This window comes from Fistularia commersonii, chromosome 3, assembly GCF_037954325.1.
Source record: "Fistularia commersonii isolate RoL2024-O1a breed Wild chromosome 3, RoL_Fcom_v1.0, whole genome shotgun sequence".
In the NCBI taxonomy this organism is placed as follows: Eukaryota; Metazoa; Chordata; class Actinopteri; order Syngnathiformes; family Fistulariidae; genus Fistularia; species Fistularia commersonii.
The window spans coordinates 17,276,319-17,398,214 of NC_141286.1; the positions used below are offsets into that span (position 1 = coordinate 17,276,319).

General features: G+C 37.9%; 4 protein-coding genes and 1 long non-coding RNA gene across 15 annotated transcripts; 2 read left to right on the top strand and 3 right to left on the bottom strand.

Annotated features, from left to right (window-relative positions):
* Positions 1-19,752: 19,752 nt before the first annotated feature.
* On the bottom strand, positions 19,753-28,215 carry LOC147235713 (alpha-2Db adrenergic receptor-like). The gene is made up of 3 exons (XM_086143897.1): positions 27,070-28,215; positions 26,417-26,796; positions 19,753-21,031 (listed from the first exon to the last, which is right to left on the bottom strand). The coding sequence occupies exons 2-3, from the start codon at positions 26,720-26,722 to the stop codon at positions 19,895-19,897; spliced, it is 1,443 nt and encodes a 480-aa protein (XP_086000023.1). The 5' UTR covers positions 26,723-26,796; positions 27,070-28,215; the 3' UTR covers positions 19,753-19,894.
* Positions 28,216-39,110: 10,895 nt separating this feature from the next.
* znf408 (zinc finger protein 408) lies at positions 39,111-56,790 on the bottom strand. Its single transcript, XM_086143899.1, has 9 exons — positions 56,701-56,790; positions 55,077-55,359; positions 53,939-53,997; positions 52,723-52,937; positions 49,363-50,099; positions 47,759-47,968; positions 47,420-47,543; positions 46,400-46,633; positions 39,111-40,088 (listed from the first exon to the last, which is right to left on the bottom strand). Exons 2-9 carry the CDS (start codon positions 55,353-55,355, stop codon positions 39,436-39,438), a joined length of 2,511 nt encoding a protein of 836 aa, XP_086000025.1. The 5' UTR covers positions 55,356-55,359; positions 56,701-56,790; the 3' UTR covers positions 39,111-39,435.
* A 4,132-nt stretch (positions 56,791-60,922) lies between these two features.
* On the bottom strand, positions 60,923-81,466 carry LOC147235715 (brevican core protein-like). Of its 3 annotated transcripts, none has more exons than XM_086143903.1 (19): positions 81,346-81,466; positions 79,067-79,161; positions 78,876-78,967; positions 77,994-78,285; positions 76,932-77,106; positions 76,575-76,702; positions 76,158-76,472; positions 73,797-73,976; positions 72,852-73,026; positions 72,646-72,773; positions 71,802-71,912; positions 71,207-71,713; positions 70,749-70,826; positions 70,072-70,185; positions 65,196-65,354; positions 65,040-65,122; positions 64,394-64,535; positions 62,180-62,362; positions 60,923-62,075 (listed from the first exon to the last, which is right to left on the bottom strand). In XM_086143903.1, exons 2-19 carry the CDS (start codon positions 79,152-79,154, stop codon positions 62,047-62,049), a joined length of 2,979 nt encoding a protein of 992 aa, XP_086000029.1. In that variant the 5' UTR covers positions 79,155-79,161; positions 81,346-81,466; the 3' UTR covers positions 60,923-62,046. The 3 variants fall into 3 exon arrangements, with proteins under 3 accessions (XP_086000029.1, XP_086000028.1, XP_086000030.1); XM_086143902.1 differs by having other exon boundaries at positions 79,067-79,227; positions 81,346-81,424; XM_086143904.1 differs by having other exon boundaries at positions 60,923-62,100; positions 79,067-79,227; positions 81,346-81,424.
* Positions 81,467-88,530: 7,064 nt separating this feature from the next.
* Positions 88,531-120,942, top strand: ppip5k1a (diphosphoinositol pentakisphosphate kinase 1a). 9 transcript variants are annotated; one of them, XM_086143905.1, is made up of 32 exons: positions 88,531-88,604; positions 93,029-93,569; positions 95,102-95,297; positions 96,320-96,410; positions 96,504-96,589; positions 97,115-97,269; positions 98,038-98,139; positions 98,380-98,541; positions 98,639-98,760; positions 98,862-98,963; positions 99,155-99,241; positions 99,337-99,412; positions 99,515-99,624; positions 100,265-100,350; positions 100,425-100,550; positions 101,731-101,852; positions 102,595-102,777; positions 103,232-103,373; positions 103,588-103,811; positions 104,709-104,836; positions 104,943-105,057; positions 105,177-105,284; positions 105,969-106,097; positions 106,189-106,329; positions 106,530-106,623; positions 107,307-107,432; positions 111,621-111,683; positions 115,705-115,761; positions 116,345-116,524; positions 118,196-118,333; positions 118,596-118,709; positions 118,807-120,942. In XM_086143905.1, the coding sequence occupies exons 2-32, from the start codon at positions 93,426-93,428 to the stop codon at positions 119,442-119,444; spliced, it is 4,347 nt and encodes a 1,448-aa protein (XP_086000031.1). In that variant the 5' UTR covers positions 88,531-88,604; positions 93,029-93,425; the 3' UTR covers positions 119,445-120,942. The 9 variants fall into 9 exon arrangements, with proteins under 9 accessions (XP_086000031.1, XP_086000034.1, XP_086000032.1 ...); XM_086143908.1 differs by lacking the exon at positions 116,345-116,524; XM_086143906.1 differs by lacking the exon at positions 115,705-115,761.
* LOC147235717 (uncharacterized) lies at positions 106,630-107,272 on the top strand. The gene is made up of 2 exons (XR_015105928.1): positions 106,630-106,994; positions 107,091-107,272. It is a non-coding gene; the product is annotated as an uncharacterized LOC147235717 (long non-coding RNA).
* Positions 120,943-121,896: the final 954 nt, after the last annotated feature.

Here is a 121,896-nt window from a genome sequence, read left to right on the forward strand (position 1 = left end):
CAGAAGCTCCCTCCCTTGTTCATGCTCATTGATTGAAAGTCAACTATCTGGTTCTTTTCATTCTGCTCAGAGGAAAAATACATTGCATCCATTGCATATTATTTTATCAACATCCTCTAGTCCCCCTGACAATGCAGTAAAAAAGATGATGATCTATGAATTGCTTGATATCTTTCAGTCCATGCCTCGTTTGGAATGAGAGTAGAAAATACAATTCAGGGGGGTATTGGCTTATTGTGCATCTCACATGATGCTTGGTCTGTGGCAATATTCCAATTACAGACAATACTTCTCCTGTGTGTTAATATTGTAAAAGAAACACCCACAGCTTGGTTTTCAACTTCTGCAGTTGCTCCACAAAGACCTATGTCTAAATTGAAGACGATGGTAAGGGCATTAGTATTACGGCAATTGGACAGAACTATTGTAATCATTAGAATGTAAAAGAGAATAGAGTACTATCAAAGTAGCATTACAATGAGCTATAGTAATATTGTCTGTTCATGTGTTAAATTCTTTTTTGAGGATTGGAAACTCGGAGGGGGCGGCACAGCGGCGCAGTGGTTTGCACTTTGGCCACACAGCACAAAGGACCCTGCTTCGATCCGACAAGGGCACCTTTCTGTGTGGAGTTTGCATGCTGTGTCTTCGTGGGCTATCAAACTAATCTTACTTCACACCTGATGCTCAATTGCCTCAGCATCCATCTTCATCATCGCAATGTGGGGTTAAAAGGAAAAAAAAAAAAGATAATCTGGACTTGAGCATCAAAGTTTAACTATATTGAATTAGTAGGAGTCAGTGATAATTCTGATCATTCCTCTATGTAGATAAATCCATATCAATGCAGGTGATTTGTTGCAAAGGTCAGAGTAATTTGTAGCTGGTGATTATCTTTGCATTTGAATTATTTTACTTTAGATGTGATTAAATTGTGAATCCTGTTGACACAGAGGACTGCAGTGAGGGAGGAACGATCTCAGTTTAATTTGATGTGGTCTATAAACATTGAAGTTTTTTTCTCACTTTTCCTGTATATTTGTGTGTCACAGCCTACATATGTCTGATGAGTTAAACTTTAACCTGCTTCTGAAATTCCCAGATGTTTTAGGCAATATGTCAGACCCTTATACTCCTCAAATCTCTGGAAATTAGCTGCAATATCATGGATGGAATAATGTATCACAATATCATGGCATCAACATTTACAGCACCCCATATTGCTATTCCTCCAAACCTTCAGGATGTGCAAATATTTCCATCGAGAAATTCATCAGAGAAAAAAGGCAATTTTTTTTTCCTCACACGTCTCAAAGCCAAGGCTATTTCCATTCACCGACATCACAAGTCATGTTACACCAGTCAGAGCAAATGTGTAATCATATGTAAAGAGACATATACCTATCATTTGGTTTGTTTTTCAGTAAATTATACTGAATATGATAGCAAAGTATGCCTATACATCAAATGTGATAAACTCACATTAACACATCATTAGGCATTGTTCTGCGGGTCAAAAGCATAAACATGAACCGATTATGATATATAAAATTAAACTTTGATAATGAAAAGACAAAGGCTTTGGTCCTAATAGACCACATCCTGATATCACACTTCATGGTGGTTAGATAATCAAGTGGTCTTCATCCTGTCACAGATTTATAAAACAACTTATGTAAGATCCACATTCAGTACTTTTCATTATATAAGCATGAAAAGCTCAAAAAAGCAAAAAATTATACTGAGTATGTTAAAGATCAGTGTCGCTTTACTTCATAAATAATTGCGGTTTATTCCATTTATGGGGTGCAGTTATAACATTCAGGATGGACGGATACCAGAGCTTTTAGTTTGCCAGGACTTTCTGATTGAACTACAGCCACTATTCATCGTCCCCCAAGCAACCTGGTTCCCGGATTAATGCTCTGCAGGGTCCATGGGTGACAATGAGAATAGGACATCTAAATGGCCTGCATTTATGCAGAATGACGCATTATGAAGGTGGAGGTTGATGGCAGCCTTGACTCAATATCCCTTAACTGGGCTCAGAGGCTTACAACATGAGTTGAGCCAATCTGGGATGACTTTGCAGCTATTCCTTTTCAGTGGTTCCTGCCTAATGTTCTACTCCTTGTAGCAGTCTCGGCTGATGTAGGACCAGTCTTGCTTCCAAATACTACTTCCTTTGATATTACCTGTGACTTATATTCCCTCTACTCAATACTGTCCACACACATCCACATACTCACAAATATACAAATTTTGTACAATTCAGGAATGCTACTAAATAGTACATGCTATAGGATACAGGAGTGCATATAATATGAAAATTATAATTCTGACTGTTGAACATCCCAAGAATATCAGTAAAATTGATTGCATATATTTTTGAGGTTAACCTGAAAAGGTCTTTATTTCATCAGAGAAATTCTGAACATAGAACTTGATGATACTGACTGACAGATGTGCCAATTTAAGGATTAGGAGACTTACAGTAGCCTCTGTTACAAGCAATGACCCCGGCAACAATGGTTTGGTTACACTACTAAAAGTGCCTCATCCAACACAGCATTTGAAAGCTCCACATTTAAAATGGTACTGCCTTGTTTAAAGACAAATTGTGACAGATTTTGGCGTGCCCTGGAAACAGTTAAGCATGACCTTGTAAATATTATAGCTGGCTTTTGAGAAATAGAGGGAAATTACTGTCACCTACACTTTAACTTCTTGCTTTTTAATCCCATTGTTTTACCTTTCTGTCATCTTGTTTGGGGTATTTTATTTATCTTACTCCCAGCCTTCCTACCCAATTCTTCAGAGGGCGGTCATATTTTAAGAATTCCTCATGTGATGAGGGGGTGGAGGTTTAGATAGGCAAGAGTTGTTCCCAGATCCATTAGCAGAATTTACACGGACAAGATGTCATGAGGAATCAAAGGTACAATAAATAGCTCTGGAAAGACAAATAGAATATTTCAAAATGTTGCTTATCAGACCATTCAATGTCTATTGCATTGTTTTTAAAGGGCAAATCATTTATTTGACCAAATAACAGTCAGACTAAAATACAGTAAATTAGATCTTTGTGAATGTGCTCTCAGGATTTTCTTATTCTGGTCTGCCTGTGATAAGAAGACAAATTTGAATCCTGTACGCTTACCTGAGGGTGGTTTTCCATCAGTTTTTAGAATTCCTTTCATAAAATGAGCTTAAGTTAAAACAAAGAGAGGTCCTTCAATTGAGAGGCATTTTCGGCTCAAGTGCCAGGGTGCTAAAGTTTAGGAAATGGAAAGTGTTTGGGCTGAATTAAAATAAGCACTAGTGTTTTCAAATCATTGCCAGCCAGAGGCTATTATCACAGAACACAATCCGGTAACATATGCTGTGTAGTGAGACAGGAACTGGAATTTTACAAAAAGCATTGCTACATTTTCGTGTGGAAATTCCCTACCACATATGACATAAAAGAAAATAGTATATTATTTAGAGAAAAAGACAAAAACAATGACTGTACTGTTTTTATCAACATTACAGCTGGCTATTGTGAAGATGATGAAACAATCAGCATCCAAGGCATCCATATGCTAATCTCTTATTTTGTCATTCATGTAACGCATTTTTATTCAGTCAGACCTACCTGGAATTCATAGGATAATACTGTATTGATCCCCATAGGGGAACTTCTTTTGTCACTGCAGAACAACGACAATATCAATAAGCGTCTTTGTGTACCGTGAAAAGCGCTATACAAATCGTATGTATTATTATTATTATTATTATTATTATTAAATATATATAAATATATATAAAAGAGACAAAGGACAAAGGAAATAGACGACAGAGTTAGGGCATGACACGTGTGAATGAGTGAGGTAGTGAGGTCGTGGTAGCACAGATGCACCTCCGGATGGTCAAAGTTGTATGCTGTCCAGACTGCCCTTGCACAGTCTGATGGCCGAGGGCCTAAAGGAGCATCTGAAGCGTTCAGTTCTGCACCAGGCCAGGGTAGGATAAATCGTTGGCTGAACGAGCTGCCCATCAGCCACAGCTCATCCTACAGGGAGTGGGAAGGATTGTCCAGGATAGCTCCCAGTTTGTCCTTCACCCTCCCCACTGCCACCAATTCAAGATGGTCCAGGTTCAGTCCCACCACTAAGCCGGCTTTCCTCACTAGCTTGTTAAGCCTGTTGACATCACAAGTCCTTGCACCGCCCCACCAGCGCACTATACCCAACATCCTGCTCTGGCCCTTCCTGTAAAGGGTATCTGTGTTTTGTGTCCAGTCCAGTTTATTGTTAATGTGGACCCCAAGGTACTTTTTGGAGTCCACTATCGCCACCTCTTCACCGTGGATGGTGATTGGTACATGTCTCCTCAGATTCTTTCTCAAGTCCACTACCACCTCCTTGGTCTTGGGGGGGCAGATGTTGCGTCTGTGTTTGAAGAGATGTGGTGGTAGGGTAAGGTAGATGACAAGTAGATTAAGGTAGATTGTCATCTTCTTAGCCTGACAGTTAATCAGTTAGTCATGGGACATGCAAAGAAATGCTAATTATGTATCCCATCATAATCATACCATAATATTTAAAACTACCATGGAAAGCAAACTGTGAAAATCCTCTTTATCTATCAGTGTTCAACTTGTGCATTTGATGTTTGAACCAGGGAAAATCCCAAACTGAAGACCAGGGGGCCTGTTCATTTGCATCATGTTAGTAGAAGCGTTAAAGGCTGACTTTTCATTTCTTACCTTGAGTTTTTCCCTTCAATTAATCTAAGTTGCACATCCAGCATGGATTCTGGAGGCCTCTTCACTGCATTTTAACAGGCCTAACAGGCTAAGATCTGGCAAGCATTATAATGTAGTTACCTGTACTTTTCATTTGGTGTTAAAGCCATTAAAATTCAAATCACTGCTGATTAAATTATGAATTAAGTAGCGCTAAAGTACGTAGGGTCCACAGCACAGAGTAACAGAGAGTTTGGAAAAGACGTAAACTAACATGTGCAAGCAGTTTGGGATGTGATGTGAACAATGAAAGGAAAGGTCTGTGATGTCAGCGCTCTCATCAATTACAACGGAAAACGCAAAAAATGACTCGACTCTCTGTTTCAATTGGCTGTCTAAATCTGCCGATAGTTCCGAAATCCTCTCTGCTAAGCAAAAGCTTGTCGCTTCTGGGGACATACAAGTTCAGCCGCCTTCATCATGCATCTTTTAACAAAGTCACCGTTGGGATACGGCTTTGATGCTAATGCTATTACGCTAGCAATTAGGTAGCTGGCTTTTAGCACTGCTTCACTGACTTCTCACTGAAAGTGCTCTTTGTTTTGATAATGACATTTTGGCTAATGAGGGTGTAGCGGGGTGGTAGAGAACAGGGTAGAAACAATGTCTTAACAAACAAGCTGTTGTTTGGTCTGTCTCAGTGATGTGGCTTGTCTTCTACTCTGACTGATACGGTGCACACCCCAAGGGGATAATTCTTGAATTGCATTTAATTAAAAAATTAAATCCATGTCTTTTATGCATTTTTTCCACTTTCAAATTATCCTGGGGGCCTGATCGTACCTCCTTGCGGGCCAGCTCCAGCCCACGGGCCGTATGTTTGACACCACTGGTTTAGAGACTGTTATTGAAGCAAAGGCTGGAAGCTGAGCTGGACAAAGAAAATATGTAGTGGTTCTCTTTAGGAGTTTACGAGGATGGATAGGATCAGGAATGAGTCCAGAGGGACAGCTCATGCTAGGTGTTCTGCAGATATTCTGTTGAGGCTGGATCTGCCAGGCAGGAGGCTTAGAGAAAGACCAAAGAGGACATTTCTGGGGCAAACATTGTGAAGTTAGTCGGTGTGATAGAAGAGGATGCAGAGTGGAGGTTTCAGTGAAGATAATTTAGTGTGGCAACCCCTGAAGGGAACAACTCAAAAGGAAAATACAAGAAAAACACAGTCGAAAGAAAGTGAAACGAAATGGAAGTGTTTTAACACATGGCAAAAAGCAACTCATACTTATGATTGATCTAATTGTTTATTGCACACATAATGAAATGAGATCTGTAGGAGTGGCTTTGAGTTGTAGCAGGAGTATATATTTTCCACATTCTGTCTTAATAAGGGACAAAGTTTCCCAGTCAGCCCTCGTCCTGGAGAAAACTGTAGGAGAAATAATTGACACTTAATCATCTGTTCTTATAAGATGAAGGACAATCCTAATACTACTGTGAATGTAGTATACTTCATGTAGCTTGAATTAGTAGGGCACATTTGCCTAATATGAGCAAGCTCAGTAAAATGAAAGCAAAAACATAAATTAAGAGAATTATTATGTACGTACACATACATAATTTTGTCAATATATATATATATATATTTTTTTATTATTTTTTTTCATCATTGATGCATATCAAATGTGAGAGACAGAATCCCCCCCCGGACACTGAATCACAAAAAAGTCACATTGTATGATTGAAAAAAAAAAAAGTTCTAACAATTTATTTGTAAATTACAGGGTCAAATAAATATTTGATCCCTGCTTATCAGCCAGGTTTATGACCCTCAAATATCTGTTCCTCTGGTTTTAAAGAGTCCAACTTCACTCCACTCATCGTTCTAATTGAGTAGCATCTATTTGAGGTTGTTTGCGTTCATAAACACACCTATGCACCCCACAATCTGTCAAAAGTATAGCAGCCAACATGAGTAAAACCAAAGAGCTCTCAAAAGACGCAAGAGAGAAAATTGTTGACCTTCACAAAGCTGGAAAGGGCTATAGAGCAATTGCCGAGCATCCACCACTGTCGTCTTCCGTGGACATCCAGGCCTTTTTGAGTTCCCAAGCTCACCAGTGCACTTTTTTTCTCAGAACGTACCAAACTGTTGATTCGGCCACTTCATTTCTGCTATCTCTCTGATGGAGTTCTTCTTTTTTTCAGCCTCAGGATGGTCTGTTTCACCTCCATTGAGAGCACCTTGGACCTCATGTTGTGTATTCCAAATGAAAACGTCACACCTGGAATCAACTCAAGACCCTTTGAACTACTTAATTGATGACAGGTTACCGAGGGTAGAGCCCATGCAGCCTTGTATTTTTTTTAACAGCCTTCTGCATCAATTGTCCGATAACTTTTGGTCCTTTCAAAAAGCGGCGACTGCATATAAAAGAGCTGTACTTCCCAAAGCCTTACTCCATTTTGGATGTGAATACACTCAAATCACAACCGAGAGCCTGCACTTTAAGCCCGTATTGAATATATAATTGGATCCTGAGTATGTTTTTTTCCACAGCTAAAATTACAAAACTTGTGTCACTGTCCAAATATTTCTGGGCCTAACTGAAGTTATTGAGGTCTGCTGTTCTTTGGAGATATGACACTGACTGGAAGCTTTGAGATTTCAGGAACAACAGTAGTGTGGAAAGGACAATCTGACTGTCTTTCATATTCTGATTAACTGTTCTTTTCCTTGGTGAAACATTATCAATGCTGGTTTATTTAAACAGCAAGTACCTCTCAATGACACTAACATGACACTGTGGGGGTTTGATTTTAATTTGAGATACATTTTGAGTGACCCAGTAGTTTTTATTATCAGAGTACCAGTGCGCTTGACATGACTTTAATAAAGATGAATCTCTTTAAATTCCTTCCTGCGTTGGGGAGGCATATGGTTTTAAATTGCCACAACAAATTCAAATTATATTATGTTTTTGTCCTTGGGAGTGCTCTTTCCACCAGCTTGTAAATCATACATAGATTTATCTGGATTGCTACAGTTTAGTACGAAAACAGGAACAAAATGGTGCCAAGGTTAATTATGCTTATTACAGCAAATTATAATATCAGCATGGTTTTCTTCCATCACTCTATAAAGTGAGATCTGTAGAATCTTTGAAAAAAACAATCGGAAATTGAAGTCAATCAAAACAACAACCGCTACCACACAAAACTGAAAGGATATTGTTCTTTTTGTTGATTGAGCAGATAATCTTTTCTGAAGTTAGAAGATTTTGCATCTGAGACCTGTGGCTTCAGTTGGCAGAAATATGTCAAGATGCATTCGATCAAGGTTTTCTGAAAAAGGAAATTTCATGAAATCTGAACAATTCCACCCAAATTACCGTCGCTGTCTTTTTCTTTCCATTCCAATGGGAAATCAAGCCAATGACTGTTTCAACTTAATTGAAATCATCATGTCAGTGTCATTCTATAACCATGCAGCAGCAGGTTAAGTTTTCCACCAGAGCTCACACTGGTTAAAAGCTCATATCCTTCACTTGTGTGAAAATTATCAAAAAAACTTTTTTGTCTTACCAATTGTTTTACAATTTCACTCCTTGCTGCCATTTAAGCAACATAAACATGTTGAGATCTCTTCATTACCTCAGTGTTATATTGGGATGGACTGCTTCGAGTTTTTCGAGTCTCTTATTTCCTCCCAAAACCAAACCCATCAATTGTTCCTCTTTTAGCTGTCAGTCTCGGTGACACTTCACTGCCTGGAAATTGGGGCATTAGATTCTTTGATAAACTAGCAGATATGAATTTCAAAGTCTTTGTTATCTTTTCTTTTCAATCTTGGCATTAACCTCATGTCACCGTTGAACAATGAAGTAAAATGCTCTGTCCTTGGGAAAAAGTCAACTGATCAAATAAGAAATGTGGGGGAAAAATTTACCTTCAGCTGGTTTTAAGTATATAATAAGTGATCACACTGCAGGAAGGAAAGTATCAAATCCTCCTTGGGTTGACTCTCCTTTCAGATGTCAGTTTTCTTGTCCTAAATATGACACATCTGTTTTAAAGAAATGGTGAGAAGTATGAAAAAAGGAAATGACTGAAGGAAACAATAGGAGACTGGAATGAAGATGATATAGTATAAGTGGCTTAAAGGATGAAAGAGGACAGGACAGAGAGTGGAAGAAAAATAGAATCCACCAACAAAAGCTGACAGAAATGCATGACTCCATCAGAATCCCACTAATTTGGTTTGGCATCAGACATTCTCCCTTTGTGTTTGTGCATGTCATCTTTCTTTCTCAAGTGTTTGCATAATTTGCCAGGTGGACTCTAGTATTCCACATCTCGGTGCCAAACAAAGATGGACAGGCTTTTCAGGCTGGAATTGTGACAAGAGTAACAGACCCTGTGCATGCAACTTATCAATGTCTGCAAGTAATTGGTTTGGCGTGTAAATATATAAATACATATTTATTTATATTATATGTATCAAATATTTGACTTTTGTATTTAATATTGATATTATAAATGCATATCTGAATTCAACATCACATTTGAGTAAACAGTCCAACTAGGAAATAAACAAAAAAGGATCTCTCAAGGTCCTGAGGAGTGTAATGCTCTCCCTACTCAACTTCTTGTATTATAAGCTAACTTTTGACTCTATCATTTTTCACTTGCTTTAAGCCGAATACTTTAAATGTCTAGGTGCTGTTGGCACTACGTGTCCTGGACAGTTGCCTGAAGCCATATAAATCTACATAGTTATGGAATCATTTCAAGCACAAGCAACCTGCAAAAAAGACAATGAAAAGTGGTTGTGTAGAAGCCAAATCAAACTTTAAAGCTTAAATACATACACTAAAGATAAACATATACCTATACACTAAACATATACCTTGGAGCTGTAGAATCGATATGCAGCCTCAACAGACACAAGGTTTCATACACACATGTGTGTAAAATTGTAAAACCGCATTTTCCATTTTTCCAAGGACAATATTACCAGTGCAACTGAAAAATCTGACAAAAGTGAAAATAAGGAAAATATGAGACCCCCCTGAAAATAGTCTGTCACCATGAGCCTGCCTCAGATTTGAGCATTTGATGCGACATGATCAGTTTCCAACTTTACCTGAAAGAGCAGTATTTGTAGGTGGAATCTCTAATGAGAATTAATGCTGCTTCACACTGAGCTAAAAAGTCAAGCTTTTCTAGATAATTAACTTGTTTACTGATTGGATCCATGCAATGCAGGTGTGAATAAAGAGCAACTAAATGTATTTATTTTTCGAAACAATAACAAGTAAAATAAATAGATAAGATTGTGGATGCTACCAATAGTATTTAATATATAAATAGTATATTCATATATGTTGGCAGCATCCTTGATGTTGGAGTTTAGAGCATAATAATTTGCTGATAAATAACAAACTTGAACCATGGAGAACATTAATCCATACAAACAAATTGTGAGAACACAGATCCTGCAGAGACAGAAGAACATTAAAAAAGAAAGTCAGCATCAGAAGAATCAATATTTTCTATTCAACCAATCAGGTTTATTAGAACGGTCAAGACAGCTATTGGGTCAGAGCTTTACCTGCTCCAGGGATTGTGTTAACGTCATAATTTATCACAGCGATGCTTCCGGATGAAAAGTGAGAGGACTATGATACAGCTTTACTCACCCACTAATTTTAATTTCTGGCTTCTGGCAGTTGACAAGCTGTGAGGTTTTATTTTCATTATTGGATTTCTTTTTTTCTTTGTTCTGCCAACAGAGCTAATGTATTATTCTTCTAGCTGGTCCAATAAGATCCATACTTTTTTCTTGTATCAGTCTGCCTCAAAATATTGCCGGCTATTTTAATTTACACTTACATTTTTCCATTTGATTTTTGTAATTGAGGTTTGCACCTTCACTCAGTTAAGCCTCCATTTCCTGTAAATGTCAACCAAGTTAAATTACTGGCCTTTATTGCAGGGCTCTTGACTTTTTTTTTTTATTTGTCAGGTAGCTTTTGTGTCATGTCATCTGTTCAGGACATTAGATTCAACAGAATATGCCTTACTTGTGATTTTTTTTCTTTTAGAAGTATCCTATAGAAAATTAAGTCTTACAAGAAAAGTGGAAAAAGAGGCTTACTGATGTGACAACCAAATGCAGTTTCTTTGAATGTGCACGCGCCTTGTGCTACAACGGTCATGTCTGATTTATACAAAGGGTAAACTAATTAAGCAGTTTCCACTCATCTTGACATTCTGTGCTTTCAGACACCAATTACATAGATTGGTTGTGTGGAGGTGTTTTATGTTTTTCTCAGTAGGTTTATTACATTCTAAATGTGTTCAACTTTCAATTAACTTTTTTAGAGGCCTAATGCTCTCAATCTTGCATTCTTCTACCCAGATATTCATTATCTCTCCTCTGTACGTGAACAAACTATCTGGCCTTTCGGATTCTATCCAAAACATCTAATATGTGTTGTCCCTCTGTTGGATGCAGAATGCAGAACTATGACTGAAGGTACCTTTGCTCAATACTTTGTTGCTCAGGTCTTAACTTTGTCTGTTTAACCAAGCACACTTATTTTATTTTAAGTAGCACTGCAAAGAAGTCATTACTGGCTGCTGGAAATTGCTTATTTATGAAAACCTATGAGATTGGAAAGGAAAGGTTAACCACAAGAAATTGAAATATCTGCTGACAATGAAGATTTGAGTGCTGGACTGGATGAGGAGTTGAATGCATTCAGAGTGTGTGTGTGTGTGTGTGTGTGTGTGTGAGTGTGTGTGTAACTTTTATTACCAGAGTTGATCATAAAGGAATTTCAAACAAAATGTTGTACCATGGCTACTTTCAACACATTTATATAAATTGTCGAGGTTCATGCGAAGCTGCATGCAGACTAGCCTAAGTCTGCTCTCTGTCTCTCACATGCACGCACACACATCCACTCACTCTTTTTGTCTCCCTCTCTACATATGTATAAAGGTAGCGAGAGGGAGAGAGAGATGTTCATACACTGTCTGCTCAAATAGATTTAAAGACCTCCAATATCTGCATGCTCTGCTTGTGTATAGATGATCCATAGCAGTCCTTTCAGAAGAGAATGAGATGCATTGATTTTTTTAAATGTTCTCTATGTAACTGGATGCTTGATAACATCGGCTCATGGTGTTGAAAACCCCAGTTCATAAAAAGAAATGAAGAATTGAAATAGCTATACAGTTTTGGAATCAAAAGAGTAAGATCCAGTAAGGTGAAGGTAAACGTTGGCAAATCAATGTATTCATAATATGCTTTGATACAGGTGGAAAAAATGAGGAGGGAAAGCAGCCGTGTGTCTGCCTTTAAGGGGAAGAGGGCATTTCTGGTCCCAACAGACCGACTCCTTATATTTGCATAACAACAGTGGATGGAAATGTGCAAGAATTCTCATTTTCCAGTACCAACAGCCTCTAGCAAAACGGTAAACTCACAATTCAGTCGAAAATTTGTTGCTCTACTCCAGACAGAATATAATCTCCCAGTTTTTGTTTCTAAAACTGTCTAGAGACAAATACTGACCTCTCAAAATGTGCATCACAGTACCAGCACAGGGGTCTTGTGCTTATTTACCCCAGGGGCATAGTTTTGCAATATTTGGGGGCCATCACAATAGTTCATTATGGGATGTCTAAGATATAGTCATTGAGAAAAAATGCTTTAAGGGTGTGGACTTTAGTCATTTTTGAATAAAACAATTTTTTTTTCCAAAACATTAATGTCATGAGAATGAACACAATCAGTTGTGAGGACATAATTCATCCTTTTAGCAAAATTAGATACTTGGGGAGAAAGAAACCCCAAAGCAGTGTGAGGCAGTGATCAGAGACCTTTTGAAATGGTTTATAGAGAAAAGTTGATAGGGATATTGTTAATGTTTGACAAAAATTAGCATTCAGTAGGGCCTTTGACACAAAGTAAGGGAAGTAGCTTTGATAATTCTGGAACTTGACGCTGCTAATTTATATACATTGTGTTTTGAAGTCCGCAAACTGCAAGATCTTGAACCTTGTATTATCAAGTGTGTCACTCATTAGCAAGAGAACAGTGGTCATGCTAAAATTATATCTTGTGTTCCAAATAGTCCAGATAAATAAAAAGGGTAATAAAATATAATATGGACTGAAACAGATATAGAAGAAATACTTAATAGAAAAAGATGATTTACTATGCAATTATGAGATTTGTCTCAAGGTTAAATCCAGCTCTAACTCAATATCACAGCAACCACCTTTCACCAGATCGGATATAAATTGTTTCTTAACTCATAAGTAAGAATTAACTCAATTAAATATTACTAGCATTGTCATGGATATATAAGTTATTGTTAAAACGTACGCTTAATTACTATAAAAGTACAGAAGGAATGTGTCCTGCATGTTTGACCCAGATGTCACAGAGGGTCTAACAGTGTGCATTCTAAAATAATAGTGTTTCTGTATTTCCAGAGAGAAAAGAGGAAAAAAAAATAACCTCCAAGGGGTTATTATAGTTGAGGGGCTGATGCCTACTTTCCTCACTTCATTTGTTTCATGCTTGATAATCTAAGTTTGGCATCAATTCATCTATCTAATCTCTTAGATCATAGGCATCAAAATCTGGCCCGCAGGCCAAATTTGGCCCGCACAGTAATTATTATTGGCCCGCAAAGCCATACCAAATGACTATTAGAGCTGGCCCGCAGGTATAGTCTACAGATTATTTACTGCTAATTCTACAAATCCCAGAATTTTCTGCTGGTGTTTTGGCACGAAAATCACAACAGGACCCATAAATGCCTTCTCCTCTGTGTACAGTTGTTATAGCGACCTTATGCTAATACTGGCACCCTGCTATTTAGGCAGAAAACCGGATTTTGCATGTGTTCAATATTAAGTTATATATTGTATAGTATTAAGCTATGCTTGTTCCATATTTCGTTCTTAAGCAAAACTGGTTTGGGTTTATTGTTATATCTGGAGGAAGATTTTTTTCAATAAATATCAATGTTGCCTGTGACTTTGTCCCAGTTTTGAATTTTGGCCCACTCTGCATGTGAGTTTGTCACCCCTGTCCTAGATAAATATGTAGACATGTATCTCTAATCACACACACACACACACACACACACACACACACACACACACACACACACACACACACACACACACACACACACACTCACACACACACACTCGTGTTTTCATATGACATGCAAGAGTGCGGGATATGTCATAAAGATCATACAGATGCTAGTCAGTTCAGCCCCTCACTTATCATGTCATTTATTTTTAGCAATGTCCTACTCCAAGTATCATTATATCTGCTCCACAGTCCAGTGGAACAAAAAAATAAAATGACAACCCTATCCAAGGGAAATATTGCACTGTTACACTTTACTGTACACATATAACTGGTAGAGCTGCAACAAGTACCCAGCTGCTCAAAGCAGTAACCCTCAACTTTCTTACGATTGCTTCTGGCTCTGTTCAAGCTAAAACTCTTGTATTATTTTAATATAACTGAAACAAAAAATCCACCAAATCATTGTCTCTGGAAAGTGCCTGATAAACTGTGGACCAAAGTTGAATAGCATAATTTTCATCACGTAAAATGAAAAAACATTTTGACATCAAAGAATCTCTTTTTCTCTTTCTTGATCTCCACACACACACACACACACACACACACACACACACACACACACACACATACACACACACACACACACACACACACACACACACACACACACAAATACACACACAGTATATACAAGTATATGTCTATGCTTCTATAGTATTTCTTTGAAAAATCATACTGACATGACTCCATATAAACTTGTTACAACTTCTTGCTTACATCCAAAGAGCGATCTCTCCTTACCACACAAAAACATATCATAACTTAGCTCATTATCACGATTTTTCCCATGTGATTGCAAAGAAAGTATGCTAGTATTGGGTGATTAATGACGATCAGTATTAACCAGCCAAGGCGGTGAAATGAACTTGAACAGCCCCCAGATGCTAAATATCACAGACCTGTCAGTCAGACTCGAAGAAACCCTTTGGATGGAACGTTTTTTGGGTATCTACAACCAAACTCAATTGCCCTTCATTTACACTCTGCCTAACTTTGAGCTAAGTGATTGTGACAAATGTTGAGCATTTTCAGCACTTCTAGCTCATTTGCCATACATGTTAATTCACTATCGCTTTTCTCAGGATCTTTTTGAAGTTACCAATTCTTGAGGTTAGAATGTGTATCTCTATTCAAATGCTTGTCAGTGTCGGCCTGTTTTGCATCGGAACTGCAAATTATTTTTATCTAATAAAAAAGGGCATTAATATTCACTGCAGCCCTTCCTCTCCCTTGGCCGTGTTTATCTGTTACCAATTCAACTTACTTTGTTGAAAAAATTGGTCTTTCCACAACTGATTCACAGGGGAGTTGATATGTGTGAAGCAGAGGAGGACAACTGGGAACTGATCTTCTCATTGCTTTTTCTCTGTAGGGGACTGAAGGCTTTTGTTGTTTTTTTAACCTGATTTTGCATGCATTATCTAGTAATTTCCTTAGCCTGTTTTGAAATTCTATTGAAAATTCTGATAGCACATTCAGAGATTCCAAGTTTAGGATATAGTGGTTTAGATTTCCTAAAAAAATATACCGTTATAAAAACACCAGTCAATTTTTGTTTTAGATTGTAGGAAAATCAAATTTATTACGCTGGTCAACATACCTTTGATTGATTATTAATTCTTGTGTACATTATCTTTACCACACCCCAAACTAAATGATCTTTATCTATGATTAATAATCAACAAAGTATCATCTTATCTTGATTAGATAGCAGGTAGGAAGTGCTGAACTTTTGCCAGAGGTGATTTGCAAATATTAGAACATTATATAACCAAAGACGAGAACAGAAAAATATCTGTAAAACACATTTGATGCATCTGTTGGATCTAGAACAATGAAGCAATATGGTATTTGAGAAAAACGTAACTATATGTCCACACAATGTTTTACTAATGCAATGAATTAGCAAATTTCAGTTTGCAGCCTGATTAATTGGTAACATTTACATTTTTATACTGTTTTTATCAGATCAAGTCCTGCTGTGATGTTTCAAATGGCAATAGCCATGTATCTGAGCATTGCAGCAAAATGTGTTGTTTCTAAGTACAGTTCCAATAACGAAAAGACAGGAGGCAGAGCCAGAGGTTGCAGAGATGATGATGCTCTTTGGGATTAACCAGGATGGATAGGATGAGGAATGAGTCTATCAGAGGAACAGCACATTGAAAGTTTTGGAGAGAAAGTCAGAGGCCAGACTGAGATGGTTTGTTCATGTACAGAGGAGGGATAGGGAATATATTGGTAGACGGATGCTGGAATTGGAGCTGCCAGGCAGGAGGTCTTGAGGAAGACCAAAGAGATGATTTATGGACGTAGTGAGAGAGGATATGAAAGTAGTTGGTGTGAGAGAGGAGGATACAGAGAATAGGGTTAGATGGAGAAGGTTGATTCGCTATGGCGACCCCTGAAGGGAAAAGCCAAAAGGAGAAGTGCTGTTTCTAAGTATTTTGAATTTGAGTTGTGTTTTTTTCTCTAAATTTGTTCATCAGCATATTTGTTAAAAATAACTTGATTCAGAACCATATATATATGTGTGTGTGTGTACGTGAATGTTTGTGAAACTGAATATATATATATATATATATATATATATATATATATATAGATAGATAGATAGATAGATAGATAGATAGATAGATAGATAGATAGATAGATAGATAGATAGATGGATAGATAGATAGATAGATAGATGGATAGATGGATAGATGGATAGATGGATAGATAGATAGATAGATAGATAGATAGATAGATAGATAGATGGATAGATGGATAGATGGATAGATAGATAGATAGATAGATAGATAGATAGATAGATAGATAGATAGATAGATAGATAGATGCATATATATATATATGTGTGTGTACTGAATCCCACCGCAGGAATGGAAAATTTGAAGATGCTGCCTATATTTTTTTTCTTCTCATCACCCCATAAAATGGCTTCCAGACAGCAGGTGTGTTTTCTAAAGAAGCAGAGAGAGATTATAAGTGGGGGGAACTAGCGGGAAGAAGGGGAAACTGATGAGCCTTGATCATCAACACGCAACCACATAACTGCAGACCTTGACATTTGGAGAGGCAACATGCTGGGCTTGTGTTTGTGGAGCCCATGGTGAAGCATCTCGCTGACCTCAGGATCCATAGTGCTCTTCTGTTTCGTATAATTCCCAGTAGTAAAGAAACGCCTGTGATTGGGAGATATTCAGACTAGAATTGTGAAACAGTCTACATGCAGGTGGCTATACAACTGCCTGTTTCTGCATCAGGTCAGTCCACTGTGGGAAACTCCCCGGCTCTGTGAATGCATTTTAATTAGTCTTTTCTGTTAGGTGGGAAACATTTCTGGGTACATGATACTTAAAATCAACAGACAGTATTTTTGTGAATAAGGAGATATTGGAAATAGAATTGCAGAGATTTCCTATGAACAGTTAAGAATGGAAATCAAAATTGAGTAGGTTGGCATGACAATCCCAAAAACTAGATCCATGGGGTTTCATCAAGACAGCAAAAAATAAGAAGAGATCTTGCTACCACACTCTTAAATTAGAAAGTACCGTCTTCTTTTTGGCATCTTTATTCTCTCTGACACTGATAGAATATTCTTTTTGTTGTATTTTCAAGAAGAAGCCTGATCTCATACAACATTCACATCCACTTACAGATGAACTACAGAATATGTGCACAGACTTATGATGCGCTGTGTTTCTTGGATGTGTCATACACTCCTGCCTGACTCCTGTCTCCCAAATAATGTGATATTTATGTTTTCCAAAACACCTGAATACATGTTGGTTGTACCTTAACTGATCTTTGCTCCAGAACTTTCAAAAAAGATAAATCCATTTCTGTCGAGAAAAATCATAACTATGACAAGATACATTGGTGACACACACATTTAACCATAATGCTGATTAGTAAATAACGAATCAAAAGAAATACATGTAAATTGCTATTGATATTTTTAAGGACTTTCTGTCATCTAGATCACAACTATTCTCATTTGTTTTTTGACTCCCACACAGTAAATGACAGTGTTGTTGTCGGTCCCCAGTAGGACACATAGCTGTGAATCTCTGGACAGACATCATGCCCACATCTCCAGCAGTCTCCCTGCTAGCGTGAATGAGCTCTCCAAGTGCAAGAATGAAAAAAAAATCCCAACACCAACACCTCTTGCATGTGTTCAAAGAGAGCTTATTGATTAATATCAAAGTAAGGACACATCATAAGCCTGCATTTTGAAGTTCATGTGCATATTTGAGCTCAAGTTGTGTATAATAAATCCATCCTGCTGCTCTTCAGTCCTTTGAATCACATAGCTTTAAGGGGAATAATGGCCTGTCGCCTCATATAGAACTTGTGTTTTGTTGAATCCTAACATATTTAAATTAACAGTTTTGCATCTCATGGAAATAATGTTTTCTATTCTGTAAATGTTTTGAGAATCTATACATGGCTTTAAACCTGACTATTCTTATTATCTCCTAAAAAGTCAGCTTAATGTGACTTGTATAACTTGAACATGTCAACTATTCTCTGACATATAAGTTTCAGCAAGCACTTCTAATACTACTAAATATATCACCCTCTGCCAACCACAGGTGTGTTCTGTATCCTTTAGTACCGTGCATATGCTGTGCAACTACATATAGGTTTCGCAAGCTTTATCCTCTTTAATTATGCAACGACTGTTACTTTTTCTGACTTGCCACCGCATCAAGAGGAGAGTGATGTAACACATCTTGTGGCCTTGCAGCTCCCACTGCCTCCATCGACACTCTCCTTTGTGTTTGGAAAGGTAAAGCTCCGAGTCTGATTATTTTTACTGGCCCGATTTAAGTAAAGTCAAGTTTTTCAGAAAATATAAAAAACTGAGTCACATGTTGATTAAAGGGTTGATTTAGGCAAAAACAGATTTTTTTTTTTGTCAAAAAATGACTTTGGAAATTATTTTAAGAAGGTGGCAATATGATCATTTGTTGGTGCAGCATCTCTGCAGAGATTCAGTAAATTGGATCTCAGGTGTGCTTCTGAGCTCAGGTCATGGCATGTGATTTGAGGTATTGGTCAATTCACATTTGGCAATTGTTAGTTGAGGTTTGGATTTTACAATATCTGATAAGTTACTTCACTTTTGGCCTCTGAAAATAATTGTCCATCTTTATATAAATATGAAGATGACTATTCATTCATAGGTCCAGACGATTCACTAACTTAGGTTTTGTCTTCCTTCTCCTTTGCCCTAACCCTGTCTGTGCACAGCAGCTTAACCATCCACTGGCTCCACATGCATTGATCATTTCTTTGCTCTGAGTTTCCCGTTTGTGAGAAACTTTGATTTCTAATTTTCCCAAATTTTTCTGTGTCTTTATATTGAGTTAAAGTTCAAACATTTGGCTCTGCTAGTGTCCAGAGGCAGAGAAATCAGTTTTTTCAAGAAGCTGCTGGGATCTCTCCCTTCTCTTCTCTTCCCTTCTCTCCCCTACTATTATTTATTATTGTTACGTTTTACTTGAAACTCTGGCACAACGATGTCCTTCGGGATAAATAAAGTTGTCCTTATTCTTATTCTTATTCTTATTCCTTATGAATCACTGTTTCTGCCGTTGTAAGCCTAGCAGTGCATAGATATGTTGATGCTCTGCAGGGACATAGTTCATGGCCCTGCAGCTATTTTCTTCCAATTAGCATTCAAGATGCAAAATGAAGGTGTTCAATTGAAGCATTACTGCATCAGGGAAGCAGAGTTTGAGATACCGGTTTTCACAGCAGCACTATCTCAGAATCATCCTCCGCCTTGAGTCAATGGTAACAATTCAATAAATGATTCAGGCGCTACGTGACAAGCCCTTTAATGTTTGTATTACAGCACAGTGAATTAAAACTGTGTGAATACATTTATGACTCTCTGTATATGTGTATTCAGACACACATACACACAAACATACACGCACACATCCATACATTCAGTCTTATCTTCACTTATGAGTCTGAAATAAAATCTTCTTAAAAGCCCTCCTGAAGTCCCGGTTAAAAACAGTGTATATGATGGGGTTCAGGCAGCTATTGCAGTATCCAATCCAGAAAAAGAGGTTGAAAAGCGTATCAGGGATTGTGCATTTCTCTCTGCAGACAGCATGGAGACTGTATGTAAAGAAAAACGGGAACCAGCAAAGAACAAAAACCCCCATCACCACTGCTAGAACAAATGTGAAGCGCTTCTCTCTCATCTGTGCCACTTTATTCTTGGACAAAGACATCTGGCGATTTCGGAGAGGAATGGGGGAGGAGAGGAGGAGGTGATGGGAGTAATGATCAGATGATGCCCATGATATGGAGGCACAGGAGGGAGGAGGCTTCAGCATGTTTCCTGCACCCTCAATGTCTTTTCCCTCCCCTGTTTTCAACTTTCCACCAACTCTTCTTGGGAAGTGAAGTGAAGAAGGAAATGAGGAAGATGTTTTTATGTTAGCTTCACAGCTCTTCTCTTCTAAGTCAATATCATCCAACTCTCCTCTTCTATGGCTGCTGCTGCTCTCCACATTGGAGGAGCTATGCTTGTTTGCAGACCGTAGGCGATTCAACTCATACTGGGATTTCCTGCAGCCGGCTTCTTGTCTTTGGCAAGTCTTTGCAGCACCAGCAAAACAGGTCTCAGACTGCGATGGCTGGCGCTCCATTGTGTTTTTAGCAACAAACACTGTAGAGGCTCGCTGCTTGGCAACACGGTAGATCTTACAGTACACTAGAATCATGATGATTCCTGGGGCAAAGAAAGACACAAGGCAAGAAGAGAGGATGTACCAAGTCTGATTATTGAGAAGACACTCCTGCCTTGGTGTATCGTTGTCCTCCAACAAGTCCCAACTCTTCTCATTCTGTGTCATTAACAGTGGTGGTGATGAGATGACGATAGAGATCAACCACACAACACTAATCATCCCTTTAATCCGTTTTGGTGTCCGTTTGCGATTGTAACTGACAGCTTTGGTGACAGACCAGTAGCGGTCAAGGCTAATGGCACAGAGGTGGACAATGGAGGAAGTGCAAAAGAGGACATCCAAGGCCAAGTAAAAGGAACACCAGGCAGATCCAAAATACCAGTAGCCCATTACCTGGAAAGAGGATAGAAATGTTAATTTACACTCAAGCCCTCAATTGCAAGCCAAAGTAATTTATTTATAGTTCATTTGTCATCTCCCACTCAGCTTCCATCAGCCACCCTTAAATGAGGCTTTAAAAGCATTAATTTCACTCAATTACTTCTTTCCTTCTGGTTTGCTGCTTTTGGAAGCACTGGCTTCTTTAGCTACTTTATTCGCATCAATTCCCAACAAGACACAAGTAAATATTACACCAACATTTTATTCAAACTTATCGACTAACATTTTGAATTGAGTCATGAATATGGCGGAGAAGTGGGATTGTATTGAAAATTTGTGCCAAGTAATGGGGAAGGAAAACAAAATAACCCACAACTTTTTAATGATTTTCTACTATGGCCAGGATTGATTTGTCCTAGTGTGACCCGACAGGCAAGTCTGTTATGGAAAATGGAACTTTAAACATCAACATTCTACATAAATATACATATATACACACACATAAATAATAAATACATTTGCATGGCTCTTGAGAAATCTATAAATCTGATGGCGCAGAACAATCTTGGTGTCTGTCTGGGATTATAAATGATTGCTGATTCTTTAGATCTTTCTGCATTTCTCTGGTACTTCACCATAGCAATGTGACTTATCTAAATTATGGATAACTTAAGGAATGTCAGGCTACTTTTAGGGATGAAGGATAGAAGAATTTTTAAATGATTGGTATTGAACACTAACCTTGTACCAGTGTATAGTAATCTCCCTCAGATGCTCTGTCTTGTTTTATGATCGCTTTCTTTCTTGCCAGTCGATCCACTATTAGTTTACTCAATCACTTTCTGCCCGGCTGCTATTCTTATGCTTCTGAGTGAAACATCCCACTAGAAATTCCTGTTCATGCCAGAATTTCTAGCGAGATGCATAGGATTTGACGGATTGTTTGCTCAATCAAAATACAATAAAATTCACAACAGTGCTTCGGTGAGAAAGGGCACGGACATTAATGCATTTTCATGAAAGATACCATTAGGTGGTATGCATCAGAAACCATGTCCTTTTTCCATAGGTTTTGTAATATAGTTCAGTATATATAACAGTTTCAATATACCAAATGCGTATTATGTCCTATGTTTCCAGATTTGATCTTTTAGACTTTTGCCAGCGTGCAGTGAAGCAAGCTGTACATTTTAGTTAGAGTTATAGTTTGTTTTTGTTTTTTTCCTTTGTCTCAAGCTTAAACTGAAGAACCTCAAGGGTTCATTTCCTTACTTATTCAAAAGGAACACCATGAGATTGCATAATCTTCCTGATCCTTCAAAATCTAGCAATTTCAGAGATAAGCAGACACTTTTTTACTGGTCAAAGAAGGAAAACTACATAGTAAAGCCATGATATGATTAATGGTTGTGTTCATTTAAGTCGAACAAAACTCAGGTCTCTGGTGCTTTGTCACCTCACTAACTGTCATTGTTAATGTTATTTTCACGTATTGCGGATCATTCCAGTGGAGAGGCTAAGATCCAGTTGAAATTATACAAATGGGAATACAAGTATCTAATTTGGTACACAAATTCCAAATTATATAATCTATAAATAATGCATGGTCACTTGAAAATCTATCATAGTAGCTGTCCTGCAAGGTTTTGGGATTTTTAAGAGAAAAATAGATTCTCTAATAGAAAAGCATGTACTAGTTCAATTGAGATATTTTTTTCGAGTTCAAATCTATTTTCTAATTTACCTTTTTTTGGTAAATGCTAACTTAATGTTTGTCCTATGAATGCTTCACATACACTTATTTCCATGTTATGCAAATCAAGCCGGTTCTGTCTGCCAATAATGTATCGTTCAACAAATCTACCAGATACACAAAATATTTTTAGAACACAAGGTTTTAGCCGATGGATTTGGCTAATTTGCTAAAAACATAAACCGCAACTGACTTTAAAACAGAAGAGAAGAGATCCATCTTTCTATTGGACTTATATGATAATAATAGCAATAACTTATCCTTTATCAATCCCTCATGGGGAAATATGTTCTCTAAGATTAACCCATCATGGATGACCCATAAGCAGTAGGCTGCCATAAATCAGCGCCAGGGGAGGCATTAGGGGTTCAGTGTCAAGCTCGGCAACACATCGACACACTAGGAGGAGCCGGGATCGAAACAGGTATGTTTATTCCCAAAGATGATTACTCTACCAGATGACCCAAAGGGATAAGCATGCTGTATGAGAAGATATTATAACCCAATTACTTTGACAGGCATCTTGGGAAACAACAGCCAAGCTGGATTTTAAGATATGGATCTTGCAGATCTATTTGGTATCCCCCATAGGAACATTGTGCAACTACAAGTTATGATTTATAGAAATTTTCTTGAACTTACAATATTACCAAAATGTGTCTGTTCTTTAATTTCACATTTCAGTCCCTGATCACCACACTTAATGTCAAACATTGCAGGTTGTAATTGGTGCACAATTGGTAACGATTAAAATTAAGTTTTCCACTGTGATAGTAGCTGGACTTTAACATTAATGCTCCTGCAGCCCCATCACACAGCATTATATATTGTAACATGAATGGTGAGGGGGAGTCAGGTGAGATTGATCGCACAGGTGGTGGGTGAAGAACACCACAGGATGCTCTGTACTGGATCTCTTTGTGGGATTTCCAGAGTAAAATCAATTTATCGATACAAATTAATATTATGTGAGCATAGTCACCACCTTGGTCAGCTGAACATTAATGAGAGACTTTGGGACTAAATTAGACAGCAACCATCACTGCAATCAATAAAACATTTAATGAGCAAATATCTTTCGGTATAATTGTTTTCATCTAATGTCTATAGAGGCACAAGTAACACAGTTGCCCATCCCACCGATGTGAGTTATTGGCTAATATGCATAATAGCGGCAACTTCATGCGGATAAAAGTATTATCGCTCCTCAGGGGAAATTGTTTGCACACCTGAGCTCAAACTAACAACGTAATAGGCAATTATATTTTGCATTCTGACAGTAATTAATTGGCTTTCACTGACAGAACAATTAGAAACCTGGAAATTTGGTGTCTGTCTCCATGGACCAAACCCTGGTATTTACAGGGCAGCAGCAGATGAACTCAGTCTTCTTGTTATCCCATTTGTTTTGTGCTTGTATTGTTTCATGGTCGGTTGTTTTGATTGAGGGAGCACCTATTGATGGAAATCCCCAAGAGGCATATCAATATGCACAACTGACATTATAAGAAGGTAAACATTTGTTGCTTATTGTTTGATTGACCAAATACTTAAAGGTTAGCTCAGCATTTGTCCCCTTTTCAAGATGCACAACAGTTGACAGCAACAAGATTTTATGCGAAGTGACTGGATTCATGATTAAGAATGTGATTAGAATCCCTACTGTGATTCAAAATACATTTTATACTTTTTAGTTTTTATCTTATGTAAACAAAACTATCTGCATGTTTGTGTAAATTTGGTACGGGTAAAGTTTTTTTTTTTAGATTTGTAACCATAATCGTATTGTAATTGAGTTTATGTACATGAAAGTAACTTTTTATGAATTTCCATTTTAATCCTCAATGCCAGTTTTAGAGCAGCTTCAGCAGTCTGCTCTGAGCGTGACAAAAGTACATGAAAGAAACATTGTTCATTTTTCCAAACCAATTCCAAACACAATAAATTTGTGTGATTCTGTATAAATGAACGAGTCATCGCATGACCTAGAGGCTTGTCTTTTTTTAACCCATTTAAAGACTTTTTGATGGTTGAGTGAATTCAAAGAGTTTGATGAATCTTGAGGTGTTTTTTTAACCAAAAACAAGAAAATAATTATCATTTCCTCATAGTGATTCATGAATTGTACAATGCAATCTATAATACCTGTTATCTGAAACATTTAAATATTTAGGTACTTTCCATGTTTATAACTATACACAGCCTAAATGTTTGCCTCGTAAATCAATTAAGGTTCGTAGGTGGATATTGTATCCACCAAGTACAAAAGCAATTTTCGGAAGAGATATGAAACACATGTGTCTTTAATATCAGATTAATAACATAACCAAAAGCAGACGAAAGAAAGACTAAGCTAAACCTGCTCTACATAACACTGAACACTTCTACCACACATAAATTTATAATGCCAAAGAAAACAGAAGAAATATTCATCAGTGCAAACGATTTGTGTGAAAAACCCTTAACTGTAAATTACCATGTGTAGGACATCCCATTTAATCAAACAAGGCAAAGAAAAGAGTAAAGGACAGGGTGTCAGGACATGTTTTGTCAGTTTAAAAGTCACTGTGCCTGCATAAGACCCCTCCAAAATATCAACGCGACCATCTGTGGAAGGTGGCAGCAGCCACAGCTTCAGTTCACAGTATTAGGTTACGGTTCTCAGCTGAAGTAAGAACCACTGCCTACATAATTTGTGCACCAGCTCCCACACATAAATCACTGCTTGACATGTCTACGAATGCTAATACTGCATCTTTGTTTGGTGTATATTGCCTCCCTCTCCAATCTCCCTGGTTTCCTATGTGTTCTAACTGAGCTGTCACAGGGTTAGTTTTGAGTTTTTTGAATGCTTAGCTCTCTGAAATAGAATCATATGAACAAAGAGTCTGAAAGGGGATTCATTTAAATTATACTTTACGCTTTGTATTGGACACTCGTAAATTTAAAAATATAACATCTAGATTCCGATTTAGATCGTCAGTCTGATTAGCCTTGCTAGAAGGACATAGGAGAAGATAATATGAATAACATTTTCATGCTAGTAGTATATTAGAATATAAAGTATATATTTGTATATTAGTTTTCTGAGTCTTGGTGAATGAAGAAGGTATTGTTCTTTATAATAACCCCAACGATGACCTAAAATTCTTCGGAAACTACCCAATTGGAGCATATGTGGCCATAAAAGCAGCCCTCGGAGCAGACTTTTAAGATAGAAGGACTAGCAAATAATACAGGGAGATAAATAGTTTAATATACTTACATCTCTATGGATAAAAAAAATATTTCTGACAACATGTAATTTGAATTTGTTGAAGAAATAAGCATCAAAATGGGTTTGTTCCACCTTACAAAGATTAGATTGTCCAGGGTTTGATAAGTGTGTAAAATTTATGAGAATTTATTGATCTGCGGTTTGAATTTTGAACCAAAGAATATGTCTATCTCACACTACTCCCATCAGGTACTTGCCTCAAATATTTTGAAAACTATTTTGTCTCTTTTTCAGTCAACCCCACCCGCACACGTACCTTTTTTACATAAAGTGACATGTGTTATGGCAACCAACCATATGAACTCAAAAGCTGAGCAAATGAATTACATTTTCAAAAACATCCTTTTACAGATATGTCTTTCCTCACCTCATTGGCCAGGGAGAATGGGATGACCAGCGTCGCCACAAGTATATCAGCTGAAGCCAGAGACACCAGGAAGAGATTCTGAGGTGCCCGCAGGGCACGGCTGGTAAACACAGCTACTATGACCAACACATTACCCACCACTGTGCCAAGGATGATAACTGAGACAACCAGCGCGATAAATACTGATGCCACCTGCGAGTGAGGAGGTAGAGGTGGAGATCTGGACAAGGAAGAGGACGTCTGGCTGATATTCTCCACAGAAGAGTTTGGCGATAAAGTGGCCATTAGAACTTCTGATAAGTCCATCCTGGTTATATCACCGAGATCCTCATTTTTCTACTATCCTGGGCACTCGGCAGCCGGTGGGGGACATGAGAGAGCTCAAAGAATGAGAAGAGAGGGGTAAACAGGTTGTAAGTGAAAGAATTTGACAAACACACAAAAAAAAAGAAATGATAAATGGATAGCACTTTGGTTACTGGAGAGAAGTATAGCATATCGACTGAACTGAAAAACACAATCTATTTAGTATGCATAAAAAATATTACACATGCTTGTCACAAATCCTCACAATCAGATTTCATATTGCACCAAATGTACTGAAGGGAGGATTTGCATGGAATAGGTTAGGATTTTATAAAAAAAAATCCTACCTGCAAAAATATACATCCTAAGCACATCTGAGTCCAGAGGTCGACTGACTGCAGACTGTCTTATTTACTTCTAATGTGCCACAAAAACAAAAAGAAAACAAGCATATAGTTACATGCTCTAGTTCGAGCAGAAACCCTGTTAAAAATGCATGGTGCCCTCATATTGCTGCACTCCCAAAAGCATCAACATGGCAGGAGAACACGCCGGAAAAGTACAAAATAAATAAAGTAAAGAAAAGACTCAATGGGAAGAAGAGATAAAAACACATTTAAAGAGGAAAAGGCAATGCAAAGGAAAAAAAAAAAAAAAACGTCCTCACTTTCGTGTGAGCAGTTGCAGCGCAGAGTGACACTGGTGCTGTTGCCGCTGCTGCTGCTCAGTGATTCCACTGCTGGAGTAACGGAGGGGGAGAGAGGGAGAGATGAAAGAAAGAATGAGAGGTGTGTGAGGAGGAGAGGGAGAGATGTTAGAGGAGCACATAGGAACCTCCAGGAAATGAGCATTGAGAGAACAAAAAGAGGGAGAAAAGGTGGACACAGTGAGGTATGAGAGGAAGCTGTCCAACAGGAGAGGATGGCACTACATGAGGGAGTGGGAGGAAATGAAACCGAAAGAGAGGAGATACAGGGATTTGGGAAAGCAAAGTCAAGAGATGAGAGACGGATCAAATCAGGCAGAAGAGGGGTTAAAGAAGGTAAAGAGGGGATAAAGTAAAGGATAAAATGAAATGCACAAATGGGCTGAGGAAGAGCAAAAAAAAAGACAAGGTAAGGAAAAAAGGAAAAAGATAAAAAAGGTAATGATATGGGGGGGGACATTTGAAGGGGAACAAGCAAAAGGAAGCAAAAAGAGAGATACATGACATAAATGGGAGGAATTAGACAGGAGGGGTGGGCAAGAGAGGGAGTGGGAGGGACAGAATGGAAGAGAAGTTACATGGATGTATAGGAGAGAGGAAAGGACGGAGCAGAAACGATGTTAAGAGACAAGAGAAGAGGAAGAGAAGAGTGGAATCAAGAGCAGAAGGAAATGCATGAAATGAAGAAAATGTTAAAAAAAAAGATGGGGGAGAGGAAATGGATGAAAAGAAAAACTATTAAAAGGACAACAATAGGAATAAAGGGGCGAAGAGAGAGGAGAGAGGGTAAATGAGTTTTGAATGGCCAATTGAAGACAAGATGAGGGAATGAAAGAGTCATGAAAAAGAAGAGAAAAGAAGAAAAGAAGAGTCATTTGGCATGACAGCAGTGAAGAGTCCCAAAAAATAGTCTTGATTGAAGAGGAGCACAAAAGGAGAGTTCGGATTTGAGGAGGAGAAAAAGGCAACAAAAACCTTAGGAGATGAAATGCAGTAGAGGAGGTGAAGGAGAGGAGGAAAAGTATGCATGGCTGCTTGAATAACATAAGCTTATGAATGGTCATCAATCAGTTCCCATTTATGCTGAGACGAATGGAAGAGTGAAAAGCCATCATTTAACTAGTGGTTTCGGCTCTCAATTTGGTTGTCTGGTAGTGAACGATGACACGTAAGCGACTAGTGAGAGCCCCCGCAACAACATGCTTCTGCCTCTGCCACAAAACATATCCCCACTATGCAGTGGGAGCTTCACACTCCTTATAAACTGGCTGTGCAGACCAGTCATTCTTCAACCTGAGGTGACTCACAACCAAGCAGCATCCTCAAAAATTAAATCCATTACAGAAAATGATGAGGAATAGTAGGATTATTAATGCAATTTTTTTTCCATATAAAATGGAATACTGAACGTTATTTTCCCTCTTCTTTTACTTTAGGCTTTTTCCTTCAAGGGTCATGAATCAACCCTATTCGCTGTAACTACACCCATGAATCTTCTCTTTAGACTTCCTCTAGTCCTCCTACCTGGCAGTTCCAACCCCAGCTTCCCTCTACCAATATATTCACTATCCCTCCTCTGTACATGACCGAACCATCACAGTCTGGCTTCTCCGATCTTATCTCCAAAACATCTAACATGTGCTGCATCTCTGATAGATTTCTGATCCTATCCATCCTCGTCGCTCCCAAAGAGAACCTCAACATCTTCATCTCCGCTACCTCCAGCTCTGCTTCCTCTCTTCTCATTACATTACATTACATTGCAGTCATTTGGCAGACTCTTTTATCCAAAGCGACTTACAGAGAGTGCAATTCAGTCACCGAAGATCCAAAGTACCAGTGGTCGTAAGTCAGAAGTGACCACTCTACCAAATAGCCATCTCAAAAACCATATACATATATACATTCATTCCTCCTTTTTTGGGGGGGGGCTAAGTGCGATTAGTGGGGTAGTGCTAGTGAAGAGGTATGCTTTCAGCTCACGGCGGAAGATGGGCAGCAACCTTTCTGTTCTGACCCATTTTCGGGAGTTCGTTCCACCACTGAGCCAAGACCGGTCCAATCGGCAGCCAGAGGCTCTGAGTTGATGGGGTAGACAGTCGCAGGGAGGTGGCAGATCAGAGGGGACGGGTAGAGACATGTGGCTTGACGCCTCAATGCCATTGTCTCTAAACCATACTGCAAAAAAATCACTTCTTTCAATCCACTGTAGATCATAAATAGCAGCAGGCGATTATAGTCAATGTAGAGGCTACAACTTTCCTTGACTAAACATTTTGAATTGGAAACAACAGAGAAATCCTACCATGTATTGTACAGGACTGTCTCAGAAAATTAGAATATTGTGATAGAGTTCTTTATCTTCTGTAATGCAATTAAAAAAAGAATAATCAAAAATCCCATCTCAAAATCTTAGAATATCATGAAAAAGTATTTTTTGTTTTTTTTAATTGTATTACAGAAGATAAAGAACTTTATCACAATATTCTGATTTTCTGAGACAGTCCTGTAATTATGTAATCTGTGTGCACACTCTTCCTCTGCATTAGTAATGACTGCATCTGACTGGAGAATCAGTGTCTCATAGTTCTTATCGTAATGAACCAACTCTGCAAAACTTCATTGGCTGAAATCGCATCAGTTTGTCATGGCTTTTGCTAATGTTCTGAAAGTATGGTTGAACGTGTGGCCCACTTGGAAGAGAGAAACATGATTTAAGACTTATCATCTAGTACTGGAATGTGTTGTCGGAATGTCTGTTTAGAGGAATCATTTTGAGGTTTGACCAGCATGTTGGTACCAACAACGACAGGTTCATGGGAGAACATATTGTATAAGTGTCATCACATCAACCTACATCACAATATAACCCTAAATTTTATTTACCACGTGCAATTCTATACAATTGATTTTTAAAGTGACACCACAATTTTGTAATCAATTTGCCTATTTTTTCACCACCATCTTGTGGTTGGTTTACTAAACACATATTTTGTTTGGTCTTTTCATCCAAAGTCCACACCTCCAATTACAAGTACGCATCAGCTTTGAAAATGGAAAAGTCCCCTAATATCACAGAATATTGATGCGAATGTACAAGTCAGAGCATGACTATAACAGTGTGCGGGCCCTTTGGAATGTGAGATTGATGATGTTATGGAGGTACAGTTCGACTCAGAAATATTTGGACAGTGACACAACTTTCGTTTTTTTAGCTGTTTACAAAAACATATTCAGGATATAATTATATAATCAATAGGGACTTAAAGTGCAGACTCTCAGCTGTAATTTGAGTGTATTCACATCCAAAATGGAGCAAGGGTTTAGGAATTACAGCTCCTCAATACATAGCCACCTCTTTTTCAAGGGACCAAAAGTAACTGGACAATTGACTCAGAAGGCTGCAAAAAAAAACACAAGGCTGCATGGGCTCTTCTCTCGGTAACCTTAGGTAGTTAAAAGGTCTGGGGTTGACTCTAGGTGTGGTGTTAGCATATGGAAGCTGTTGCTGTGAATACTCAACATGCGGTCAAAGGAACTCTCAATGGGGGTGAAACAGACCCTCTTTCCGCCTATAAAAAAGAATAAATCTATCAGAGAGATAGCAGAAATGATAGCTGAAATGGAGTGGCCAAATCAACAGTTTGGCGCACTCTGAGAAAAAAAAAGAGTGCACTGGTGAGCTTGGGAACTCAAAAAGTCCTGGACATCCACGAAATTCTTTCCATGGTGAAGAAAAACCCCTTCAAAATATCCACTCAAGTGAAGAACACTCTCCAGGAAGTAGGTGTATCAGTATCTAAGTCTACCATAAAGATAAGACTTCATGAGAGTAAATACAAATACAAAAATTCACCACAAGGTGCAAACCATCAATAATAATAGTTAATCCTTTATTAATCCCTCTTGGGATACTTCGTTCTCTGCTATTAGCCCATCATAGATGAGCCATAAGCAGTAGACCGCCATCCACCCGCGCCAGGGGAGCAGTTAGGGGTTCAGTGTCTTGCAAAACAACATGTCGACACACTAGGGGGAACAGGGAATGAAACCAAGAATGTTCGGCTCAAAAGACAATTGCTCTACCTCCTGCGCCTGCCGCGCTGCGCCATGCCACCCACAATCAGCCTCAAAAACAGGAAGGCCAGAGTCGACTTTGCCAAGAAGCACCTGAAGAAGCCAGCCCATTTCTGCAACAGCATTCTTTAAACCGACGAGACTAAGATCTGCCTGTATCAGAATGATTGGTAGAAGAAAGTTTGGAGTAGAATTGGAACAGCTCATGATCCCAACCACACCACATCTGCTGTAAAACATGGTGGAGGCAGTGTGATGCCATGGGCATGCATGGTTTCCAATGGCACTGGATCACTTGTGTTCATTGACGATGTGACAAAAGACAGAAACAGCCAGATAAATTCTAAAGTGTATAGAGATATACTTTCTGCTCAGATTCAGCCAAATGCTGCAAAGTTGATATGGACGGCACTTCACAGCACAGATGGACAGTGATCCAAAACATACTGCAAAAGCAACCCAGGAGTTTTTTAAAGCTAAGATGTGGAATATTCTGCAATGGCCAAGTCAATCACCAGATCACCGCCCAATCGATCATGCATTTCACGTGTGCATTTCATGAATTTCAAAATCTATGGCAGAAAGACCTACAAACAAGCAACAACTGAAGACAGCTGCAGTAAAGGCCTGGCAAAGCATCACAAAGGAAAAATACAGCGTTTGGTGATGTCCATAGGTTCCAGACTTCAGTCATTCATTGCATGCAAAGATTCTCAACGAAATATTGAAAAGTAACATTTGATTTCGGGTTATGTTTATTCGTCCACTTTTGAGCCCCTGAAATGAGGAGCGTTTGTATAACAATAGCTACAATTCAATATGTTTTTGTTCAACCCCTTGAATTAAACCTTAAAGTCTGCACTTCAATTCCATTCTAGATGTTTCATTTCAAATACAATGTGGTGGCACGCAGAGTCCAAATCATGAAGATTGTATCACTGTCCAAATATTTCTGGGCCTAACTGAATGCTTCATTTTAGCACTGATTACCAATGTACGAAGCTAACTGGCGGAATGGGGTACCACAGCTGTATGATACACACAGAGAAGAGAATGCACCTTCTTTTCTTAGCAGTATCACGATAAACTGAGAAATTTTACGCATCATTAAAGATACTGATTGCCTGGCTTCTGCCACTCTGTGGAGCTGACATGTAATTTTAAAGATGCAGACCTTGAGAATCTGAGTAGGATTTGATGAGGTTGCAGTTGTTTCATGTATTTCAAGGAGGTAGATCAGAAAATATAGGAGAAAGAGGAGCCTCAAACCGAAAAAGCCACAAAGTTCATCACGGCAAAAGGTTAAAAACATAATTCAAACCAAAGCACAGTGGGAGGCATACCGACCTGTTAAGGTTTGCTTAGTAAAAAGGTAATTTCCTTGAAATATAGATTAAGGAAGACAAAAAGAGTAAGAAAAGAGAGAAAAGAGGGAGAAAAGAGGAAATATAAGAAGTAGAAAAATCTTTGACCAAGCTTTTGAAATAGAAATGAAATAAAAAAGCAAAAAACACCTGGATAAAACATCACCTATGCAGGGAAGCAACCGGATTTGTCAAGATTTTCGGGTGTGTTTTTACCGTTGCATGTTGGGGCATTGTTAAATACCCTGACAAAAGCAGGTCACTCGAACAACAAAAGAGCCAAGATCATGCTACATGATGAAACTAGTGGCAAACTGTGTCCCATAGAGTGAGGTACTGCAGGTGGGTACAAATGGTTGTTCTGTGCAGGGGAGGAAACAGAAAGGTGAGAGAGAGGCCTTGTTCACAAAGATAAAGTAGGCCAAGTGATCTTTCTTTTTCTAAAATAAGAAAAAAAAAAAAAACGCAGACCAAGTTCACATGTTCTAAGTGACATGAAGGACTTTAAGCAAACACTGGAAAATCACAGTGATCTTATTGGGTAAGGTTACATTGAAGCAGCCACAAGGCTGACACATGGAGACAGATTGTTCATTCTTGCACATTCACATCTTTTTCATCTCTCCAATTTTTGCCCCTGTGGGGAAGAAGCAAGAGGACTTAAACACACCACTATATTTTATATGCATATTGCCAGCCATGAATTTCAACCCAGGCAAAAACAAATTATACTCAATCTTGGTTTTATTTCGACAATTCAATTAGACATTTCACTGCCATCCCAGGACCCTGAGTGCAAGATAAGTGGCAGATGATGGATGGCTTACATTATGGAAGACATTAGACTGTCATCTGAAGACAGTCTGATGTCCCATGTAACTCCATGTCAATATTCCATGACTTTACAGAAGTTTTTTTGTTCAATTTTTGCATCAATATGCCTATAAACAATTGTTTACTGACCAATCACACTGCCTACTATGTAATTATTTACACCTTGGCACTGTTTTGTCTGTCCTCAGGTTCATATACTACATGTGGACTTTTATAAGATAAAATCTTAAGATAAAATCTTTGACCATTTCATTATGACTTGTAAATGACTGTCTTTGCTTTGTATTAAATATGGACATAGGGAAGTTAAAAATAATGGAATGAAAAGATTTTAGTCCTAATCGCCGCACTATTTCAAAGCAGAAAAAAAGGCAGTGTTAGTGTTATATCACGCACTCCCTTCTGCAATAAGGTATTGAAAATGCTTTAAATGTGGTTTTGTCTTGCGCAGAGCCCACAGCCCCGGCACTATTAGAGAACTTAAGTTATACTGAGCTGCTGCAGCAGCAGTTCAGGAAAACAGCCTGAATCCCATTTGACAGCTCTGCACCAAACTATCTAAAAATGGACCTCAGGAAAAAAACCCTCACCAGTCTTCAGTTTTTTTCTAAACATAATAGCCTGGAGAGCACAGCAGAGGTTGGCGTGTGTGGACCCCCATGGGTGAGTCATATCTCTCATGAGGAGAAAAAGAGAGTGAGGAAGGGAGACAGGTTAAGTGTGAGACAGATGCAGAAAGCTTTCCATTGACAGGAGGTAAACAAGCATGAAACTCACAGGATGGCAGAATTAAGATAGAAGAAAGGCATGAAATGGAAACCACTGAGTCCAAGCCAATGCACTTTCTCTAAGGCTATCAACCTGGAAAATGTTTGAGATTTCCCAAAATATGTAAAATCAAAAGTCCAAAAGCCTGGATAGAAAGAAGCGAAAAGACAGAAAACTGCTTATTAAAACATTTCAGGCAACCTATCTTTGAGTGCCAACAGAGACAGGCGATGCGTAAGACTAAACTACAAAAAGAAGCCCATAGATGTGTTTACATTTTTGAAACTTAACAGATATTAATAGAAGTTTAGTTCACTTTGTTTGTTGAATATGATCATAGCTCACAAGTGGGATAAAATAAAACTTGAGACATGAAATTTTTGGGATGTTTAATTGGACTTCTCTCATGTTAAACTACCCAGTAAATAGACTACGTGCCAAAATGTGTTTGATTAAAGCCATGTTGCACAAGAAGTCCAACGTTAGAGATTTCGTATAAACAATATTTTCCTTTGAAATTTAGTCCATACTATTGCTTGAAGAGAAGTCTTACAATCCTTTATATTTACATATAAATCTAAAACACAATAACAGGCAATTAACTTATGTACTGGGGTCACAATTTTAAAATGTGTCAATAATTATCACTCAGCAGTTTTGAGCATTACCACCCGGGGATCAAGTGAGTCCTGATTGAAGCAAACTGCGCCTTTATGAATGGATCCGCCTATTTTCCATCAAATATTAAGCCTTTATTGATTCATTGTACATCTTGTTCCAAATCCAAGTAGACATTTAACCACTTTTTCGCCCAAGTCTGTAATTTGAACATCATGAACCTGAAACCCACACAATGATGAGACTCACTACTGAACCTGTTGGATGATCATATCTGACTCATGGTCTCTAGTCCATTAACTCTCTCAGATGGGTTTCTCCGCAATCATCCTCCATATAATACAATGGAAAACGAAACAGATCTCTATACATGATATCAGCTTCATGCATGCTGAGTGAGTTTGCTTGATGATAAAGACTGATAAACTCAAACTGTAACCACTTCACCCTCACTCCCGTTCTCCCCACCTTCACTCAATACGTAGACTGTGCAATGAGAGAATAAAACCCTGGACCTCCTTTTTGCAAATTTGAGGGATGCATACAATTCTTCACCTCTTCGCCCCTCTGGGCAACTTGGACCATAACCTGGTACTTCTGGACACTGTCTACACACTGGTGGTGTGTAGACACCATCACCACCACACCATCCCACACTCGGGATGGCAGGCTCCTCAAGACCTTCTACCAGTAGCCAGCACACTCTTATTCAGTACAGTGTGCTGGTGGGGCGGTGCCAGGACTGGTAAGGTCAATAGGCTCAACAAGCTAGTTAGGAAAGCCTGCTCAGTGGTGGGACTGAACCTGGACCATCTTCAATTGGTGGCAGTGGGGAGGGTGAAGGACAAACTGGGAGCTATCCTGGACAATTTTTCCCACGCCCTGCATGATGAGCTCTGGCTGATGGGCAGCTCCTTCAGCCAACGGTTCATCCAACCCTGGTGCAGAACTGAACACTTCAGACACTCCTTTTTGCCCACGGTCATCAGACTGTACAACAGCAGTCTGGACAGCACACAACTCTGAACGGCCTAAAGTGCATCTGTGCTGCTTCCACAATCTCACTACCTTACCCAATTCACTACCTCACCCATTCACATGTCATGTCCTAACTGCTGTTTTTCTTATCCTTGTTGGTCACAGCCCGCACGCAAATCTGGCTTCTTTTGTTTATTTTATTCTTGTCATTGCTATTGTCACTCTATTCATATTGTTGTTTAGTTCTGGCTGTGTATTTTTCATCCTTACTGTTCCTTTGTGTTGTCCATCATCATCCCTGATGTTGCTGTTGTTGTTACTGTTGCTGCTGACTATTTATCCATGAATGTCTTGCTATCTTCTGTCTCCCTACTTACACTTTTGTGACAAAGGAATTTCCCCTATGGGAATCAATGAAGTTTATCTTATCTCATTTGATGGAGGTTAAAGCCAAACTATAAGTTTTCATTTTCTTTCTCATGTGCAGGATCTGTCAATAACTGAAACAATTTCCATATCTCTTATTTTTTCTGCCAATGATATGCTAATTGAAAGTAAAACGAAAATATGATCCTTCAGTTTGTTTTTCTTTTTTCATCAGTACCCCAAGAGACCAACAAATGTCACACTTGGGCAACATATTGTAGCTTGGTGCGGGGTGACACAATATTTTTATGCAGGACAGGTTCACCTAACACAAGATCTAAGTGCTATATTTTCAGGAGATCTTTGTAAATTTAGATGCAAAAAAGTGTTTCAGATTAAGTTTTTAAATTACTACACTGTGGCGGATACTAAGGGGCGTGGCCTCTCACCCCACAGGACTACGGGTTCGGGGTGCGGTTTAGGTCAGGGGCATTATGCTCCAAGTAAGTGCAGTCAGTTGTTGTGGGTGTTTGCTGAATAAAGTTAGAACTCGCCTTCGTCCCCACAATCCTTTATTGACACACAACAACACAACACTTCTATCCAATTATTCCTGCACCTGTTTTGAATGGGCAATAATTAGCCACAAATGTTGATTTGGATCAAGAATATTTTTAATGTGAGGTGTAGTTTCTGTGACTCTTGGCACATATCTTTTCCTTTGTTGGATTGTTTGTAGTTTTGTGGCAATGCATTACTTCTCCTTTTGTGTGCCTTTGAATTCTACTTTTGAGAGATTTTATAGATGCTTTCCTGTTGTTGAGGGGAGGTAGATGTGACTTTTCAAAACAAGCATTACAGCGCAACATATTGTTGCTTGTCATGAAATTCAAACACCAATTGAGTTTTGATTTTAAGTCATTCTGTTCCCCCAGCTCCAAACATGCCATGTTTTCAATTCCTCAGTGTGCTAGATGAGAAAAGGTTTTGATGGATTATCAATAGCTATCAGTGTGTAAATGATCGATTTTGGTGGGCAACTGCCCATTACTTTTAATTATATTCATTTCTCTTCAAACCGGTCCAGCTGCAGTTACAGCCCTCCTTTCCCAGAAATAAAATATCATTTAACTCCAGTACCACATGACTTCTTGCACAAATTGTATGAATGCTCAAAAAACTTTTTCGTGAACTCACCGCAACCTTCTTCTCACAGGTCCTTGAAAAGCAAATCAGTTCATCCTCTATTCCAAGCTGATCTTTGATTTCGATTAGCTGACACATTCACACAGAGAGGAGTATTCAACAACAATATTAGACGGCAAACAATATAAAACACTTAAACAATGTAAAAGAAAATCCCACTTGGATACAGATTCTAAAAAAAAAAAATGTTGCGTATGTGTTTTTTTTTTCATGTTCAAGAAACAGCTATATTACAACCAATCTGGTTTTTACAATCTAAAAATTCTGTGCCACTGGGTGAGAAGAAATTGCTTTTAAACAGAGCACAAGGGTCAAGAACAGGATTAACGCAGAAGATTTACAGGGATATTCTTCTTAGCAGTTACCCATGCTGAAGTAGGGAGACACTGGTACTTTATAATCATTTTGCTCATGATAGAATATATTAAATGAAAGTCTTACAAGGCAACAATATGTGCAGCTCCTGTTCTGTTTTGTTCCTGCTCCTGCTTGTTTATGATTATTCAGTACTTTTTTTTTTTTTTTTAATTTCCCCAATGGGGAAAAATAAAGTATTGTCTTTTAAGTAATTATACATATTTGTGTATCTTTCAATTCAGACACTCTCTCTCTCGTGTCTTTGATGCAACAGATTAAAAAACAATGTTTATTTAGTTTTATAGCACATTTTGTTGACTGTTTTCACTCCGTGCAGCATGGTGATGCTGGGGTTATGTTTCAGCCTCATAGCACGAAGGACCCTGATTTGATTGCAACAGCTGACTTTTCTGTTGAATTTGGATGTTCTTCCCATGTTTGCATGAGTTTCCTCCCACAGTCCAAAAATATGCATGAAGGTTAATTGGGAAATTGTCTAGATGTGCTCTTTATGTGGCCGTGAGATTAACTGGTGTACCCTGCCGCTCCAGCATCCCACCGTGACCCTGAGAAGGATAAGCAGTTGATGATGGATGGATATTTTCACTCCCTCACATCTAATATTCTCTTTAAAGCTGATCAATATTTAATAGACAATGCAAAATGAGGCTCCTTCAGGTCGAGGAAAAATTTGAAAAAATTGAAAAGCTTAAAAAAAATCTTTAAAACTATATTCAATAGAATAATATCCTGAGGAGGCAAGAGGTGTCTTTATTTAACACTGACATAATTGAGTAATTCGGGCCGCACAATTTCTTTTTAATTTATGATATTAAAAAAAAAAAAAATTGTACAGTAATTAATTACCTGCTTTGATGTTTACACCCCTTGTAACATTTGAAGCTTGTTACCTGAGCCAGTCTCTTTTCCCACGAGCGATCTTACGGCTTGTTTCTGCAACATTATTTTATACATCAGATAAAAATATTTTTTGATATCTTCAATGGACTGTGCAGCTATTTCATTCTGCTCGGTTTCTTTATAATGCGCAAACTGAATGTAGATGGTAGCACAACAGTAGAAATAGCTTGAAACAAAAGAAATGAATCAGTGTAGTGGCTCAGAGAGCGGTTTATACACACAAATGAGAATTCAATGCATGTACAAACATCTAAGGGAACTCACACTTGTTTCTTGTTCTCCCCTCCCATGTGTCTCGCCTTATTACATCTAATAGTTTCTCATGGCTCTCTGGTGAAAAGGAACAAATGACTCCAGAGAATGCAGGTGCTGAAGGATGAGTCTCAACAACAACTAAAACGACACTTCATTCTGAAATTAACTGGTGTGCAGTGAACATCAATGGGTGATCCTGATACTAGAGTAAGCAATGTTTCATCGGAGGGAGCAGACCAGAGTAAAGAAATAGAAATTTTCAACTACACTGTATCGATCTCAACTGTCTGAGCAACAGAGCAGAGTCCCTCTTCCTGCATGATCAATAGATCTCCTACCGCCTGCTGTCCGTGGACCACGATACACTGCTCTGCTCCATCTGATATCACTACCTCCACCAGCTCTTGCCTTGACTCAGTCGGGAGTGAGGTCTCTGAGGTGAGGAGTAGGGGCCCGTACCCTGTTGTGGACAGTTCATCTGTGCTGACGTAAACAACAGCTTCTTGGATGTTGTCTGATGCGTCCACATCACGTCCTCCATCTGTTCTTTCAGTCTCGCAAAATCTTCTTGCTGTCTGCCTTCCCTCCCTTTCCCCTTCTTTTCGTCGCAATGTCCTCTGCATCACTTGATCGGGCATTTTCTCCCCGGGAAGGAGCAACTTCTTCCGAGGTCTGCCTTTGACGGGCTTCGAATGACTGGAGCGTGAAGCAACTAACTCTTGTGATACCTGGTTTACCATGTCACCATGTCCTGCCAACACCTCTTTCTGAGTTTCTCCCTCTGCCTTGTGTTGCACCTGATGCCTCAGCAAACTTTGTTTCAAAGTGTAAGAAGCCCCACAGTGACAGCGGTGTGGTTTCTCCATCAGATGAGAGGACTTCATGTGTCTCCTCAGCTTGGTGGCCACGGTGTAGCCTGAGGAAAAACACAAAGTAAGAGGATATTCTGGACAGAAAAAAAATCAACTATCCATAACTTATGTGTTTTCAAAGCTTTTTCCAAAAACTAAAAATGTTCTAATACTATCCTCTATTAAAAAAACACAAGTTGATAAAATTTGTAAATCAAACATTTACTTCTTTGACAGTTATACACTAATTTTAAAATACCAAACAAAAGCAAATACAAACTAAAAACCGCTTGTTCTACATTTATTTCTTAACATCTATTGAAAAATCATAATGAAAAAAGAGTTGTTGTTCATCCTGATGGAATGGAAAAAGCACTAAAATCTCAATCTTGGCTAACTCATTGACAAAATAAATATTACTAAATTGATGTGGTGGCGGAGTGCAATTCTTCCTTCAGGGGGTGTGTGTGTCTTCACATAAAGTAGTTTTTATAGACAACAGAGGGTTTTGAGAGTAAGACAGATTTGAGAAAGGGTTGGTTGAAGCTTTTTTTTGTCCAGGTAAAAGAGGTGCTTAAATTCTGGTAAATAACTAGGACCTCATCTATTCTTTAAAAGCGCATTAAAGATGTAGAAGAGCAAAATATATTGAGTAGCAGTACCCATGAGGCGCTATTAATTACAGTAGAAGAACCTTCCTACTTTTTGTTGAAGTTTCTTCCATACTGATTTAACTTACAAACTGTGGTTTCAGTTGTGTGTTAGATCTAGAGTCATTACAATTCACCATTAGGAGACCCCTTCAGCAAATTCCTGACCACCAAAGAGATGTATACAGGCCTTGACTTCTTCGATTCAGCATCCCTGGCTTTGTTACATCTATGAATGAGCACTCTGACAAGTACTTGTCCCCTAAGGATACAGAAGATGGAGTCAATCTACCTGTTCAGAAGCTATAAAGATCTCTCCTGGAGGAAGGCCATATAAAGTTAGAGGACAGCCTTTCAAAGTACAGAAATTGGACAGTGAGCTGGTGCATTAGATATGCAATTTACCAAAAAAACAGTAGAGCCCTTGCAAGAAAATAGAGGCTGGTAAATCAGCTTTAGGTGAATTACTAACAAAAAAGACAGAGCCTGCTTTATTTTATGTTCATCACTGGCACTGCGACATGGGACATAAACCATATCGATTACTTGCACATTTGCTGGAGGGAGCTGTGAGTCTAATATAATTTTATCCCTGATTGACATCTCTAGAGATAACGTAAAGCAAAAAAGTGAGGCAAAAATTTCAGGAAATTTCAAAAATGTAACAAGACAGAGCTAGATCTCTCTGTAAGACGCAGAAGTCATGCTCTTGAGTAGGTGTACCCCATTTAAAAGGTGGAGAGTTCCATCTTTGAAAGACAGATGTACTTAAAACATAGTGTCCATCCAGAGTTGCAAAGCATGAGGGCCGGATGGCTTTTGCCAAGAGATTTATAAAACATTTGCTGAATTCTAATTGGATCCACTGTTACAAATGTAGACAGAGTCATTCTGAAAAGGCATCCTTTCATCTATTTTATGAGCAGCATATAGTTCCTTGATCTATGAGAAAGACAGATTGCATGACATCTGTAAATCCTACAGGGCTACTAGTTTGATTGTACAGAAAGTATATTACTCTCCAAAGACAGTAAGGGATTATTACCTGAAATAGTTGATAAAAGTCATTGTTGGCTCGCCAAAAATACACAAGTGTTTACTAACATGAGCAAACTGTTGGAGGCTCATATGGTCAAATGCCATCATGAAAATAATTGTTTTGATAGAGCTTGTCTCTTTAGAGCTTTTGAGAATTTTGAAATAAGTGAGGCTTTAACGGAATAGGTGAAAAAACATCAGTGTCAGACATTTTGTCAGTGGTTATTTTCTTGAGTCCTGTGTCAAGAGGAAAGACTAACAGAATCAGGACCAGAGCTGCTCACCAACCCACCATATTAAAACTCACATTGTAATAGTTGACAACAAGTTTTAATTACTTTGGAATATTGCTCTCAACAAGCCACACTTTTGACTGAGTATTGAGAAAAGTTAAATGAGACTTCAACAAATGGTTACATTTCATGCAACTGAAATCACTGTCTGCATTGTAGATATCAAGATAAAATATCAAGTTATTTTACATGAAATCCTTGGTTTATTGAGCATCAAAAATACCTAGACTGAAGTTGAGGACATTGTACCATTCTCAGGCAGGAGGGGTTTGTGCTGTATAATTGTATTGTAAGTATATTCAAAGCCCTGCAAAGGACCCTGGTTTGATTCTGACAAGGGATCTTTCTTTGTAGACTTTGCATGTTCTCCCCATGTCTGCGTGGGTGTGGGTTTCTTCCAGGTTATCTAGTTTCCTACCACAGTCAAAAACATGCAGCACCTGAATTGGAAAATTGGCCAAATATGCGACTGTGAGAGTGAATAGTTGTCTGTCTCTCAATGTGGCCCTGTGACTGACTGATGACCAGTCCAGGGGTTTACCCCCGCCTCTTGACCGATGGCACCTGGGATAGGCTCCAGCATGCCCTACAACACTGCGTAGGATAAGCACTAGACAATGGGTGGGGTTGGTTAAAAATATTATCTTAATTATCTTTTAACACCCCTTGAATTGTTAATTGGTGACAGACAGCAGAAACCCTCAGTTAATAATTTGGGAACAACAGCAACTCAGCCACAAAGCCATATTAAGTGACGCAATGGGGTCAGTGGATGCTGAGGAGCATTGTGCGAAGAGTTCACCAACTTTATGCAGAGTGGGTGATTCAAAGAATTGAACTTTTTTCCAAATGTAGAGTTGAAAGGAGAGTTTATTAAAAAAAAAAAAATTACTCAATACTACTTTTGGAACAATGACAACTATTTTCAGGTGGTTGATGCTTCTTTCCATTTCTCAGTGGGCATCACTAACATCTACCAAAGGTTTATTAATGAATGTTCAGAGGGGTTTTACATTCCTGCAGCCTGGCTTGAAAATTTGCATGGTGGAGCAGCCAGTATCTCCTGAGAAAAAGACAGGCAGGTCATGCAGCCTCTAATTTTGGGGTCAATAATTTCACAGTATTCATTAGATGGAACACTTCAGACCTTTGCTGATAAGGATGAGAACACATCATTAATGCATCAGATAAACAAATTGTCAACTATACTTCGATCATAGTAACTATAATAATGGTAAAATCTGGAGAGTAATATCACGCTGACAAGATAAGATGTTGATATGGTGGTTTGTGCTTGTTCCTTTCTAGGAACTTTGTTCACACGAACTACAGGAAACATCTGATCTCTGTATCTGTCAACAACAGTTTTTATACCAAATATTAAGTTCTGATGAATCAAATACTTATGTCATGCAATAAAAAAGGAAATGAATTACTTAAAAATCATACAATGTGTTTTTCTGATTTTTTGTTTTAGATTCTGTCACTCACAGCTAAAGAGTACCCGTGACAAAATTTACAGACCTCTACATGCTTTGCAAGTAGGAAAAACTGAAAAATCAGCAGTACATCTAATACAGTACTTGTTTTCCCCACTGTACATATCTCAAAATAATGAAAAAATAGGACAACATATTGTCTATGCCGGTCAGCTAGTCAAGGGGGATAAAAAAGTAACTTTTAACTGTCCTAAATAAGCTGAGTTTCATTAATAATGTATCCTCCTCTACTCCATATATAAGCACAAAGAATTATTAGGCCCGCACTTTGCAAAACAGTATATATGTGGGCAACCTTGTAATCAGAAGTTACGTGCTTCTAACTGTAAATGAAGGATGGGACATCTGCAGCCTACCGAGTAAGATAAATAAGGCTGGTTGGAGGGGAATTGGCTCATGTGTGCTTCACTCCCCCGAATGCCTTTTCCGTTGGCTCCACTTCCAGTGTTTTCTTTTAGCTACAGCATGTTTTTAACCCTGCAACCTGCCTCTACACAAAGGGTTGGGAATAACAAATCTTAAAATATATTTCTGTGAAAGCCATATTATATTTTAAACACTGAATACAACTAATTGTGTGAATTTTCAAGTACCGGTTATACTAATATTATTAAAGAAAAATAAGTCTCTTAATTTATTCTTTTTAATTACGTTGTTATACTGGAGTAGACTAATAATAAATAAAATAAACCTTCTTATCATTAATGCGATTTCTGGTGTTGCATGGTTTTGCTAATGGCGTTGTAGTCTGGTTGGTACATGGGGAGGTTAAGCTTCATTCATTCACCTATGAGAACCAGCAAAGCTAGCTAAAATCCAGTCACCTTGTCAGGTCAATACACGGAGTTGCTGCTGACTGGTTTGCACTCGGCATAGTGGCTCTTGCCATGCTTTCTGCCTGCTGTCCCCCACCGGATATTTCAAAGCAAATGTGGCATGGCTTGTTTTGAGGTGTCACTTTATATTTGACCATTTCATCAATGAAATTTTATCAGCGCATATTAGAAACACCACAGAACCTGCTCTCTTTACAAAGGCAAATTCCTCTGTCCATTCCTGTTGAAATATACAGTACTTGTCATCTTTTCTTCTTTTTGCCAACCTCATAGTCAGAAGGGTTTGCCCTGCATAAATTAGCAAGCTGACTATTTCATTAGAAGGAGGGACTTACTTCTTGACCGCACACAAACTTGTGTAGGCAGCCGCATTATCCAATAAAATTAAGAGTTTTGAAGTCGGACCCTCCCGTACCACTAATTACAGCTGGGATTCGCTCAAGACATCCGAAACCCTGAACAGGTGGATTAAAAAAATACATTTATGGATAAGTGGAATTATTTATTCCTTATCATGTTAAGAGATGTCAGCTAAGACTTATCTGGGGAACTACATGTAGTCATCAAAAGAGCCACATCTGGGTCACATGTCATTGGTTCCCGACCCCATCTTTACACCTTCAGTAAAACAACCCAGTAAAACATTTCACATGTGAATAAAAAGTAATGTCACAATAAAAAAGCTTTTACATACTAATTTCTAAATTGACCTGTCTGTATAAAATAAAACTAGAAAATGTAGTCTGGCTAGATAAGACAGGTGGCTTGAGGGAAGAGTCAAAGAGGCCATTTTTATCAAAACAGAAAAAGCATCTCTGAACAGAGGAGGGGGCATTAGACACAACCTTTCACAAACATACAATGCTGTACTGGGGTCAATACCAAGACGGGTTTTCACAGACATACCAGGCCCATCTGCACCCTCCAAACAACTAGGAAGGACCCACCACCAGAACCAGACCCCAGCAACATCCACATAGACCTCAGTTTCCAATCCAGGTAATCCCACTAAATTGCTCTTTTGTTAAAACGAACGACACCTCCAATAGCAAAACAACCCCCTTACACCTAGTTTCTGCACATCAACTCTTCCACTTACAGAACAAGGCAGCATAATCTAGACCCGCCCAAAACCCTGGCAGTTATATTCGGAAGCTTCCCAAAAGTCATGCGAACTGAAAAAGCCTATCGGATGAGGGGTGAAACATCTTCAAGTGAAGAAATTCAAGTCCAGCTGCCTAGATAAAAAGATTTTGATAGGAATCCACCATGACCTGGATGACTAAGAACCTCCACAGACTGATTGCTCATCCTCAACTATTTTGACTAGAGTCAAAATAACATCAAATACTTGAAGTCCCATTGGTGAAAGAGAGGAAAAAAAAACATTGATACAACTGATAAATCAGCTCTTTCTGGAGAGCATTCACACACAAACTAATTTTACAAGCCAATGAAATTATTTAATTTTGCCTACTGCGGGAATCTGAAGTTTGCCTCAGAAACATGTAAATATAATTCAGAAAAAAGTTGGATTGAAAATTTGTTTTAGTTGGAAATGATAAAATACTTCCGGATAACCTCATTGCCTTTCATTAGAAACATGAAAAAGCACAAGAACAAAGTTAACTTTAATAGATAAGTTGATAACTAGATAAGTTGATCTAGGGCTCAATATTTGCAAAAATTGACTTGCTGGATTAGCTGACTTGCAACCTTTTAAAGATGTATCAATTCTACTGACCTTAATTTTGCTAAAGAGCTTAAAGATGAATTGCTTTTCTCAATCCACATGTAAGGAATTCAGGATTCTATCCTGTATATCATTAAAAACTAAATATCTCATTGACTAGAAAAACTGTCTGAAGGAGAACTATTAGATACTTCATGAGCTTCTAAACAGTCAGTAAAATATTATATAATCAGTAGCTCAGAAAATTCTGAAAATTTGTACAAACTGTATTTAGGACTGGAGCTTCAACAGATTAACACTGCAGAACTTATTCCCAGTATCTTTCATACTTTGATCTTGACTCTAAATTTGAATATCATGCGCTAACCTTTTCCACAGATAGAGCAGCGATGGGGCCTTTCACCAGTGTGCAGTCTCTCATGGGATCTGAGGGTGTGAGGATCCCTTAGGGATTTTCCGCAGTAGCTACAGAGGAAGCCACCCCCAGTATGGGAAAGCATGTGCCGTCGAAGTTCAGGCTTCTGAGAGAAACTCTGGTCACACTCGGAACAGGGATAGGGCTTCTCTCCATTGTGAATCCTCAGATGGCTATCGAGATTCCCTGTTCAGGCAGAGATAGAGACACTTGGACACTTGACCTGTGGACAGGGAAGGCAGTGGTCTCTCTGGGCGCATGGCAGGGGGTGTTATGAGCTTCATTCTTAACTCTACTGCTGTAGCTTTGAATAAAAAACGTACCAAGGGAAGCAGATAAAGTTATTAAAAATATTGGTCCCTCAAAATTTGAGGAAGACTTTGATTTTGGTTAATTTACCTCTACAGATTTCTTTATATATTAAAGCCATATTTTTCAAGGGTTTCAGCTGGCTCAAAATGACCCAAAATCAGGAAAAAAATGTTATTCAGCCACATGCAATATATGAATTTATAATTGCATGTTCATGGTGGTATCTGCTTCATCTAAAAGAAATATGATGGCAAAATATTGGGCCTTCACACTGTTATTATCAATACTTACTCATCTTAAAATATGCAAGCACTGATGTGATATTCTATGTAATATAAAAAGAGGTAAAAATCAGGGTTTAAGACCTCAAAAGTGTGTTAGTTTTTTTTGTTTTTTGCACTTGCAATCTAATTGACATCTGACACAGTTTGAGTGAAATTAACTTAAAAAATTAAAAGTATAGGGTTTAGGGGTAGAGCACAGGAAAAATACAAGCTTTCCCCTATGTTGAGTACAGTACTGCTTTGTTATCAGATCAATGTGTTTATTTTTCATGTAAGCCAGAAGGGGAATACCTGATTGCTCTTCAAGTTCTACAATCAGAGCAGCCTGAATGGTTGTCAGCATGTCATGGCTCTGCAATCGGAGTTGCAATTTTACCTTTTTGACTGAAGCACTTCCCACAGTGCTGACAGGTGTGAGGTTTCTCTCCTGTGTGGATCTTCATGTGGTTCCTCAGGGAACCCGAGTTCGCTAGTAATTTGTGGCAGAGTGTACACTGCAACTTGAGGGAACAAAACATCGAATGATTTATTTCCCTTCATTGAATTCTTTAAAATGAGACTTCTGTTCAAGATTGGAGACTTTTCTTTTGTTAAAATGTATGTAATAGCTGAGGGGAAAGTAAGACAGCAGGGCAGGAAAAATAAATTCCATAAATAAACAATGCTCTCCATACAAGTAACCTTGTCCCTGACTGACTGAGTAAACACCTCCTACCTTTGGATGCTGTGTGTAAATCAATCTGCTGCAGTGAAGAAGGCGGTGGATACGGAGGGAAGGCCGACGCGCAAATGCCTTTCCACAGTGTTCACAAACGTAAGGCTTTTCTCCTGTGTGAAGGACCAGATGCTCTTTTAGATCCCGCTTCAGTCCGTAGGACTTTTCACAATGAGGGCAGGAAAAGGGCCTCTCCCCACGGTGATTCAGCTAGAAAAAGCAAATGTACAGTGTAAATATATTTTCACTGTCATAATAATTTGAAATGATAGGAGGGTTGCTTTCAATTCCCACAGGGGCTTTTCTGTGTGGATTTTGCATGTTCTTCCCGTGTCTGTGTGAGTTTCCCCTCAGTTATTCTGTTTCCTCCCACAATCCAAAAACAAGCAGAGGGTTAATTGGAAAAAAAATGGGTTTCCTCTGAGTTCTCCCGTTTCCTCCCACAATTCAAAAACATACAGAAGGTTAATTTGAAAAAAAATGGAAAAAATGCCCAGACCAGTATGAATGAAAGAGTGAGTAGTTATTTATCTCTATATATGGTCCTGTGATTGACTTGTTACTGGTCCAGGGTGTACCCACCTCTTGCCCAATAACAGATGGGTTAGGCTCCATCATCCAGGTGACCCTGAGTGCAGTATAATTGGTATGGATGGATGGATGGATGGATGGATGGATGGATGGATGGATGGATGGATGGATGGATGGATGGATGGATGGATGGATGGATGGATGGAAGCAACTCTGTAAAATTAAGCCTAATTGCAAAACAATTTTGTCATATTTTTTTTGTATTCCAGGAAATAAATCAGCCAAGAGAATAACAGGCTGTGATAGCAGAGAAGCTGCTATCACAGCCTGATGGTAGACATCTACCATCAGGTAGTCAATAGAAGATGCAAACTCAAAGTTGAAAGTGTGGGGAGAAATTCAACAAGACCCATACGGCACATTAACATGAGTTGGGGGATTAAAGAGCAGGCCAAAGGAAATATTTTTTTATGTATTGCATAAAAAAATAACTCTGGTAATCGTTCATGCAGAAATAATCCCTGTTTAGAATGTGCCTCCACTGAAAACCTTTAAGCTTTCCAACTTTTTAGCCTTCGTAAGGTTGATTGCTTTTATAATATGATGTCGGTTTCGGTAACCTATCAGTATTAACATAATAACATACAGTAACATGTTTTTTTATATGAGAATGACAATGAAAACCAAATCATTCCATCCAGTAGTTTGGATTTAGTCAAAGTTCAATTAAAAAAAAAAATGGGTGAAAATGTTTGCCATGACAAAAGTACCAGTAATGGGGGCTTATAACAAGATATTTTTTTCCTTTTTTGTTAAAAATAAATATATAAATAAAAGTAGAGGATCTCATATGTGCGTATCACCATGACATTATGCTTAATGAATGGTCAAAAATTCAAGTATGGTGCTGCATTTAATCTGAATATGAATTAGTTACCGCCAGATTGATGTTACATTCATAACTGTTTCTTCTCAGTGAGTGGGTGAGTGAGTGGGTGAGTGTCTGTGTGTGTGTGTGTGTGTGTGGGTGTGTGTGTGTGTGTGTGTGTGTGTGTGTGTGTATGTGTGTTTACCTGGTGAGCCTTGAAGCTTTCTGCAGAGGTATAGTTTTTGCCACAGTCTTGGCAGGTGAAGGGTTTCTCCTCTGTGTGACTGAACTGATGTTTCTTTAAATGACCAATCTGGAAGAACTTCTTACCACAGCTTGGACACTTGTATCGCCGCTCTCTTATCTCTGGGAGACAAGAGAGAGCTGCCCCAGCAGCAGTTGGTGCTGGAGCAGCAGCGCCATGATCTAATGATGTAATAGATGCCAGCCGCTCTGTGGAGGCCCTGTCTGCCTCGGTGGGGCTCCCTTTCTGTCTGTCTGTGTGTCCTGGGGTGACAGGGAGCTGCTTCACACGGTTGGAAACACAGTGAAACCGTCGTGGTTTAGCAGCAAGGCGGGAGCTATGGCGAACAGCGGGAGGTGCAGAGAAGTCTGTCTTTTGATCTGCTGAGCTACAGTAGGACGGTCCGTCAACTTTAGGCAAGGCTATGTGCCCACCTGATAATAAGACATCATCTGTGGTTGTGGTGGTGTCACTGTGAGTGTCAGATCCCTTATTATTCGGACAGTCCCCTTCCTGCCTCGGCTTTGGCAACAGTTTCTCAGATCGCCTCTTACTCCTGGGTGCGTTTGAGGTAACTGTGGTGGCTCCACGGGGCTGTCTGTGCTGTTCCTCTTCGTCCTGCTGTGTGCAGCCCTCTTGCCCCTCTGGCGGTTTGGGAACAACATCCCCTGGATCTTTAATGGATTCCCCCTTCTTGTCTGTCCATTAAAAAGAGTGCAGCAATGAGTAAAAATTGTTTTAAACATATCTTTACATGTTTTAAACAAAGTCTTTGGTTACATCCACTAACGCACAGGGGGAACAAAATATTGCTCCTGGAATACATTGTACCTCCTAATGCTATGTCATTCTTAATAGACTCTTAAACAGGCAATATATCAAGACCATAAACTTTGAGGTCACATGGACTATAGTTTTCCATCACTAAACAGGAAAGAATGAAGAATTAATTAAAGTATGCAGTAATGAAATAAATTACCGTACTTGGATAATGGATAATATGTATAATAATGTGTAATAATTGCAATATGAAAGTACACTGTAGAATGGATACACTTAATACACTATGATAAGTTTGTTTATAGACGACAAGATGACGGCTGCATTTAAAAAGGAGTCACATCCTTTCAATTAAGTTTGGGAAAAAATCACGAGGCTGCAGTGTATAAGATCAGGCAATGTCTATACTCTAATGAGAGTTCAGAAACACATACATTTCATAATTTATGAATTTAATTTTCTTGAAACTGATTATTGAGCGAGTACCATCCATGTCTTTCAAATGTTTTCTCTTAGAACTACTGCTGACCCCTATTTGTTCTGTCACCTGGACTAAAGAGTAGACATGATGTCTACAGAAACTAGCTACTCCACGTAGCGTCAATTTGCTGAATCAGCATTTTACCTCCTTTGATATCAAGCTCCAAAACACAAGTTAGCTGGACAAGATGGATTACAAGCTTAAATCTGATTAAATGACATGCGCAAGATTTAGTCTGCTAAAGGTTCAAAATGTTGGTTTTAATTAATTTTCAGTTCAGCAGGATTTCAAGTATAGGTCAATGGAGATACTGCCAGAAAGACACTGACTGAATGACTTAAGAAGAAGATAAATTGTTGATTTTATGCGATGGGGAAGAAAAGCAGCTGATGCTATAAAATATTTATGTGTAAAACAACTGAATCAAAGTCCAAAAAAATATATACTTTCAAAAAAAAAAATCAGCCAATTTTGATACATTTTAGGGATTAAATTTCAGTATGAAGTTTTATATATATATATATATATAGATATATATAGATATATATCATTGCAACTAAAGTGCTGTGTAGCTTTCTCGCTTATTCTTATCTATCATATTTTTTGCCGAGATTACAAATTGCTCTGCACTGAATGAACAATTCATCAATTCAAATCATCAACAAAGGAACCCACCCACAGGGATCAGTGGCTTCCTATCCTAATATCTGTCTGTTTTTGTTTGGAGATTTACTTGTGATTTATATGTTCAATCTCTTCAAAATCAGTTCTCTGCAAGCAAAGCAAGTTAATAAGTTATTCCAAGCAGAAACAGTCTGATAATGCCAGATATTTTCTGCAAGAAGATGCAGCCTAATATCTCATCCATGCCAGCGCATGAATGCTTCACCACCCAGGCAAAATAAAGGATTAGCAGAGATGAAGAACTTAGTTTTCCCTCATAATAACTGTGCTCCATTTTCTTGTCTTTACTTGGCATTTTCATTTAATTGTGGTATTCGGTGTGTGCCTGTACAAATTCATCCTATAATTATTCATTTCCAGCTGTCAGTATCATTTGAAGAATTTCAGCTGACTAGGGAAAAATCCTTGTCAAAACCCTCCCAGCTGCAACAGACTGGAAAAACATAATTTCCAGACAGAAGCTCTGCTTCAACATGGGGTTGATCCAAAAATTGGTTTCAGGGTTCCAAAAGATTGTAAGAATTATAGAGTCTAATGCATAGACTTTGAATTGTTTAATGGGGAAAAAACAAGCAAGAATTTTAAATTAAAGAACCTTTGCAAAAACTTAAAGAGCATAGTAGGTTTCTATTATTCTTGTGAGTAAACAACAAGTAAATGCCATTAGTTGAATGTATCTAGCAAAACAGAACAGATAATAGAATTAAGTTGATAGGTGAAAGGTAAACAGTTAGTTCACCTTTTTGTGGGTTTGCCCTGAAGCTGTTTATTGGCGCCTGAAAATCCATTACACATTTGTGTCTGAAATACTGTATAAAAAAGTTCAATGATGCAATGAGGAAGAGTTGGACATTTTCAACACTGTTAATTGTTATACAATTTATCTACATGTATCAAGCCAATGATAATTTAAAGTCAAAGTTTATCTTATTGTTTGAAAATTATAAAAACTTTTGCCACTTTTTCTGGATAATCAGAAAATGCTATGGGTAAATTAGCAAGAAGTCATCTTTATCATCTGAACATTGTCCAAAAAATGACCAAAAAATTCACTACAACCCTTGAAAAATGACTTGCAAGTATGGTAGATGTTTGCCGCAAAATGATTTCTTTGCTATAACGGTTTCTTTGAAAAAGTCACATTTTTAACATTTGACTTTTTCAAACCTTGATTTTAATTTGATTCAGTTAATGTATATATCTGCTCATTAATTTCCCTTTTTTAATCAAATTTCTCTGATACATTTCAAGACTTACCCCACTTATTCGCATTTTAATACTATCAGTGTGGCAATGTCACATTTAATTTGTCTGATGCATGTACATCTCCCATCTCAGTATATGCATAAATGCAAATAGCTCAGTGGAAGAGTTACCTGTGTGTCGTCCCATCGGCAGGTCCTCAGCATCATGTTTAACTGCTGCCTCCCGTCTCTTAGCAATATCTCCACATAACAGAAGCTCTGTTCCTGGTTTGATGTGTTGACACACACGAAGACAGACATCCACACACTGGCCCTTACACACCTGTGCACACGTACACTGCACAGCCACATTCCGCTGGGCTTTGTTTGGTGCTTGACAGGCGACCCTTGGAAAAATAGACAAAATAGATATAAAACTCCATTTACAATGTGTTGAAATTGCTTGTTTTGAGTAAAAATACAAATCGCTGTGAACGTTTTCTACTTTGCCCACATGATATTACAGAAGACTAAGACCAAAAAGATACTTATGACAATTAACACTTAATTTTTCCCAGAGGCTCACCATAGCTTATGACTCAACTCAATTCTTTCCACTTAATACTCTGTAGGAGATAAAATAGCCCAGCTTTTAATGAGGACAGCACACAGCCGGGGGCAGGACAAAATGATGCCAGCAGATCAAGAATCACACACACAAAACTGATGACAAGACTGAATGTACTCAACTCAGTCCAGCTTCAAATATGGGTTGTGAGAAAGAAGGATTTTAGACATTTATATATGGTTGATATCAGTGTCAGTCATTTGGTTCAGACAATGATTACTGTGAGGCTGATGTCCTGTGGCTTTTAAGCTTTATTGTAAAATCAAATTCTATTTCAAATGTTAAAATGTTAACATCCACACCATAAAACAAATTATAATATCTTTTGACAATATTTTGTTGGTATTAGGACCCATTCTGCATTTGAAATTTTAACTAATATCAGATATCTTTACCTTGACATTCAAACATTACTGACAAATGTCTGGCAATAAAGTGAAGTCTAGTGCGGCAGTAAAACAATGTCCAAAACCTTCAAAACATTATTACAACAGTGAGTTAAAGCATACACTAAAACAACAGAGAGGGATATATGGCATAGTCCTCTCACTACTATTTTCAGTATTATTTTAAATGGTTTCTATCTTTATAAATGTTGATAGACTGTGAAAATACCAGGAGGAAAAATGGAAATATTAAAACGTAATGTAAAGTTTTATAGGTTGAACTTAAGTGTTAATAAATCAAACCTGCCTGATTGTTTATTTGCTGTAAATGGTCAAAAATGATTCACAGAATCAGATTAAGAGACAAAGCAACCACGTTTCTTGGTTGACCCACCTAATCCAAAGCCCAGTTTGGAGTAGAGTCTCGTCTGTTCCTGTCATCTCTCGGAGAGTCTATAAAACAAAAATGCAAATAATTCACTTTAAAGTTATACAAGAAAATTTCACAACTAAATTAAGTGTTGTCTCTGTCCCTGTTTGTTTCATAATTTCTGAAACAACAACAGCACATTAAAAATCATCAGAGTATCAGTGGAAAAAGTGAGACATGCTATCAGATGGGAGACAAGGTTCATTAATTTGGTCACTACCAATGCAGAGCTAGTCAGTTCAATTTTCAAGTAGCTCATATTGTTGCCTGGAAACCTTGTGCAGCTATTGTTGATAATTCCCTCCATCAAACCACTGGAGTGCCTGGCATCATGAAAGGGGGCAGGTTGATGGCAAGCAGGGCACAACTTAAGCTGTTTGAACAAGTCATATTGTAGAAGGTGATAAATGGTGCAAATCCCTGGTTTGAATTCATGGTGTCAGCTCCTAAATAATATTTTTTGAATCCGGTATGGTGTTCAAAAAGTGATAAACAAACCTATTGTTAGTACATTTTGAATCACATAGCTGCAAAGAGCACACACAGCTTGGCCACCTCTCTCCAAATACCACAGTCATCTATCAAAGCATGTTGTCTCAACATGGATTAGTATCAGTAATATTTCAAGCTCTGCAATGAAAACGGAGTTCAGGAAAGCCAAGGTTGGGCCAAACCCCTGCTGGAATAATGAACCTTATGAAGGTATATACTAGTTTATAATAGCGATAATTACACAGCTGATTCAGTATGACTTAGTATCTATATTGTGCTCCTCCTGGCAAAGATGTGAAATGAGCAGACAGGGGGGGAGGTTGCATATCCTTTGCAACAACTCGTTGAATTCACTGTTTCTGACTTGGCAAACAAATTGCCAAGTGCACCATAGTTTACAATATTTATTATTCAACTGATTTTCAGGCTGCATTAAAAGGACATCACATCATTTTAACCTACAACACTGTTGATTATTTATAACAAAAGCCAGTAGGTGAACATGCACATATAAATGTTGTATATGCATGTATAAAAATGTTCACCCTCACAGGGTTTCAGAAACTGTTAGCATGCTGTGAATCTATGTTTATTTTCTCATTCCATGTACCTTTTCTTGCTCTGTGCTCCTGGTGTAACCTGTTCTGAAATCAGTTATTGTTGTTTCATCCATGGGGCTTTGTCCCAGTGGGTTCCTGTTATGTTTCCAGACCCAATCAGAGTTGCTGTCTCTCCCCAGCAGGCATCCAGACTCCAGTGATGGGCCGACCCACCACAGTCCGAGTCTGCCCTCATAGAACATTGACGGCCCCACAGCGAAGCCACGGGGAAGCAATGAAGAGAGAAAGGAAGCAAGGGCAGGTGGGAGGGGAGATGCAAGATTGGCCATCACACTAAAAACAGAATATGAAATCCTGATTAATTAAAGACTTTTTTCAGATAATATGATCCACACAAAATTTCCTGAATTCATGAAAAAATTCACTGTATGGACCAGGTGCAATTTTCAGCACACCCTATAAAAAGGAAGCTGAATCAACAAGAGAAATTAATTTCATAGATACAGTATGTGCAGGTATGGTGGACTCTTCAATGATAAAGACTAAGCACATCAGAGTGAAATAGCAGGTTTCTCTCTACTATCAGGCTAAGAAATAATCAATTTCAACATTACAGTGGATATCAAGACAGGAGTTATAAATTTGAATGAAGCAGAACTTCTGATTTTGTTTCAAAACTAAATCCAAACATTTTCACCAAACCTCAACTGAATACCAAAAAGACAATCTATTGACAGAATGGATTCTGAAAACTTTTCATTTAACCTGGAAACAAAAATTATGCTGATTTGACCCAAAGTTGAAATTGTATCAAGGCTGATATGAAGATCGTCTTGTGTTAAAAAAAGCAAGGAGTGATAATAAAATGAGATAGGTAAATGACAGTCAATAGGAATCTGTACCAACATTTTTTTATCGAGTCAGCAGGAAGTGGCATAACATCTCAGCTGCATTACAATTTTTTTTTTTTTAATCTTTTATATATATATATATATATATATATATATATATATATATATATATATATATATATATATATATATATTAATGTCAATTAACTGTCCAGCCAAAAGAGAGTCAGTAGAATTTTATCGATTTCAAATGAAGAAAAACCGTTGTTATAAATGTGAACTGCAACAAGGTTGGCTGCCCCCATCGTATTGTACATTTAAGGACCACAAACATAAAACTCAGTAGGTCTGGCATCAGTCTTATTATTATAACTATTATTAGATTTTACGTTTTTAAAGTAACACAACAATCCAGTAGCGACGATAATATTAAAACACATTCTGTGGTGTTGAAAGGTTTGCTACAAATATTTTTCTCAAAAGTCAGACTTCGAACCAACGCAGGGCAACTACATTTCTGGCCAACCACAATCAATTTAGCCTCATTAGCATGTGAGAGGAAGGTGAGAAATAGAAGCGTATTTCTGTATTAACCTTGGAGGCTATATTTAATTGAACAGCTACGAACTTTTAATCCTTAACTCTTTGTTTAAATAATCATCTGAGTAAAGGGTAACGGGAATGAAGATGTTTTGCAGTAACCAACTTTTACGTTGGCTTCCCGTTACCATTTGCCATTGGCTAGCGAATGGGTTATCCGTGATATCTGTATTACACAAACAGTTTATCCTAAATATAATAGTAAAACTGTCTATGAACGTACTTTGAACGTGATCGCTGTCGATTACGGACAAGTTTTTAAGACACTCGCCAATCTTATTCCGTGATAAACTCTGGGAAAGCCATCTTTATCCAGCGAAAAAAAGCTTAAACGGAAGTCCTTGTATAGGATGGTCCGCCTGGAAACAAGCGAGATTATGGTTCCGATGTAACTCTGAATAGCTATGTATGAATCTGCGAAGTTGCAGGATAGTCAAACTTCATTTCATAGGTGCAACATTGACCCAAGGTTCCTTTCCGAAAATTCACTCAAATGAAAATAAATAAATAAAATTGTCATAATGAGTACCTTCAAATGGATTAGATGTAAAAATAAAAGAAAGGGGAAGTATTCATATGCTGAAAAGTAAGCAACCAAGAGATTTGCAAAACAGATTAAACAGGTGGGCTATCATGCAAATTATCAATATCATATTCATTGATACATTGCAGCTCTTTGGTTTTCAGACTGGCTGGTCCAAAGATGGCCCAGACAAGACCAGGTAAGTGTTATTTGTTTCTTTTTTATTTATCTTGTTTCTATTTTCATTTTTATAAAGCAGGCTGCCGATGGGAAGAACTGCTTTGTGGCACTTTTGGTCCTGATGGACCGCGACCTCCTGCTAGAGGGGAGTAGTTGTAAAAGTTAATGTCCTGGGTGAGAGGGGTCGCCCAGGATCTTGCCTGCGGGTCCTTGAGGTGTACAGGTCTTGTTGAGAGGGTAGATTACAATCACCTTCTCTGCAGAGCGGACGATACACTGCAGTCTGCCCTTGTCTCTGGCAGTGGCGGTGGCATACTAGATGGTGATGGAGGAGGTGAGGATGGACTTGATGATGGAGGTGTAGAAGTGCATCATCATCGTCTTTGGCATGTTAAACTTCTTTACCTGCCTCAGGAAGAACATCCTCTGCTCTGCTTTGTTTATGAGGGACGTCCACCACCATCTCCACAGTTTTTAGAGCATTTAGCCCCAATTTGTTCTGACTGCACCAGGTCACTTGGTGGTCGATCTCCCATCTGTAGGCGGACTCATCCCCATCAGTGATTAATCCAATTAGGGTGGTGTCGTCCAAAAACTTTTTGTAGCTATTCTAAAAATGTGGATTACTGTATAGCAATATATTAAGTTAATGTATCTTTTGTTAAAAAGAAAATAATGTCTGTCATTGAAAGTCCGATGCAAGCATTTATTTCTCAGTGAAATGAGAAACTACTTAATATGGATAATGCAAAATATTTATTTTGTAAAAGTACTAGAGGCATTAATGTTCAAGTGAGCCTCCACCCTAATTTGCTTTCAAAAATTAGAAATGCATGAATAGATCTAGATGTAGAAAAGGAAATGTAGTGTGTAAAAAGTCGTTCGCAAATAGAAGAGTCAGTTAAATCATATGCATTTGAATTTTTCAGAAAAATAAGAAAAATGGCAAATCAATACACAGAAAAATGAACTGTCAGAAACATAATATCTTTTGACTGGTATTTTCAACAATAAACATCATCACTATGTTAATATTATTTATACTTTTAACTGTATGTTAATTTTATGACCAAAAAAAAAAAAATAAGGTCATAACTTGAATTCAAGATAATGTATAATCTTGTATGATGTCAAAGCAGAGTGTCTAACAGCAGGTTCTATACCAGCGCTATACTGTGCAGCTTAAAGACACTTGTTGTGACAATGTTGAAATACATGAAATAGTTGTCTTAGGCAAGGAAGATCTGTGTACATTTCTGTACATCCTTCCTGAAGCTGTCCCTCAAGGAAGTTTCTGGAAAGCTTCATGATCCATTTGCTGGATGCTGTTGATTTACTGCATCCAGCTCACAGAACTTAATTAGTGTCATAGCTCATGTAAAAGTGAATAAGACCTTACAGTAACAACTTCTAGAATGTGGCTAAGGATTTGGATTTACATAATACATAGGAAAGTTGTGATGTACATATGAAATCATGGTCAGAGACCTTTTCTGAAAGATCTGAATACAGCCCCTTCATTAATGGGAGTCAAGATAAGGGACAAATTTTCCACTTTAGAATTTTTGATAAGTTGTGATGTTTTAGTCATTGTTCATTAAAAGAGTAGTGTAGAAATTAAAGTGAAGTACTAAAATTAACTATTAAAAAAGGCAGAAATAACCAGAAAAGAGTGATTGATCAGCACAAAAATCTTTAATTTAGACCAAAGGTAGAACATCATTTGAAGGCTCCCACAAAGCTGTGGACCTGTGTGTAGCACAGTCACTGGAGGTCCAAACATACTCAAAGTAAAATTGATGTGAAAATCAATGGCTTTTTAAAATTTAATAAACTACCTTTAGTTGTTTTTTTATAATAAGTTAATACAGGGGACAATGCAGAACCTCAGCTGCTAAAATATTTTGAGCCTATAGGGATCAGCCTTCTTCTCTCCAATGGTAATCTTTGCAATTACTAAAATGCTTAGGGCCGTTCTGGAGGACTTGCCAGATGAGGCCCATTGTTAGATATTATGAATCTTTAATTTTCTTGATCAAATAATTTCTCTCCGCTGTTAGTGATGATTTTATGGGTGATTTTTTTAATTTAATTTAGATGATTATCTACAGAATTTGGATTTATTTCTTGTTGATTCTTTTGGAAAAAAATCTGGTTAGCAGTTTATTTCTCAGTTTATGTACCATTTGTTATAGTTTTTTGTCCATTTATGGCTGAAATGTTGGGACAGTTCATATGAAGTAATTAATTGGAAAAAAAATAAAGCTACATTTTAAAAGGTTAAACAACATTGGATTATGTCGCTCCTACCTATTTTTCGGTATCCCAGACCTTTGCCGTTTCAGGAGTGATCAACAAATATACCCACGTTGCTCACTAATCATAGCAGGATCTTTAAGACATCTCTAAGAAACCTGCTAGTTTAAAGTACTTTTCCAATTAGATCAGGGAGAATTAATGTAGAAAACAATTCTTTTGAATCTGTTTTGATTTTGAGAGTATAAATGAGTGTGGTTATATACGCTGTTGTTGTCATCCTGCTGATGTTGTTGACAGCTAGATTTGCACATGTCAATATAAACTTGTAAAAAGATGCTTGATTGCCCAAAGACAAACCCATTCCATCTAAGTGCATTGTTTTATCCACAAAGTTTATGTTTCGTATCAAACCAAATATATAAATTTTGACACAAAGTTTTCGTATATTAATATGGATGAGATGTAATAAACATGATATTATTCCTTTGACTTAATATCTTGTTTTGCTTGTCATCAAAATGCTCACCTAACTGACACGATAGATGAAGATCCATGTGGAGGGATGACAGCATGATGCAGGTGATGTTGATCTTTAATGATCCAACTCGAAAAACAGCATACGTTGAGAGAAGCTTGAAATCTAATAAATTGAGTAATGGCCTCTTTATTTGGAAATTACGGTTTGGGTGCGGCTTCATTCTAAATATTTCAAGCCAAATATCCCCTTAAATCACCAGAGAGCCTCCAGAGACTCGTTGATGTAGTGATTACAGACAGTGTGAGGAAAGGATTATCAATAAGCTACAAGACAAATTGTATGGCTATTTCAAAGAAGAAAGAAGCTCTGAAACCTAACCTCAAAGGGAAAAATTGGATTATCAAACACGTTTCTCCTTCCATTTACCTTGGCAGCACTATCGCAGATATGGGAATGATATCAAGAGAAGGATTGCATGAGCCAAATTGTTTTTCATTCTCAGGAATGGTATGCAAACTATGAAGAGAAGGATTACTGAATTGCTATGCTCACCCTTTGTTGATGTTGTGTAAGTGAATCTTGGTTAATAACATTTGACGTGAAAATGCATTTTCAGAGTTGTGAAGGATGGTTGACAGGGAAAGTTTGACGGGAAAATGAGCAGATGAAGGAAATGGATAATGTGGAGGAATTGGAATAGATGGAGATGGCTAAGAACAGGGTGAGTTGTGGCAGACCACCTCTTAAGATATCGAACATACAGAGAGATTGCGATCCCCTTTAATCTTATATGATTAGTCTACCCACCCCATGGCCCAGTTCTTCATTTAAGAGTTTTCCAAACAATTACTCCATGAATTTCCTTTTAGTGATAATTTCTATGTCTAGCCTTCCAGATCTATTTTTTTCTGATTGTTAACCATTTTCACAGACAAACGAGGACCAAAAAAAAAAACATTTATTTTTGTAGAGGAGACCACAGCTAGACAAAAAAGTGCATTTGGACTTTTTCTGGCAGCAGATAAATCCACCTGTATTTCTGCCAAACAAAGCTATTTGTATGTTTGCTGTAATGATGACACAGTGCCTCATTGTCAGTTTTTTGGTGTTTATGAGAAAACAATAAACACAGACTGCAAATCAGGACTGGGGTTCTCATCAAAAAAATTGTACAATTTATTGAATCATGTCAGAATGACTTTGCTTTTTTCCAAGGGAAAATAAACATATAGTACTGCATGTATATTTTGTATGTATTTCAGGTAAATATAAATAATTTCAGTAAAATAAATATTTATCTATTCCACAGTACTTCTCATGATGACACAAAGATGATGAAATTTGTCACTCTTCTACAGTTTAATTATTACCAAATATCTTATTCATTAAAGTTATATCAGCACCAATGAAACCGCCTCAAAGATGTCAAGAATACCCAATAAGCTGTTGAAGTCAATATGAAATGGGATTTTGGCCGACAGGTTCTGAGGATGTTGCTTTGTGACTACCTTTATAGTCAGAAATTTAGCAACCACCAATTTTAATTCTTGAAAGGGGTTAATGCTGTTGTAACCTGAAGGAAAATGTAAGGAAAACTTGATCAACTGAATTTCATCCACTTTTTGCAGAAAAATACCTCCAGAGAACCCCCATGAACCGGACGCCAGTCAATCGCAGCGCAACATATAGAGAGAAACAAACATTCATCCTCTCATTCACACATAAAGACAATTTTCTGATTTTTTTCATTTAACCTTCCGCATGTTTTTGGACATAGGGAGGAATCTGGAGAACCTAAAGGAAAGTCACACAAACATGGGGAGAACATACAAACTCCAAACAGAAAGGCTTCCTTTGGGCCCTCTGTATTATTTGAAATATAACTAACAGAAATCAAAAACAGTATTTTCAAAATAAAGAAGATAACAAAATATATAAATTAAAAATCCACAGTCAATAAAATCATTGTAAAATTGGAATATAAATTAAGGGACAGGGAAAATTGCACCGTTGCTTTGAAATAAAAAAAAATAAAAAAAATGAATTACTTTGTTTGCGTCAAATTTTCATTTTAAATTATAGATTGTTGCTTTTGTTCCTTCCTAATAGGGCTTGTTGCTCCTCCCAGGTTAGCTGATGCTCCTTCTCCTGACATTCACTTCAACAGGAAGAAACAAAGGTCACTTGTATTATTTAAATGCAAACACATGCGATTATTCCACTTATTTGTTGCATTTCTCTACAAAGCAAGAGATCACTCACTGTTTACACATTCCACCAGGGGCAACTCCCACTGCCCATTTGCCTGGCAGCGAATCACTGGCCTGTAGCGTTGTCTCAACCCTGGCAGGCACTGATATCGGATGATGGAGTTGACTGGATATTCCTCTTTTCTGTGACCAAATGTGTAAGCGTTCTCCACCTTTGGTGGGGATCCGCAAACAACTATAAATGTGGTAAGAGATGAGCTCATCAGAACACGTTCTGTAGTCCTGATTATACACTGACAGTAATAACAACAGTGACATACCTAAAGTTACATTTTTGCCTCTGTAATCAGAAATTTTCAAAGATCAAACATGATATGGTGGTGAATGACTTTAGTTTTTCATTGTTACAATTTAATAACGTAACCTCCCTAAATGTTTCCCTGTAAAATAAAGCAGCAGTGATGATGACACGCGTTACCTTGATTGTAATTATGATTTGAATTATAACTATGATTAAAACTTAGGTGTATTGCACATACCAAATTATATCATGAGCCGCAATGACTGAATACCCTTATATTAATTCACTATCTTGGCATAAAACGTTATTTTTCTAATATACCTTTAGTTCATTTTGAGAGAAAAGCACCAAGTAGTGAAATCAAGACGGATATGTAGACTAACCAGCATAGACAAAGTAAGCTGGTTGTAAGAGATTACAAGTACAATTCTTCTTTGACTAGTTCATGAGAACATAATTGGTGACTTTTTATATGAATGAGTAGCAATGGAAAAAATGTATCTGCCTGTATAAATACTGCATTTCCATGCTGTCATAGTAGAGGTATGCCACTGTTGTACATTTGTTTGATCCAGCTGCATAGGACATTAGTTTAACATGTGAATGACATCATATATAAATTACGTGCCAATGCGAAATTATAATATGGTTGATAGTGAAATCAGGTGGTCTTAAAACCAACAGTATCCATGGCAAAACTTGCTATATTTCTGATTGTGTGGGTGTAAGCATTTAGTTATTTGGAAAACATCTCATTTTAGTTGGTCAATATCACAATTCAACGTATTGCATGATGGCAAAAAATAACAGGGAGAAACGCATATAACATTTTTTCAGTTTCTATGTTAAATAGTTGCATCAGATGTCGTAACATTATCTTCAACTTGCATTAAACTAAATATCACCAAAGATAAATATTGTAAGTGTCCTGCTCGTAATGTAAATCGAACAAATTCATACTTTACATGAAAATTACTAACCTTTAGATCTTTCCTTTTGTTTTGCCAACAAAAGGTAACACCGATGCTGCTATATTTTGCAAAGGCTGATGAAATCAGCTGACTGATGTATCATTATATGCAGTGTCATGTTTACACAAAGCTTTCTTGATCAGTTGAGCTCCATTTAAACCCACCTACTGTTCCTAATACCTTCAGTGATTTCATTTTCTGAGACTAATTGCCTGTCTATAAAATTTTCCCTCCCTCTTTGCTCTCCTAAAGTATCGGGTCAGAGTCCAGTTGTGTTTATTACCTGTCTGTCACCCTCTACGCTGTCATTGCCCCTTTTAAGGACAATGTAATGTGTTGTAATAACTACATGATATCATGATAGTGTTACTTGTTGGTCAAATTAATATCAATAATTTATTTTTTGTGATAATGTTCTCCTGGAAAAAGCAAACTTAAAGATGATATCTGGCCTGGACCATTTCAGTCATTCTTGAAACATTCAGCTAAAAAAAAAAAAAAACAGAAATCTTTGTGTTTCATTCTGATTATACCTGAGATGCATTTTTGATGCTGTATAACCTCATTTATATGTAAGTAAGGTTTCTTTTTACCCCAAAAGATTCAGATAAAAGACTGAATGAAAGATTATAGAACGGAACTGGGTGAAATTCGAAAACAGAGCAGTCTCAATATCAATACATGGAATGCTGATGTTTGCTTAGGTTTATAGAGTATCAGGTCAGACGCACATGAATAAACAGAGAGTTTCTCTGTCTCTGTCTATATCATATACACCACACTGGTGTATCACAAGTACTATTTAAAAACAAGAAAGGAGAGAAAAAGACAGGGGGCTAAAAAGACAAATGACTAGAGAATATATTGTCACTCTGTTGAGTAACAAAATAGAACTACATGGCAGTTTAACCAGATCCCTGGTAGCCAAGTTCTGTTATTCAGTTTTTATGCTTTTCTGATAAGCAGAGAAGGAATAAAGGTATAGCTTGTGTACCTGGACCTTTCTTGCAGGTAAAAGGAAGATGATAGCTGCAGGGAACATCATTCCACTGGCCATCATGCAGTGTCATGGCCACACAGTCTTCTCCAGTTTGAGAGTAACTATCAGGCTGGACAGGCCTCCAGTTCTCGTATTGCTGAAGGATAGGAGATATATTTATCCCAAGCACAAACTACAGATTATAGGCCTTTAACGCTTAATCTTTACTCATAATAGTTATTTATTACATATATAACAATAATAGGTTAATTAATTATAAGTGAAAAGAATCTGCTATGATATGTTTTGTTGAAATGAAATTGCTGAATGAGATCAATCACACCTTCTGACTACCCATTTCATATCTTGGGATAAGAGGGATAATTACAATAATTACAGTGTTGCCATTTCTATTATAATTGTAATAAGGTATTATATAAATGCTGTGACTTTTACAAATAAATGTTAAAGACAGCTCTTTTTTGCATACCTCATTACTTCTGTATTGAATTATACAAAAAAAAATCATAATTAAAATTGTATCTAAAATACTAATTATTATTTAGTTAGATGAAAATTTAAACTTAAATAACAGGCTCAGTGACTCAGAAGGGACCGGAATTACTCAATGTTATTTAATTAAAAAACAAAACACCCTCACCATCGGCGAATCATCCGTCCAGCGGAAATCATTCTGCAAAGTCTTGTCATTCAGTCCAATCCACTGGTAAACCTGGGCGTTCACTGGGGAAGAAAAGCATGTTCACTCTCTGACCTCACCGTGTACATTTGTAAATACAAAATGCCAAGCACTCACAGCTAAGAAATTGTTGCTCCTCTGGTGTGTTTATGCTGACCAGGTGTGCTTTGAGGTTACGGCAGTGCTGCTCCGCATCCACCCACACCTTCTTAGCAGAGATGTGTCGGTAACAATTCCCCTGAAATTTGGTCCAACCTATTTCACAGAGCTGCTGATCTGCAAAACCCCGTGGAGAAAGATTGTCAAATTTATCCCTTTATTGCATACAGATAACATTCTGAGTGAACCTCTAATTGGACTTTTTCCACTTTGAGGATCTGAGCTTGTTCAATATTAACAGGTTGGAAAAAATAAAGCACAGAGTGTGATGATGGGGTGCTTTGAATATATGATGTTTGAAATCATTGTCTATATTCTACATCAGAGGTACTCAAACTTTTTGATATTCTGGACACCCAAGGTAACTCTCAAAAGGCTGCGACCTCTGTTTGAAGTGCTCCTGCTCAATAGATTAAAACAACATTAATACATAATTAGCCAATCGCCCTCTTCCATTATAGAGCTGCTATCAAACAGGAAGTGTTGTGTACTCTAATGCTGATGATGTGACATGTGAGATGACAAATTAAATGAAATAATATAAGCATATCCTACAATATCATAAGACACACAGACACAAATTTTACAGCAAATTTCAGTTGCCTTTTTCTTAAATGAGGAACAAAGATAAGATAAGAGCATCGTTCACAGAACAAGTTGTAAACCTGACTTAAAAGCATTTTCTGATTTACATTGACTTCTGACACAATTAACTTCGCAATTTAGTGAGCTCATACATAGAAAATGCTTGCAGGCCTGTGCTGGGAAAAGTAAATAGACAGATCATAACCTACATGTCATTTTTTTTAGCAGTTATCATTTATATATCTATTACGTATTCTGTTTATAGATTTTATTCCACGGCCCCCACACCTCCAGTAGATAGCCCCACCATCACCTCTGCTCCCTGCCAACAACCGTCACCTACTCCACCCATCTTCCACCGAGGTCGACTCACACCGCCCCCTCCCAAGCCCGTGGATTAACAGTACTCCCTAACTTCCCAGTGGCTCAAAACCTCCCCCTCCCCTGCTTGTCACCTCCACCCCCACCTCCACAATAAACATAATTTATTGATGAAACAGCTGATGATGTTAGAAGGCAGCTGGGGAAACTCCACTCTATCAAGGTGGCGGGCCCTGATGCGGTCAGCCCCAATATGTCTTCAACATGAACCTGAGTCTAGAGAGGGTCCATGTGATGTGAAAGGCATCCTGCCTCCTCCCTGTGCCAAAGACTCCACGTTCCAGCACCTCTATGTATTACAGACTGGTGGCACTGACCTCCCACATTATGAAGACCTTGGAGAGACTCGTCTCGGAGCAGCTTGCACCTTGGTTGAACCCCACTTGGACCCTCTTCAGTTTGCCTACCAGCCCTGACTTGGAGTTGAGGACGCCATCACCTACACTACCTGGACCACGTCTACACCCATTTAGACAATATGGTGATCACTGTGAGAGTCCCTTCCTCTTCACCCTCTCCACCACAGACTTCAGCTACTACAGGGTCCTGTCATCTCCAGAAGTTTTCTGATGACTCGGCAGCAGTCGAATGTATGTATGATGATGAGGTTGAGTATAGGGCTGCTATGGACAACTTTGTCACATGGTGTGGGCTGAAACATCTGCAGTTCAATCTGGCAAAGACTAAAGAACTTGTTGTGGACCTTAGCAGGACCAGGGATCCAGTGACCCCTGTCTCCACAAGGGGATCAGTGGGGATATTGTGGTTGACTACAAGTATCTGAGGGTAGTCATTGAATACAAACTGGACAAGGGACTGACTTCCTGTATAAGAAGGGCTAGAGCCACCTCTATCTGCTGAGGCGACTGAGGTCCTCTACTATCTGCAGGATCATGCTTAATTTTTTTTACGAGCGAGTGAAGTTCTGGGAGGGAAGCTGGACCTTGTGACAGAGATTTCAGATCGGATAATGCTTCACAAGGTGAAGGTCTTCCTGGACACTGTGACCAACCCACTCCATGACGTGCTGGTCATGTACAGACTTACCAGCACCAGACTGATCCCACCACGATGCACAACCGAGCGCCATAGGAAATAATTCCTGTTGGCAGCCATCAGACTGTATAATTCCTCACTCTGAGCGTTAGACACTCGGTGTCAGTTGGCTGTTGGTGGAGTCATCATGTACAACAATTCTCCATATGTCCTGTAGTTCCATTGTTTTCTGTGCAATGACTGTTTTCATGTACAACAACCCTGATTTATACACATAATTACTACATGTATAGGTAATCATATACAGTACATGTACTTGTAAATACACATGTATATACGTTGCATATATCTTTAAATACCTTTAACTCCATTATTATTTTTTTCTTTTGATCTTTACCATTTTTAATTTTATTTTTATTATTCACTTTTTTATTGTTTATATAGAGTTCTATTTTGATTCTTCCACACTTTACTCTTGTAGCGGGAGCTGATTTCAACAAAAAGCAATTTCTCCCTGGGGGATCAATAAAGTATTCTGATTCTGATTTTTGTATATATATTCTATTTGGTTCTTTCTTTCTGCCATTCTTTATTGTGCATAGGGCTGAATTATGATTTTAATTTTTGATTTCTTTTTTGATATGTACAGTGTTTCTTGAAGCAACTCACAATTCTATCTTAAAATGTATAATGTGTTCCTTTACTCACCCTTTTTTATTGGATGTTGTGTGCCGGCTGCTCTTATATTATCCAAGTTTTGCAACCAATAAAAGTACATTCTATCTATCAATCTAAGTTATTACTTAGAAAAAGAAAACTCTTTGCCATAGCACATTATCCCATCCTATAGATGAAGCCACAAGTCTTGCCATCTAATAGTGCTGAGGAAATACTAGACTGAAATAAATAATTTGTCCCAGGAAGCATAGACAGTCTACCCTCATTCAGTTGTTCACAAGCTATACAATTTTTCATTTGTTCATATTAGATCTTATTAATCGCTGAAAACATTATTTTTTCCCCCCTATGACATTTTCAGTAACTGTTACTCCCTGCTAAAATCTACATCTTTACATACTAAACAACCATCTAAATGTAATGACAGGAAACTTTCACATCATGCTCTGCTTCAGCAGGAAGGGCACAGCCTCATAGTAAAATGAATATGAATTTCCACTGTTTTCTTTCCATTCAAAGGATTCATTCTCTCTCATGCTCCACTTTTAAGACTATATTTAAGGAGTTAGTTCACAAAAGAAACACACTTTTCCATTTAACCATGAAGAAATAGAAACTTAACTGTGCATACCGGTTTACATTTATTCACCCCCTCTGAGATTTGCAGCTTTCTTTAGCAGAAAACAGTCCCTGTTCATGCCTGATAACATTTTAATTACAGGTACAAGTACATTTTGTGGCAAATTCAATTTAATGTTGGCATTCCCTCTCTCTACCTTTAATATGGTTTTACATTTGTGATCAAGTATCTTTCAAGTAAATCTAGAAATGACTCTCTCTCTCTGTCTCTCTCTCTCTCACACACACACACACATACAAACACTCACACACCAGAATGCCCTGGCATGAAAGTGATAAGTCCAAGTAAACAGAACAAAATTAAACTACTTGAAAAAAGCCACTGACTTACTTTTAATCACTGATATTAAACGGTATTACCGTCATAACCATGAGAATATGAACTATCTGGCAGAATGAAAAAGGTTGCCTACATTAAATGGCTACTGTTAAGTGATTCTAGTCTGCAATTAAACTTGATACCTGAAACCCACCAAAAAAAAAAAAAAATCACAAACAGCAACAATAACAACATCACTTAATTCAGTTTAACCATAAAACATTACTACTTCAACATGATGGGCTATAGTACTTTTTAATACTATCATGTACATTTGATCCTGAATTTTTCCTATGGGAATCAATAAACTAGTATCTTATCAGATTGTGACTTTACTCTTAAAGTTTATAATTCAATAATATAAATAAAAGCTTAAAAAGAAAACTTCATTCGGATTAATTCTTAGCCCTATTCTGAAACGTTTGTAGAAACTTTAAAAAATATTAAAAATATAAAAAATTTTTAATTTCCTTTTGTTAAGTTACCATATATGTTGACATTTCTATTCTCTTTACTGATTTTACTAAGTTTACCTTTTTACCTATCCTTTTGCTTTAATGTATTTTGTATTGTATATTTTTGGAACATTTTTCATTTGGAGTCTTCTGTTTTTAGAAATTCCTCTTGCTTTTCCTTGGTGTTTTTTCCCCTGTATATCCCCTACACCTTCATTTTGCTTTACTTTTAAGAGGACTTTGCTTTGTGCATGATGAATTTCTAGAATTTATTCATTTATTATCTATACCACTCATCTCCTCATAGAGCTGTGGGGCAGTTGAAACCAATCCCCTATATGAAATATGAGAAAAAAATAAATCTACATACTGTCTCTGCTGTGAAATGGGAATTTTTTATCTCCCCAACATTGTCCTGAGGTACATTAACAAATTAAAAACATAAGGACAACCCACATTCATCCTTAAATTAACCCCTGAACAAATATTTCTGACTAGTTAAGAGAGGAAGGCACCTGCCTACTACAAATGCCAAAGTTTAATCCTTGCAGCAGTGTTTGTTTTTTTTATCCGCCTAGCCTCTCCCTATAAGCCTTCTGCTGCTGTAGCATCTTCACCCATATTCTTTGTGATTTGGGTAAACTGAGCATTGAGCTGACACTTATATGACAGTTACACAATAAGCATTTGGAACTGCTACACCGCCATGCTCCAACAAATTTTTCTTATTAATTGATTTTCCAAGGCTGTTGAATCTTACTGGTTGAGGCTTTTGTCTTACCGATCTCACAGCGTTTCCCTGTGTAGGTGGGAAGGCATAAGCATGTGAAAGACTCAGCACACTCCACACAGGTAGCTCCATTGGCACAGGGATTGGGATGGCAAACCTCTAATGCTGGAAAGAAAAAAGGGGGGGGGGATTGAGGTAGATTTGATGCTGTTTTGGGGCATTGCTGGAGGGGATAAAGGTTCCAACTTCATCAATTCACCTTTGCCGAGGGAAACATTTTCATTTCACTGTCATTGTATACAAAGCAATTCAATGTCTGAGTATCTCTTGCACCACAATTCTTTGACTAGTTTATTTTAGTAGAATTAACTTTGTAGCTTGATGATTACCCATCATTTCATTTTATCTTATTTGGTATTCATTTGTTGCCATTCATTAACAATTCAAGCTTAAGCTGAATAAAAGTCTTGACTATAGATTTAAGTCATTTTGAAAAAATCCAGTTACTTTGTTTTGCAAAGATAAAAACGTTGTAGCTTAATGCATTTATTAATCCAATCTTATCCATCCCAGAAATATTATCACAATCGCTTTAACTGAAAATTTCACTCCATCAACTGAGCTGATCGTTCAACAATACACCAACCAGCAACATGCAAACTATGAACTAACAAACTAAAGAAACAACTTTTCACATGTGAATTTTCAGCATGAAAAATATGACTTACGACGGCAAACAGCAAACCCCCGCTGCACGATGCATGACGCAGTGCCACACGGATTTGGCTCACATGGGTTGTCACCTCCTGAGGACATAGGTGAAATTAAATACATTATATGCCTAAGCTGCGCTTTAACATCGCACTTTCCCAACTTGCGATTTCAAACAACTTCATACGACACTTCCAATTCCAAATTTTTATGTGCATGAAATGTCCTAGTAAACTGTATGCCTTGGGTTACATATACATTACATACTTGTGTTTGCCTGTGTTAGCTGCTGTGAGCCCCATTACCAGTCAATGTGTGGTGGGGACTACACATTTATGCATATGTATCAGCTGTAAAAGTGAAAAGCATTCACAAATATTTACCTCTGAATCTGGACTAAACCAGCTTCCTAGGTCCCACATTATGTTGCAACCATATATAGAAAATGCAGCTGCCACGGAATAGGCAGACATACCTTCTCTGGAATATGGTGGTTGCAGGCTTTTATCACCTGATAAAGCTGCGAAGATGGAGCAGAGGGCAGAGAAAATGCTGCGAATTGCATCTCCATTTTTTTTCAGTTGCCCATGTCCCGTCTCCACTGGCACTGAATTGTCCTCACTCGAGACATATGCAGAGCCACTTTCAAAAGATCCAGAACTCAAAACAGATTCACTCCCAGAACCAGATAATTCTCCGGAGAATGGATAACTAAGAACATCTGTGCTCCCAGTTTCTGCTTCTTGAAGTACTCCTGAACCTGTGTTTAGTCCAGGTAGAATGATTTCACTTCCAGAAAACATGACTTGTGAGGTTGGGCCATCTTCACTGACCCTAGATCCTGAGGAATCCTCACTGCTTTGCTGAGTATCTGCATTGGTGGCCATGTCCTCCAAACCTGAACCAGAACCAAGCAACTGAACTCCTGAAAATCCATCAAAATCTCCTGAACCTGAATATATCACAGTAGTGGGATGTAAATCTGAAATGACATGCAAAAGGGGATTCAGTTTAATAGTCGGGATGGACATACTGAAATGTAGTGTGTTTATGATTTAAAAAAAGCTTACCAGAACTCAGTAAATCCATGAATATTTCAGGAAATGAGGTCAGGTTTTGGAATGCCGCCCGGATTTCTGTAATATCTAATCCAGTTTTAGTTGAAATAAGTAAAATGTCCTCTGCAAAAATAAAAAATAAAAATCTGAACGGTTACTGTTATAACCAGGAATTGCATTTAAAATTATGCAGTCAATTGCAAACCTAATAAAGCTAATTATGTTCCTAAAATTTGAGTATGAGTGAAGAAATGCAGGACCTTATGTCACGTAGTAACTTTTATTAGGTAAATAAATCCCATCTATGTGTAAGACCATCATGTTATGATTTCGAGAAAGAAAAAAAAAATACGCCCTCTTCCTATAACGTTTTTTTGTTTTTGCATCTCATGTAGACTTCAAAGGTTGTGAAGTAACAATTGCTTATTGCTTTCCATTTAACGTCCTTTATTCCATCTTTTTAACCTGTGTCTTTGTCAAATATAATACAAGTGTTAAAATAAAGGAGGAAGAGCTTAACCTTAGTTAACAAAGTTCATTGCTTACTGCAAACACACCACCATTGCAGGCAATTAGTTACACCTATTAAGACCTGGAATGAGCCCTAATCATTTGAACAACAACTAAAACAACAGTCTAGACATATTAACAGTATGCTCTGTCAAAATACAGTAATTGCAGGCGCAGTAACATTATAGATTAGAAGCAACCACTTTGTCATTTTTTTTCTTTTACGGGATAAGTGGATGGCATGTGTAGTGCTTGTTGAGTGTGTAATGTTCCGTCAAAAACATTTTTGTTACAAATTACCAGAAAGCATCATAATTACTGAGGCATATCGGTTTTTCTTTCTAACCTTCAAGCCCATCGGTGAAGCAGTATACATCATATCTTTCATCTGCAGGCCTCAGACCATGGGAACGAACTCCTGGTAGAAGTCCAAGATTTCCCAAACACTCCTCCCGGGGTGAAACAATGGGATACCTACATTGAAGCACTTTTGATTATGCAGTAAATGTTGGTCAGAAAACTAATCACTGTGTCTGTTCTGATTTTCTTTACCTGACAGTCTGATCCTGAATCCAGCCTGCAGCACAGTGGTCGTATCCATCTTCATATGCTGTTTGCAGTTGCTCTGGTGTGGCTATGGAGGTTCCAATGCTACTGCAGGCCAGTTGGGCTTCAGTGAAGTTTAAAGTATTTCGCCCCAGTGCTGAGCGATAATGAAAAACTGCAGCTGTGTAGAAATAATGGCAAACTTTATGAATTTTACAGTTTTGACTCAACAGTAAGCATGAACTCATACTCAACAGTCTCATATTAGACTGCTTAGACTGATATAACTAACTTAACACACTATTACTTGTGTAAAAATTAGGTCAAGTAAGTTGTATTACATCTACATAGTATAGGACTCTGAATAAGAATAAGAATAAGAATAAGAATAAGAATAAGAATAAGAATAAGAATAAGAATAAGAATAAGAATAAGAATAAGAATAAGAATAAGAATAAGAATAAGAATAAGAATAAGAATAAGAATAAAAACAACTTTATTTATCCCGAAGGAAATTTTTGTGACAGAGTTTCAAGTAAAACATAACAATAATAGATAATAGTAGGAAGGAAGGAGACTAAGAAATACAAATAAAATATGGAGTGAATGACTGAATGACTTTTAGCTTAGTTAATGTTAACAAAATGTCCACATAGGTATTATCTGACAAGAAAACAACAATGAAGAAATAAAAAAGTAATGCAGTTTTAATGTAACATAATGTAACATTTTAATGTAACATACTTGATAGCGTCAACTGAGAAAACAATATGACAGATACTGTAGAAAATTATACCCAGATTATATATCAAAGTTACTTTTGTCAAGTAGCCTGTTAAATCACTCGTCTATGAACAGATTTTTTATGCAACTTGCAATTCTATGTACTATCTCTCACTTTTCAACCATACCATAATGACCTTAACATCAATCGACTGCTCTGTGACTGACCTTTATGAGGGAGGTCTCCTCTGTACTTCAAGTTGGTGCTTTGCCTTATGTTGGTCAAGTTCACCTGCCAAGTCTCCACCTCTCCAGCCACCACGCTTTCTGTTGCATTCATTCCAATCGCCACTTCATGACTTATAATTTCGGGGCCATCTTCCTCTAAGCTTTCAGAAACTTCTTCACCTGTGCCAAATTAGGGTGATCAGTAACAGAGATGTAGAACGGTATTTCAAACACTTTGTTTCTACTTTTGTCTCTATTCGCTCTTATTGACCTATCAGACATCACAAGGAGTCTCCTGCATATTGATAGTTGCTCCCTGATGCCCATGAATTGGATAAAATATCCTGGAATCTAGACCAAGCAAGCAAGAGCGTGCACAGGACACATTAACGTGCATCGTGCATCTCATATGCGTCTTAGAATATGTGCCCACACTTGAGTGAACGAGAAAGAGTGAGAGTATGCGTACATGTCGAACTGTGTGTCTGTGCAATTTCACGCTAGACAGAGAGCATCCTCATTGTTTACTCAGCAAAAAAAAGCCAAAAAGCTTTCAGTGTGGATAGGCTTTTATGTATTTTCTTGGGACCAAAGTTATCAGTTCAGTCAGTCAGTGCAGCCCGCCAGATGGCAGAGGGATGGCTCCAAAAACGAAAATATAAAACCCACTTCATCTCAGATCACACGAAAGCATATCCCTGTTTCATGAGGGTAAAAAACAATGATGTGGTGAACTGTTTGCAACCTAATGTCCTGTAAAATCAACAAATTCATTACGACTGAGTGCTATGAGCTTGAAGTGTCAGGGAAACTGCTCAAGTCTGCAAAGCAAGCAGCACCTAAATACAATGAGACCCTGTAAGTCACAGGAAAATAAAAAGGCCCACATTTAGGCAGGTGGCAGATGTTCTATGCAGATTTGAAGATTAGAAGATAGAAACAACATGTTTAAAATGTTTAAAACTACTAAGTTCTATTTGTATTTGTTCTATTTATAAGAAATTAGCTAATCTAACATTGGTGAAGTTAGGTGACCCTCTGTTGTGTGTATGTACAGTATGTGTCTGTGTGTGTGTGTGTGTGTGTGTGTGTGTGTGTGTGGAGAGCGAGGAAGAGAGAGGAAGAGAGAGATTCTTTGATGTCAAAATGTTATTTCATTGTACCTGATGAAAACATCCTTATGCTATTCAACTTTGGACCACAGTTTATCAGGCACTTTACAATGACAATGATTTGATGGATTTTTTTGTTTCAGTTATATTAAAATAATGCCTGAGTTTTAGCTTGATGTCTATAGTGTAACTGTACAATATTTCATCTGGTACTGTCAAATTACAATGAAACACATCATCTTCTCTCCTAAATGTGAAACTTTATGTTGAAGCTCTCTGTTGTGTGTGTGTGTGTGTGTGTGTGTGTGTGTGTGTGTGTGTGTGTGTGTGTGTGTGTGTGTGTATATATATATGGTTCGGTCATGTACAAAAGAGAGATAGTGAATATATTGGTAGACGAATGCTGGAATTGGAGCTGCCAGGCAGGAGGTCAAGAGAAAGACCAGGGAGAAGATTTATGGACGTAGTGAGAGAGGATATGAAGGTAGTTGGTATAAGAGAGGAGGATGCAGAGAATAGGGTGAGATGGGAAAGATTGATTTGCTGTGGCGACCCCTGAAGGGAAAAGCTAAAAGGAGAAAGAGAGGATGTGATAATAAGCACCATAGTGTTCCCTATTGAGGGTAGAATTAAATTAAGATAAGACTGCTTACAAAATATATTTTGTCGTTCCTTGTAGGAAAGAATGAATTCAAAAGAAGTTCCTTCAATCACTGACCTTGAGTTTTTACATGGAAACTTTTCTGTGATTTTCGAGACCAGAATCTCTGGAAAACCACCTCTTGTCTCACCTTTACACATATTTATGTCTGGTTGCTAGGTAATAAAGCTGAAGTTTATGCCTGCAGTTCATTTCAATGTCACCTCAGTTTGTTCAAGCACTCTTAGCATAAGGGCATAAAAATCTGCTACTAACACCAGGCTGTTCCCGATGTGATATTTTGAATCATCTGGTAAAAGATTTAAGCCAGCCACACCAGACATGTGGAAGAAAACGAGGGGCAAAGATTGACTAACTAGGCAACGTTTTTACAGGTTATCTCTACTCAGCAGGGGCATATATAGAATAAATGTTATCAGTGGTGGCAAATCCCATCTTAATCATTTGTCATACCTTTGACAAATGACTTCAACAGCATCAGTAGGATAGATGAAGTGAGTCACTGACATTAAGTGTTGATTTTCTAAGTAAACTAAGTATTGAATTTTCTTTGCACCATCAAGTCCTGTCAGATCCTTAACTACTCACTCGAAAATATTTGCTTTCCACCTTTGTAGCAGAAGGCATCATAGGAGGATTCAGGGGATGGAAATGCTGTTTGGTTGCCGTGGCCGTTGATAGTTTGCACACCCAGGAGATTTCCTCCACATTGTGGCCGACGAATGTTGATAGGGTAGCGAACACTTCCATCTCCGAGCCAGCCTGCGCTGCAGACATCCATCCCAGCCTGCCAGGCCAAATACAAGTGACCTGTAGTGGCCAAGCTGGCTCCGATCTCAGAGCATGCCGTTGCAGCTTGAGAAAAGTTGTATTTGTCATCTGAACCACGGTAGATGACCTCACCTATGAAACAAAAGGGAAGTTTAAATATAATAAATAAAATACACACAAACTGTAATTTTTATTTGCACAATAAATCACAGTGCAGTTTCCATGGTAGTCCACCTGTCATGTTCTGAATGAAGCAGTAGACATCAAAAGTCTCATCCACCTCCCTCACCCCGTACGACCTGACTCCAGGTACATCCTTCTTGTCACCTGAGCAGTCCTTCCGAGGTAACCTGATTGAGTACCTTCCCGTAAAATAAGACAAGAACATTACTTATGTCATTCCTAAGCAGTGTTTTTTGTTATTCTTGAAATCTTTGATTTTAAACTTGTAGTTAGAATTAGTTATGATCTCATTATGAATCAATTTTATAACGTAACATTTACACAAAAACTCTCAACTTAGAGCTTCATCATCCATCATTCTTCTTTACACACACACACACACACACACACACACACATACACACACACCTAACTGTCTGATCAGAGAGCCAGCCAGCATCACATTGGCAGAGTCCATCCTCATAGGCTGCACTCAGGTGTTTTGGTGAAGCAATGACAGCACTGTTCTGAATGCAGGCCTCCTTTGCCTTCTCAAAGGTCAAAGTGTAGCGGCCCATGAATGGCCGGTAGTGGAACACAATACCTGCAGAGATAAAGAATGTTGAGAGTGGATGATTGAAATCCATTGTACCAGTTTGAATATATTAAAATGGCCTATGGTAATATTAAACATACCTAAATAAACACCGGAATTTTCATACATCATACGTTCTCAGCATCGCATTTTGTAAAATGGAGTGCTCTCTGGTGGACAGACTGTGTAAAAGTGGCACCATTGCTAAATATCTTTGAGTTGAGTTCCTGTTCTGTATTTTCTTTCCGAGGAAGGATCCACAAAAAGTGGTGCATAAGCTGTTAATGGCTGATTCATGAATTTAGATTGCTTTGTTGTGAAAAATATATAGCGTTTTGATTATAAAGTTTGCAAAAAATGGACCTCTGGGATTTCATGAATTCCTTCAAATTTCTTTCTCCTGCAACTAGATATAAAATCTATGAAAGTTACAAATAATTTTTGTATATTTTTATTGTGCTTTTTGGAAGCAAATTCAATTTAAAGAACAAAGACTGATCAAACGAAACCAAAGGTTATTGGCTAATATGGTTTTTAAGAGGTCTCTCAAAAATCATGTTAAGCAGATTGCATTATTTTGTACAATTTTAAAGATAATGATTACATACAGTGAAATCTGTAAAGAAATCTAAAACATCTCTATTTTTAGCATATATATTCAATAGAATTCAATTTTGCAAGATCCTGTGCCGTTGATGAAGATCATGCATGATGTTCCGTCACCAATAGGTAAATTATTGCACAGAGTTATATTTGTTAATTTATTTGGAGTGTACCAGCATTAGAGTAGCCATCAATTTAACAGCCTCTTGAAGAACAGTGGGACACACCTTGTAGGTTAAGCTTAGCTGACTGTAGTCTTATTGAAGTTATTGGAACAGATATAAAATTCCCACCTTCAACCTTCACAAACACGTCGTCATGGTTGTCTTCGATGCTGTGCTGAACCTCACAGCGGTAAACCCCTGTGTCACTGGAGCGCAGGCTGGAAATGTGAATGCTCATATCCTTTGGTTTCTTGGGGTAGTGCAGCACCTGAACCCTGTCCACGTAGTGGTTGGACACTCGCACCTTTCCATCCATGGCTGTTAAGATGGTTCTGGTCTTTTCTATTGTGATGTGAGTCCATTTTATGCGATAGGCTAATGGAGAGATGGGGACTGCTCCAGGCTCAAGAACAGTGAGATCCTGCATGGAAAGCATTATTAACATCATTTTCATTAACACAAGTCATATCTACTGGCTATAGTGTGTCATATGGCATGTTATAAATAACAACCGTAAATAGAGCCACAACTATGCACCTGAACTTCAGTGTTTTTGATTATTTTATGTAACCAGTGAAGTGTTCATTTTAATAAACATTTTACACTGAATAATGAGGAGCTATTAGGGGAATTATTCAGAATTGCACTCCATTAGCATGGCTATAACACTGTAATGCAAACAAATGAAAAGCTCTTAAAAAGAGCTGTGAAACTAGTTACAATAATTACATTAGCTTTAGAAATGCTTTCACTCGTTCCAGTACAATGAGGGCATGTACATAAACTTACATATAAGGTTACATGATATGTTCATTAATTTGGTCTTTGTTTACATCTTAGGTCCCCAACCTTAAGTCTGTGTCAGCTAAAAAGGTCAGCTAAAATATGAGTGACTATATTCACTCATTAGTTAATTGTAGATCAGAACTCTTACTGTAGCATTATAATATTGATACAAATATATGTGCAAAAATCTAACACCTTTGGAAGTGTTTTCTTGTTATCATGTACCTCAAAGAAACATGGCAGCATCAAAGATCCTGCAAGGGGAGGATACTGTGTGCCGTTCAGAGGGATGGTCACGTTCAGCATATCATCAGGGTCTGAAACAATTAAAATGCACAAAATAGGAATGCGGACAATAATCTAGTGAGGCATTTTGAGGTGAAGGGGATTTGTGTGCTTTGGATGCACTTTCTTACCCTGGATGATGGTCTCATCATAGGCATGTTCAATTGTTTCTGAGAGGACATGTCGACACATCCAGAGAAACACAGCCAACCTGATCATAGTTTTTCTGAAAAATGTCAGGAAACCAAGTGAATTGCAAACACCTAGGAAGATAGGTAGAATTGATGTGTGCCTGAAAACATACAAAGAAAGCATCTGAGATGCCAACCTCATAAAGAATATCAACATCACCATCTCTTTAAACAATAAAATAATAACACACATTATTCATAAATGGAAAGCTGAAAGACTGATTTGTACCTGATGAATTGTCTATTTGTGTTTACGTTTATCTTTATGTATCTTGCAGATATGGGTAGTAATGAGTTAGTAAGTACTCATAATGTTCTAAGTTATACATTCCCTATTATGGTAGATCAAATTATTATTTGCAGAGTTAAGTCAAATGTTAAAACCCATTTGGTTTTTTGAATAGGAAACAAATTGATAATTAGAAAAAAAAAATCTACGCTGGAGAAACCAAATAATGCTAAGTATAAACAAAAAAATTGCTGAAAGTTATTACTTGAACTCCAGAGTAAAAACTGCACTAAAGGATAATGTTGTGAATATATTGCTGCATATACATTGCAGATGATAAAATGTTAAACTCTTACCCTATATTTATGAAACCAATGACTGAACATTTTTAATGTAAACAAAAAGAAACATGGTACTTTATTCAGTATATTAATTCAAACGCCTCTCATTAGAATGATTATTTTGGATTCTTATATTAAGAGATATAACAAAAAGTAAGACAAAGTAGTTTGTTTAGTCATTGAATTTGAAACTGAAACTTTATTTCAGGCTATATAATGTGATAATAGTCGCATTTTGCACTGAGCACTGAAGAGTATCACTCTGTGACAAATCGGAATAGGTAGCTGACCTTTCCGTATATATGAAATTTAAAAAAAGTCCTAATATTTCTTTACAAAATGAATGCTGGTATGAGAATTTGTTACTAGTAGTTCAGTCGATTGCATTTCAAAGAAAATGATAGCAAGTTTGAATACTATTTTTTACTGTGTCAATTTTACATTAATTAGAAAAAATACATCCATGGGAATTTCACAATATTTTGATGACAGTCAAACAAACATGTTTTAATATGGTTAAGACAACAGATTTTGGGGGGAGATTTTAGTCATACATCTCGTGTAGGAAAATATTACATTTACATTATATATTTCTTATATTCAAGCATGACTGAGCAATGACAACATGGGTTTAGAATCCAGCGGGAGTGTCTCTTCAGGAACATGGGGTTTCAACAGACATTTGATCAGCAGCCAATGATGTGTGCATTGTGTGTGTATGTGTGCACGTATGCGCTTGCGTGCAGGTGTCACTCTGGTGGCCATTCGCACACTAGGCTCATTCAGCTCCGGCAGTGTTACACAGGCAGGGCCCTTAAGACCAAGTCTTTTCCCTTTCAGGCCGCAATTATGGAAGCTGTGACAACATCAGGCCTATTTAAGCACAACATTGTATATTCCAGAGTCTGCCCTTTCCATCCCATTACAACAGTGCTCATATTCAGGCATGACATTGTGCCAAATGTGACATGATGGGTGGAGTCATGCTACTTTCTCAGGCATTTCATCCTATTTCTTAACATTGCCATGCTGTTGTACTTTGGTCATATGAACAATTAAGTCTGAACCCCAAATGTGCCATATAGGTTAATTTTGAACTCCAGTGATTATATAAGCAAAAGTCACTGAATTAAACAAATGATTTCAGTTATATTCATGACGTTTCATTTCAAGGTAGACATTCATTTTCTTTCTAAATAAAATAAAGTTGATAATAAGCAAGCTAGGTATTTAAACAGAATTCTTCATAATATAATATATAGAAATGTTATGTCCGAAATTCTCATTTTAAGGCTGTTTTATTTATACATTCTATCAAAATTGGAATTAGTTTTCTATTTTCATTCAGAAATGCAAATAAGACAAATAAATTAGTTTTTTTTGTAAAACTAAAGATTGAATAATGAATGGATTCTTCAATGATGATGAATAAACACAAAATCAGCATACTAATTTATGTCAGTCAATCAGGAAGTACAATTCAAGGTGTTCAGGCTTGGCATAATTTTTTTAAAAAGTTACATAAAAGGTTTAAATTACATTTATTTCAAATTCAGTTTTGTGCCTACCTCAATCTGGGTGCAAATTAAATCATTGTATGCTGTTAATTTCAACATACATTAAAAAAAGATTAAAAAACAAAAGCTTACCCGTCTCCAAAACACTGTCACGCCTGATGAATTTGAACTAGTCTTCAAGGGCTTATTCTGGTTCCTATTTCCAAGCTTGTAAGACACAAAGTTCCAGTGAACAACAGCAGTTGGATGCCTGTATATGTGTGGGGGGAAAGACTTTTGGACCAAAACAGAACACACCTTTAAGCTGCTCCCACTAATGTGTGAAGGTTCCAGGTTAGCACTTTCAAAATAAAAGCATTCTACTGACCAACAGTCAGGAAAGAGTGTCCAGCATGGAGGTTTTTGTCCCTATTTAAAGCCTGCACATATTTAAATGAAGTCATGAATATTTCGGATTGGTAAAATATTAATTTGGGCATTTTGCAAAACGTTTACTGCCAAATTAAATTATTTTGTTGACTGGACTACAGTTTGGATGATGAAAACAATGAAATATTGTCCTTCAAAGTGCCTAAATCATTGCTATAGACGTCTCATTCAACCACATTTTCATTTCTCCAACCTTATAGGCTAATTAGTATTGTCCGAAAAAAAATAAAATGTTGAAACACCCTTTTTAATGTATCATGTTTGAGTTGGAGTTCTTCATCCTGCCTCATGGACCTGCAGGGATTTGTGACAGTGAGTGCTGTAGCTTCCCTGCAGTCCAGAAGTTTGCTCTCTACTGCTGAAAGGATTTTGTTTCAAAATACTTTGGAAAAACATTTGCTGAATACAAAGTGTGTTTTTATTTTCTTGTCTTGTATATGTGAATGGGTGCTGTGCAAAACTGCAGTGCACAATGATAGTGAGGCCAGAGGTGAGGAACAAACTCCTGATACATGCTGCACTATCCATGAAAGGTAGCTGCAATGTATCTTCACCCCCAAGAGATAACAGTATGGTTTCTATTTTGTGAAGGAGCTTTTTCTACAAGTCGAGTTGCCATGGATTTCACAGGGAGAGAAGATGACAGAAAAAAAATAGATATAGATATAGAGTTGCTTCAATAAAAGTTGTGGTTACACATATGCACATCACGATTCAATATTCAATTTAGAGGACATATCTACACTTCTGAAGAACCTCCACATTCTCTTTCTCCCATTATTTCAGCTAATAAAATAAAATAATCTCTCAACTGACCCCAGTCAACAGTACTGTAGATGTCAGAAACTTGATTTGTGTTCAATATGTCACTTTAATATTTTGATTTTGAACGTGTTTGTTAGAAGTTTATTCTGACGGTGTATCTCCCTGCCCATGGTGCCAAATGTCTTTCAACAATGACAGCAAATCTCACCATGGGTAACACATGCACACTCTTTAATCCTGTACATGCTTTTTAAATATTCAAAATTACACAAGACTATCAGTCAATCATCCACTGGCACAATCAATCAAAATAATAATCTAATTACTCCTAAAAGAATATAATGGCTGTAATTCTAGAGCGGCTGCTCTTACTCATTAGAAGGCACAAAGAGGCAAAATTTTAAAATAAGAGAGCAGACATCGCTGAGGTGGAATGCACCAACGTCCACCAACAACATATGGCAGGTTCTTTGTCGACAAGTGACCCAAATGTTCGATTTAAATGTATTTAATGTAACAGAAACAGAAGAGAAAACCACACAACTGTATATTAGAGACATGCTTTACCAAGATGCCATACCAAATTCCTGTTCAAATTCATTTCTAGTAAGGAATTGGAGGAACAATGTTGCTTAATTCTTGTTATTAGATATTTGTCTTTTCATGTCAAATGCTTCATTATCTGTCTCACTCTTTACTTTCAGTTTGTGTCAGTTCATTTTGTCTAGTTTTACAGTTTGAAACTTTAACACATTACCTTTTTTATTTTACTGCTGCATAATTAAACTTCTAATTATACTTATTCAGATAATACTTTAAATAATTATTTTTAAGCTTTGACTAATTAATTTCTTAACAATATCATGTTTGCTGCTGGGCCTTTCTTTCTTGGTATTCCTGGATCTCTGCTCCTCCTTTCTGACCAATTAGTTGGTATTTCTGGAACTTCCTTAAAGTGGTTGACAAACAGAAGTTTCTCACTGTTCTTTCTTTGGATCAGTGGATATCTGATGAATGTGATGTTCATCAGAGTTCTGTTCTGGGTCTAATCTTCCTCATTTTATATACACTGTATATGCACTTCCTTTTTGATAGCTCAGTAACCATTATAGCACAGTCTTCTATAAGCGTTATTTGGTTAAATTTTTCCTTCAATGCCATTCACTTAAAAAACTGTTCAGTACAAAGATGTGATTACGGTGTTTTGATAAATTAGAAATTGGATATACTTTCTCCAACAGAATTTTAGAAAATACAAAATGCAGTTTTGAATTGCTCCATATTTATTTCTAAACATCCAGTTGTCCATGCGTTTGTTTTTTTTTTTTATTTTATTTCATCCTTTATCATTAATATTTTTTTGCTTCATTCCACTGCTGGGAGGTTTATATAATATGATCATATATAATAAGTTGTTTGTACCCGTTTTTACCTGGCAGTCTATTAGCTCACAAATAAGGTACATTTTGGTCGACATGAACATACACATTACTGTGCCCTATGTGCCCTGTGCTCTATTTAAATTTTGAAATGCTTCTATACATTTCAAAATTTTAGATTATCAAGATTTGTGTTCTTTTTATTAAATGTGTATTTATCTTACATATCTTTCATAACTTTTCAAATAGAGAACTTTCTAATGTATAATTACATGATATGAAATAGAAGCAAGAACTTTATTGTCACATTCAGTCATACATAGAGCACAACATAAGCTAAATTTAGGTTTCAGCCCCTGTGCAGCACCAGGGGAGCAATAAGTGGTTCAGTGTCTTGCTCAACAACACTCGGAAAGGCTTATAGGAGCCAGGAATCAAATGAGGAATGTTCAGTTCCAAGGACAACCACACTAACCCCCTGAGCCATGCCGCCCAAAGTTCTTTCTGATATAGATACCGCACTTCCAAATTCTCTCATGATTTCTAACTATTTCTGAACAAGCAGTTTTCTTTCCCAACAGAAATGCCAGGTAATGCCGACTTGGTCCTTGGTCTTTCATATCTTCTCGTGTTATCAAATTGAAGTTCTCATTAAGCTATTCTTGACTACTGACTCTAATAAATGCCAAAGGAAGTCTGTTGTTTCTGAACAACAAGACTTTTATGTTCTAAGGTTTTTGACCTTCATCCACAAGGTTTCCAAGACATTAAAGGGGTGAAAACATGAAAGTTCCTGAAAGAACTTTGCTGATTATGCCAATCAGAAGTACACGCCAGTGTGTTTCTGTGCTTGTCTTCTTTCCTCTACGGCAGTGAGGAACTGTACACTTGTTCAAAGTGTTTGTGATGGAACACTGAATCCCTAAGGACAAGTACAGAATGGACTTTGTTCTCACTCAACAGAGCTGGATAGCTGGATTCACAACTAATAACAAGCAACATACCTCGACATTTCCCTCAATGCCCAGAATCATGCAGTGCTGCATAATTTATGTTGTGAAACATGCTTTTGACCTCTGAAAGAAACTTTGTCCACGTTATGCACGATTTCCTGTCACTATAGAGACTTAACAGCGTGAAAAAAAGACATGTCAACAGGTCGCATTGACATAACTCAACCCACCTGGTGCTTGTATGTAAATTTCATGAGAAATTTTGATCGGCACTGATGCTGTTCTAACATTTGAACCACGACTGGAGACCGTTGGAAGATTACACGTCGATGGCACCTTTATTTTGGATTTCAAGGTGAGATCCAAGACTTCATAAAATATAGGAAGAAATTACCATAATGTCTGCAAAAAGTAAAACATTTCAGTTAACATCGTAGCAAAGGGAGTTGGAAAAAAAAGGTCGGAAAATAACGTGTATCCTCTCGGCAGGAGGAATTAGCAGCTGGTAAGAAGAGCCAGCCAAAGTTGGAAACTTTGGCTAATTCTGTTTTAAGAGCAAATGCCGGAAACAAATTCCTGACAGCACCAATCCTGAAAGAAAAGCATTCTGTCCAAAGACACAAAGACTTCAACTGCATCTATAATGAAACTCCTTGTCCTGGTCTGACCTGCGACAGGGTGTTACACTCATCTGGCAAAAGGAAGCCATATGAAGGCAGCAGGCAACGTCTTACCTGCTTTCAAAGGATCTCTGTGAGGGGAGCATGACGTAGTGAAGACAAGCAAGCATTATTTGGTTGAATCAGACCAGAGAATCAGACTACATTTAACTTTTTGCACTTGCAAGAAATATTTTGTCTTGAAAAAGGGTAAAAGCAAAAATCACTCAGAATCACTTTATTCAGTAAATGTACAATGTAAATAGGACTTTGTCTTGGCATTAGACAAGAGGAAAAAAAATGTGTTTTTTAAATACGTTTGCTGTCTTAGAGAGGTATTTCCTTAAGGAGTATAGTTGAAGCCGGCCTGGTGGCAGGTGTGTTAGTGACTGGGTGTGTGCACTGGTCACACTGGTTGCTGTATCTGACAGGCAAGTTGTTTTACTTGGAACATGGAAAGAGGGCAGGGTCACTCTGAAATATGTGACTCAACCCATTACTTACTTAACAAAAAAAAAAAAAAACAGTTGAAGTGGCTGAAACCAACAGAATTACTTTTAGTATTATGTGGTGCAGAAAAACACATAAATGCTTTTGGTAATACTACTACTACTTTTTCCACCATGTAAGTCAAGTCAATGTTTCAGGTCATGAGTCCAAATTATTAATGAATTGAGTGTGTTCACACACAAATCCCACCTTGTACCCTGCCCTGCACCCACCCACACCCACACACACACACACAGACACACCCACACACACACACACACACACACACACACACACACACACACACACACACACACACACACACACACACACACACACAAAATAGTCACAAAAAGGTTGTGATTTAATGAATCTCTCTTCTTCAGTTTAAAACTAACAGACTACAAGTCAATGTTCTGAAAGTATCTAGCGTTTGAATTTTTCAACAGATCACCCAAAAAAAGTAAAAACATATTTCCATATCAAGCCTCGAGTTTCCCTCAGGGTCCATGAAAGGTACAAAACAAGACAATACAGAAACAGAGAAGGAAACCAGAAAAAATTCTGATACCGGTTACCCTGATAACAGGAAAAACAGCATTAATATATAATTGGTCTCAATGAGACTGCCGAGTTATTGACAGAGACGTACTGTACATGTTTAATCTCTTTTATTGATATCTAATACAATTACAACTCCAAGTGTACCACCATTAGTACCATTAGTACAACTACTATTATTAACTAACAATTACTAACAATAATCATCCAGCAAAGTCTGTCTCCATGAACATTTCTTTTGTCAGGTTTTAAGCAGTTGCACTCAGAGAACTGCATTACCTCCTTAAGGTTCAATTCCCCCACATAATTTCTGTCAGAATCATTATTAATGTCAAGTTGGTCAAAACATCAGGTTTTCAAGGCTATTTTTGCTCAGTTCATTATCTCTAATTACTGCTATCTAAAAGAAGAACTGCTCCTTTTTCTATTTCTCTTCTCCCTCTTACCTTTTGCATCCTACCTCTCAGGGTTGATAAGCATGTTGAGGAGGGCCTTTCACCTTGTCATGCAAAGCTGAAAGCTATGATGGTTTCCCTTTGGTATGATGGGTTATGATGGTGGAGGAGCAAAGGTCATTTGGGGGCTTTCCCTATTCCTATGAAAGATGTGGTGTCAAAGGTGATGTCATAGAGGTACGTGTACAGCATGTGAATGATGCATATAACATAAGATGAACATGTTTTTATTTTACATCAAGACGGCAGAGAAAAAGGCAACTGTTTTTTTCAGCGTTAAAAATGATTACTGTATGAATCATTTTTATTTGGGCAAATAAACACATCCTTTTCAGAGAACACCGTTTTATCTTAATAGCTTATTTTACATGGGATTTTCCCTGGAGGGGTCGCCACAGCTAATCGACCTCTTCCATATAACCCTATTCTCTGTATCCTCTTTTCTCACACCAACTAACTTAATTTCCTCTTTCACTACTTCCATAAATTTTCTCTTTGGTCTTTCTCTAGAACTCTTGCCTGGCAATTCCAAACCCAGCATTTTACCGATATATTCACTATTCCTCCTCTGTGCATGACTGAACCATCTCAGTCTGGCTTCTCTGACCTTCTCTCCAAAACATCTGACATGCGCTGTCCATCTGATTGACTCATTCCTGCTTCGATCCATCCTGGTCACTCCCACGAAGAACCTCAGCTTCTTCATCTCTGCTACCTCCAGCTGTGCTTCCCGTCTTCTCTTCAGTGCAACCATACAGCACTGTTCTCACAACTGTCTTGTACTCTTTTCCTTTCGTTCTCGCTGATATTCTTTGATTGCATAGTACCCCTGACACTTTGTTCCACATATTCCAACCTGCTTGAATCCACTTCTTTACCTCATTTGCACACTTTCCATTGCCCTGGACTGCTGACCTTCCTTCTCCGTATCATGTCAACCAAGTCTCTGGCTTTTCCTGTCAAAGTTACAGCATTCAAAGGCCCTTCTCTCAGTCCCAGGCTCTTGCCGTTCATCTACTCTCTCTACTTCCTAACACGCCTTCCTCATGTCATTCTTCGACCCACAGTAGCCAAGTTTCCATTGGTACCCTGTAGGTTATCGCACCAATGGCAGTTGTTAAACTGGGCCTCGACCGTTCTTTTATCAGATTCCCAAGTTTAATTCGCTGATTTGGTTTTGCATAACTTTTTCACCTAATTTCCTTCATGACCCAACCCTCTGTATTTATCGGGGCTTGGGACCAGCTCAGCGAGACATTGGCTTGTGTCCCCATGAGGCTGCGTTTATTTAATCTTTACATCTGATTAGATTAATTTTGAATATTTAAGCATTCTCAATATCATATCAATAATTGTCCCTTTTTAGAAAGTTTCTTTTACCAATTAATTTAACAATGTCTTAATTTAGCTATCTTTACTTGTGGCGTGGTAACGCGGACACTGGAGGCCGCTAATGCGCCTTCCTAAATGCGGATCTTCCACCCAGAAGAGGGCGTGGATATTATTGTGCCCCCATGGACTTTGCTAGCTGCTTATTGGTCCGTAGATCGTCACATACCGCCTCCCCTCTGTGATTGGTTCTCTTGAAAGTTGGGTTTCCGTGCGTCATACGTCAGCCCAAAAAGTAAGATTGGTTACACATGCAAACTGTCAAGAGAGGAAGCGAATTGATGGCAGCAATGCAAACCTACCAGTTGTACTGTGAGTTGATCGCTTTTCTCACGCTCTCAGCCTAAAATATCGTTGACAAGCCACCGGTCTCCCCTACTGAAATGACGCACATATTTGATATTGTATTCAAATACAAACAAAATGGCTCTGGGAGATTTGTTTACATTGCTTAAGCAGCCAAGGTCCGGTATTAGTTGGACGCTAGCGTTAGCTAGCTTTGCCTCACTGCTAATTTGACGTAAACCGACCCGTTTTCTTCAAACGATTGGTTAATGGCGATTTAATAAGCTGGCTTTACGTGTCACCTGGGATTAGTTTTAAATGTTGACGACTGTATTTATAGTCACTGGCTATTAATTCACTTGACGTTTTTTCATCACAATGTTACACAATTTCATTGCTAAAATTTGATTTGATATTATCTCTTCCGACCTTCTCTAATACAAGAATCGTGTGCTCTCTTTTCTGTGATGGCCGTCTCACGTCGTATAGCAACCTTCAAGCAGTCTATTTGCGATATCAAATTGGCAAGGGGGTTTGTAGTTTATAAAACATTCGTTGTATAAGATAGAACATTGGAAACCCCATGATGACTTTATTTGTCAGCCAAGTTCAGTCACACTGCACAAGCGATATTTGTTCTGTAATGGGGCGAAATATTAGCAACCTGAAGATATGGCAGTGCAATACAGACAAAAAAGCTCTATTCATTATATTATTGTACACATTTTTTTTGTAAATAGCTTAATAAATGATCTGCCTTAAGCTCAGGTTGCATCATGATGACTTGGGTATATGTTATTGTAGTTAAGACAATTGACAAGAGTGCCTTATCCTTTTGACACTAAACGATGTAAGACAGAATGGTGATAGACATGATAAAACAACATCTCTATTTTTTCTCCGACCAACAGAGTCATATAACATTGCAGTGCTTCCATGTAATGTCGAAGGGCCTCCTGTCTTTTCGGAGACCTTGATAGAGCTTACCCTTCACATTTACAAAGATAGGAGAGAGACAAGCAAATTATACAGACGAGGGAGCGAGAGTGAGACAGTCGAGGACATTGTTCATACAGGATGGATCAAGGGCTAATACATCTGCAATTGTCTGGGAGGGAAGCGTGTTGGTTCATAGCCTGTGGTTACTACAGAAACCAGACAAGCATCAGAACATTGTAAACATGAAATTTATGAGCAGCAAATAGCAGCCAATGAGATGATCTTAAAAGTAAAAGACTTTTCATGGCCATGTCGATACTAAAAATAGATAGTGAGGTATCCACATCCATTCTATTACAGCACTGTGGCAGTAATATAGCTCCTCTTTAGTGAGTCATGTCAATTTTGTGTTGTTGGATTTCCATGTGTTTTTTAACTTTGTGACAAACAGCAAAGTTGTTCTCAAAGAGAATATGTCTGAATGCTATCAGTTGTGATGAAAAATCCCAATATTTGATTTTAAAAGTCATCAAAAGTACCTGAAAGGTCAGCCATTGAAGGAAACCATTGATAGAAAGAGATTATTTCAGTTGAACATTAGAACCCTAAATGTGCCTTTCTGGATACTAAAATCACTCTTTATGCTGCCACGTAGTAGTGTCAACCCTAAACTCCAATCAAAGCATGGCAAAATTTTCATGGCAAAAGAGAGAACAGTGCAGATAGGCCCGTTTTGCAGACAATCCAAGAGCATAAATTGAATTTAGCATTGTCATTGAATTATGACAATATTTTGTCTTTTTTTAAACAAGAGGGTCTTTGGTGTTAAATAATATTCAACAATGTTGGGCTCAAAAAGAAAGAGTACAGCTTCATTAATCCCTTTGAAAACACAATAGACTATTAAACTGGGGGAGTAATCAAAAGCTAAAAAAGATCTTGTGTCTAATTTCATTCAAATCAAATTATTTCAAAGCATCCGTGCCAAACAAAACTTATTGAGTTTCACATTTGAACTTAGTGGGTTTCACATCTAAACTCTCTTGACCTCAGAAAACTTACGATGGGATCTGCTCTCATGTCGAAGTTTTAACCAAAGGGATGTTGCATAATCTCTATTCCCATCCTTAGAAAATGATTTCCCTTGGCCATGTTTGTAATACCTTAAGGGGTTGTCGCAGTTGTCTCAATTGGCTCAAATTTCACTTCATGAAACATGGTAGGAATAGTTTTTATAGTGAATATATCAGTCAAGGTACTATTTCAGTCAGATATATCATAGAATCTAGTGTCCCATACAGCTAATTGTCTTAGTCGCTATAAAAATGTTTCAACATGTTTTTGTCTTGTGTGCATTACATTATCTTTATCAGTTTTGTTTTTGTTATACCTAAAATTATTAATCCTCTCTCATATTGTCATATCTGTGATTTGGGTAAAGTGTAACATGTGCCAAAAGTTACTACTCCGGTCAGGTTCTGGTTATAGGTTTTCTGTTGCCAGTATTGATCAAAATTAATATTGCTGCTGTTCTCAATAAACATTTACTCCTCTTCATGTGTCTACACTGTAACAAAAGATTTGTGTAATAAATCCAGATAATGATCACATCACCCCTTGTTTCCATAGTTACATACAACTGCTGTCTTGACCAACATTCAACCATGATCTGTAAAGAATACCCGTTAAATTGAAAGAGAATTTCCCTCAAGAATAGCTTTTATCTACAATGTCAATTACCATTCACAAGTCCAACACTTTCTTTTTATCGTCATTACATTTGTTGGTAATTGTGAACTTCCAACAAATGAAAATTTAAAGTTTGAATTTGTATATTTAAATTAGGCTGTTTTATTGTAGTCTAATTGAAGAAGGACCTAATAGTCCAGACAAAAAATGTGCCCATTCAGTCAATCTCTTAGCTATTTGGAATTTTAGTGGGCTTCTAAACATTCTTGTCCTTTTGTAACCTCATTTCGGTTCCCTTAGTCTGAGAGCCTTAGGGCTGGTTTATTGTCTTACTGGAACCCCCTTGATACTGTTTATAGTGATAACCATACTATCCACTGTAAATAGTCTGTCGACCTGAAAGCAACTATGCTTGTCATGGAACTGTTTTGTTTTTCAGTTGGGCTTCCTAGAGCCTACCAGAGTGTCTAGTGTTTGTGGTTTCTTTGCCTTGTGATGTGGAGTGCTGGCTGTTTTGTGTCTTGGACCAGTGCCCATGCTGTTTTGCAGCTGCTGGCTGCCCTGAGTTAAATGTGCAACATTATAAAATGTGCAAGATGTAATTATGGCTCAAGCATGCCTCTACCTGCTCTGAAAGCCATGCTATTGTATCTTTGATATTCATGAACCGTATGGCTTTTTTTGTCAGAGGATATGACAGGTAGAAACATCTGCATTGCTTGGGTAAATTAGGTGCTTTCAAAACAAAATTTCTCATGGAATTTTAGCTGTCCATAAAATCTTAATCTATTTAATCTTAAAAGATAGGACTGGAACAAATCATTTAATGAGCATTATTATTCATAAAAAAATATATAATTGTACATTTGATGAGGGAATCTTTAGATTGGAGTCATTTCATCATTTGAGGTGACTTCGTTAGAAATGACAGAAACTTGCCGTTTTTTAAAGTGGTAGTAATCAACTATCAATTATGTATTAGTTATAGTTCGGCAAATACGCTGTATAGTAGGCACCTTTATCTTCCTTCTTAGCCCGGAAACTAACTGCTACACCATGTTAAAAGAGTGGTCAAATGGGATTAAGCAGATTTAGAAATCACTCTATGTCTCCTGGCTATTTCTAATCCAAACTTGTTACTAAAACCACCTCTACAACAGACCCTCAGATGAGGCCATCCCTACATAACAGGATTATCACCATGTCTTAATTAAACCTAATGTTCTGTGCTCCCTGAGTCTCATCTCATCACCCTTTATTATAAGATCTGATGATGTGATGTCAACAACTGCAAAGTGACATCACAACTTTTTAGCTTCTTCACAGTACCTTCATACCACGCTGCTGTGACAACACATCATAGGCTCAGTCCCTCACAGACTTCGTATATTAATATGCAGTAAAAAGGTGCAGGCTGAGTCAGTAAGTGCTAATGAACTTGATAGATGACTTTGAAAAAAGGAACACTGGGGTAAATACTTTATCCTAAAACACAAATAGAGGGTTTTAATATTGCACTTCCATGAATGCAAACTGCCCAAGACCTAAGATCATTTATCCTGACTTGATAAACCTTGTCTTGAACAAAATCAGAAAAATACAGTTGTGCTATTTACCAAAATCATCTTTTTAGCAAGAGTGGTTGTTCCTTGTTCACCTGTTTGTTGAAACACAGATGCTGGCTTGTTAGTCTTTCCAAATTAGTAAAATACCACATTAAAAACACACATTGATGGGGATGTATTTTTCATTTTTGCATATGTACAGTGAATCAGGGAGCAAATTTGCTGAAATACCATGTGTCCTTGTTATTTTTCTTTCAGAACATTCAACCTTACATCAAAATGGAAGAAGCTGTCAAAACTGTCAACAGATAATTGGAGTTGCAGTGACCCTCCTGCTTAAGACGCTTTAGAAACAAGCCTGTTATTTTCTGCTTACATTTGCTGAATGAAGAATGAGAAACCTTAATAACAACATTGTAGAGGACTGAACAGCATTGTCATTTTTCCCAGACCTTAAACTGTGAGCCTTGCTCATCCATCTCAGTCTAGTTGTCAGCTTTGTACTCCTTCAACAACGGGCCTTGTGATTCAGACCAGGCAGAGTTGATCTGTGCCTCTCCCCTGGCCTCGTGCCCTTCCATCGGCGGCCCGCTCCGGCAGTGTGTTGGTGTACGATGGTGCGGTGGGATGCTGTGGGCTGCAGTGGGGGACTGTGATGTCAGAGTCCAGCAGCCCGGGTGAGAGCCGGCGTGGCGCTCCCAGATTCTTCGTGGGCTGCGAGGACGATGAGAGCGAGGTCTTGGAGGACAGCATGAGGACTGACATGGAGCTGTATGAGGACGACGAGGACACAGACTCGGTGGGAAGCCTTTGTCAAACAACAATACTTCTCACATATCAGTTCATTTAACTTTTCAGTGACTAGAGATATGGAAGAATTCAAACTCTGACATTAAAACTGGGACTGGGAAGTTCTTTCTATGTGATTTTTAAAATTAATAAAATTGGGATACATAATTTTAATGTCAAACATCATTCATACTACTGTTGCATAAGAAAAAAATAAACAGCATCTAATTTCAACACGATGCTGTTGAATATTCTTTCAAAGAAACTTGTGGCATAACTCAATTTTACGTAAATACAATGGACTGAACATCAGACATGAATAAACTAATTTCAGTATGACAGCTTGAAAATCATTATTGACTCATAAAAGTGTGGAGCTTTCAAATCTGTCACATAAAAGAAATTAGAATGACTGATAACCCAGATTTATCCACTAAATCAAAAAAACGTAGTCTTTAAAAACATAGGATTTCTATGACCTATTTACTGATAATGAATGGAGGCTTCAAACATTTCAGTTGCAGTTATAACATGCAGAGCTTCTTTATATATGAAATATGTTGTTATTGAAGAAACTGGGACTTGAGAATCAGTTGTTACATTTTCAAAAAAAATCGAGGCATTTTAATTTTCCATTATCATTACAATTGGACACATTGTTGAGTTTGTCAGATTAAAACCTGATAGACAAATATTTATGTTGACTGTGTCGCAGGGAAGCGTCATGATTTGCAATAAACACGTGCACAGAACAAATCAACTACTTAACAAAAGCGGGTCTTTTTCTTGCACCAGCATAAGAAATTCTAGAGGCAGGCTCCAGCAACCCTGGCTCTGAGTGCAGGACAGATAATGGGTTGATTTATTTTGCTTTTGTTTTTAATGGAATTGTAGGTAATTTCCTGTCAATTTTAGCCAATGCATTGCTGATGTTAGTGAATTGATGTAATCATTATATAATGTATGAGGGAAAATTGTAAATTAGCAAAGAACAGCCATTAACAACAGCCTGGACTTTGGACAGAGATCAATGTGTGACAGTAAATGATATCTCACAATTTTTAGCAAGAAAAATATGTTATTATCGTTTCAGAATATTATAAAATTCCAGATCTCACAGTTCCACAATCAACTGAGCCTCCTGAGCAGCATTTCATAGTCTTATGATTATACAAAACAAATTAAAAAGAAAATTCAGAAAAATAAACAGATTTGTGAAATGGTTTTAGCTCTATTGTTGTTTAAATGCCTGAGTTTGAGGCAAAATTATTAGAACAACACAGACTACTGGTAAATTGATCTTTTTATGCTTCCAAAACCAATTGAACAGGAAGTGCATGTAATATTTTCTTTGTTAACATGCTATCAAGGTGGCTCATAGTGGTGTTATTCTTCATACACTACAGCCATCTTTCTGTTGTTAATATGCATTGCCATTTTTCTTCCTAATTTTTGCCATGCCATGCTTTCACGGTTTTATGGAACAAAGCTAATGGTTCTTGTGCACTAAACATGTAATTGAAATGTTTTCTCCTTTTTCAGCCCCCGGAGCGACAAATCATGGTGGGGATATGCTGCATGATGAAAAAGTCCAAGTCCAAACCAATGACCCAGATCCTGGAGAGGCTGTGCAGATTTGAGTACATCACAGTGGTCATCTTTCCAGAGGACGTAATTCTCAATGAGCCTGTAGACAAATGGCCTCTTTGTGACTGCCTCATCTCCTTCCACTCCAAGGGTATGACTAGGTTCTTGAAAGAAATTCACAAAAAATTTTAACTTTTTGGTATGCCTCAAGCCACAGACTGTATCCTGACAGTATAGTTCTGGAAGTAGTGATAACAACAATCAGTAATCACTGACTTTGATTCTTTCTTCATTGTGACTGGCTGTTTCAACTACCCGTACCAACTTTAAACGTTACACATCACCTTAGCTGTTGGGCTGTTTACACACTGCTCACAGTTGATGGTCTAGTATGTCAGCATTTTGTCTACTGTACTAGAAAAGCACATGATTTCTGAAGATATTGTAAATCTAATCATGTGATGTGCAAATTCTATATAACAGATATTTAGTAGATGTTAAATAATGTAGATAACCTCAAGGCAGGTCACCAAAGTCAAGTTAGAATAGCGACAGTTTTGTAGTTTTTTCCTCTGCTGTCCCAAGGTGGGCTTGAAGCAGTCAAGATGGGACAGAGTTTTTAAGTGATGTTAATGGATTCTAAAATGCGAATTAGTTATTGACAATAAAAGTTATTTTGGTGCATTGAAAATTGCTTTCATTATAATATTTTTTTTCTTTTGTCCTTTTCCTCAATATCTATTCCAGAGAAGATTATACATGTTAGTTTTACATGTAACTGAATTCATTCACTTTGGGAATTTAATCTCTTTGATATTGCTTCATTTCAAATGTATTGTGGTGTATTGCAGAGGAAGACTCAAAAAAACTGGTAGTGCTGTAATTGTACACCATACTGTATTTCCCCCTACAACCAGTAGTGTATGATCTGACCGCACAAGATCCAAACTCACCCCTGAAGTGGGCAAGAGACGAATGAATGGGAATGCAGTGTTCTGGTATCTAAACATAACATACAGTTCTGAGTAGAGGGTACATGATAGGTATTTTTGTGAGACAGCTGGTTACCTACAACAAATTAATTTTCTCATCTTGATGAGTGTCTATATTTTAAAATTTCTGTTCTAATGAGCTGTTATGAAATGATTTATTGAGTCAACTATTGTAACCTAGGATTCCCGCTGGATAAGGCAGTGAGCTATGCCAAACTCAGAAACCCACTGCTCATCAATGACCTAAACATGCAGTACTACATCCAGGACAGGTATGTCTCATTTACCACAGATTTCCATCATTTGAATTTTTAATGTAATGCAAAGCATTGTTTTTATATTAAGTTTTTTTGATTTCCTGATAGGAGGGAGGTTTATCGTATCCTACAGGAGGAAGGAATCGACCTGCCACGTTATGCTGTGCTAAACCGTGACCCAGATAATCCAGATGGTCAGTCTGCTATTCATACAAACGAGTCAGCTTTTTTGGGGCTGCAGTTGACACATAACTAAGGACAATGCAAAGTAGACCCTTATTATAATGTGATTAAGGAAAGACTTCTAAAACAAAACAGCCACTGTTTGCAACATTCAGATTAAGACCACGCTGGTTTCATTTAACTTTGATGATAAATATAGTATCAAATGTGAAGCACTTGCAAGTGCACTATAATTTGATGTGATACTGTTACCTAGGGACAGACCCTAGAGTCTAGGGTCTGTCATCAGTCTAAGGCCTAGACTGATGAGTTAACTGATCTAATGATCTTTTAGGTCTCTGACTTCTTTGGCATTACTTACTTAACACAACTACAATGCCAGAACGTTGAAAGTTCAGAGCAGTTTTAAATGTCTTCGTGTGTGTGTGTGTGTGTGTGTGTGTGCGTGTGTGTGCGTGTGTGCGTGCGTGCGCGCGTGCGTGCGTGTGTGTGCGTGTCTGTCTGTCTGTCTCTTTCTCTCTCTTTCTCTCTCTCAGAGTGCAACCTAGTGGAAGGAGAGGACCATGTGGAGGTAAATGGAGAGATATTCCAAAAGCCTTTTGTTGAGAAGCCTGTCTGCGCTGAGGACCACAATGTCTACATCTACTACCCAACTTCTGCAGGTGGAGGCAGTCAGCGCCTCTTCAGAAAGGTCCTTAATTTTCCTACATGGGCTTCCCAGATCACAGAGACAATCATTATCAAAGATTTCAAACTTCCAGCTGAAAAATGTTCAATCACAGATTGATGTTACTGTTACTTTACCATGGAGCCAACGATATGACCTGCTATAATCCACATCAGTGTAGGTCTTGTTATAGTAGCAATGGCTCACTTTAACCACTAGAGAGTGTCTGAAAGTGTTGACATTTTTTAATCTATGTTTTTTTATATTTTTTAGTAGCACGCCATAGACACTGGAGCTCTGTTAAAATTCTGGATTCAACCTTTAACATAAATTGTAGCTAACACAGATCGTCTGGGCATTTTAAATTTGTATTCTGCTTGTTAAGGCACAATATAGTATAAAACTGTCATGCCTCTGTAAATACATTCAGTGTGTACCTCTACACAAGCAGCTAGAATAGTGCGGATTATTTGGGAGTTGAAGCAGACAAATATTAACCCCTCAACTGCAGTTGGGAAGAAATAACAAAAATGTTGTGTTTCACATCTCTGTAGACTTGGACTTTGATGTGATCTGGTATTTTGAACTTAAGCACCCTCCCCTCTCATCAAAGTGAATCTTTGTGTGCATTTCAATGCCTGAGATGATATAAATCAGTCACAGTATTTCCAAATATGGAAAGGCAGGCTTTGTGGGCAGACATTTGAAATATCGACTTCTTGTCATATCATTAAACTGTTTCTGCATAACACTTTTGTTTTACAAATTTGTATTTTCTTGTCTGACATTTAGATTGGGAGTAGGAGCAGTGTGTACTCACCAGAGAGCAATGTGAGAAAAACCGGCTCTTACATCTATGAGGAGTTTATGCCAACAGATGGCACTGATGTAAAGGTACATGATTTATTAATGGAATGTTTAAAAAAAGAATACAATAAATTTTTTTTTTTTTTCAAAATTTTCCCATATACTTTGCATACTGCTGTTAAGTTTCATGCTTCCGAGACTCCTGGGATGAAAACCTTTTAAAAATCTTGGAACTATTCAACATTATTTAGTATTTCAGTCTTTTCTTAGTAAGGGAATAACAAAATGATTTTTTGTGGATATGTGTGTGTTCTCTCGCCCCCTTAGGTTTATACTGTGGGGCCTGACTATGCTCATGCTGAGGCCCGAAAGTCCCCTGCTTTAGATGGGAAGGTTGAGAGAGACAGTGAGGGAAAGGAGGTCCGTTACCCTGTCATGCTATCTGCCATGGAGAAACTGGTGGCCCGTAAAGTCTGTCTGGCTTTTAAGGTGAGCAGAGGTATTTCTTTACTATACTGTGGTTTGTAACAATTTGTATCTGCCTTCATTGTATTCTATGCTTGATGCTTTCTCAACATTACTGCAGCAAACTGTTTGTGGCTTTGACCTTCTCCGAGCCAATGGACATTCTTATGTTTGTGATGTCAATGGCTTCAGCTTTGTGAAGAACTCAATGAAATACTATGATGACTGTGCAAAGATCCTTGGGTACTGCCATAATTTTCTTTTTCATTTGTTCTCTACAAGTCTTTTTCCTGCTGTGATTATTATTTTTTTCTAATTTTCAATGTCTCTTGATGGTGCTTTAGGAATATTGTGATGCGTGAGCTAGCCCCTCAGTTTCAGATTCCCTGGTCAATCCCTACTGAGGCTGAGGACATCCCTATTGTCCCCACCACCTCTGGAACCATGTGAGTAAACAAACAAAATTCACTGTAAATTAACAATGGTAATTTTGACAAGTTTATCAGTTAAACATTAGTTTTGTTGAAATGGATGGCCATGATGAATGGATGATGGGTCAGTTAAAGTTGTGTGTTTATTGTAGTCTGAACTCCTATGTATTAGAAGTTTTATTTATGAGATAAAATTGGACCCTCAGGATGGAACTGCGCTGCGTCATTGCAATCATTCGACATGGAGACCGTACACCCAAACAGAAGATGAAGATGGAAGTTCGCAACCCTATGTTGGTCATGTTTTTATCCTAACCATCCTTATTACTAAAACTCAAGATTTAATTTTTTTCTAACCATTTCAAGTATTTTTTCAATATTCCTGCAGGTTCTTTGACCTGTTTGAGAAATATGGAGGATACAAAACTGGGAAATTAAAACTGAAGAAGCCAAAGCAACTGCAGGTAATGAATCAGACTAACAGCAGTTGTGTTATTTCAAGAACAATCTTGCATCTTTTCCAAGTTGTAAGTAGGGTCACTGAAAGCTTATTTGAAACTCAACAGGAGGTGCTGGACATCACACGGCAGTTATTAGCAGAACTGGGACAGCACAATGACTGTGAGATAGAGGAGAAGAAGTCCAAACTGGAACAGCTGAAGACTGTCTTAGAAATGTAAGTGACTGGGTTTCGTGTAAAACATTTTGTCCCCAAACTCAAATCTTTCCAGCAAATTATTCTTAACTTTTGTAAAAAAAACTTTATTAGTTTATTTAGAATGAAAGCAGCAGAGCAATACACTAATGGTTATTAAAGTTTTAAAGATGATTTGGCAGTGGCTCCAGATGTCACACTCACGATTTGTAATTCAGATTTTGTAGTTACTTTGATTTTAACTAATGCAATTAATGTAGTATCTGGTTAGTTGTGATTAATCAGATGTCATGTACACATTATTAATAGCTCAAGTGGAGTAGTTTTTAAGCCCACTTTTATTTTTGAATCCTTGCATATGTCAGGGTAATCAGAAACTTTTCTGAAAGAGAATGCCTTGGATGATGATGGTAAAATCACATCTAATATAATAAAACATGAAACACCTTTTACTGCCTTTTTTACTGAAACACCTTTTGTCAGAGAACTTTATTTATCCCAGATGCTTTCTTATCCTATCCTGTGTCAAATCTGCTATTTCGTAATCTGTAAAGATTAATTTACCGCCCCTTTATTTTCAGCATTATTCTGTATTTGGTAATAAGTCATGATTGAACAGTGATTTTAATTCTAGCTCTGTAATAAATGTCTTCTTATCAAGGTATGGCCACTTCTCGGGGATCAACAGAAAAGTCCAGCTAACTTACTTACCCCATGGGCAGCCCAAAACATCAAGTGAAGAGGAGGGTAGGATAAAAACCAAAGTAAATTCTTTAACCCCTCAATCTGTATGACCAGACTTATGTGTTCCTGATTTCCAGACACACGTAAAGAAGGCCCATCTCTGTTGCTGGTGTTGAAGTGGGGCGGAGAGCTAACTCCTGCTGGCAGAGTGCAGGCGGAGGAACTGGGAAGGGCCTTTCGCTGTATGTACCCTGGAGGACAAGGTGAGACACAAACAGTAGCACTTTACGCATATTTGAAAGATCCTACTGTTTTAGATTCATTTAAGAGTGTTATATTATTTATATATATATATAGATTTATATATAAATCACTTCAAGCATCAACAACATGGAAACTTTTAGACTAGTGGTAGCCATCATGTTCACCTTGCCCACAGCAGTTCTTAAGTAAAAAGATTTTTGTCAAAACACTGATGGTTACACAGACTGACCAATTCTTTATCAAAAACAATACCAGTCCTTTTTCTCATAAAGTCTATCCTTGGATTCTAGTGGTTATCAGTTCAACCCTTTCGCCAATTAGTCACTGAATGTTCTTGAGAGTACTTTGATTATTCAACCAGAAGGGCATGCAAAGCGAAAATACTAGTTATTGTCCAGTAAAACTATTAACTATTTTCTCTTTGCAAACGATGAGGTGCATATCACTGTTGTTTTAGCAATTACTTCTACATTGTCTTTGTCTTAATCTCCCTCACTGTTTTTTATAAAAAATGTAAATGTAATAAATACATATAATTCTAGGACATCAAAGATAAATATAATTCATAAGATATCAAAATCTGAAAGTGCCTTTCAGATTTTTAAAGTGCACAAAGAGGAAGTTTTCACTGTCAAGAGCAATGTGACCTAGAGTAGATTGCCTTCTTACTTGGCCTTTGATGGGTTCTCTTCTCTGAAATGTTTGAGCTTTGGCCAGGTAGTTACTCCATAATAAAGACACAAACAAAAAAAACAATGAAGACAAGGTCAAACGAAGCTGGAGGGGGGTTAAAACATAACCCGTTTGTGACAGCAGTGATTAAATGATCCTTTGCCAAAAGGGAAAAGAAAAAAAAGAGCGAAAGTGGCGTCATATGAGGACGTAAAAGTTTTGAGTGTCATGTTTTCTGAGCATGAGACTCATGTTTGGACAACAGTGTAAATAAATGACACTTTGCTGAGGAAAGTCATAGGCAATGGCCAGAATAATCGATGATATAATTAGACTAGTAACTGATAATAGCATGTAAAGAGTCTGCCATACTGGCATTTCCAATAGACAATATATTTTAAGGTGGTATGAATGTTAGTCAGCACTAAAAAACATTGTCTTATACAGGTCAGAGAGTGTATTCACCCTCCTGCTGCTGAATTTGTCACGAACCCTGTGCTCTTGTAGGAGACTATGCTGGATTCCCAGGCTGTGGGTTGTTGCGATTACACAGCACATACAGACATGACTTGAAGATATATGCATCGGACGAAGGCCGGGTACAGATGACGGCTGCAGCTTTCGCAAAGGTATGTGATATCCACAGGTGCTATACCAAAGACCTAACCTTGGTACAATCTTGCGGTAGTTCACAAGCGTTTTCCTCAATTGTTGACCCCTACTCCATGTTTTGTCCCTATTACCAGCCATTTAATGTTGGGAACCTCCTAATAGTAGCTATTGCTATACTCTCCAACATGACCCACAACGCCGATATAAACAAATAAATGCAAAAAAAATGTTCAATGCATATCTACAGTGCATAATTGATTAAAGAAATAGGGAATAAAAATGCATGGACAGAATTCCCCTTGCATTACCGTTTTACAAGGATAAGATAATATTTTTTAGACCTTTACTATTTTATTATTTTTATTCATTTACCTAGATATTAAGTATTTGGTCAAATTTGATCTAAGAGCAAAAGATTCATGAGATTAGTCAAGAAAACCTTTATGGCAAACCATTCATTGTATCGATTAAAGCCAGTCCAAGTGAGGTTGTAGAACAAATTTCAGTAAACTTAAAAAGATATCTGCAATGATATGTTGAGAAAGGTCAGTGGTGTGGAATGGAAAAAATAAAAAGCCTTGCAACACAGTTCTGAAACAGCTGCAGGTGTTAAAGTTGTCTCTGACTTATGTAATATCAACATTAATCAAGCATGCACGGAAAATGTGTGATCTTTTTCCAAATCATTAAAAACAAGATTAACTAAATGGACCTGAATTGTACATAAACTCAATAACCCCCTTTTTTCTATGTGAGCAGGGTTTGCTGGCACTCGAGGGTGAGCTAACACCCATTCTGGTACAGATGGTGAAGAGTGCCAACATGAATGGGCTGCTCGACAATGACAGTGACTCGCTGAGCAGCTGCCAGCACCGTGTCAAGGCCAGACTCCATGAGATCCTGCAGAAGGACAGGGACTTCACTGACGAGGATTATGACAGGGTGATTTACCTTATTTATCGCTCCGATTCAGCCTGTCAGTATCCTCTTTTTTCAATGGCCTGACAGGGGAAAGACATGAACTTCAGAAGTGATGGGTTGATTCTCTTGTCTTTCACTGTTATCTTGCCATCTGAGGTTAATTTTCCTCTAAAAAAGCAAAAAAACTTACTATTGTGATCACATGCTGATGTTGATTTATAAATCAAGTCCTGTAATGATAGATAGATTTTTTACTTACATAAGTAAAAATATATATGTATGATTATATTTAAACAACTTTCCTTGATCTTCTAAGGCTGTATTTTCTCGCTACCAAGTCAGGTCCAAATATTTCTGTTATTTTAACAAGGTTGCTCATAATCGAGTTGTTTACTAACCTCCAAGTATTGAACTTATCAAAGTTTTTCATCTTATATATTTGTAATGGGTTTTGATTTGTGCTTGTGTTTGATAGCTGGCCCCGACCTCTAGTGCTTCTTTGGTCAATTCAATGAGAATAGTCCAGAACCCAGTGGCAACATGCGACCAGGTCTACGCCCTCATTCAGAGCCTTACCTCCCAGATTCGTAAAAGAATGGAGGACCCAAAATCTGCTGGTGAGTCAGATTCTCCTGTCAGCTTCAGCAGCAATCATATGCTTTGTGTAGAGATTTTTAAAGAAAAGAAAACTGATTCTACCACACTATCATACACAGTAACTGTCCATGCCCATATGAAAGTTATTTCATCGAGATAATAAAATACAACTCCTCTAGAGTTTGGAGTGCATCAAATGATCAGCACCTCTTCCTCTGTCGCTAACCTCCACAGACCTACAGCTGTATCACAGTGAGACACTTGAGTTGATGCTCCAGCGCTGGTCCAAGCTGGAGAGGGACTTCAGGATGAAAAACGGCCGCTATGACATCAGTAAAATACCTGATATTTATGACTGTGTGAAGTACGACGTTATACACAATGCTACATTGGGTCTGGAGGATACACTTGAACTGTTCAGACTGTCTCGTGCACTGGCTGACATCGTCATCCCACAGGTGAGACTGAAGAGCAGTGTGCAAAATATGGACAGTTTAAAACTCAGCCAAAACTGGCAAGAAACTGATTTTAAAATCATTTACAAAATAACCATAAAGATGTAATAAAATATGTGACTGATAAAGACATAATCAAGAAGTTACCCTAAATATTGGTATTGGTATCTAAATTTGCCCAATAGAAAGATAGAAGATAGAAGTTTGTAGTTAATATTCTTTTTTTTTTTACCAGCAGGATAAGCATTACTATATCAATTTCTTTCTCTTTTGAAATGCCCCTGGGAGGTTTCTAAATTGAATACTTTTCAGAAAAAACTTCCTCATCTACTACTTGTCATGCTATTTAGAGTCTACCTTTATTTTTGTTTGCTATCTGATGTGTGATTTTTGTTTCCATCTTAAATTCAAATCCATGGTCACCATAACTCAAAAAATAATTGCTGTTTTTGACCCAATGGCGGTTCATGAAACTGATATCTTAGAGTTATATTCTGCTTGGCAAGGGGTAAGGTTAGATAGGATAACTGATTCGAGGTATTTTGTAGTTGTGAATTCATAAATTTTAATTTCACAATATTTCAGAATTTATTGTTCAATAATATTAAATAATCTGAATAATTTATCCTATTTTCATAAGTATATTTCATTTTTCAAATATTTTCTCATTGTTTTAACAATGGTTGTGAACAGCATAAAAAAGTGACACCCATATGTTATAGTAGATAACATGTTTTTTTTTATTATTAGATATATTAAGATATATATTTAAATATATATTTATTTATATATGTATAATATATTTAATTCTTGATTAAATATATATATATATATATATATATATATATATTTATTTTTATTTTATTTTTTTTATTTTTTATTTTTATTGTGTGTCTTTAGGAATATGGCATAAATAAAGTTGAGAAACTGGATATCGCATATGCCTACTGCCTCCCACTGGTGAGAAAGATTCAGCTGGACCTCCAGAGAACCCACGAGGATGAGTCCGTCAATAAGCTACACCCCCTGTGAGTTTGAAGCAAAGAAAATTACAGTCATTGTAAAGATGTTTGTAATTTTTTTTAAGGACAATGGAAACAGGCACTTGAGATTGTATTGTTCTGTTGTTGGCAGATATTCTCGTGGGGTGATGTCACCCGGACGGCATGTAAGGACACGTTTATATTTCACAAGCGAGAGTCATGTCCACTCCCTACTAAGCATCTTCCGCTATGGAGGCCTGCTTGATGTAAGCAGTTCAAGCCTTTTTTTAAATGACTTAGTCTATTAATGTTTAAATTCAAAATGAATCGTGTTTCTTAGAACTGGTTGGTAATTTGAACCTGAGGGTTTGTGTTTATGCAAAAGGAGGAGAAGGATCAGCAATGGAAGCGCGCCATGGATTACCTATGTGCTGTTTCTGAACTCAACTACATGACACAGATTGTAATTATGTTGTATGAGGACAATAATAAGGTAATGCTTTGTTGCTTTATTTTTTACTACTATCAGTTAATACAGTATGTTCAGACACTGTTTAACATGCTATCATTTTGTTAACCCATCAATTTTCTATTGAATAAATAGAATCACACCATCATTATTGGATGTACTAAAATATCAATGCATTTGACAAATTTGACTACTTGGAGCAAAAACCCACACAGTACACCTTGAGCTAGCCAGTATATTTGTATTCAAGTAATTCAAATCGTATAATGGATTAGTGTGCGGGTTGATATTTCATTTGTTAGCATTTATTATTTACAGATATTTTGACATTTTAACATCTAGACAGGGATCAGTGTCTGCAGGAATATATTTTTTTCTTTTTATAAAGCTTTTTTTTATTAATTTATTTCCCCTTAGAAGTTATACGGAAGTGAAGTAAAAATAAAGTTAAAAAATGTAAAAAACAACTTTCCAGGCCATTTTCTGATCATGTTTGTAAACCTTTAATTTCTTACCATTAATCAAGTACTTGCTTATTTATTTCCACGCATGACTTTAAGTTGTTAAATGTAATCTGTAACTGAAATATCTGTCCTCTCAATAATTACCATACTTTTAATTTTTCCATATCACCCGGCCCTTAACAGACCCTTTATATATTTGCAATACTTCAATATATTTGCTTCTTCTGTCTCAATCCCTCAAAAGGATCTTTCCTCAGAGGAACGTTTCCATGTAGAACTGCACTTTAGCCCGGGGGTCAAAGGTGTAGAGGAGGAGGAGAACGCACCAACTGGCTTCGGCTTCAGACCGGCTTCTGCTGAGGTAGCACGACAGGTAGAGTGCAGCCAAGTATTTTAACCATATCTTACTGTATGCAAAAATGTATCCAGTGTCCCACTTTTATGTTTTTCCCACTGTAATTCAGAACGCGCAGAAGCAGACTGACCCTGGCAGCCTGGAGGACCTTTCACGAGATGAGACGGACCGAGCAGTCCCACTGTCTGAGCCCATCACCATACAAAGGAGGTCCCCACTCATTCGTAATCATAAGACTGGGTCCATGGAGGTGAGACTCACATGACAGGACCTTAACATAGAGACCTGCATTCTCTGAAATCATATATGTTATCGCTGTTATTTTGTCAAATCACTTTTCTGATCTTTTGATTTGTTACTCTCTAGAGGGAATGTTTATTTTTTTCTGTTCCGTAGTCATCATTTCAAGAAGTTCCTACTGTGATTTTTACACAATATTTTCTCTGCTAGGTTCTATCAGAAACTTCGTCCTCCAAAGTAGGCAGTTATCGCCTTTTCTCCTTCTGCTCACGTCAGTCCCCTGAAATGAAACAAAGCGGATTAGGTAAGACTTACTGCCAGTGTTGTCATTACAGCAGTGTGTGAAATTGCTTGATATGTCTGCTCATTTCGTCATAAAAACTAAACTGGTCTTTAATTAACAAATCTGTAAGACTAGCTTTAGACTTCACTCAGTATTTAGACACAATGTCACTACATCACAGATACTGAAAACTCATGTGAGTTTTCCTCAGTGAGTCCTAAGTATTACATCCGTGTAAGTCATCGAGGATATGTTAAGATCTATCTTATTATATTCCCCCGGTCTCTTTATCTTAACTGTTGTGTCCTCCTTTGCTCTCCGTTGAAACATACTTCTGTTGAAGAGCACTTGTTGGAAATCGCTGACCGAAGACAAAGACAAAAAGACTGAAAGTAGATATTGAGCACAAAGTCCAATTCCATACTGCATACAGAATGTTCCACAAACTTTATGTTGTGAAAGGAATACCTGGTTAATTTCCCTTTTAGCTCCACAGTGTGACGTAGTTGGTGAAAGTATAAAGCAGCCTCTTGTGTTGGCAGCAGACACGTTGGTACCAGTTTCGTGGGCTCCTTTGGGTCTGTCTGCATGCCTGTGTCTTTCTTTTGTTATTTCTGTTTTTCCTCTTATTCTGTCTCTCTCCTTGCTGTTTCAGTAACAGCATGTTATGTCGTGTAACTAACCCCCCCCCGACCCCCTCGCAGGCTCTCAGTGCGCCGGGCTCTTCAGCACCACTGTCCTAGGTGGGTCCTCTAGCGCCCCTAACCTGCAAGACTACGCGCGTGCACACCGCAAAAAATTCTCCAGCGGCAGTCTGTCCTACAAAGACGGTATGTGTTTAAGACATAACCGATCAGCACACACTGAACACAGCATACTGCAAGGCTGAGGGCTTGAACAGTGCCCAGAGGGGAAACGAGGCTCTTTAGAACACGACATAGGTTTATTTTTTTATGTATGTATATATATATATTTAGTTGTTAAAAGTATTGATTACAGTAGTTACTAATGGTGCTCTGATACATTGGCCACCAATCTTTATCAGCTTATATCTTTCCTAAATAGTCTTGTTGATAAGCTTCACTAAGCCGGGTTGACACATCCTGTGTGCGCAGATCCCAGTGGTTTAAGTGTGGCTGTCCACACTGAAGCAGAGATCACCCATGAGGTGCAGCTGTGCATCATGTAGAGCAGTGTGTAGAAGTAATCGCGCTCATTTAATCACTGTTAGCAACAAAAATTTGATGTTGGAGAGATCTGGTCATAATCAAATGAATATCACAACAGCTCAATGTTCTCCAGTTTCAATGCAAACATGAGAGAATTATAATCAGTAAGTTTATTTCAACTGTCTGTATGTGAGCTCATCAACTGAAAAGCCACAATGCAAAAATGATAATTTATTTTAAAGATACCTATTCTTCATAGTATTGTGAAATAGATGCAATCTTGTTTTGTGAAAATGAAGTGGCCCGCTGGATAATGAGGCCTGGATGTGAATTTTAATTTGGGAAGTAACCATCAAAGGCAAATAATTTGTTTAATACATAGACTGTACAATTTGATAGATTGCGCTGTTGTAGTCATGGGAAACCACACAAACCTGAAGCCAATGCAGGATGTATGAACCTCGCGTGAGTCTCAATTTTCCCTTACCTTTTTTTCCCCTTGTATCTATCTCATTTTGGTGGGAGATATCGATTAAAGTTGGAGCTTGTATCATCCTTGCCATTTTCACTGGGTTCAGGTTGTGTCTGCAGATGTTTCCGTCTGACGTTCAGACATTTGTAATGAATATCTGTATGTTTTTGTTTTTAGAAAGACTGAAATTTGTTGAGAAGCTTATATTGACATTAAAATATTGAATCTTCAATTTACGTGGTTGAGATCTTACAACTGAATAGCTTGTAAAAATTTCTTATTACACCTTAGGGACTTTACACATCATAACAAAGGTCAACAAAATCTACCCCTTGACTGAAAATCAGCTCAAACCATCTGTCAACCTACATCTGCAAATAAGTGCTAGAAGTTCAGATTCAGCTAGTCCTGGCTGAAAGGCTAGTGCTGCTTTGGAAGGAGTGTAGATTGGGCCAGGACCACAAACCTCTGAGGCCAGCTATCTGATTGGAGCTCCCAAACAAATACAGCCACAACAAAATTCAGCCTTCCAATCAAAAAAGAAAAACTTAAATAAATTTGAGGTGTAAAAGGCAGCAAGCCTATGATGTCCCAACATCAGATAGTAACAGGATCTTAATTTTAACACATAATAGTATAAACGATATATTTTATCCAAGGTCTATTGTCTTAGGCCACAGTAAGGTTGCAAACTCATACCGCACCCGCCTTTGTAAGATTGTGCAAAGGTGGGCGTGCTATGCAAATGTACTTGTTCCCAACTACCATTATATATGCTACATGGGTGTTATTTGTCATTTCACACAAGGGCTTCGTAGACAAAATGTCCTTCTCAAATTAATATTAAACCTGCATTCAAGGGAAGATGGGCCATCCAAATCATCATTGATGTAACTGTCAACATGTTAGGCATTAACACAGGCATGAAATGGCATGTTTTGTGGAATACTGTTGAAAATGCAAATTCAATGATTCATCAATAAATTCTGTCAAATGAACCCAGTGATTGGTAACGGCTGATAGCAATAGTGAAAGGTGACCAGATTTAAAAACCATCGAAAGAGCACCCTTGGTAATTACAGCTTCGTAACATCCTCAGATTATATTATGAATGCATATACATGTCATAATACATTTTTATTCAGGTCTTAGTAACTTTTTATTCATAGGCTCCATATTCATTCCAGTCTCCAAAACCACTGTGGTTTTGAAGAGCATCACTTTCTTTTCCCTCCACAACACTTTGAGTAGAATTGGCATATTTATTTTTTGCACCTCATATATATGCCACTTCATGCCCAGTAATTGTGTGGCTTTGAGAAAAGAAAAAAAAACAGCCAACAGAGAAAATAAAGAAACACTTTCCCATAATATAACATATGTCAATTGCTTTCTTATATTATTAATCCACATGCATTTTAGCGTAGTGTGGTAGTTTCACAGTTATGTAATCATACTGTTGTAATCAGATATTTAAACTGTAACATTAAATGTGCAGTAGCAAACTGCCTCTTAAGCTGGCTTTACACAGTGGAACTTTAACGTTCCAGGTTGTACGAAACACCATTTTCTCTCTCCGAACTTTACAATAACACCCAGAAATATGTAATTTGTTAAAGTAATCGGCCTTTTGCAACACTTGGATGAGCTTGTTTGCCAAATGGAGAATTTCCCTTCTGTCATATTTTAGATTTTGTCAAGTGATTGTCATAATAACTTTTTTCTCATTCGTAACATTTTGTCACAGATAATATCCAACAAAACTACCACAATGTTATCAGGGGCTAACTGCAATGTAAACATACTTTGTGCTCTTTCTTTGTTGACATGGGTCAGCTGTAGGTGTACCAATCTTCTATGAATCCTTTGATTCTCTTGTTCTGAATGGGATATGGTTTCCTGATGAGTTGAATTGTTTTCTCAATTTTTTATTGATAAATGTTCTGGAATTTAATTTTATCTTTGTAAATTATACAGAAGCATTGGCAGGAGCCTGATGTAATTCCCTGCCATGTTAGGGGTGTTTTATTGACTATTGCATGAAACAGTTTGAATTGTTTGCAACTATCTAGGCTGAGTTTTATAGAAGTTTCAGTTGTGTTGCAGAGAATTGCACACGATGCAATTCAAACGTAAGTTTCACCTCTATTTAGAGCAACAAGGTGCGTAAAAATTCTACCATGTAAAGCCAGTATAATCACAAGTTCTGATAGAGCCAGCACAAGCCAGCATTTGTTTTATTAAGTCATAATCTGAGCATTCAGCTGTAGTTTTAGGGCCACTGCATCTATGAAGAGAAAGGGCTCATCAATATGTATCTGTTAACTGCTCCTCATTCTCAAATCATGATAGTTCCTTTTTTGCCACCATCCACAACTGCATTGATTGTAATTTGTCTGTTTTTTTTTGCCTGATTCTCCAATCTTGCGCTGGATCCAAAATCTATAATGCACTCAATATCAGTCAAAGCAGTTTTAATAGATTCATATTGCATGTACACTGACACCATCCTCTCTCAATTTGTTTGCGCAATATGGCTCCCTGCGGATCCAGTACAAAGGTCCTTTAAGTGTACAAATATTATCTAGTCCTCTGTTCAATATTTTATTTGAAAAGAAATGGCTCATTGTAGAATTTGGGGTTAAATGCTGCATCCGAACATGGCTATCACACTTAAGCCATGGTAGTGTAGCTGACATTGATGTCTGTCATCATGTCGTCCAGAAGGTGTCACTGTGGTACCATGCAGACTTTGTATTCTCTTAGCTGCCATCCTCCTGGTTGTCTCACATGTGGCCTTGCTGTTGGTCCTTGTCATCCATCTTGTTACCCCTCATTTTAAGTCAGTGGGAGCGTTTCAGTTACCATGCTGTCTGTGCGCCCAAAATATGATAAAGTGCATGCTCCACCTTGGGTGTAGCATTTGTCATGTTTTTGTTTGTTTCCATGCTGAAACTTTTTGCTTTGATGAAGGCCAGATTAAAATCAGATGGTAATTGAATTGTTGACCTAAATCATGGTTTAAATTTGTCAATGTAAGGTTAGGGCTCAAGATAGAACAGGATAGAAAAGGGGATGAATTAAACCTGAGCATTGGGCTTCTTTTGAGTTTCATTTTTTGTGTGTCTTAACCTCTTAAGTTGAATTCATTTCACCTTATGTTGATATCAGAAGATGCTCATCCATGTGTTGGCCCACAACCATCTTCGAACATCAAATTTTAGTTTATTATCATGATTGTCATTCATGAAAGGGAACAGAAGAAAACTAAGTTGTTTTACACGTTTCCGTTCATTTTAGAAGAACAAGGCATGAAAAAACATGATTGACAAGTTACTGTGGCTCATGGTAACACTAGTGATTTTTTTTTTCCTCAGAGTTGTTGTCTATGCCGGCAGTAAAACGATTTTCTGTGTCGTTTGCAAAGCATCCGACTAATGGTACGTCTGCTTCTTTCAAGTATATTTCCACTTCACCTCCCTTTGTCTTGCATGTCTTCAGACTTTTTTGTTTCATTTTTTTTTTTTCCACATGGCCTTCCAGCATTCCAGGTTTCCGTTATTTCTTTCTGATGATTTTTTTTATTTCTTATTTTTTTATCATGCGCTTTTGGCTCTTACTTTTCTAACACTACCTGACATTCACTTTCTAACCAGGGTTCCCACTGGTCCATGATTCAAGTAATGTGTCAGGGAATGTCAGTAAATAGACGGCTTTATCATAGCGTGACAGAAAAGATAGTTATCTTGAATTCTGCACTACTTGTATAAAAAAAGGGAAAGAAAATGCTCATTTGCCAGTTAACCCCAGTCAATGCTTTTAAGACATCCCGTTAATATCTTTATTCATATTAGCCGCTGATGGCATTTTAATTGTGTCATTTACTGATAAAATATTATTGCTTTAAGTTCTATTTACTCAAGCTGATGACGCAAATTCTCTGTGAACTTCACACACGCCTCAGTAATCAGGTTACAATTATCACCCCACAATAATTTGTTCAAATATTTGCAACAACTATAATGAATGAAATAATTTAGATTTCAAGCCATTTGTATCTGCACAGCCTTTGTCAGTCATTCATATATTTGTTACTTCTACTCCTACTGCTGCTGCTGGTTGTGTCTGATTACTGAAATCAATCACCCTTTCATGCTTCACTTATAAAATGCATAGTTTACTCTACAGTGAGCCCAAAATCAATAGTCAGTGCCGTTCACCTCCTAGTGTCCTCCTATTTCTTCTTAATGTGAGTGCGAGTCAGGAGAAATTGGCATGTCCAGAAAGTTGCAATTAATACCATAACAGGAACATGTTATTTTTTCATAGTGGTTGCAAGCATGTAAGTTACTTTGAAAGATTAACTATGTTCTTTCATAACCTGAGGAAAAGCAGCATTTATCATCCTGGAAGTATGCTCCAATATCAGCATGAGGCATTTTGGTCGTGGCCATTTGACAGCTTATGTAAAGAAAGGAGTATGATGTCATCTGTTGTTTTTCTAATGATTTGATAGGGTCTTTTTCTTAAATTTTGCTGCCATGCTTTTATTAATTGTGCACACATCATATATGAGATTCATACACAAATATAGTCGTATTAAAAGATGTAATTTTCCCATGATTAATACCAAGATTACCAGATTTTTACCAAACAAGAGTCTAGCAGACAGTGAGGAAATTTTGCTCACATTTTAGATTATTATTTTGCATCTGTAGCAGCACGTTCATTGTCACATTTTTGATCCTATTCATACTCTTTATAAGCGTGGGCCTTGGACAATCTTTTCACATGTGGAGAGTTTAATGCCTGGAAATAAATATCTGATATTGAGGCGTTTGTTGAAATGAGTCTCAAATGAACATTTGCCATCTCGGTGCATATTAAAGTGTACATTGTTTCCATTAACAAACACAACTTCCGTTATTCTTTAAGGCCCCAGGAATGACTTGCATTTCCCAATCCCATTCGTGACAGTTTATGGCTTGGGAATATTGGGGAAAAAAGGAATAGGATCATATGCATTAAAAGGAGTGGCTGTTTTTATCAGTATAGAACACACATCCTATATGCAACATGATGAATATTTGTTGAAGACTTCAGTAATGGAATGCCTGTCGCAAAAGTGAAGAAAATCAGATGTATAAATGCATGATGTAGATAAATATTTTTTAATTTGTGAGCTTATGGCTTTTTCTGAATTCCCATTTAATTTTAGAGTAGGTTATTATAATTTCCCATTAATGTTTTTATCTCACAAAGCTGAGTTTTTTTTTGCCATTTTACAGAGTGCAAGTTTTATTATTTTAAGACTATTGTGTAACTTTTCTTAAAAAAAAAAAGCATACTGAATCAAATGCTTTGAAAAAGTTAACCTATAAATCAGGGAAGGAATGATGCAGTGGTTAGCTCTGCTTCCTGACAGCAAGAAAGTTCACTTCTGACCGGAGCCGTTTTGTATGGAGTTTTCACATCTCTCGTCTGACTGATGGTTGGTCGAGGCAGCATGCCACCTTGTCAAATAACAGTGAGCACTATGACCCTGAGTGCAGTATGTTTGGTATAGACAATGAGTGAAATAACATTTATACATCTATTTCTCAGCCCTATCAGAGATTATAGAGGATGAAGAATTTGAACAAAATCTACATTGCATTTGTTCATGTATCATTACATACTGAAGTGTATATGGACATTGTAGACACTGGAAGTTTTTCTAGTTTGGTGACTTAATAGATGTTTTTGGCTGACACTGAAGAAAACTGAGACTGACCTTCACTGTGGTTCTGCGCATTTTCATCAATGAAGTGCTAAAAGAACTTTGGACAGACAACCACCAGACAATATAGACTATCCAGCATTTTCAATAAAATTAAGTGCTTCCCATTATGATTTCTCAATACATTTTTACTTTGTAATGCTTATATCACCTCACAAACATTGTATTAGTTGGGCTTCATCAAAGACATACAAAGATGTGATAACAAATGGTTCACTGTGAATCTGACATTTTTGCTCACATGACATTATATACACCTCTTCAGACAGCTATAATCAGACTAAATAAAATAATGCCAGGTTTATATCAAAAGTCATAATTTGATAATGCAGTAAAATACAGAACTTCAATTTCTGTAGAATTATACTCAGTGGAAAAGCAAATTTTTGTAAAATATAGACCTGCTCTAGTGTTGTGAAACACAATCTGATCCTGTAATTGGCAAAGAGAAGCACTTTTCTTAGACCACACAAAAGTGGAACCATGATTCTTCTTCTCGACAATCAGTTTGACCCACTTGAAGGTTGTAACTGGTCCCTAGTTTAAAAACATATTTGTCCCCTTTTCCCTAGCGGATTAATGTGTGTGAGCATGTGCATACATGCCCTGTAATTACACAAGTCACACACGTATTGCTGTTATTGTGCCATAGTTGAATAATGCCTGTTGTTAAGTGACACCACCTACGTTCTACTAATGTTTGCTCATGATTTTAGCATCGTTCATTCCCTCTCTCAAGTTTCCTGTACGCAAGATAAAGGTTTTGCTTCTCTCCATTCTAAAGAGATTTTGGATGTTTTCAATTAACAGATTCTCTGCGTGTCAAATCGGGAAAAAAGTTCAATCATTATCAAAAAAATCATGAAGAAATCCTTGTGGCTGCAAGTAGATGTTATGTCCATAGATTTTGGATCATTGCATGGATATGAGTTAATAAAGTGGAGAAGAGACAGTAAAAAGTTAAATTTCTAGCTGCCAGTCTTGAATTTCTGTGAATTAGTTTCTCTTTTCTACTTTTTTAAAAATGTTTTTCATAAGCTGGCGGACTGATCGCTGTACTGATCGCTGTACATTTACCATTTGTATTTTGTGACGAGGCGCTCTTTTATTTGTGTATATAAAGTTTCTGTCCTTTCGGGCACCGAAACATTCATCAGTTGTTTTATTGAAAATACAAAGTTTCCCTTTGTGCTTGGTTTGTTTCAGGTAAATTACTTTTGATTTGTCTGTTCTTTGTGTTGTGTATATTTTTGGCTTTTTGGCAATTTTCAGGAAAGATAATTAGGGAAATTCCTTTTTTTCTTGTTTCTTTCTCTTTGGCAAGGTATTAATGCATTTTAAATGCTTACCAAGTTATGCATGGAAAGTGTTCCAATGGTATAAGCACACACATACAAGCACACTCACATAAAGAAGTGTATTTTGCATTTCTTTTAATTAGAGTTGAAAAATTATGGCTCAGAAACAAAAAGAAACCCAGCATTGCTATATGTCTGGGTGAAGACATTACAACATGGTTGCATCACAATGATAAAATTAGGCAGTTTTATATGCTAACATAAGAAACTTAAAATATAAACCTCCATCAAAATGGCCAGTTCATGTATACATTTCTACACTAATTTTCTGATTTCTACAAAATTTATCGCCATGGTTTTCACTGCAATATGTCCTTCAAACAGGGACACAAGATGATTCATCTACCGTAGATGTCCCACATAGCGGGTGCATTGTTACAGGTACGCTGACCCCAAGTGAAACTTGTGTTGGCACCAAATTCCCAGCTGCGAGTGAGAAATGAACACAGTTGCCTAAATTGTCTGTCAATATATGGCCATGTTTAGGAGCTGCTGAGGCAATTCTTTGAGGACGGCACTGTGAGGCTTTTACTTTTCTGTTTCGTGTTAATATCCTATATTGAACTTGCTCTTTTGGTGGCCTCTCATTTGCAAATGGATCAAGTGAGATGCAGCAGAAGAGCAACATGGCATGTTAAATTTATGGCTGAAGCTTGATTCTTATGGAATTTTGCTTGAAATCATTTGCTGCTCTCTGTGGTCTTTGGCTGTTTGGGGCCAGGACAAGCTGTTGGCTGCCTCTTTTGTTTCCAGCTCTACATTCATACTCATAGAGAGCACAAACACTGGCCTCCCTCCACTCCTCTGTGCCTGTCTTCTCATGCTTCTTTCATCTAATTTGTTCTTGGGTTCCTCTCTATCCCTCCACCCTGGCTTACATTCTATTGTTTCCTGTCTTTTGTACTGCTCCTCCCTCTCCTCCTCCACTGCTCTGTGCTTCTTCGCTCTCCCTCTTCTTCCTCAGAGCCCTTGGAGGAGCACCATGTGGCTCAGTTGTTGAGGCGTTTCTCCATCGACCTCAGCCAGGGCAGCCACCTCTGTTTGGACGGGGCACTCGCCCATCACCTCCACCAGTGCTCCTACCACCTCCGCCTCTTCCGAAACTGGCTCATCTCCGGCCAGGACCCCCTAGAGTACCTCCATGGTCAGCCCCTAGCCCAGCCCTCCATAGCCCCACCCTGTCCAACTACTGCTTACGGTTTAGTTTGGACTGTGCTTGCTCTGTGGTCATCTCCTGCTTTGCCTCTTGATGTCTCTGCATGTTGGCCTGTTGTTGTTGTTCTGCAGATTTCAGGCTGAAGTGATGTGAGCTGTTTGAGATTTTTGTTGCCAAAAGCAGTTTCAGCCCTCCCTCCCTCCCTCCCTCCCTCCCTCCCTACTGCAGTGGGGATCAGGTTATCACCCCCACCCTTCTTCATTACAAGCCATAGACCCTCAGAATAAGCTGTCTTTTGCGATTTGGCAATTATTAATGCATTGATTGATACATTTACGGCATTCCCCAATTTGAGCTATTGTGCAACATATCAGGTGTCTTTGCAGAAAGAAAGGGACTTATTATGAAGACTCATTTTTAATGGTAGATTATTATTCTGTTATTGTGTAATTTAAATATGATTTTGAAAAGGCTCCGGGCTGCTTGTGTGATGAATGCCTTTTTTGACTTGCCTATCAGCATTATAATTCCAGACTTTGCTGTCTTGCCTTAATATTCTTTTCTGTTACTGTTATAACAGAAAAACGAACACTCACTCAGTAGCGGTTCCTCTTCATATCACAATACGTGATTCACAGTGAAATGGCATCATAACTAAATCCCTAAAGACACTTACAAAGTTCTTATCTTAAAAAGTCTTTGAGCGCTTCTTCCGATTCTTTCTTGGTTGCTTAATTTTTCTGGATATTACTAATGTTGTTGTGTTGGCAAAGTAACGCACATCTGCTTGTGGTTTACATGCTGATGCACTGAGACTGGGCACATTTTGTGACTTTTGATACCCGTGTTAACATTCCTTAAACAATCCATACAGATTTCTTTTTATATACAGGGTGCAATACTAGTGAAATGAAACCACAGTTTCCCACATGCATTGTATAAATCACCCGATGTCAATATATCAGCCCATACACTATGGTGATATGAATATTTACATACCAAGGTAATACAGAAGGCGGTTTCTTCATCACAATCAGAGCAGATACATTCTCTCATCAGTCACATCCATGTCAACCCCTTATAAGCATATAATAAAAATGGAATTTTGATACCACACTAATTCAACTTTTTTCATGTTGAATCAGTTGGTTTGTGAGATAAAAAGTCCTTCTTATCCAACTTTAACCAGCATGACCTTCTCCTGGTTTGCGCTCCTTGTGGCAGAATGATGAACACAGTGGCCTTACCCTCATCTCAGATCAGGAGCTATGGTTTGATGCTTTGTGATTGTGAGCAGCACTGGTGAAATGCAGCTTGGTTTTAAACTAACGTTACTCCTCTCATAACACCTAGGACTTAGGCAGCTTTGAGCGCTGTTTGCTGTTGGTAGAGCTGCCGCGTGTGTCTTTGACATGGTGTCATCTTGTTTTGACAGTCGAGATTTTTGTAGCTTACCTAAGCTAAAGTGAGGTTGTCAGGAGATCAAAATAGGTTAGGTTTTGTCATGAAACGTGCAGGATTTCAGTCATAGTTTGTGATTGGCATTGAAAGGGGGATGTCAGGGGTCAGCTGAAGGGGTTCTACCTGCTCCTCTTCTGACTGTCTGGTCAAATCAAGGGCTGACGGGCCTACGGGCATCGTGTGTCTTTTCTGCTGCAGGGTTTGAAGGCTGCTCCATGGTGCCGTCTATCTATCCCCTGGAGACGCTGCACAACTCGCTGTCACTCAAACAAGTAAACGAGTTCCTCACTGGTGTTTGTGAGAGTGCCGGTGACCCCCACACCAGGACCACCAGAGGTTAGAATCAAGCGCAAAAAAATATCTGTTTCGCTTATCTTATCTCCGTATAAAAAATGTTTTATAAGACTTGGTGCTATTAAAAACATAGACATACTTTGTCAGCCTATTTTGTTATTTCCATTGCCAATATTAGTCAAAAACCATGCAAGACTGAAATCAAAAGATCAAAATATCAAAGAACCTCTGAATCTGTCATTACCCAAGATTGGTTCCTCCCTAACTTTACTGCAACTTCCTCCCCAATGCTTTATCCCCGCAGCTCTGTCAGCCATGTTCAGTGCACACAATCAGCCCTCAGGGGACTCGTACATCCCTCAGAGAGTCCTCTCCTCTTCGTTGTCTCTCAGATCTCGCTCTGACAGACCTCCTTGGTGTGAGTATAGCAGCATTTTCTTGTTTGCACTGATATTTGAAATGTCCAAGTTGCCCCTGGATGTCACAAGGCTTTCTATGTTGTTGTGTCCCTGCAGACAGCAGTGGTCCGTCAAGTACAGTATCCAGTGCCGGGCCATCATCTCCCACCACGGCTGACACTTCCCCGCGCTTTAGTTTTAGTGACAAAATCTCCCTCACTCCCCAGAGCAGTGAGGAAACTCATTCCTCACAAAACATTTTAACTCAGCCAGGCCCCCCCCTTGAATTGGTTCTTGATGCAGTTTGCCCAGCTGATTCAAACCTGTCTGAAATCCCTCTGACTCCAAATAACTCACCAGAGGACAATGCTGATCGCTGTGGCGTTATTGAGCCCCAACTTGATAATCCCGAACATTCGCACGAAGGGCCAGAGGTTGCTCCTCCACTCATTGATTCTCCCAGCAGTGAAGCTCCAGATACTGCCTTAAGGCCGCCGTGCTCTGCACTAGCAGAACTCACTTTGGGTCGGATGGAGGGATACTGCCTGCCCGGATCCCTGCCGGTGCTGTTGGAGCTGAGAGAGAGCAGCAGCGAAGCAGGCTCGAGCTCGCAGACACCCCTGTCCCCCGAGGGACCCGACGAGTTCTTCGATACTCAGGAGTCAATGGAATTGTGGATGGACAGTCCAGAAACCCTGTCCCATCCTGAGTCACCCGTGGAGATGGGAGCCGCCCCCAAAACAGCAGAGCCATAGTACATGCTTTCAGAATATCACTTGGCAGAATTTCATTATTAAACATGAGCAGCTTTAATGACTCGTAGCTTACTGTGATAAGGCAGCTGATCCACACATGACGAAGCTGTACATGCTGTTGAAAGGCTTTGAGATGGTATTCAGATATCACTGAGACCACCCAGGTTCTGCTGACCACCATCTCTGCAAATATACAGGAAGCTTCTTGTGTCAAGTTGAAACATCCGTTACTTTCATTCTATGCTGTTACGCAAGCCCTTTTTTAAAGCTGCATCAAAGGTTTTGGCCTCAAAGGGGACAGAGGGGAGTCAAAAAACTGACTTCATAACATAAAAGTGACAGAAGTATTTGCAATCATTTCAGTAGTCTTGCGATCTAACAATGCCATGACAGGGTTCTACTTTTAGCTCCATGTCACTCTCTACTGAACCCTAAAATATTTTGCTCACTCTCTTCCAAAGGAAGTAGTTAACTTTGATGCAGGTATCAGTGAGTCATGGAGTTTGCTGTGAAACAAGCAGGTGCAAACAGCAGCCTGGAGAGTCAACCCTTTCACATTTGATTCACTTACTGGTGAGGCCTGTCTGATTTTCTGTTTTTAAAGCTTACAGTTACAGAGGTTAAATTTTTAGCCGTTTTGTTACTATAATCTGTCTTTTCAGAGTAACAATCGCAGTGGAGCAGCAGGTATTTGGTATCATGTCCTTATATTCTGGCAGCTTTAATCCTGACTATTAGAGCGCAATCTTTCCTGGATTACAGGAGACAATGACTCAAACACTCACTGTTTGTATGAGAAACTGGCAGTGTCTCCTACTTTTGGTTGAAAAAAATGGGGGAAAAATTCAATCAGTGGCTCTTCTTGTCACCTCAAGAAATATTGTAGTGCTCTATGATAAGAGCTTGGTTATTGAAAGAGACTGAATCTGAAAGTTAGTTTTGCTCCAGAATGATGGCAGTTGAATCGCCATGACTGCTATTAAAATGTAACTGCACTGCTTACTGCCAAAGTCCTAAATCCTAGCTGAAGAATTAAATATAATTAGTAGCAAACAAGAGTGGAAATATTTATTTTGACAATTCAAAGAGAAAAGTAAGGTATTTTTATCAACCACACATCAGATATGTAAATGATCTATAGCTATATTTTTTTGTGAAGTCACCTCATCGAGTGGGAAATACATAAATCACTGAACAAACAAGGGGGTGGAATTTTACATCCAATGAGCTTTTACCATGGCAAGCAGGTATGTAGCAATTATGTACACGTGTGTTGTATGTGTGCGTGCATGTATGTGTGCATGCATGCGCATGTTCATGTTGAGGGCTGCACACATGCTTGAGAAGCTATTCAGGTAGATGGTGATGTGTAACTGTGTTTAATCTGGGATTTCATGTTATGTTGCGATGTACTGTAGACATCAACTGTGAGTTTGTGAAACTCTGGATTATCATCCTGTCTGTGTCTATACACATTAAAATAATGGCACCATAGGGATTTTGATGGGTTTTTTTTTGTTTGTTTTGCACCCCCTCCCCCCCCCACCTTTTTTTTTTTTTTTTGCTTCATTATAGCAGGTTCATTTCTGAATTCGTCAACATCTTCTAATTAGCCCATTGCGAGATTTTGTCTTTTTTTCCTATATATATTCTTATTTTACTACTAAATTACTAGTCAATTTTACATATAGTTACTGATTGGTATTTAAATGTCTAAAAAACAAAAATCCACCAAAAATGTATAATGTCTCTCAGCTCTTAAATGCATTATATATAAGAAATTTTGCATCAAGAAACACCAAAAATGATCTTGAAAGCAATCTGAACATTAAGGGACAAAAATGTATGCAAAAACCCACAATTACAAACTATATTTAATGATGAACAGGCAATAGACAAGTGGTTCTTAAATTACCTTCAGTGCAGTGTTCAATGCGGTGTACAATACATACACAACACGAACACTCTGAAGTAACAAGATGCTTCTTTATTTTTCTAAACTAAGAAGGTTCGCCTAGACGACTGGTTACTCCAATGAGAACCGAGGCCTCACTCCTAACTATTGCCCCCACTGAGGGGGCGGCCCCACTAAGTCTCTGAGCTAAGCTGGAGCTCTTCTCCGCCTCCGCCTCTTGTCTCCAGCCGGGGAGCAGGGGAAGAGGGAGAAGAAGCGATAGGTAGGGAATGAGGACGAAAATACTAGCAAGGGCCTTCTGTTGTCCTCCGAAACCTGAGGAGGGGCCCGCTCTGTAGGGGGCATGTTGGGGAACTCCCTCCCCAACATGAAGAGAGGTTGCAGGCCATGGACTCCTGAACTACTGACCGACACTACATGAGCACCAGAGGCAGATGGTCATTCTAGTCCCGCTGGTGTTGTGCTGTGAGAAAGGCCAGCGTCTGTCCCAAAGTGCAGTGAAATCTCTCCACTAATCCTTCGCTCTGAGGGTGTAAA

What these genes read in the sequence shown, in the direction of transcription:
- LOC147235713 (XM_086143897.1), bottom strand. Translation starts at nt 26,722, where the DNA reads ATGGACTTATCAGAAGTTCTAATGGCCACTTTATCGCCAAACTCTTCT. An exon ending in CATTCTCCCTGGCCAATGAG is followed by an intron (nt 21,032 to 26,416) that starts GTGAGGAAAGAC and finishes TCCTCTTTCCAG; the next exon opens with GTAATGGGCTACTGGTATTT.
- LOC147235715 (XM_086143903.1), bottom strand. Translation starts at nt 79,154, where the DNA reads ATGATCAGGTTGGCTGTGTTTCTCTGGATGTGTCGACATGTCCTCTCA. An exon ending in TGATGAGACCATCATCCAGG is followed by an intron (nt 78,968 to 79,066) that starts GTAAGAAAGTGC and finishes TAATTGTTTCAG; the next exon opens with ACCCTGATGATATGCTGAAC. An exon ending in CGTGTTTGTGAAGGTTGAAG is followed by an intron (nt 77,107 to 77,993) that starts GTGGGAATTTTA and finishes TTATCTCTGCAG; the next exon opens with GTATTGTGTTCCACTACCGG.
- znf408 (XM_086143899.1), bottom strand. Translation starts at nt 55,355, where the DNA reads ATGGCCAATCTTGCATCTCCCCTCCCACCTGCCCTTGCTTCCTTTCTC. An exon ending in AAAGCTTCAAGGCTCACCAG is followed by an intron (nt 47,969 to 49,362) that starts GTAAACACACAT and finishes TGCTTTTTCTAG; the next exon opens with CTGAATCACCGTGGGGAGAG. An exon ending in TTTACACACAGCATCCAAAG is followed by an intron (nt 47,544 to 47,758) that starts GTAGGAGGTGTT and finishes TGTTCCCTCAAG; the next exon opens with TTGCAGTGTACACTCTGCCA.
- ppip5k1a (XM_086143905.1), top strand. Translation starts at nt 93,426, where the DNA reads ATGTCAGAGTCCAGCAGCCCGGGTGAGAGCCGGCGTGGCGCTCCCAGA. An exon ending in CAGTACTACATCCAGGACAG is followed by an intron (nt 96,411 to 96,503) that starts GTATGTCTCATT and finishes ATTTCCTGATAG; the next exon opens with GAGGGAGGTTTATCGTATCC. An exon ending in CGGCTGCAGCTTTCGCAAAG is followed by an intron (nt 101,853 to 102,594) that starts GTATGTGATATC and finishes CTATGTGAGCAG; the next exon opens with GGTTTGCTGGCACTCGAGGG.